Source organism: Salvelinus namaycush, chromosome 4 (genome assembly GCF_016432855.1).
Source record: "Salvelinus namaycush isolate Seneca chromosome 4, SaNama_1.0, whole genome shotgun sequence".
Classification (NCBI taxonomy): domain Eukaryota; kingdom Metazoa; phylum Chordata; class Actinopteri; order Salmoniformes; family Salmonidae; genus Salvelinus; species Salvelinus namaycush.
The window spans coordinates 38,215,867-38,360,045 of NC_052310.1; positions in this window are offsets into that span (position 1 = coordinate 38,215,867).

Sequence of the window (144,179 nt, forward strand, 5' to 3'; positions counted from 1 at the left end):
AGAGAGAGAGAGAGAGAGAGAGAGAGAGTGTATTCATTTCTTCTTGTTGATTTTTCCCAGTGGGGGGGTTTGGGAGGGGAAAAGATACAGTGGATGTGAGGGAGTTTCCCTCTTGAGTTTACTGTGTATCATACAGTAGAGATACAGACTCACAGACATAGACTCAATGCTAATAAAGCCCCTGTTGACATCTGAATGTGGCTACTCCTATTCGGGCTAAAGTCATGGTCCACACACCCCACGCTTCATCTTTGCTTGCTGTTCGGGGTCTAGGCTGGGCTGCTGTACAGTAAATCCCTTTATGACAACTGCTGATGTAAAAGGGCTTTATATTAAAATACGTTTGATTGATTGATTCCCCATATTCCCCACCCAACCTTCCCAAATAGTCCAATTAAGATTTCTTGGGTCCTTTCAAAAGCTAACATTACCTTTAGTCGACAGGGGCTTCTATTTCAAAACATAGTGGAACCTGAGGGATGCTATGTATTTGAGGGAGGGTAACAGGAGAACGTGTTATGTTCCCTTCCTTCCGCGACCCAGGGACTTAGGGCCACACTGCCTTGTCATGCTCTGCTGGCTGACAACGGATGAAGGAGGAAGATGATGAAAATGTACCTAGACAGATCAGTATCTTCTGGAAGTAGGGAAATGGATATGCATTCATAGACATGGATACCAATGCATGCATCTGCATCCACACACACACGGAAACACACACGGAAGCACACACACACACACACACACACACACACACACACACACACACACACACACACACACACACACACACACACACACACACACACACACACACACACACACACACACACACACACACACACACACACACACTCGTTTAATGTGGTGAGTGTGGTTAGAGGGGCTTAGTGTTTTCTGACTCATATTGCAGCACATAAACCAGCTACATCCTGGTAATTTTGAGGTCTGGATGCCATTCCTCTCTCGCCACTTCAAGGAGGTCTGAATTCTCATCTAAAGAGCCCCTTTAAGAACCCCAACTATGAATCATAGCCAGACTCTCTCACTAAATGATTTCATTTGATTAACTGGGTCAAAACACCTAGAACACAATATCAATATATATATACAATATACACTCCAAAGCAAAAACAGGCTAATATCAGCCTTCTAACTATCCTCTTGGCTATATTCAGTCGACAAAAAAAAGGGAGGGAGTGTGTCATAAGGAAAGAGACAGTGAGGGACACAGAGATAGCAGAAACACAGAGAAATATAACACTCCTCTGCCTAGCTAGCTATAAACGTTCCCAAAACTTTAGAGAACGTTTCCTTAAGAGCTTTGTTAGGTCATTGTAACGGCGGCCTTCCCTCTCTTCACTAGAAGAGGGGGTGGAACAGGGATCGGACCAACACGCAGCGTAGCCAGTGCTCAACATGTTTAATTAACAAAACTACTGTGAACACTAAACACAAAATAACAAAAGTGGCAAACCGATACAGACCTATCTGGTGCAGAACACAAACACAGAGACAGGAAACAATCACCCACAAAATCCCAACACAAAACAAGCCTCCTATATATGATTCTCAATCAGGGACAACGATTGACAGCTGCCTCTGATTGAGAACCATATTAGGCTGGACACAGAAACAGACAAACTAGACACACAACATAGAATTCCCACCCAGCTCACGTCCTGACCAACACTAAACAAGCAAGAACTCTGGTCAGGACGTTACAGTACCCCCCTCCTGAGGTGCGGACTCCGAACGCACCCCTAAAACTCAAGAGGAGGGTCTGGGTGGGCATCTGTCCGCGGTGGTGGCTCCGGCGCAGGACGAGGACACCACTCCACCACTGTCTTTGTCCCCCTCCTTAGCGTCCTTTGAGTGGCGACCCTCGCCCCCGACCTTGGCCTAGGAATCCTCCCCAAGGCCCCCACATGATTTAGGAGACAGCTCAGGACAGAGAGGTAGCTCAGGACAGAGAGGTAGCTCAGGACAGAGAGGTAGCTCAGGACAGAGAGGTAGCTCAGGACAGAGAGGTAGCTCAGGACAGAGGGGCAGCTCCGGACTGAAGGGCAGCTCCGGACAGAGAGGCAGCTCTGGACTGAAGGGCAGCTCTGGACTAATGGCAGCTCCGGGCTGAGGGGCAGCTCATGACTGGAGGGCAGCTCATGACTGGAGGGCAGCTCATGACTGGAGGGCAGCTCATGACTGGAGGGCAGCTCATGACTGGAAGGCAGCTCATGACTGGAGGGCAGCTCATGACTGGAAGGCAGCTCCTGACTGGCTGGCGGCTCTGGCAGCTCCTGACTGGCTGGCGGCTCTGGCAGCTCCTGACTGGCTGGCGGCTCTGGCAGCTCCTGACCGGCTGGCGGCTCTGGCGGCTCCTGACCGGCTGGCGGCTCTGGCGGCTCCTGACCGGCTGGCGGCTCTGGCGGCTCCTGACTGGCTGGCGGCTCTGGCGGCTCCTGACTGGCTGGCGGCTCTGGCGGCTCCTGACTGACGGACGGCTCTAGCGGCTCCTGACTGACGAACGGCTCTGACGGCTCGGGGCAGACGGACGGCTCAGAAGGCGCTGGGCAGACGGATGGCTCAGATGGCGCTGGGCAGACGGATGGCTCAGATGGCGCTGGGCAGACGGATGGCTCAGATGGCGCTGGGCAGACGGATGGCTCAGATGGCGCTGGGCAGACGGATGGCTCAGATGGCGCTGGGCAGACGGATGGCTCAGACGGCGCTGGGCAGGCAGATGGCTCAGACGGCGCTGGGCAGGCAGATGGCTCAGACGGCGCTGGGCAGACGGATGGCTCAGACGGCGCTGGACAGACGAGCAGTGCAGGCGGCGTTGGGCAGACGGCCGACTCTGACCTGCTGAGGCGCACAGTAGGCCTGGTGCGTGGTGCCGGAACTGGTGGTACCGGACTGGAGACACGCACCTCAAGGCTAGTGCGGGGAACAGGAACAGGGCACACTGGACTCTCGAGGCGAACTATAGGCCTGGTGCGTGGTACCGGAACTGGAGGTACCGGGCTGAGGGCACGCACCTCAGGGCGAGTGCGGGGAGAAGGAACAGTGCGTACAGGGCTCTGGAGACGCACTGGAGGCTTGGTGCGTGGTGCCGGAACTGGAGGTACTGGGCTGGAGACACGCACCATAGGGAGAGTGCGTGGAGGAGGAACAGGGCTCTGGAGATGCACTGGAAGCCTGGTGCGTGGTGTAGGCACTGGTGGTACTGGGCTGGGGCCACGCACCATAAGGCGAGTGCGGGGTGCTGGAACTGGAGGTACTGGGCTGGGGCGGGAAGGTGGCGCCGGATATACCGGACCGTGCAGGCGTACTGGCTCCCTTGAGCACTGAGCCTGCCCAACCTTACCTGGTTGCATGCTCCCCGTAGCCCGACCAATGCGGGGAGGTGGAATAACCCGCACTGGGCTGTGTAGGCGAACCGGGGACACCATGCGTAAGGCTGGTGCCATGTACACCGGCCCGAGGAGACGTACTGGAGGCCAGATATGTTGAGCCGGCTTCATGGCACTTGGCTCAACGCTCAATCTAGCCCGGCCAGTGCGGGGAGGTGGAATAACCCGCACCGGGCTATGCACACGTACAGGAGACACCGTGCGCTCTTCCGCATAACACGGTGTCTGCCGGTACTCCCGCTCTTCACGGTAAGCATGAGAAGTGGGCGCAGGTCTCCTACCTGACTTCGCCACACTACCCTTTAGCCTCCCCCCCAAGAAATTTTTGGGATTTCTTCTCGGGTTTCCGTGCTAGCCGCGTACCTTCATAACGCCGGTTCCTCTCTCCGGTTGCCTCTGCTCTCCTAGCTGCCTCCAGCTGTTCCCATGGGAGGCGATCCTTTCCAGCCAGGATCTCCTCCCATGTGTAGCAACCCTTGCCGTCCAAAACGTCCTCCCAAGTCCATTTCTCCTGGTCCCGCTGCTGCTGCTGCTGTCACTGCTGCCCGTTGCCACGCTGCTTGGTCCTAGTTTGGTGGGTGATTCTGTAACGGCGGCCTTCCCTCTCTTCACTAGAAGAGGGGGTGAAACAGGGATCGGACCAACACGCAGCGTAGCCAGTGCTCAACATGTTTAATTAACAAAACTACTGTGAACACAAAACAAATACAAAATAACAAAAGTGGCAAACCGATACAGACCTATCTGGTGCAGAACACAAACACAGAGACAGGAAACAATCACCCACAAAATCCCAACACAAAACAAGCCTCCTATATATGATTCTCAATCAGGGACAACGATTGACAGCTGCCTCTGATTGAGAACCATATTAGGCTGGACACAGAAACAGACAAACTAGACACACAACATAGAATTCCCACCCAGCTCACGTCCTGACCAACACTAAACAAGCAAAACACATAAGAACTCTGGTCAGGACGTTACAGTCATTAACTCATGTTTTCATAGGAATGTTCCCGTGAGGTGCAAGGAATTTTCCCAAGAGACCATTCCATTAATGTCAAATAGAACTTACTAAGAACGTGGTTACCAGTAAGTTGACTACGGGGCGGTAGTCACTGTGGCATGAAGCCTTCGAGTTCTTGGGAACAGGAATGACGGTGGTCAGTTTAAGAGACGTGGGGATTACAGACTGGGACAAGGAGAGGTTGAACATGACCGTGTATATGCCTCCCAGGTGTTCTGCGCTTGCGCCCTGGGATACCGTCCGGCCCCGCGGCCTTGCGATTGTTGACCCAATTAAAGACCCTACTCACGTCGGCCTCGGAGACTGAGGTCACCCAGTCTTCTGGATCGGTGGGGAGCCTCGCAGGGCGGGATGGGAATCATGATAGCGGATACGGAATAAATGGAATGTCATCAAACACCTGGTGTCGAATAAAAATGAAGATGTTAAAGTGTTTCCATTATCCATTTGGGCAAATTGCGCATTAATACATTGGCAACAGCCTGCACGCCCTCCCAGCTATCTGTCTCAGGTAGCCCGCAAAAGACAGCATGGATAGAATGCAAAAATGGACTAATATTTGCCATATTCTAATCATTCTCATGTGCCAACGTATCGCCAAAGACGGTGGATAAATGAAGGTAGTTCAATCAGGCCGCTTACCATTGGGAAAAAAATGACAGTTCCTGTCTGCTTAATGTGGTGGCTATCCAATTCTATATCAGCTGGGTCTGGTCTACATAATTCATTGATTGTATATGAAACAGGAACGATCTGTACCATGTTGAAACTGGATCTGAAGCCTGGATCTGAAATAATTGGATGATGAAACTTGCATCCAGCCAACCAGAAATGCAAGGCAAAGCAATTCTGGCATTCTTGAAAGTCAAGGCAATCAATACTTGTTCTGCAAAAAATATATAGATTTATCAAGCAGCCATTTAGAATTACATTTGGAGTGGAGGTCTATAGTTACGTGATGACATCACGTGCCCGGCATCATAATTTATTTGAAAAATACAGTTTCCATCTTCATTTTTTCCCAATAAATAAAGTTTGACAAAAGAACAATCCACCAGGTCGAACAAATAAAATGTTTCTCCTATAGCTGCCGTTTCCATAAAACAAGTCGCAATGTTTTTGCGACATTGCTTTTGTCGAATAAACCTGGGCCAATGGAAACCTGCCTGGTGAATGGATCATTGCCAGTGAATGTAGAAGCCTACAACCCTTTCCTTCTGAATAAAGTAATGAGGGATTTATGCCATCTACCACAGTATGTTAGTGCCCCCTTGTGGTAATGTGACCAGGGTCTCCACTATCTTTGGGTTTATCTAACAGGTTGTAGACAGTCCCATTGGCCTTGAGTGATTCCAGCAGATGTTTAGGTGAAAATGACTCGAAAACTAGAGAGACTATCCCAGATTCTAAATGCATGGTCAGCTAAAAAAAACAATAACCGAGTCTGGGAAGCCAAAGGATGTGTGTTGGGTTGTTGAGAGACTGATGGTTGTCTCACTGATATAAATGGAGCCAGTTGGTCCAAGGTTAGATCCCAAAAGTTGGTCCTAATATCTAGATCTAGATCAACCAGATCAATAGGAATGAAAATACATCTGATCTCAGTGGTTAGGGGCAACTTTGACCTACTCCCGGTTTGGCAATTTGGGACAGCTTGGCACTGATGTGGAGGTATCGGTTGCCCATTACGTGCTCGGGTGAGAGTGACTAGATCATATCCCGTGACCTAGGACATATCTGTATGCTCACAAGGCACGGGCACGGCTGTGTACCACTTTCCAGAGCTTTCCAAGACTAATTTCCAAAACTCAGGCATCTCTCTACATAGACATGTCAGGTTACAGTAAGAACTCTCTCACACACACTAAGAACTCTCTCACACACACGCTGTCACACACATACAGGACATCCTGATACACATTCACTTACCACACTGTGTCTTTCGACTGTGAATGGATGGATGTTAGATGAACAGGAGATGACCTGACTGGGTTCATTCTATTTCACACAGCTGTAATGACTGGGTCATCAATCAACCTGGGTTCAAGTATTATTTGAAATAATTTCAAATACTGTGCTTGATTGAGAAGCCTGTTGCATGGCAACCAACAGAACGATCCCAAAAGTGCAAAGAATGCCCAGCTGTCATTCCATGTATTTCCTCTAAGCTTTTTAAAGATTTCAAATAGTATTTAAACCCAGGTCTGCTATGAGTGTCGTAGAACGTGTGCTCGAACACTCACGTGCACATGAACACACACACACACACACACACGGATAAGGATCACCCAGGGTGACATCGAAGACCTCAGGCAATCAGCAGACAAAACTCAGGCCTGATTACGGAGCAACACACATATAAACCAAACAGTCCAGCGCTGACTAGCCGGCCTAAGAACAGTGGGTTAACTGCCTTGTTCAGGGGCAGAGCAACAGGTATTTACCTTGCCCGCTCCGGGATTTGATCTTGAACCCGTTCGGTTTCTAGTCCAACGCTCTAACCACTAGGCTACCCCCCCCCAGTAATGAGGTGAAGTGAAAGGAGAAAAGGTCCTATTTTTCTCTCTTTGGAGAAAGAGAGGAAAATAGGCAGAGAGAGAGGAAGGATAGAGAGTATCTTAACCCTGCTGCAGCCCTCTCATAGGTCGTGTCAGAGGTCCCAGGCCTCCAGCATGTTCATGTGCCATAAGAGACTCCTGTACTCCCCCCCTTCCTCCCTCACTCCCTTCCTCCCTGCCCCCTCTGGCCCCTATGAAGGCCCAGCCACGCTTCAGCTAGCTGTCACACAGACCAGTGAGTCTGATGAATGAGGAAAATCCCAGCTACAAATCTTCCCTGGCGTGCTGGCCCGGACACGGACAGCCCCTATGTGTTGTGTGTGCTTCGTCCCTGCTCTGCTCTGCTCCACACCACTCCACTCAGTAGGTTGGGCTGGTTCCCCTGGTGACAGTCCCCAGAGCGAGTTATATAAGAGCTGGCAAGGTGGTGTTTTGTGCATGTGTGTGTTGAGTCTTTTAGAGACAGGGAACACTTGGCTTGGCTGGATCTCACAGGGGAAAGAAGCCTAGGCAGTCAGGCAGGTAGGTAGGTTGAAAACTAGGCCTGCCCAGCTATGCTAAGACTCTGTTTCTCTACTGATGATTGATGAAGCCATTCATACTGTGTGCACAGTCCACACCCTCCTCCGCACTCAGCCATGGTCTGAGTGTGCCTCTGTCTGTGTGTGTGGGTGTGTGTGGGTGTGTGTATATGTGTGTGTTCCTCCATTGGGCCAGTGCCCTACAGCTAAACGCACAGCAGTCAAACGGCTGAGAGATCGAGTATAGACGCTCAGATTTTTACAACTATTTTCATACTGTACTCACACTGACAGACACACACATTCACCGGCACACACCCAAAATGACACACACACACACACACACACACACACACACACACACACACACACACAATCACATACAAACTAATGAATTACAGTACAGCGAGCCACAATGTGAGTGGCATGCGAGCTGAGGAATCTTAGGTGGGTGAATTTCCTCCATTCTGCTGTCAGTAATTCATCTCAGTCCCACTCACAGAGAGAGGAAGAGAGGAAGAGAGGAAGAGAGGAAGCGAGGAAGTGAGCGAGAGACAGAGGTAGAAAATGAGAGAGTGAGAGAGGGAAACAGGGTTTAGGAGAGGACACTTCTCTTCCCACTCTCTCTGGCGCGATTCCAAGAACATTTTGTAACATACAGGCAGGAGCTCGTGAGGAAATGGTTTACACATTTCTACACCCCTTATAACCGGGCCTGCCTGCCTGGCTGTACATACCACATATACAGTACAATAGAATCACAGTCTAAACATAACCAGCTGTGCACTGCTGGGCCCTAACTCCCCAACTACCCTCAACCTGTTTTCCAAACCGCCCCCCCCCCCCAAGCAAGGTGCCAGTTCTCAGAAGGGAGCACGTCCCACCCCATCCCGCAGGCAGCAAGGGTGGGTGGGGGGTGTCACTGTCAGCACCATGGGGACTGTCGAGGTTGGGGGGCGAGGGGAGGCCTGTGGTCTTTGATCGATGGAGAGGCACACACTCTGGTAATGAAATAGGCTTTGGTGCCCACTGAGGGGGGAAAATAGTCCAGCAATAGGCCTGAACCCCCCCCCCCCCCCCCCCACCCACACACCTCTGCTTCTAATATGAGCTGAGCCTTGGCACACATGGGCCCCCCAATACCTCACACACCCAGTACAGTGTGTATGTGTGTACTTTTACAGGGCAGCATTATAAAACCATTCTTTCTCTCTCCATAAAGATAGAGATTTATTTGCTCTGCTGGAAAGACCTCCTGCTTCTACTTCCAGACCTGTAAAATACCTAGTTTACAGTGGGTAGAAATAATACTGTGCTCTGTTCTTGGAGTATTGGCTGTCAGAAACCCAGACGTTCTCACTGACACTGGAGAGAGAGAGGCTTTGTTAGAAACACATGTCATTAGGAGCAATAGAGAATGCCGTTTGGACCCAGCCATGTCGTAAACACTACTTATTAAACCCTCTGAATTGGCATTATCCAAAGCTGATTTGACTATAAAAATGTATTTTCAGTGGAGAGCACGTCACACTGGTCTGGCTGGTGGATATCGCTGACAGTTTCTCTTAACCTACAATCCAGGGTGGGTGGAAAGCTCATGACAGGGCAACATACACTGGGAAGAGTTATACATGCATGCATACACTGTGTATGAAAAGATGACCCAATGCATCTCTGGGACATGATGATACAAGTACTCGAGTACCATATGTATCTGCTGAAGAGGTTGTAGGCCTTATGAGTCATAACATTACTGGTGTATTAGAACACACAAGGGTGCTCTGTGAAAAATAGTCACCCCCATACCCTTTGATACCTGACTTAGCATTGATATTCAGAACAGCTGCATTAAAGTCCTGTTGACTTAGCCATTAAAGGCTAGAGCGGGTTTGAAATGAAAACCAGAAGGATTATTTGGTTTGGATTCGACGTGCCCTTTAAAGTATACATTTCAATTGGGTGAAACACTTTTCCCTGGGTATGTGAACATCCGGACACAGGTCATTGGTTGCCTTATGGAGGGCCCATGAGGATGGGGAATATACTGAAGCGCACACACAGACACGCACACACCCACACACAGACACGCACACGCACATTTGCACACACTTACAGTTAGAGCGGGGTGTGTGACCGAAGCCATGAAGCATGTCCATGCAAGATAGCTCGTCCCAGGCCTGCGAGCGAGATAGAAAGACAGCGTGGGCGGAGCAGATATGTGATTAGTTCACTGAGATAAAACAATAAACATGGTAAGGCCAGGTTTGGCCAGGTGCCAGCCCGATTGCTTTTCTGTCATGTCATTTCCAAACGCCCTGATTTCAACATTCCCTAACCTTAACATTCGTGAGTTTGTTTTTCTTTTTCCCTTTGCCGGGTTGTTATTCCAACCTGAAGGCTCTTGAGTTATATTCATGCCCATAGGTGGCACAAGGCACGGGACCCCTCAGATTTGCCCTGTTTTAAAAATGTTCAGATGTTACAAAATGTTATTTTTAAGCCCACGCTTTATCATAATTAAATATAAAAAGATCTGTCAGTACCTGTTGGTATTTTGAGGAGGAGGTATTTTTGACTGCACCAGGCAAAGAGTACCCCCCCTCCCCTTCTCCCTAGTTCATTCCAAGGTGCACCAAGATATGCCACGCAGGATGCTAGATACTCTAGTCTGTGCAGACAGTATCGTCAGTGGAGGAGAGAGAGAGTGGAGAGTGACACACAGCGTTTGATTTGATTTTAGCTGACGGGGAATTTGATCAAGCTACGTAGCCTATTGATTCCTTCTTGATGGATGAATAAATCAAATGAAAATGTTTGTTTGCTTCTCTGTAATACTAGCCACGTAGCAATTTGATGAAGTTGACTTTAGCTAGCCAGCTACAGGTTCCCCATCTCCTAACCTCATAACTAGCTACCAAGCCATTTCATGCTGTCAATCAAGTTGGAGTTGATTGTCTAACTATTTAAGCTGGCATGCCTGCTGGCAAGGTTTCTAGACTTTAGAAAAGCAAGCAATTACTAAATAGTTAGGGCTGAATAAGTCTCACATTCCTTTCAATCTTTTACCCCAATTTTAGCAGAGAAATATCTTTCTTAAAAAAAAAAAGACCAGCAGTCAGGAGGATACAGACGGCTCAAGAGGTATACTTAGATGCACAGAAAAAAATACTGCAATCTGGCACCTTATGATAATATCATGATATTTGTGCAATAATTATGAAGCCATGATATGTGCATGTATGGATGATGTGTGTTATGATCCCATGTACTGGGTTGTAATGTGGATGTAATATCCTAGGCATGCTACATTGAGAATGACAACCTCATTAAAAGACAATTGAACAGCTAAAGAGCTATGCTTAGATAACCTAGCAGACAAATAGAATTAGGCATAGTGACTTTTGCTCTAGATTGCAGGAAAAGGCTGCTTCAGGAGTTCAAAAAAAGCAAACTACATCCTCACGTACTTTGTGCGCCCTCTAAAATTCTGGGTGCATGACGCTCCTGTTCGCAAAGGATCAATACGGCTGCACACACACCTGAAAGTACTGATCACTGATTGCTGCGCCCCATTACATCCAGTGCAGCTTGCGCATTAGATTTATTTTCTTGACAGTAGAAAGACATCTTGGCAGATTGTTGGAACGATGTTTAAAGTTCTTCCAGATGACTCCTTGTTCAATTAAGGCGAGCTGCATTCAGCTCCAGTTAGGGCCTAGTGGCCGAGGGAGCCGGCAGTGGAACGGGAAAGCGGGTCAGGACTCCGGGAGCGGCTGGCTTCTGATCGTAACATGTTAGACCTATATGTCTGTCCCCAAACCCTTTTCCAACAAACTACCAAAGGCTGTCATGTACAGTATATCCTGTACGGCTTGTTGTTATTGTGTTTAACACCACCAACATTCTGAGACACGTTTGTGATGAGAGTTGTTCTGTAGAGTGGGTTTAGCCCCAACTAGTTATTTTCTTTCGTAACATTTGGTGCTGAAGACAGGAAAATGGTTCTGACACTGGTTGCCTAACAGGGGAGTGGCACCGAATGAAGCAGGAGGCCTTTACGGTAAGTGGAAGTCTTATCACCCATCCAGTCCTCCAGCCCATCCTTCTCCAGTACACCTCTCCTCCTCCACCACTGGTCTTCGCTATCAGTGTTCGCTGTCAGTCTGTTCTCCAGTGGCACGGGGGCGATGAAACCTTTATTGACCCGCGCTATCGTTATGAGCACAAACTGTAGAATAAACATAGCCGCTTCATGCACTGCTGATAGGGCCCCATCGGCCCCATAACTCAGGGCTAATTAAAACAGCTCCTCCAGGCGAGAGCACTAGTGCACATGGAGAGAGACAAACAAATACATTCTTTTATCTCACTACCCACTGGGCACAGCCCGGTTGAATCAACGTTGTTTCCATGTAATTTCAATGAAATTACGTTGAACCAACGTGCCCAGTGGGCAGAGTGTGGTACTCCTCCAGGATGCGCTACAGGATCCTCCTAACACACACAAACACACAGGGTAGGGATCAGAGGCTGATTTAGGATTCTCCCACATAAGTAATTGTGGTTATGCTAATCTTGTTAGTGTGAGTGTTTGTGTGTGCTTCTGTGAGTACTTCCGTGTGTGTGTGTGTGTGTGTGTGTGTGTGTGTGTGTGTATGTGTGCCTGCATACGTGCATGCACATGCGTGAATTGCTATCCATGTCTGTGAATACATATCCATTTCCATGTTTCCAGACGATACCTATCTGTCTGGGTACATCTTCATCATCTTCCTTCTCCTCAACCATTGTCAGCTAGCAGTGTGCGCGCGCGCTCGCGTGTGCGTGAAGAAAAAAGAGAGGACATGGGTCAACTGTTTGTATCTGCAAGGGTCAACTGTTTCTATTTGGTTCAGTGTTGTAGGATAATCTTATTCACATACATGTCAGAAATACAATCTGCTTCACCTCATCTGTTTATTTCCATCATGATCAAACTACTGGGGCGGAAGGTAGCCTAGCACGCACCCCTGAGGGGCCCCAGTGTTGAGGATCAGTGTGGCGGATATGTTGTTACCTACCCTTACCAACTTGGGGAGGCCGGCCAGAAAGTCCAGGATCCAGTTGCAGAGGGAGGTGTTTAGTCCCAGGGTCCTTGGCTTAGTGATGAGCTTTGAAGGCACTATGGTGTTGAACGCCGAGCTGTAGTCAATGAATAGCATTCTCACATAGGTGTTCCTTTTGTCCAGGTGTGAAAGGGCAATGTGGAGTGCATTAGAGATTGCATCATCTGTGGATCTGTTGGTGTGGTAATCAATTAGGAGTGGGTCTAGGGTTTCTGGATTAATGGTGTTGATGTGAGCCATGACCAGCCTTTCAAAGCATGTCATGGCTACAGGCGTGAGTGCTACGGGTTGATAGTCATTTAAGCAGGTTACCTCAGTGTTCTTGGGCACAGAGACTATGGTGGTCTGCTTGAAACATGTTGGTATTACAGACTCAGACAGGGAGAGGTTTAAAATGTCAGTGAAGACACTTGCCAGTTGGTCAGCGCATGCTCGGAGTACACGTCCTGGTTATCCGTCTGGACCTGTGGCCTTGTGAATGTTGACCTGTTTTAAGGTCTTACTCACATCGACTGCGAAGAGCGTGATCACACAGTCATCCGGAACAGCTGATGCTCTCATGCATGTTTCAGTGTTTCTTGCCTCGAAACGAGCATAGAATTTAATTAGCTCGTCTGTTAGGCTTGTGTCACTGAGCAGCTCTCGACTGTGCTTCCCTTTGTAGTCTGTAATAGTTTGCAAACCCTGCCACATCCGACGAGTGTCGGAGCCGGTGTAGTACGATTCGATCTTAGTCCTGCATTGATGCTTTACCTGTTCGATGGTTCGTCGGAGGGCATAGCGGGATTTCTTATAAGCTTCCGGGTTAGAGTCCCGCTCCTTGAAAGCGGCAGCTCTACCCTTTAGCTCAGTGCGAATGTTGCCTGTAATCCATGGCTTCTGGTTGGGGTATCTACTCACAGTCACTGTGGGGGGGACGTCCTCGATGCACGTCCTCGATGCACCAGTGACTGATGTGGTGTACTCCTCAATGCCATCGGAAGAATCCCGGAACATACTCCAGTCTGTGCTAGCAAAGCAGTCCTGTAGTTTAGCATCTGCTTCATCTGACCACTTTTTATAGACAGAGTCACTGTTTTAGACAGAGTTAATGTTTTATTGTATGCAGGAATCAGGAGGATATAATGATGGTCAGATTTGCCAAATGGAGGGCGAGGGAGAGCTTTGTACTTGTCTCTGTGTGAGGAGTAAAGGTGGTCTAGAATTTTTTTCCCTCTGGTTGCACATTTAACATGCTGATAGAAATTTGGTAAAACAGATGTAAGTTTCCCTGCATTAAAGTCCCCGGCCACTAGCAGCTCCGCATCTGGATGACCGTTTTCCTGTTTGCTTATGGCGGTATACAGCTCATTGAGCGCGGTTTTAGTGCCAGCATCGGTCTGTGGTGGTATGTAGACAGCTACAAAAAATACAGATGAAAACTCTCCAGGTAGATAGTGTGGTCTACAGCTTATCATGAGACACTTTACCTAAGAGCAAAACCTCAAGACTTCCTTAGATATCATGCACCAGCTGTTGTCAGAGTGCCAAGGACTGTGTGTGGGTGTGTGTCTTGACCAATCAGATTCACGTAAAACGTGACACACCTCTACAAAAAAGCAGAACGCGCTCTCACTTCCCTCCGATATTTATTTAGCAAACTGGAAAATAAGTCCCTCCTGACAGACACAAGCAAAAACTCTTTACAGAAATGTTGTAACAGCATAAGGCTAAACATTAGCAATCTGATATGCTGAATGGGATGAAAACAAGACCATTTTTCAGTCTGATCAACTGTAGCCTACCTATGCACCCTGCCCCACCTGGCCAAGGGAACGAAGTGGTAACATTACGCATTTATAGCCTAAAACAATTTATTTGTCTTATGAGAAAATGTGAATGTGATCAAATTTGGTTGATTTTCAAGCTTCGGTTAGCTAGGCTATGTAGGCCTTTTCAATCCAAAATGATCGACAAATAAGTAGTCATGATATGCTTGACCGTGTTTACTTTTTAATTCCAGACACATAGGTCTACTACACGATGCAACCCTGCATAAACTAAACTCAGCCATGTCAGTTCTATTGTCTAATCGCAGTTGTCACTTTGTCTGTGTAACGGTACCCCTCCTAGCTTGAAAATATAATTCATCCCTAGGGCCAGGAGTTTTTCCAGGAGTTTTTTTTTAACTGATGTGACCTGTTAGAAAAACTCTGGTCCCATCATCATAGCCCATATAAAACCGTTTTTACAACTGATGAATCACTATGCCATACCCTTCACAGGGATTGATGTTAAAGGGTAACTCTCAACCCCAATTGGCTGTGTGTGACAGTGACCCTGGCTCTGTAGGCTGTGTGTGTGTGTGCTTTGCCAGTGCCTGTAAGGCGGACAGCAACAAACAAACTGGGTGGTTTCTCCCTAAGAATGGAGCAACTTCCTGGTACACAGCAAGATAAACTCCTGAACAAGTTTGGACAGGGGGAAGACCCAGTCTTGTTCCACACAGCGAGCACCTCTCCGCTGGCCTTAAAGGAAATGACAAAGACACCGTGGTACTGTGGACTCTGTGACTTCTGGGCCTGGCTGCCACTCCTTGGCCCTCTGAATAGAGAAACCACACTTGAACTAGTGAGTGACTAAAAAGGTATTGTCAGACTTGAATGGCAAAGTCGGATGGCAACAATACAATGTGTACTGTAATTCATATTATTTTGAACACAGAAGAGTGCTTTTGTTTTGCCTGGATGTGCGCCGTGTCTGCTAAGAAGGCAGCAGTCAACCTGGATGTTTTAGAACCCCAGGGTATAGGTGACTCAGACAAGGGATATACACATTTTCTGGCAAAAACAAACTACAGCAATTACTGTGACATATAAAGTTATCTTTTATAGATTTGAACTAACTATTAGGGAAGATTAAAAAGAATCATAATAGTCACTCAATCATCGCTTGTGCACTCAACCTGCATTGGATTTGGGATCCGGTTTTATTTCATATGGCTTAGTAGTAAAGCGTTATATTCTCAGTCTCTGAACCCTTGTACTATGATCTAACGTCACCTCCATGGCGCGGAGTCAGACAACACGAGGATTTGAGCAGGAGATCGGCGCTACATGTTCACAAATAACACACGCAACTCATTAATGAACCAAGGCCCCATCCACACACCACCATCAAATCACCTTATCCTTTACAGATTACATTAGAGCCCTCAGAACATTTCATTTGAAGTGCGGAGAACTCTTTTCAAATAAGCACATTTCAAATATTTGACCACTGACACGATTTAAGTCTTTCTTCTCTTTAAGACTATATCTGTGAACAAAAAAAACATTCTGCCCAGTGAAACAAAGAGCCCCTGTGTGTGTAAGGACTCTGGGGATTAGGATTAACCCTTTGATAGCTGAGTACCTATTAGGAGAGAGAGTTGGATAGAAAGCAGAGGAAAGGGAGAACATATTCCCTTGCTTCACTGGTCTGGCAATGCAAACACACGGTTTATTATGTCTGGAAAACCTGCTGGACCATCAACAACAGGAGAGCTACATGTTGTATTTGTGTGTGTGTGTGTGTGTGTGTGTGTGTGTGTGTGTGTGTGTGTGTGTGTGTGTGTGTGTGTGTGTGTGTGTGTGTGTGTGTGCGTGTGTGTGTGTGGCAACGTGTGTGGTAGTGTGTATGGCAGTGTGTGTGTGTGTGTGTGTGTGTGTCGCACCTCTCCATGACTAGGCTTCACTTTCAATAGGCAACAGGACAGCAGCAGTGTCCACTTTCTTTGCCATCAAGATTCTACAAAACAGTGTATGGCTGTGTGCGTGTTGTGTGTGTGTATGTGTGTCCCATGTACACTTACTAAAACTCCTGTAACTCTTAAACCTGACTACCCTCTATCTCGTGTAAGTCTGTGCTGCGTGCCAGCGGCTCTAGGTGCAGATTGTATGCACAAAAGAGCCATCCACATACAGTAGAGTTGGGCCTCCAGTATTGGCCTGGCTGTCAATGCTTTCATTGCCTCACTTTACATTGGTTCCAATAAGATGAGCAGAGAAATAAGTCGAGAAACAGACATCTGTGACTAGTTCTATCAGAGTTCCTATCAGACTTTATTGCTGGGCTGTATTCCTGAGGGGGAGACCAAGGCTGATTTATGAGCTCATATTGTGATTGCTGTGCTGGGGTATAAGAGAATTCAGAGCAGCAGTGATGTATGCTCCGAGAGGGATTCCAGCCTAATAAATGTACAGATTTGTATGATTCTTTTGTTGGCTTTCCTTTGAACTGGCTCGGTTGTAATAAACTCCAAATTCCACCGCAATTTCCTGTCTCTCTCTGGTTCTGACTCGACCGGAGGAGCAACTAGAAAGAGGAAGGCTTCGTGATTGGGAGATGTTATCGGAGCCATACGCACACGCGCATGTACGTACACACAAACGCAGACACACAGGCACACATTTTCTATTCTACTGCTTGAGCCTGCACGCTGCCCTGCAGAAAGGGTAGAGTGCACTTGACCTGTTGTGAGCTACTGTGCCAGGCCTGAGGGAATACAGGATCAGGTTGGCCAGTGTGGTAGCAAGCACCAATGAAGACTAAAACTATAACCTGCTGCTTCAAAAATACTAGTTCATAGACCTGTATTTCTAAAGCTTCTCAGAGTAAGATTGCTGCTGATCTAGGATCAGGTCCCCCTGTCCATATAATCATGTTCTTTGTGATCTGAAAGGGGAAAACGGATTCTAAATCAGTACGCTTTGAGAGTCGAGGCCGGGATCATGAGTAAATATACATTCATGCTCAGCATCCGTCTGCAGTAGATCCATTTCTAAGGCATGAAGCTTAGCTGTGCTCCTTTTCATTCAAGTCATTTCAAACGACAACGCAATCTAGCAGTCCATAAATATCCGTTTTCATTCGATAAAAGAAACTGAAAATGATTGATCTCGACTATGTTGTTTGTATTTTTCTGGAATTCCTTTTTTTCAAACGAAGGTGAATGTGTGTGTGTGTGTGTGTGTGTGTGTGTGTGTGTGTGTGTGTGTGTGTGTGTGTGTGTGTGTGTGTGTGTGTGTGTGTGTGTGTGTGTGTGTGTGTGTGTGTGCGTGAAAAAGCACAGAGCAGTGTCATCATGAGCCTGAAGAGTGTTCCAGCTTCGTCCTCAAATCAGTATCAAACAACAGCCAACAGGTGACTTCAGCCCAGCTGGAGCCTCGGGGACATTCCATTCAGCTGAGTGTTGGGATATCAGGCACTGAGGCCTACTAGCTCACACACTTTTGGAGAAGACACACACGCGTGTATGTGCGCGCGCACACACACACACACACACACACACACACACACACACACACACACACACACACACACACACACACATGCAGACAGACACACGCCGTTTCCCCATTTCACCCATCTCTCTGACATTGCTCGCCCAATATTCATATATTCTTAATTCCATCCCTTTACTTTAGATTTGTGTGTATTGTTGTGAAATTGTTAGATATTACTGTTAGATATCACTGCACGGTTAGAGCTAGAAACACAAGCATTTCGCTACACCAGCAATTACTTAACACGCGTATGTGACAAATAACATTTGATTTTGATTTTACATCAGAGATAATCAAGGAGGAGGCTTTAAGCCTAAATAGTGATCTGTAAGGGCTGGTGTTGGAATTGTTATTGAACCCTGAGTCTAGATTAGGTATCACGTTTGACACCGATGTGGAGGGGACTTCCAGAACAGAACAGAGTGAATTGCTCTTTTATCTTTTCATATCTGAGGAACATTAATCATCCCTCCAATGCCTCTGTTTGCCATTCAGTCTCTCTTTCTTTCACCATCTCCTACCTTCTAACCTGTCTCAATCTCTCAATGTCATTCGCTCACACACTGTCAAACTCCGTACCCTTCTCCCTCCCCTATCTTTCTCTCTCCTTCACTCTCTCCTAACCCCTGCCTCTGATAAACAAAGCTGATCCCAGGCTGATGGGGTGAGTGTGGAGTTTGAACGCTCGGCCTCCTCCTCTCCAAGCCATTGTTTACACAGCCCGTTCCCTGCTGCTGATGTTTAATGTCACCAAGGCTTTTCTCTCCACGGACAGCCTTTACATAAGCACCTCACACTCACTCACAGACAGGCTTACAGAGGGAGCGAGGCAGTGTGTGTGTTTGTGTGGGTGTGTGTGTGTCTCTCTCTCTCTCTCTGTGTGTGTGTTTGTGTGTGTGTATCGGTTTTGTATGCCAGTGTGTGTGTCTGTGTGTGTGTACATTAGTGTGCATGCCAGCGTGTGTGTGTGCACCCTAGTGTGAGTACTAGGGTTGCTGATTACATCTCTGTTAGGGGTGTGAGGGAAACCAGGCAATCCAACATCTTGGCACACACGATTTGGTGTTGCAGTTGGGTTCTGAAAAACCACAGCATTCCCTTTCTCCAAAGCCTGAGTGCAAACAGGCCCATTGTGTGCAGGCAGGGTGTTTGAACACTGGGTTTGAGTGGTGTCTGAGTAATGTGTGAGTAAGGTTGTGTGTGTGTGTGTGTGTGTGTGTGTGGGCGTGCGTGCGGGTGTGTGTGTGTGTGTGTGTGGGTGCGTGTGTGTGTGTGTGTGTGTGTGCGTGTGTGTATGTAGGGTGTTAAGTGTACCAGACTTGTAATCTGAGTGCTAAAGGTCTAAATCCCTAGTGGGAAAAGGGCTTTTGTACTTGTGAAAAAGACATATGACCTGGATTGTTTTCAGTACTGTACATGTCATTAAATTAAAGAATGGATAATTGAATATCATTCATTAGGCCTGAATGGAAAATATGTTATGGAAAAACATAAGTCATGCTGAAGAAGTGCCTCAGCTACAAAAACAAACTGTTTTATATTAAGGACGTTCAGACTCGGCGGTTTGGTCGCACGACAGCAATGCTGGGAAGTTAGCTCGTTTCCCAAGTCATATAGCGTTTCTGTAGCGCGACAGAAAAAAAGTTGCAAGTGTTCGATAAATCAGAGGAAGCAGCAGCTAAATCGGTTACACTTTTACAAAGTCCCAGAGAAGACACACACAGCCATGTCCATACACGCACACGCACGCACACACACGGTGCAAACAACCCCCTAAGCTCTCCAGCAGGCCCTATCCACCCCCAGCGACTGCTGACTTCACAAATAATTTATTAGTCAGGCCACATCTGTAAGCCATTTCAGCTGTTGTTTTGCGCCATGGCGGGCCAGCAAGCAGGACAGGACGCTCTGTCCAGGTCCCCCCCCCCCACCCACCTCCACCCCTCCTCAGGTCAGGACATCATTAGGGAGGGTATGGGGGGGGGGGGGGGGGCAAGAGAGGGTTATGCCGGAAACTCGTCCTCCCATTTCACGCTTCAATGACTTTATGGTCAGCATGGTGCTAAACCTCTCAAGTTCATTAACATTTTCTACTGAATCTAGGGTCCCCCTGTGGTCCCCCTTTGGAAAACAATGCATCTCTTTTCTGAAGGATTATCATTCAAATAGAAAACCTTGGATTGAAGCTCAGGGGTCCCTCGTGTTAATCGTCCGTCTTCATATGCAAGTGAAAAAGACACAGAGGGGTATTGAGATGGATAGATTGAGCAGATATTTGCATGTTTTGTCAATCTTGCGGTGTGTGTCTCTGGGTGGGCTGTGTGTGTGTGTGCAAGTGCGTTCCCACTGTGTCAGGCAGGGCTGAGAAAGATCTCTGTGGATGTGTTGAATGGAGATGATCCACATAACCACAGCATATGAAATAACACTGCCGAACTAAGGAGTCCAACTTAGAGGAGATCCAAGATACAATATTTAGGTTGCCCCAGAGGAGTGCTGTGGCCCCTATGTAGTCCAGAATGTGTCTGTGCGTGTGTTCATGTGTGTATGTGGCCATATATTATCTAGAGAAGAATAAGTGTGTGCGGGTGTGTTGAGGCCTGAATAGTCTCAAAGCCTTTTTAATGTATACAGTATATGGCCCCAATTGACAAAGGGTGTGTGTGGTGTATGCTGTGATTCCATTCTAAACCACACAGCTAGGCAATCAGGGCTGATGGATAGGCCTACCCTTGAGAGGAGCCTGTTAATGCAGAGGCCTTCTCTCCCCAGTGTGTCTGCTAGCATGGGGATTGTACTGCACAACCATCTCCTTACTCATCCTTTTATGACACACACACACACACACACACACACACACACACACACACACACACACACACACACACACACACACACACACACACACACACACACACACACACACACACACACACAGTGTGGAGGACAGAGACGTTACATCCTCTCATTTCCACCATGTATCAAATAAAATAAAATAAAATTGTATTTGTCGCATGCGCCGAATACAACAGGTGAATACCTTACAGTGAAATGCTCACTTACAAGCCCTTAACCAATAATGCAGTTAAGAAAAAAAAGAAATAAAAAAAGAAATAAAAAAAGAAATAAAGCAACAAATAATTAAAGAGTAGCAGTAAAATAAAAATAGCGAGGCTATATACAGGGGATACCGGATTCAATGTGTGGGGGCATCGGTTAGTCGAGGTAATTCAGATAATATGTACATCTAGGTAGAGTAACTATGCATAGATAATAACAGAGAGTCAAAGATGGGGGGGGGGGGCAATGCAAATAGTCTGGGTAGCCATTTGATTAGATGTTTCGAAGCCTCTTGGACCTAGACTCGCATGCCGTGCGGTAGCAGAGGGAACAATCTATGATTAGGGTGGCTGGAGTCTTTGACAATTTTTAGGGCCTTTCTCTGATATCACCTGGTACAGAGGTCTTGGATGGCAGGAAGCTTGGCCCCAGTGATGTACTGGGCCATACGCACTACCCTATGTAGAGCCTTGCGGTCGGAGGCCGAGCAGTTGCCATACCAGGCAGTGATGCAACTCATCAGGATGTTCTCGATGGTGCAGCTGTAGAACCTTTTGAGGATTTGAGGACCCATGCCAAATCTTTTCAGTCTCATGAGGGGGAAAAGGTTTTGTCGTGCGCACTTCACAACTGTCTTGGTGTGCTTGGACCATGTTAGTTTGTTGGTGATGTGGACCCCAAGGAACTTGAAGCTCTCAACCTGCTCCACTACAGCCCCGTCGATGAGAATGGGGGTGTGCTCGGTCCTCCTTTTCGTTTAGTCCACAATCATCTCCTTTGTCTTGAACACCATGAGGGAGAGGTTGTTGTCCTTGCCACACACGGTCAGGTCTCTGACCTCCTCCCTATAGGCTGTCTTGTCTTTGTCGGTGATCAGACCAGATCAGCAAACTTGATGGTGTTCGAGTCGTGCCTGGCCATGCAGTCATGAGTGAACAGGGAGTATGTGTTAATGTTGTTACCTACCCTTACCACCTGGGGGCGGCCGTCAGGATGTCTAGGATCCAGGTGCAGAGGGAGGTGTTTAGTCCCAGGGTCCATAGCTTAGTGATGAGCTTTGAGGGCACTATGGTGTTGAATGCTGAGCTGTAGTCAATGAATAGCATTCTCACACAGGTGTTCCTTTTCTCCAGGTGTGAAAGGGCAGTGTGGAGTGCAATAGAGACTGCATCATCTGTGGATCTGTTGGGGCGGTATGTAAATTGGAGTGGGTCTAGGGTGTTGATGTGAGCCATGCCGAGCCTTTCAAAGCACTTCATGGCTACAGACGTGAGTGCTACGGGTCGGTAGTCATTTAGGCAGGTTAACTTAGTGTCATGCCTGCTCCCGCTCCCCCTCCCTGGCACTCGAAGGCGCCAGGCTCCCCAGCATTACGCACTCCTGCAACCATCATTACGCACACCTGCTTTCCCACGTCACGCGCATCAGCAATTATTGGACTCATCTGGACTCAATCACCTCTGTCATTACCTCCCATATATCTGTCTGTTCCCAAGCTCTGTTCCCGGCTTCAGGATTAATGTTTGTTTGTCTTTGCATACTCAGTTCTGACGCTGTCTCTGTCCTGTTTGATGTCTGTTCCATATTAAATGTTCTACTCCCCGTACCTGCTTCTCTTCTCAAGCGTTGGTCCTTACAGAATCCTGAAGCCAACATACGAAGAATCGGGAAGTGCTGGTTTTCCGGTTGGTGGTGACGGCGGGTCCGGGGGCCACCGCCGATGGAACCGCGGGTGCCTATGTCAGCTCGTCGGGCTTCCACGCCCTAGCTGGCTTGAGAGGTTTTCTTGTCCCGGTTGGCTCGGCAGGCGCCCATCCCACATCAGGCTGATCGCCAGGGTTTTACGCATCATCCAGCTCGCCAGGCGTCTATGCTTCAGCAGGCTCATCAGGCTCCCACGTTCCAGCGACATCATCAGGCTGTCATGCCTCAACCGGGTCGTCAGGCTCCCACACCTCAGCCGGATCGCCAGGCTCCCACGCCCCTGCTGGTTCATCGGGCTGTCACACCCCTGCTGGCTGGTCTAGCGCCCAGGCCTCGGCTGGCCCGTCAGACTCGCCCAGGTGGGACGCCGAGCGGCGCCCTTAGATAGAAGGTAGTGTCACGCCTGCTCCTGCTCCCTGGCGTTCGAAGGCACCAGGCTCCCCAGCATTATGCACTCCTGCCACCATCATTACGCACACCTGCCTTCCCCCGTCATGCGCATCAGCAATTATTGGACTCACCTGGACTCAATCCCCTGTGTCATTACCTCCCCTATACAGTGGCTTGCGAAAGCATTCACCCCCTTGGCATTTTTCCTATTTTGTTGCTTTACAACCTGGAATTAAAATAGATTTTTGGGGGGTTTGAATCATTTGATTTACACAACATGCCTACCACTTGAAGATGCAAAATATTTTTTATTGTGAAACAAACAAGAAAAAAGACGATAAAAAAAAAAACTTGAACATGCATAACTATTCACCCCCCAAAGTCAATACTTTGCAAAGCCACCTTTTTCAGCAATTACAGCTACAAGTCTCTTGGGGTATGTCTCTATAAACTTGGCACATCTAGCCACTGGGATTTTTGCCGATTCTTCAAGGCAAAACTGCTCCAGCTCCTTCAAGTTGGATGGGTTCCGCTAGTGTACAGCAATCTTTAAGTCATACCACAGATTCTCAATTGGATTGAGGTCTGGGCTTCGACTAGGCCATTCCAAGACACTTAAATGTTTCCCCTTAAACCACTCGATTGTTGCTTTAGCAGTATGCTTACGGTCATTGTCCTGCTGGAAGGTGAACCTCTGTCCCAGTCTCAAATCTTTGGAAGACTGAAACAGGTTTCCCTCAAGAACTTCCCTGTATTTAGCGCCATCCATCATTCCTTCAATTCTGACCAGTTTCCCAGTCCCTGCCGGTGAAAAATATCCCCACAGCATGATGCTGCCACCCCCATGCTACACTGTGGGGATGGTGTTCTCGGGGTTTTGAGAGGTGTTGAGTTTGCGCCAGACATAGCGTTTTTCTTGATGGCCAAAAATTCCAGTCTCATCTGACCAGAGTACATTCTTCCATATGTTTGGGGAGTCTCCCATATGCCTTTTGGCAAACACCAAATGTGTTTGCTTTTTTTCTTTTAAGCAATGCCCACTCTTCCGTAAAGCCCAGCTCTGTGGAGTGTACGGCTTAAAATGGTCCTATGGACAGATACTACAATCAATCTCCGCTGTGGTGCTTTGTATCTCTTTCAGGGTTATCTTTGGCCTCTTTGATGCCTCTCTGATTAATGCACTCCTTGCCTGGTCCGTGCGTTTTGGTGGGCGGCCCTCCCTTGGCAGGTTTGTTGTGGTGCCATATTCTTTCCATTTTTTAATGATGGATTTAATGGTGCTCCGTGGGATGTTCAAAGTTTCTGATATTTTTTTGTAACCCAACCCTGATCTGTACTTCTCCACAACTTTGTCCCTGACCTGTTTGGAGAGCTCCTTGGTCTTAATAGTATCGCTTGCTTGGTGGTGCCCCTTGATTAGTGGTGTTGCAGAATCTGGGGCCTTTCAGAACAGGTGTATATATACTGAGATCATGTGACAGATCATGTGATGCTTAGATTACACACAGGTGGACTTTATTTAACTAATTATGTGACTTCTGTAGGTAATGGGTTGAACCAGATTTTATTTAGGGGCTTTATAGGAAAGGGGGTGAATACAATGCAAATTAATTACTTAAAAATCATACAATGTGATTTTCTGGATTTTTGTTTTAGATTTCGTCTCTCACAGTTGAAGTGTACCTATGATAAAAATTACAGACCTCTACCTGCTTTGTAAGTAGGAAAACCTGCAAAATCAGCAGTGTATCAAATACTTGTTCTCCCCACTGTATGCATGCACCACTTTTCCGTTTTTTTTTATTTTTTAAACAAGATATTTTTTTCATTTCACATTACGAATTTGGACTATTTTGTGTATGTCCATTACATGAAATCCACATAAAAATGTATTTAAATTACAGGTTGTAATTCAACAAAATAGGAAAAACGCCAAGGGGGATGAATACTTTTGCAAGGCACTGTATACTACACAGGACTATACATGATAGCTAGGGTAGCGGTAGTTGACCTGACAAAGGCCTCTTCTCTTCCATGGAAATCACTGTCAAAAGAAGATACACCATGGACCTGAGGGACACATCTTCCCAGCTTTTACCATCAGCCCAAAGTTCCCATAGACAATCCTTTTCTAACCCTGTGTTTCCAGGTGTACAGGTGATGCAGTTAACAATGGCCTGTGTCTCACTATATTACTTTAAAATCACAGGAAAGGGTACGTGCCACCTCATTAGAAATTGCACATTTTTTCCTTCGTTCCAGAAGGTCATTACCATTCCTCCCATTCAGTCAACTACAGTTCCATTCAGTCTAAGAGTCTAATTCTGAGCACCGTACCTTTAAAAGACCATTCAGGTCTCTTTGCCAGTTGAGCTGATGTCAGTGTGTGTGTGTGTGTGTGTGTGTGTGTGTGTGTGTGTGTGTGTGTGTGTGTGTGTGTGTGTGTGTGTGTGTGTGTGTGTGTGTGTGTGTGTGTGTGTGTGTGTGTGTGTGTGTGTGTGTGTGTGTGTGAAGAACAGTGGTAGAATAGCAAAGACAGGAGAGAGGAGAGAGGAAAAAGAGAGAAAAGAAAAGGAAGAGTGATGATAGCTGAGAGAGGAAAGGAGAGATATTATTATTCCACAGGCAGTTAAAGAACTGGCCAGTCACTGAGTTACCTCAGACAAAAAGTAAACTGAGTGTAGACAGACAGGAAGGGCACTGGGACAGCTTATTCAGAATAGCGAAAAGGGAAAGGGAAAGTGGGATACCTAGTCAGTTGTACAACTGAATGCATTCAACTGAAATGTGTCTTCCACATTTAACCCAACCCTCTCTGAATCAGAGAGGTGATGGGGGCTTCCATAATCGACATCCACGTCTTCGGCGCCAGGGCACTAGGGCATAGCCAACACTAGGGTACCAGGACACTCTGTATAATACACTCTCAGAAATACATGTTTAGGTTTGTTCTTAAAGGGGTACAAACACTTGTCACTGTAGTGGTACCCTGTAAGGCATGTCATTTGTGCCTTTAGTTGTAGGTACATAATAGTACCCTTGCAGTTCGTATCTTAAAAGAGCCAATAGTGTAGTTTAGGGGACAAGATAGTACAGGTACAAAATCATACCTTAAGAAAAGGTACTAATTTGCCTTTTTAGGGCAGGGGTTCCCAAACGTTTTCACTCATGCCCACCTTCCAGCATTGGGGAACAACCCGCTTACCTGTTGCACACGCTATGTCTATGTCTATTATGGGCACAAGCACTGTTCATGACACAAACTGTTCATACCCCTTGTTGGTGGAGAGAAAAATGTGCAGGTTTAAAGCTTATTTCCTGCAATTCTACCCATTTTGTCATGGGGTGCCAAGAACATTTTGTAAATTTTTAGGTCATTTTCTTGCAATACATTTTGCTGTGTTTAATTCATGTGATATTTGAGTGACTGAAACATTACAACAAAATCTATGGGCTGAAAACCTAGCTAAAAAACATTAGTTGACATGGGCTTAGTTGATCTGGACATTCCTGACAAGTTTAAAGGTGAGCAATGACTGTCATAACAGAGGAAAACTGATGATGCACCACCAAATTTCTATTATTACAACTCTCAAGAGTAAGTTGAAAGATGGACTGAGTTATTATAAAAATATTATTTTGACAGCCTATAGTAGTTTTACCCTAACAAAGTGGTCTGAAACTCCTGGTTTGCAGGCCACATCGGGCAAGTTACATTATGCTGGCTTGCAATGTGATATGTAATTCCTATTGGAATCCATCCAGAGTTAAGATATCCCAAAATATGTACTTTTAATCACCCGCAACCCGCATTTAAAATGACTGCCAGCATATGGGATATTGAGAAATTAGACTACATAAACAATCTAAACTAGAACAACCATTTACCTTTATTTAACTAGGCAAGTCAGTTAAGAACAAAAAAACATCTCAGTAATGGCTGCAATAAATCCAACTTCGCACAGATTGGATTAGTTTAGATCTATCTTTGTGTAGCATAAGCTCAATCAATCAATGTACATGCAAAAACAAACACATTAAAAAAACAATTCAAAAAATCTAACTGCAATAGAGCATGCTGGAAAATATGATAATGATGGACAAGGTTTTTGAGAGTGTGATGATTTTAACTTTATATTCAAAATATTGGGTATAAAAATGTACCATTATACTAGATTATGTCACGCTGGTATAAATGATTCGGGAGACAGGTGCAGGAATGCGTAATGTTTTTTTTTATTGTACCCAAATTATGGTGTGCCGTGTAAAGGCATGGGGACGAAGACCAGACAAACATTATACAAAAACACAGGGTTGAAACCCAAACAAAAGAGCGAGGAGTACCTCGAATAAATAACACAAGCGCACAAGGATTAACACACGGGATGAGACCCGAAATCATCTGCGCCCAGCACAGCACCGCACACGCACCAACGGACATTGTAACAATAATCGACAGCCCAATGGAAACCAAAGGGCACACTTATACAAGTACTAATCGGTGGGAATAGGGGACAGGTGTGCGTAATGAAAGTTCCGGAAGGATCCATGACAGATTATCCGTACATGTACCCTGAAAGGTACTGCACAATACCATGTGAGTTTACACTGTGTAGAAAACATGACATAGAATGACCATGAATCCAGGTGAAAGCTATGATCCCTTATTGATGTCACCTGTTAAATCCACTTCAATCAGTGTAGATGAAGGGGATGAGACAGGTTCAATAAGGATTTTTAAGCCTTGAGACAATTGAGACATGGATTGTGTGCCATTCAGAGGATGAATGGGCAAGACAAAATATTGAAGTGCCTTTGAATGGGGTGGGGTAGTAAGTGCCAGGCGCACCGGTTTGAGTGTGTCTGCTACGCTGTCACGGATCCCTCCGGAACTTTCATCACGCACACCTGTATCCTATTACCACTGATTAGTATTTGTATATATGTGCCCTTTGGTTTATATTGGGCTTTCCATTATTGTTATAATGTCTGTTGGTGCGTGTGAGTATCTGTGCTGTGTGTTTTGGGCTTTCGTGCCCTTGTGGATTGCGCAGATGATTACTGGTCTTGTCCCGTGTGTTAATCATTGTGCGCATGTGTTAATTATTCAAGGTACTCCTTGCTCTTTTGTTTGGGTTTCAACCCTGTGTTTTGTTACGTGTTTGTTTGCTCTTCGTCCCCGTGCCTTTACATAGCACGCCGTAATTTGGGCTCAATAAAAAAAACTATTACGGATTCCTGCGTCTGTCTCCCGAAACATTCATACCTACGTGACAAACGCTGCTGGGTTTTTCACGCTCAACAGTTTCCCATGTGTATCAAGAGTAGTCCACCACCCAAAGGACATCCAGCGAACTTGACACAACTGTGGAAAGCATTGGAGTCAACATGGGCCAGCATCCTTGTGGAAGGCTTTCGACACCTTGTAGAGTCCATGCCCAGACAAGTTGAGGCTGTTCTGAGGACAGAAGGGGTTGCAACTCAATATTAGGAAGGTGTTCCTAATGTTTTGTACACTCAGTGTATGTGTACCTCTGAAGGAACATTATGTGTATTATATTATTATTATTATTCTATTTTTGTACCCCTGCGAAAAATACTGTACCCAAACTGTACCCTTTTTTTTTTTAGAGTGTAGACCGATTTATGGCATTGCCAAAGACATGAAATGGGCAGGGGACTCAAAAGTGGGAAGTAATAAACCAGCCATACCACAATTTTCTGTGATGCCCAATGCTAAATGGATAAGGATTAAAGTAGAAAAGTGTAGTATTTCGTCTTTGAAGCAAGTTTGGTCAGGGGGGAGGCACGGAGGGTAGGGTGCACCTTAGTGTCGCCACAGATGGGCTCAGTTTGTTTGTGCAACTACCCAGGGCCCAGCTCCAGATGAAATCACAGAGGATGTGGTTCAACTTCTAATTTTACCAAAACACATTTTCTGGAGCGGCCATGCTGGGTTCTGAAGGGGGCTGGAAAGGAGGGTGAGGGGGTAGAGGGAAAGCAACTAGACCGCCTGACCCACTGCTCTCACTGGACAGAAATAATAGGCTTATTAGCCAGAGGCTATATTTAAACTATCTCACAGCAGTCTGCCTTATTACTGAGATGGGAATTTGATTTGTTTTGCTGGTATTCCCAGCATAATGTACTCTATGTGTAGGTGCAGGTGAGGTGGCCTAATGGGGTGTGTGTGTGCATGTGTGTGTGTTAGGTTAGATACTGTCATTTCAAGGAGTTTCCAAACATAACTCTGCACATACTGTTCTTCTCCTTCGACATCTCTTCCTTCCCTACAGTACGTTCATGGTCTGAGATATTGGAGCCCCTGGTAAGGTAGACTTACTGCTGTGATGGCAGTAATTGAATAAAAAGGTGGGTAAACACCAAGGTCAAAAGCAAATATAAACCCACTGACTTGAGACGGTCAGGACCCTGGGATTTGAGTAAGGAGAAGAGAACGAGACGTTATTAATGGAAGGTGTTGGTATGGGGTGACAGGTAGCCTAGTGGTTAGAGCATTGGGCCTGTAACCGAAAGGTTGCCAGATCAAATCCCCTAAAATATGTTGTTCTGCCCATGAACAAGGCAGTTAACCCACTGTTCTAGGCCGTCATTGTAAATAAGAGTTAGTTTCTAAATGACTTACCTAGTAAAGTAAATAAATGGAGAGACTAATACAACTACTCTCACTATTAGACTTATCAACCTTTCCCTTTTTACTTTCAACCTCTCCTTTCCCTTTCACTCATGACCCTACTCTCTTTTCATTTTTCACCCTCTTTCCTAACCTTTCTCCCTATTTTTAGCATAACTTGCACTTGTGTATTGAGTGTGGAAATGGAATAGGGCCATGCGCAATGTTATCTTCCGGACATGACAAAAGAGCACATTCCATTTCCGTAGGAATAGTAAAACTTTTTCAGCTAAAAAGCGTTCATTGGGGTTATATAGACCTTTTCAGCTGTCAAAACAATAACACGTTCTATATGCATGCGCAACAGAGGTTCCCCGTAACATCCGGCACTGCAGCGCGCCATAAATCCTAGCTTAAGTTCGTATTTCTTGATCCAAACAAAAAACAGAACAAATGACTTTTATACACACACATTGACTTGTTAATACCAGATCCACTAAACAAAATCATCAGACAACGTGTATTCTCTGTTTGCGCTGGTGTTACATTCGGCTAGCACAGAAGAAGAAAAAACACTGTAGAGCTAGCATGATGTGAAGGTAGAGAAAAATCAGCGTACCTTGTTAGCAAGCTAGCTACATAGATGCATTTCTCTCATGGTAGCCAACAGTATACCTATGAAGCTAGCATATGAGTCCAATGTTTGACGGCCAAATTGTTTACATCAAAAGTTAGCTAGCAGCATTAATTACCCCACTATCAACCATTCTCTCCCTCCTCACCAATCTGTCACTCAGCTTTCTCCAAAATGTAACTATAGTTTACCCAGGTGTATTGTCCACTTAGTTTCAATTAAGAAACATACTGTAGCTTTAATGAACCACTAGCTTGTGCTAGTCACGTACTGTGTTTTCGACCTCACATTACGAGAGCTAGCTAAGTTAGTGGTTTGTTTACAGGAAAGCTAGACTATACAAATGCTTGCACTGACACCTTGTGGTGATAACATTGAACTGCATATCATTACACCAGGATGATACATAACATGAAGCAACTTTATTTCAAGCAACATATTTAGCTCTGTATTTTGAAATTAAATCAAATGAACCTTAAAATATGAATTCCTGCGCACGCTCATGATAGTGATACTTGCTAGTAATGGCTCTCTCCTGTGCCTGTCATCCTTAAGGCCTAATTTCAGTGGGGCTTGTAATAATCAATTTCATGAAGGCATGTACAGTAGCCTTAGCAGTCAAATTTGTTATCCTTCAACATGGTTGCCCTCACTAATTGTCTAATAAAAATGAAAAACCCACACACTGATCTTTCAAGTTATTAGCAAATGATTCCCACACACATAAATTACCTCAGATGTGTGAGTGCTTTTACTATTTCCAATAGTATCTTTTCAACAAAAAGCAAACAGTGTGAGAATTTGCTAATCCTTTTTTAGTGTAGAAATGACAAGCCACATGTACAAGTGCATTGCATATGCCCACAAGGGCAATACTAATTTCATCATATGTCTGCATTAGTAATGCATTCCATAAATAATCTCACATCCACTGTAATCAATGGAACTACAAGGGTAGAGCATGGATAGTGAAGGCAAGAGAAAAATACCCTGGAGAGGGTTACTTTTAAATGGGTTGCAAAGTATCCATGTACTGTATGAGTTCCATCCCTGCATGGCTGACCGGGCCCGGACGCAAACCCTAATGGAATTAAACTTGAAGATAGCATGCCAACCACGGAAGAAGGACAGTGTGTAGTAAAATTAAGCAAATCGATGAAAAATTGTTGGAGATCTTCCCGCAGCTGAGACGCTTACGGTATTCCTGGAGGAGGTTCGAGTGCACCTGTGAGGTTCATATGGCCAGCTAGCGACAGGGTACAAGAAGCAGAAGCAACTCAGAGAGCAAGAGAGAAGGGAGAACGATTGTGCCACTGCACATGCTCACAAAATGTTGGCGCCCGAAGAAGACACATTTCAGAAGTGAACTGGATGATTATGAGATGGAGTTAAGTCGGGTTGCCACCGGGCCACAAGCAAAGTCGTGAGAAAAGGAATATTAGGACAGGGACACGAGAAGGTGGATTTCTGGAGGTGAAATGGAAGAGAATGAGGGCAAGTTAAGTGAGGTGGAAGGTGTGGTGAAGAGCTCGGACCCTGAGCCTGGCATCGATGGACACAATAAAGAAGAATCTGGTCTAGTAGAAGTGAAACTTTTGGAGAAAGTGGATCCTACCCTTTTGGCGGATCCATTTGTGGTTTCAGGGTGGGTGGGAAAGGAATTGGGTGCAGTTGAATCAGTGAAGGTACCCTGTAGTGGACTTGTGATATTTGTTTCTTCTGCCCAGAAGGAGCGGGCGCTCGGTGACTTAGGTTAATATCTATTTCTTGCTTTGCGCTTAGGAATAGGGCGGCATTGAAAGGAGTGATTTCTGGGTTAGCATTAAGTCTGGAGGTAGAGTAATTGAAGTTTAAGATTCCTGGAGTTTGTGATGCCCCCCCGTTTGGTGTGATGCAGGCCCAGTGTTTAGCGTGGTGAAACAGAGGAATCACTCATGTTAGGATATATCAGTTATCCTGTTAGAGCTTTTGTGCCGAATCCACTGCGGTGTTTCAGGTGCAACGTTCATGTAGCAGCAGTGTGTAGGAGGGAGATTCCAAGATGTGGGAAGTGTGCAGGAGGGCATAGGACAGAGGATTGTGTAGTTTCGGTGGATAAAATTGTGCGACACAGGCAGGTTGAGGTGGCCAGAGTCAGAGTAGTGCAGAGGGTGTAGTTTGCTGAGGCATTGAAGAAAGTAGAGGATGATGGGTCAAGGGTGAGGATCACTGTGAGTTTTCCCCTTTTCCCATTTTGTATCACAAAGTATAATGGATTTATATTAAAGTCCAGTTGGGGATGGAAATGCAACATATTGGATGCCAACCGCCATTAAACCCCCCCCCCCCAAAAAAAAATAATAAGAAGGGTTGAGTGCTGTGTTGTTGGTTTCGTTGAAACAGAACAATGTGTGTGGATCACTGCTATGAAGGTCTGGCTACATTTCACTTCAGGTAATGTGAATGTGTTATTTGTCTATCTAATCTGCTAGCTAGCTATCTATCTATCTGTTTCTACTCAGTGTCTGAAGGCCTAGTAAAAGCTGTCTATTCTGTTAAAAGCGGTCTATGCCACCCAAAAAGCTAACTTTGTGCAACAGGAAAATACATCTGATTGTGGGTTGCTGTAACATCTCTTGCTAGCTAGCCAGTAGCTAGCCCATGATCATGACTCTCAATTCCTTTACATTACACATAAGTAATTGGACGAAGGTGTCTGCTGTAGGAGGGAGATCCCCGACACGGAATCTAAACACTAAAGCGTGTCATTTGGGTTTCTGTACAGCACTTCGAGATATTAGCTGATGTACGAAGGGCTATATAAAATAAACTTGATTGATTGATTGATTTGCGGCACAGTATTGGAAGCAAAAGGACCTTATCTCTCTTATCGGAAAGAAAAAATAATAAAACAAAAAAAGGTTACATTGATACACACCATGATAGGGTTAGGGTTATTGGCCCCGTATGGCCATATCTCCATGTTACAGAGCTTGTTTATGGAAAACAGACGGAGTAATACCTATACTAATTAGCAATCGGGTGTAGCGGAAATTTAGTTTCGTTGGATGGAGGCACCCATAGCTGTATGGATCTGTGCAAAGTTGCTACAGTAAGTTATTATTTCTTGCTGGTGAAAGATGAGGGCCATATTATGTTTCAAAAGTCATATCACAAGCAATGATTATTGATGTTTCTAAACGTTAAAACACAACGTCGGGATTGTAGTTCACATGAGGCAGTCGTGGGCGAAGCTAATGGCTGAGAACTGTAGGGAGAAGGCAGAATGCCACCTAGAGTTTTCAAGAGCTAGCCAGCAGCTAACTAGCTAGCTCTCGACTCTAACTAGCTAACTTGAATAGCTAATTCTGTGAAACACAATAACAGCTACATCCATGTATTGTTGGTAAGCTACCATAGCTGCTCTCTGTGCAAACAAAAGTGATATAGCTAGCTATAACTTTATACCCCCAAAGCTGATGTGGCTTGCCAAGTTAACCCTGCATTGGACCTAGGTAGCTAGCTAACTAACTAAAGTAGAGGAATTAGCTACATTATTTTATATTATTAGGCTTCACTTTAGGCAAGCTAGCTAGCTAGATATCTATTGAAGTGCCAGCCCATAATCATAAGCCCAATGTTTTCTAGCTACTGCTACTTGGTGAAAGTGAAACGCATATCTGTCCAGTATATCTTTTTTGATATATTGATGAGGACAATTGACATAGAGGACGATTTGGCTTTAGACAATTATTTTGGCCTAGGCAGACGATAGCGTATGGGTGCTCATGCACTATCGGCTACCTAGGCTAACAATTCATATCCATCTTGGGTGTCTGTGGGTTATATTTAAAGTGAAATGTGTCCCATCAACATTATGATATACAGTGCATTCGGAAAGTATTCAGACCCCTTGACTTTTTCCACATTTTGTTACATTACAGCCTTTTTCAAAAATGGATTACATTGTCAATCTACACAATACCCCATAATGACAAAGCAAAAACAGCTTTTTTGAAATGTTAGCAAAAATATCACATTAACATAAGTATTCAGACCCTTTACTCAATATTTTGTTGAAGCACAAGCTTGGCACACCTGTATTCGGGGAGTTTATTCCATTATTCTCTGCAGATCCTCTCAAGCTCTGTCAGGTTGGATGGGGAGAGACGCTGCACAGCTATTTTCAGGTCTGTCTAGAGATGTTCGATCGGGTTCAAGTCCGGGCTCTGGCCGGGCCACTAAAGGACATTCAGAGACTTGTCCTGAAGTCACTCCTGAGTTGTCTTGGCTGTGTCCTTAGGGCCATTGTCCTGTTGGAAGGTGAACCTGCGCCCCAGTCTGAGGTCCTGAGCGCTCTGGATCATTAGGGATCTCTATACTTTGCTCTGTTCATTTCCCTTGATCCTGACTAGTTTCCTAGCCCCTGTGACTGAAAACTTCCCCACAGCCTGATGCTGCCACCACCGTGCTTCACCGTAAGGATGGTATTGGCCAGGTGAGCGGTGCCTGGTTCCCTCCAGACGTTATGCTTGGCATTCAGGCCAAAGAGTGCCATCTTGGTTTGATCAGACCTAGAATCTTGTTTCTCATGGTCTGAGCTGTCATGTGCCTTTAACTGAGGAGTGGCTTCTGTCGTGTCACTCTACCACACATGCCTGATTGGGGGAGTACTGCAGAGATGGTTATCCTTCTGGAAGGTTCTCCCATCTCCACAGAGGAACTCTGGAGCTCTGTCAGAGTGACCATCAACCCGATGGTTGCTTTGGTCACCTCCCTGACCAAGGCCCTTCTCCCCCGATTGCTCAGTTTGGCCGGGCGGCCAGCTCTAGAAAGAGTCTTGGTGGTTCCAAACTTCTTCCAATTAAGAATGATGGAGGCCACTGTGTTCTTGGCGACCTTCAAAGATACAGATTTTTCTGGGACAATTCCTTCAACCTCATGGCTTGGTTTTTACTCTGACATGCACTGTCACCTGTGGGACCTTATATAGACAGATGTGTGCCTTTCCAAATCATCTACAATCAACTGAATTTAATACAGGTGGATTCCAATCAAGTTATAGAAACATCTCAAGGGTGATCAATGAAAACTGGATGCACCTGAGCTCAATTTCGAGTCTCACAGCAAACGGTCGTTTTTTAAATCTAAAAAACAGTTTTCGCTTTGTAATTATGGGGTATTGTGTTTAGATTGATGAGCAAAACATTTTATTTAATCAATTTTAGAGTAAGGCTGTAACGTAACAAAATGTAGAAAAAGTGAAGGGGTCTGAATACTTTCTGAATGCACTGTATTTCAACAAATACCTGTGCAGAGTATATGCTCAACAACAGACATATTTTTTCGGGAGCAAACTATATTGGGAACCAGTTTATGTTGTCAGGGCTGTCCCTCTCTAGATAGACAATATGTGTAACGGCTGTCGTCGGAAGAAGGTGAAGACCAAAACGCAGCGTGGTAAGTGTTCGTCATATTTAATAGAAACCGAACACTAAAAGGCAAAAACAACAAAGTGACAACCGAAACAGCTCCGTCAGGTGCAACACACACTAAACAGAAATTAATCACCCACAACTCAAAATGGAAAACAGGCTACCTAAGTATGGCTCTCAATCAGAGACAACGATAGACAGCTGCCTCTGATTGGGAACCACACCAGGCCAAACACATAGAAAACCAACAACATAGAAAAAAGAACATAGACTGCCCACCCTAGTCACACCCTGACCTAACCAAAATAGAGAATAAAAAGCCTCTCTATAGCCAGGGTGTGACAATATGCTGGATAAAGACGCCCTTTCTCCCTTTCCCCAACACCAAAAAATACACACAAGTAGACACAGGGTCAGCAGCAGTGCAGAGCCCCTTGATGGAGAGCAATTGTGGGGGGTTAGGTGCCTTGCTCAAGGGCACAATAGCAGGAGCTGGTACATGGGATCAATGACCAGCAGCCATCCAGCTGCCAGTTCAGTACCATTCCCATTTTTGTGTTGCCCAACCCGGGCCTTAAACCAACAGCCTTCCAGCTGCTCGTCTGCCTCTCCAACCTCTGTTTCTCAATCCTGGTCCTGGGATGCACATTCTTATTGTTGTCCTAACTACACAGCTGATTTAAATGATCAACGTTTCAAGCTTTGATGATTTGAATCAGATGTGTAGCGCTAAGGCAAAAACAACAAATGACACCCCTTTGTGTCTCGGACCAGGATCAGTAAACACTGCTTTAGGACTAGGCTACTGTAGGAGCAATGAATGAGTGTGATGCCATGACTACAAGGGTTCAAGCCAAGGGTGAACTGAACTGGAAGGCTCCAATGTACCATATCCTGCCATTGTGCCCTTAAGCAAGGCACTTAACCCCCCACAATTGCTCTCAACCCAAGGGTGCTGCACTGCAGGGTGTTGGGAAAAGCAGAAGACACATTTCCGTTCTACCCAATGGACAATAATCAATCTATTCTCTTCATGTTCTTGTCACAAGATGACTGTTGTAGCTTTAATGGGTTACAGAGTTAATGTTTACAGTTAATTCATTGAGTTGTATCTAAATATATTGTTCATTACAGTTATTTACGCATGTACAAGAGTAATTGTATTAGAATTCATGTGATGGAGATTGAGAGAACTATGTACATATTTTTGTTGTATTGGATTACGCTATTGACTGTAAGTACCAGAATGCCTTGCGGCAGAAAGTAAGAAAAACGAGCAAGTGATTATCCTGGCTTTCACTAGCAGCTTTCTTTTATTGTTTTGTAGAATCTAAAGTGTTAAAATGTAACGTGAACAAGTATTATTACTAAAAAGAAGCCGACGTCCCGAGTCATTACTTTGAAGATAGTTATTCTATGTTTTTGGTGCCCAAACCCGGGAGTTTTAGCTGCGATGAAGATCAGAGGGATGAAGCGGCTGAAATGTCTGAGGAGGAAGCAGAAAGAATGAAACGAAAGCGGGTACCATCTGAGGTGCACAACACGGATTTTGAATCAGATTGACGTGGAAGTAGCCCAGTCAAATCCGGATACCGATCACTTAAGTACATTGTTGGAATTGCTGTGAGCTAAGGAGGACAGCTTGTTTGAACTTGTTCGAGGAATTGAACAGTTAACTCCGTTGGACGGATTGGAGGCGGAGATTGAATGCAAAGAGGGCGTTATCATACTGAAGAGCCATGCACAACGAGTGATAAAGAAAAAACAGGGCCTCAATCCACTACTAGCATGGGTGGGTGATGCTAACTCAAACAGATCACAGAGACAATCAGTAAGGCTACCAAAGTTGATTATTGAGAAATTCTGTGGAGATGTCAGTTTGTGGTTTTGGAGCCAGTATGAGACTGCTATTCACAACAATGATTCACTGTGCAATGAGGAGAAGTTTAGATACCTGGAAACATATCTCACTGGACCATCAGCAAAGGCAGTAGCAGGACTGATGTTAACAGACAATAACTATGATGATGCAATCACTCTGCTTAAGAGCAGATTTTGAGGGAAGGATCTTGTGATTTCGTGCTCACATGTCAAAACTGCTGAATCTCACTCCTGTAAAGAAATCCTCTGACATAAATGCATTAAGGCAGCTATATGATGAATGTAAAATTCAGATTAGGAGCGTGGAATCACTGGGTGTATTGTCAGAAACCTACAGAAGCCTACTCTGCCCGATCTTACTGCAGATGATTCCAGAGGACATCGTCAGAGGGGAGTCGATGATGAATGGAAATTGTCTGAGATAGTCAGTTTCCTACAGAAGACCCAACATGCCATCTGCTGCGGCACTGCACACAGCCAGCCAGAAGGAACAAAACTGTCTATTCTGTGACAGTGCAGACCACAAATCAGAAAGCTGCCCAGACCACAATATTGCTGCACACAAAGAGAAACTAAAGAAAATGGGGAAGATGCTTTGTATGTTTAGGACAGAAACACATAGCAAAATTCTGTAAAGTCAAAGAAGTGTCATGTATAACATGTGAAAGCAGACATTGCTGTGTGTACCGGTAACGGGAGTGAGGTGAACCCCCTACTGTTTCTGCAGATTCTGTTGTTTCCTCAGTTATTCCCCATTCAGTGACGATGAACCCAGATGTACAGAACAATGTGTTGCTATAAATGGCAAAGGCATGGGTAGAAGGCCCATTGGGCAGGAAAATAGCTCGTTGCTTACTAGGAGGCAGTCTGAGAAGCTTTGTACATGAACACCTTGTGAAGGGCCTGAAGCAACCAGTAATCAGACAAGAGGCACTCACTCTTCACACATTTGGCTCCTCTGCTCCAGCAACAGCCCAACGCAACACAGTGAAAGTCATCTTGGAGAATGTCTGGGACAAACAGCAGATAATTGAAATAGAGGCAATTGAAACATCACAAGTGTGCACAGCTGTGATGAAGGTTCCTGGTGAGAAGATTCAACATGAGATCAATAGAAAGGGACTTTCCAGGAGATGACAATGATGCTGAACTCTCTGTCCTAATAGGAGCAGACTAAGAGACGCTAGTTGCTTTAGAGAGCATCTATGGATGGTCGGTGCAGGGACCAGTGTCCATGTCAAGTGTCACGAGGCAACATGCATGTCCATCCCACTTGATGAAGACACACTAGTCTCCAAACAACTGCATGCATTCTGGAAGCTTGAGTGTCTGGCTATCACAAGTGAGAAAACACAGAACCCAGAGGAAAACAAGGCTCTACAGAGGTTTGAGAGAAGAACCACCTTCAAAGATGGACGATACCACATGGAGTTGCCATGGACACAAGAAATGGCAGAACTCCAAGACAAAATATAGAAACGGTTTGAAGGTCTGAAGAAGAGACTGAAGAAGGATGTGACGTTGTACTGCAGATACAATGAAGTAGTAGAGGACGTGCCCAAGGACAACGCATCAAGTGCAGACAACGTGAAATACTACTTACAAAACTCGACAAAACTGCGAGTGGTGTTCGATGCCTCGTCCGATGAAGAATGGCTGTCCATCCCTCAATGACTGTCTACTCACAGGACCAAACCTGAATCTGGATCTGCTCAACTTTCTGATAAAGTTCAGACTACATGAGATCGCATTCATGGCAGACATCAAGAAGGCTTTCCTGCAGATATTCCCTAGCAGAGAGAGACAGAGACGCCGTGAGATTTCTGTGGCTCACAGGCCCACCAAAGGGAGAAAATGAAGAGGACCTGCATGTGCTGAGGATGAACAGAGTGGTATTTTGAGCCTCCCCAAGTCCATTCTTGCTCACAACTACAATCAGGAAGCACCTTAAACAATATGAAACAGAACAATCAGAAGTTGTAGAGACATCGAGAGAGTCACTCTATGTAGATAACTTCATTGCAAATTCATGCGATGTTGAAGAGGCTTACTTTGTGACAACAACTGCAAAGTGAATGCTGTCGACTGCAGGCATGAACCTCTGCAAGTGGATGACCAACTCTCCTGAACTGAAAACAAAATGGGAGGAGAGTACGTCAATTGACCCGTTGGCGCTAAAAACACAAGGAGTAGTGCTGAAAGTTTTAGGTTTAGTGTGGAGACCGGGAACAGATGACTTTTTGTTTGACCTCAGGCTTCTACTGAGCCTTCTAAAGCAAAAGGAAAACACAAAGAGAAGTGTTCTGCAGTCGTCTGCACGCATCTTCGACCTTCTTGGCTTCCTGACCCCCTTCACCATCAGGATCAAGTGAATGTTCCAGGTAATGTGGGAGAGGAGACTCAGCTGGGATGAAGAGTTTCCCCCTGATCTGAAACGAGAATGGCAACAGTGGTGTTCAGAACTACCCCAGCTACACCAGCTCGCCATACCAAGGTGGAGCAGAACAGACATGCAGCCACAGAACAGCCACACACTGAAACTACACGTATTCTGTGACGCAAGTGAAAGGGTTTACAGCGCAGTAGCTTACCTGCAAGGTGAATCACAAGACTGGGAAACAACGGCAGGTCTAGTCACATCCAAGTCCAGGGTAGCCCCACTCAAGAAATGTATGCTGCCACACCTGGAGCTCATGGGAGCTGTGATTGGAGCGAGACTAGCAAACAACCTGATGATCACACTGAAAATGGAACAAAAAAAGATCAAAATGTGGACAGACTCGATGATCGTGCTGCATTGGTTTTGCAGCTCAGCTGAGAAATGGAAACAGTTTGTCGCAATCAAGTGACAGAGATCCAATCCTTGACCAATCCAGAGTCGTAGTCACATATTGAAGAGGAAACTAATCCAGCCGGCCTCCCTACAAGAGGTCAAACTGTTCTAAACTTTTCACAGAGCCAGCTATGGTGGAACGGACCCAGCATTCTGACACCCCCCAATCAGTCAGACTGATGATAACACATTTCCAGAAGAGGTGAATACAGAACTCAAGTCCAGTCACCAGGTCACTGTACAGCTCACAGCAAACAGCACAGACATCACTGAACCCATGTTAGCGCTTGAAAAGAGTGTTCCGAGTGACTGCCTGGATAGAGATTCATAGCCAATGTTCGTACAAACCTAAAGATGCAAGGTGAACTGACTGCTGACGAACTGTTCGAGGCAGAACAGTACTGGATCAAGGTAACACAACAACAGAGTTTCAGTCAGGAGATCAAACTACTGATCAATGACTGTAAAATCAGAGAACTGAGCCCATTCCTGGACGAACACGAACCACTCAGTGTAGGAGGAAGACTGCAACAGTCCAACTTCACATTCAAAAATCAGCAGATTCTCAGAAATGCTGATACAGTACCATCATGTGAAGGTGATGCATTCTGGAGTAAGAGGCATCCTAGTACAAATCAGAGAGTGATACTGGATATTGTGTGCTAGGCAACTAGTCAAGAGCACAGTAGCAAGATGTATTGTCTGCAAGAGATTCAAGGCAAGGGCCGGACAGCAGGTCACTGTGCCTTTACCAAAAGACAGAATAACTGAATCCCCACCATTTGAAGACACAGGTGTTAATTTTGCAGGACCGCTCTACGTGAAAGAAAATGGTTCTGTGAAGAAGTCATACGTTGCACTGTTCACTTGTGCTGTAACCAGAGCAGTGCATTTGGAACTGGTTTCAGATCAGTCAACATAGACATTCCTATTGGCTCTGAAATGATTAATCTCAAGGAGAGGATTATGCAAGGTAATATATTTGGACAATGCAAAAACGATCAAGAGCTGATCAGGCCTTGAAAGAGCTGTGGAAGGCAATCAAAGAGCCCCAACTCTTGGCGTTCTTCTCAGAAAGGGGCATCACCTGGAGGTTCATCGCTGAGCGAGCAGCCTGTTGGGGCAGATTCTGGGAAAGACTTGTCAGGTCAGTGAAAACATGCCTGAGAAATGTTCTTGGTGTGCACAGGTTGAAGCTATCCTAAATTCTAGGCCTCTGACCTTTGTGCTCAATGAAGTGGATGAACCACAACCCCTGACACCAACACACTTCCAGGTGGGTAAAGACTAACCTTTTTTTCCGCCCAAGTCATTTGTGGCTGACCCTCAGCTTCCAATGCTCAACAAGGAGAAAATGACACGTAGATGGAACTACAGTCAGAGACCTGTGACCAACTTCTGGAACAGCTGGCGAAGAGACTACTCGCTGGATCTAAAGTCAGCACACCGCTGTGACACACCACAGCCCACCCCACGCCATTGACTGCAAGTACCAGAATGCCTTGCAACATGAAGTAAGATTTTGTAAGTCGCTCTGGATAAGAGCGTCTGCTAAATGACTTAAATGTAAATGTAATGTAAGAAAAACAAGAATGTGCCAGTTATTTTCAAGTGACAAGTGATTATCCTGGCTTTCGCTAGCAACTTTCTTTTATTGTTCTGTACAATGTAAAGTGATAAAATATAACGTGAACAAGTATTATTACTAAAAAATAAGCTCTCACAGCCGACGCCCCGAGTCATTACTTTGAACATCTCTAAACTCACACTGCTGTACAAGTATTTCTTCTATTGTACTACACTGCCATTAATGTATGTATGGCTACTATTTAATTATGCTATGTAAACTATCCTGTATCTCCAGAACCAATAAACCTTTGAGTTTATTACTATGCCAACTTAAATATTTGACACTGAAATTATGTTTCTATTACTATGTATTTACATTACATTTGAATAATTTAGCGGACGCTCTCATCCAGAGCAACTTACAGGGGCAATTAGGGTTAAGTGCCTTGCTCAAGAGCACATAAACACATTTTTCACATAGTCAGCACATCAATTTCAACCATCAACCTTTGGGTTACTGGCCAAATGTTCTTAACCGCTAGGCTACCTGCCGCCGATGCCTACTTTGAATATTATTGTGAATGCCTTGTTTATTGTGAAAGATTGTGATACTGTAAGAGAATATCGCATTATAACATGTTTACTTGGCCAACAAATGAGAGCCGAAATGAGAGAGCTAAAATGATACCTCTGAACTTGAGATGCTTTAAATGGAATACTACTGTAACTGAAATCTGGACAGTGACAGTCCTATAACATCTCACATGTAGCCCAATATGAAATGAACTCCTGCATAATTAAGTATTTATTGCATTACAATGACACACCAAATGTTATTTTTGTACTCTGGAAAAAGAGTGGAGCAATATGTAAGATTTCTTTTTTTCAGTATCTCGAGCTAATGCCAATATGGGTGTCTTATTCAGTGATTGGTCATTCAACAGCTGTCAGTATTTCAACCACAGAAAATATGCATCAATGACGAAGTGAATTCTTATCAGAAACATGGATTTTAGTTTTCACTGCTTTTAATCTGAAAATGTTTGCAAGGGAAGAAAAAAGCTAACACAGTCACGTCAAACTCTGAAATAACAACTAACTAGCTGCCTTTTTGTTTGTTTTAGCTGTTTAGCTGTTTAGCTGTTATATCCATAGCAATGATGCTGCTGCTCCACTCTTTTTTTTAGAGAAGCCCGTCTTTCTGCATGATTTCGCCTAGTCAGAAAAATGCCTAGTTGTACAGTCCGGCACTGTTCAACAGGTCGATCGCGAGCTACAAGTAGCCTGCAGGCCACATATGAGTAGCTCGCCAAACAATTCCGAAAGTACATGCAACTTTCACGTGTTCCACCGCAAACTGTCATAAACAAATCTCACAAGTGTCAGACACCGCAAGCTCCCGGCTACTATTCTATTCAACGCTACTTTGACAATATCCCACCCACCCCTGGTTAGCCACTGTTGGCTTAAAAAGCCAAACCTAACACAATATCTGCCAATTCATTTCCAGCAATATTGCCCCTGTCTGTCTGTGTGGTTTGCGCGTTTGTCTATCACTCCATGCGTAGCCAGTTGATGTGATAACCTTCTTGTGGGTTGACAGAAATACTTTCCCCAAAACCTTTCCAATTAAATGTTAACTGCAAAGTAGGCTTACCTGGCAGAAGTACAGTACCAGTCAAAAGTTTGGACACACCTCATTATTTCCATTTACTTTTTTCTACATTGTAGAATAATAGTGAAGACATCAAAAGTATGACATAACACGTATGGAATCATCTAGTAACCAAAAAAGTGTTAAATATATTTTAAAAAGTGTTAAGCAAATCAAAATATATGTTATATTTGAGATTCTTAAAAGTACCCACCCTTTGCCTTGATGACAGCTTTGCACACTCTTGGCATTCTCTCAACCAGCTTCACCTGGAATGCTTTTCCATTAGTCTTGAAGGAGTTCCCACATATGCTGAGCACTTGTTGGCTACATGATTCCATATGTGTTATTTCATAGTTTTGATGTCTTCACTATTATTATACAATGTAGAAAATAGTAAAAATAACAAAAACCCCTTGAATGAGTAGCTGTGTCCAAACTCTTGACTGGTACTGTATGTTGATATTCTTTTGTGTATTATTTCATTATTTATTAGATGATTTTAGTAGTTATATTACTATGTCATTAGTAGTATCCATAATTCATAAATGGCACCATACAGGGTTCTATATGGAACCATTTGGTTCAGGGAAGGGTTCTGGTCAAAGAACCCTACAAAAGAGATCTACGTATATAGAACTTTTAGGTGTTCCATATATGAAGCAAGCTATATAACCTTTCTGGTTCTATATAGAACCTTTTTTTCTAAGAGTGTACCATTACTCCCATCAACTACTCACTTTTGCATGTCTACAATTCCCGAATGGATAAGGTGAGAGTGATTTCTGTTGCTGACCCATTTGGTTTTCCAGTGACACGTAATGGAGGCCTATCAGGGCTCCCAAAGCAGGAAACCATGGGCCTTTGAGAGGCGTCACTGACCCCTGCTCCGCTCATCTGGGGGGGAAACAAAGCCCTCAGCTGGCAGGACAGCATCACATTTAGGACTACCCAGAGCATTCCTCCTAATAGTCCTGAAACCAGTATTCTCTGTGAGATCATGTTTCTGCTCTCTCTCCATGGAATGGTCTACAAACACAAAGGCTATGTTAGAGGGAGTAGAATAAGTGTGTGTGCAGCACTGCGTGCAAGGGTATATGTATTAAAAGGAGCATGTGGATTTGGTCTGTGCGTATGTGTTTGTGTAGGTGTCTGGATATGTGAGTATGTATATCTGTGTGTATTTGTGCCTAGGGTCTAGTGTAGTGCATGAGGCCTTTTCCTTTATATGTGTGTGTGTGTGTGTGTGTGTGTGTGTGTGTGTGTGTGTGTGTGTGTGTGTGTGTGTGTGTGTGTGTGTGTGTGTGTGTGTGTGTGTGTGTGTGTGTGTGTGTGTGCGTACGTGTGTGTCTGTGTGTGTGTAGAGCCCAGGAGTCTTCCCCTCCTGTAATGAGTGGTTACCTGATCCGCCTGTCAGTCAGTCCCCTCGCCCCTCTGCCTTCAGACCACAACGCAACAATCATCGCAGCACGCACACACGCTGACGCACACACACGCACCAAACACAAACCAGACACACACCAAAGACACACACATATAGTGATATGTGCTGGATTTAGTAGATGAACACTCAATTTAAACACACCCTCATACACACTCATTCTCTGAACAGATCAGCACCCATCCCAGCTAGCACATTATTTGGTTCCTTGGAAGTTGTGGGAACCTAAGTTTGGTTTCCAATTGGTTCAAAGCCATAAGCCATTGGAACAAACCCATAAGTTTCCTGACCGGTAAAACGGAATGTTTTTTAAATGTTTTAGAAAACATTTCATTTGGCCTGTTCTGGAAACATACATTTTTAAGTTGCATGGAGGTTCTGACAACGTTTTACTATGGTTCCCATACTATGTTGAAATACTGAAAGTCCCACAGATGAATGTTGTTTCTTAAGTGCTATCTGGGATGCTCACATGCAGGTCTATGTGCCATCATTTTTTGCACAGCTGCACTGTAATCACTGCAATTCTGAATTGATGATTAAACCAAACAACATATTCACTCAATAGTTTTCTGTAAGTATACATAAAGTTTTCATAAAGATTTACAGTAGATTATATAAAGCACATAAACATTGAAAAGTGGGAGCGTGCCTCTTCAAACCCGGCCCTGAACTTGTAGAGTATCTACACAGTTTGGATCTACTTTCCTCTCTGTCCTCCCTCTCCTCTCTGGTCCGTCTCTATTCTTTAGAAGGTTTATGATGGTGCGAACTGGATCCCAGTTCAGTTTCACTGCCAACAAAAAGGCGTGCGGCCTGCCAATACTCTCCCCACCAGGGAGGGAGAAGTCTCCCCACTTCAACACTCCTCTCCTCCCACACTCATCTTTGTCAATCCCACTGACTAGCACAATTTCCCTCTAATCCCCTTCCTCTGCTCTCAAATGGCGGGCCAAGAGAGAAACCTCATCTGGAAGTGGACAAGAAAAGCCACAAGACTTAAGCAGGTTGTGGGAATATCCTGATAATTCTGTGAGTATGTGCGTACAGACTCAAAGGAGATTTAGCTTATGAAACACCAACACATTTCTCTCTCCATTCCCTTCTCTTTCTCTTTTATTTAAGTGCACCTCTTAAATCTTTATCTCTGTTATGGGTACATTAAATGTGCTGATGATAGTAATATCAAACGCACTTTATTGACATGGGCCAAAAGCAAATAATGCTACTCAAATAATCAAATATCAAAAAGAGACAGATCTCTGTCTGAAGATACGAGCATGCCTCGAACGAAATATGTTTCAACAACAAAGCTCAATATCAATCAGAAATATCAGGCTGTAGATCTTCCAAACTAATTAGAGAGAGAGGGAGAAAGGTGAGAAAGCAGAGGGAGGGGAATGAGTTAAATCTAAGTCGTTGCACTCCAGTCATTCAACCGTGAAGTCATAGGACAACAGATAAGGGGTCATAGGAGAGTTGACCTTCCCACGTGAAAAAATACTACAGTTTACTATAGAATACTACAGTACTTACTACAGAATGCTGTAGTAAACTGTAGTATACTGTAGAATACTATTGTAAATACTGCAGCAATGTCCATAAAACACTACAGTCCGCATGCCAAGTATAGAATATGTAATGTGTTATAGTAAAGAGCAGAAGCTTTGAACGATTCATTCAGACCCCAGTCCTACCTACAGGTTATGGAAAATTTGCTATTTTTGCATTTCTCCTGTAGGTTTCCTCAAAAAACAAAACACTATAGTAAATACTACAGTAATCTCTGCCAAAACACTACAGTAAATGCTACAGTATACTACAGTCCTCAAAAACACGACAGTAAATACAGTCTGCAGAAACAATACTACAGCATACTACAATCTGCAAAAACAATCTGCAAAAATCCTTAATTAATTACTATAGTATATACTACAGTTTTCTTTTACTTCAGTATTTATGCTATAGTTAACTGTAAAATACTAAAGTATACTACATTAAATACTAAAGTCTGCAAAAAAATACAGTGAATACTGTAATACTGCATACTGTAGTATTTTTTTATGGGTTTTGTTTTATGAAGAACTCAGCTCAGAGATACACAGTGCTCAACTAGCCTGTCTAGAGTAGTGGCTAGGGCAAATAGAGCGAGACCCAGTCTGAGCCTATACACCAGACCACCCATCTAACGGAAACAGAAAACTAGGCCCAAAATTAAGCCCCAGTGGTGAGAGACAAATGTGAAGGCGCTAAACATGAGAGTTACTGTATCAACAGGCCCACCACGGTCTTCAGGGGAGAAGGCTCAGCTTCACAGGGTCTGTCACCACAACAAACACACGGCCACTCAGGGGAGGATGGAGCTGGGAGCTAAAAGGGATTCTGGGAACACTGTTGACACGTGTCAAGAGCTGGTCATTTGCTGCGTGTCAACAGGGGTCGGCACTTGACGGACGTTGACGTTGATTTTGCTGAGGACTGACTAAATAAACAGGTTATTTTTTGAGTTCATGGAAAGAAACTGAGAAGGTAGACGAGCCTGTATTCATAAAGCGTCTCAGAGAAGGAGTGCTGATTTAGGATGAGGTTTGCCTTTAAGATCACAACAAATAAGATTACATTGACGTGTGAGGGACGACGACGACCTAATCCTAGATCAGCAGACCTTGGCCAGGTCTCCCTTGAGGTAGAGGTCTTCTGACCTCAGTGGGACTGGTTAGATAAAGGTGGGGGGGGAAAAATCCCACTCTGAGATGCCTGATACATACAGCCCCTGAAATATAGAAAGAAACGTGCTAGGCCTCTTATTTTCTTCTCACTCCCAGAACGAAGTGTGCCATTATGTGTACCATTATGATGAGGTGGATACTATGCACACAGACTCACACAGATTCCCCTGCACCATACTGTAACTGTAAAACACCCCTGCAAAGTCTAAAGCCCTCAATCTGTGTATCTCAGACACTGATAGAGCCCCATTACTTTAATACGAAAATTACAGCCATTTGACATATCTCCTAAGGTTCATACATACACAACTGGTAACCACACCACATGGCTGCTGGAGCTTGGTTAATATTTTTTTATCCTGTAGATTAGGCACTTCAAGGCTTGCCAAGCATAACACAATTGGCACAGCAGTCCCGTCCACTACACTCGCAAATATTGTTGTTTTCGTTCGGTTTTTCTTTTCCCTCATCTTTTTTCATTTTTTTCCCTTTCCGAATGGAAATTTTGAGGTCGATTTGGTTTTGCCTGTTCTGCTCGAACAGTTCAAATCAAAAAGATTGGAGGGGGAGGATAAGGCATGGGAAAGTGTAGATTTAACTCCATGATGAGGGTGCTTCAAAACAACGCCCATGTGGTCTTCATTTTAGCTGGGTTTTAACAGCAAATGGAGCGAGGCGAGAGCTGGCGAACCCCCTCCCCAACACACACAAAGACACACACGTACTGCCGCTCCGCACCCCCTCACCAACTACACACACCCCCAACCACACTGTACATTACAGATCAGAACATTGAAATGACTCAAGCTGTGCTGTATAGCACTACTGCACAGGCTACTCCTACTGTATGCAAGTTTCCTGGTTTCTGTTAGAAAACCATTAGGTTCCTGCAGGATCATGACTAGGACAGTGGTGGATACGTCACTTCCAGGGCTCAATAGTTTTGTGTCTGAGGGGCAAGTTTTTTTTATTTATACTGAAAAATATATAATTGCAACATGTAAAGTGTTGGTTCAATGTTTCATGAGCTGAAAAGCTTATTTCTCTCAAATTTTGTGCACAAATTTGTTGACAGTAGGTTTCCTCAAAAAACAAAACACTATAGTAAGGTCTCCATTGCCAAGATAATCCATCCACCTGACAGGTGTGGCATATCAAGAAGCTGATTAAACAGCATGATCATTACACAGGTGCACAAACATTTCTGCACAAACTGTCTCAGGGAAGCTCATCAGCGTGCTCGTTGTCCTCACCGGGGTTTTTACCTGACTGCAGTTCGGCCTCGTAACCGACTTCAGAGGGCAAATGCTCACCTTCGATGGCCACTGGCACGCTGAAGAAGTGTGCTCTTCACGGATTAATCCCGGTTTCAAGCATACCGGGCAGATGGCAGACAGCGTGTGTGGCGTCGTGTGGGTGAACAGGTTGCTGATGTCAACGTTGTGAACAGAGTGCCCCGTGGTGGCGGTGGGGTTATGGAATGGGCAGGCAGAAGCTACTGAACACAGTTGCCTTTTATCAATGGCAATTTGAATGCACAGACATTCCTGTGGCGAGATCCTGAGGCCCATTGTCGTGCCATTCATCCACCGCCATCACCGCAGCATGATGATGCACGACCACGTCACAAGGATCTGTACACAATTCCTGGAAGCTGAAAATGTCCCAGTTAAAGGTATCTGTGACGAACAGATGCATATCTGTATTCCCAGTCATGTGAAATCCATAGATTAGGGCCTAATGAATGTATTTAAATGGACGGATTTCCTTCTATGAACTGTAACTCAGTAACATCTTTGAAATAGTTTCAATGTTGCGTAAACATTTTTGTTCAGTGTATGTACCCAGGCTTGAAAAGGGTTATAAAATGCACTAGAACAGAGATTATTCCAATAAACTCTCCCTTGCTAGGAAAAAAAACATGTCCATGAGTCAGACTCCATTCATGACATAACATAGCGTTTGACAGGGATTCATCTGAAGTGCACATAGGTGTTACCGCCCACTGTAACTGAGAACTGTTGAATTGTTTTCTTTTGGTCGGTCGCTTTCAGAACCGAGACCATTAAGGTCTTTTTTCTTTTTTTCTTTGGCGAAGGAAGGCGGTCATGGAAACGAGTGTATTACAGTAAACAGAGGTGGTGGAACCCTGGGCTGTTTGTTCTGCTGCTATTATCATGGAAGACATTGTCATGCTGGTGAAGTGTGTGTGTGTGTGTGTGTGTGTGTGTGTGTGTGTGTGTGTGTGTGTGTGTGTGTGTGTGTGTGTGTGTGTGTGTGTGTGTGTGTGTGTGTGTGTGTGTGTGTGTGTGTGTGTGTGTGTGTGTGTGTATGCTTGTTCACCATTATGTGTCTTTGTGTTGGTTTAAAGAAAACATTGTGTGGAAGCCAAAGGAACTGATATGGGTGGAGTTCACAGTAAAAGTTAATAGGTCACTGACTGCCCAATAGAAAAACTCGTTTCACTACAGTCACAATGACCAACTGTAGCCTGTAGTCTAGACAAAATCTTCAGGAGTCATGACATAGATTTTGCAACAGGGTCCATGTTCATACAGCGTCTCAGAGTAGGAGTGCTGACCAGCGATCAGGTCCTAGATCCAGGTCCTAGATCAGCACTCCTACTCTGAGACACCATGAGTACGTGGCCAGGTATTTTTGGGTGAATCTTAAAGGGCAATTCCGACACTTTTCAACCACATATTCATCATCTCCAGCACCAAACCATATGTGAAGAAAAGCATGTTTCTATGACCTGTGGTTGGAAAGATAAGAATAAAGGTCTTTAAAAAATGCTTCTCTGTGACATCACAGGGTATCAGGAATCAAGGTCAGACCCAGATGCAGACTGTTGAAGTAACCATGTTTATTGTTGCAACCGGGCAGGCAAAGACAGGCCAAGGCAGGCAGGGGTCGAAAATCCAGTGTAAGGCAAAGGTACAGGACGGCAGGCAGGCTCAGGTTCAGGGACAGGCAGAGTTCAGTAAACCAGTGGTGGAGCAAAGGTGCAGGTCAGCAGGCAGGCTCAGGGTCAGGCAGAGAGGTCAGGCGGGCGGGTACAGGGTCAGGACAGGCAAAGGTCAAAACCAGGAGAACGAGGAAAGAGAGGCTGGGAAACGATAGGAGCTGACAGGAAAAACGTTGGTTAGCTTGAACGAACAAGACGAACTGGCAACAAACAGACAGAGAACAGAGGTATAAATACACAGGGGAAAATTGGGAAGAGGGGCGATACCTGGAGGGGGGTGGAGATAAGCACAAGGACAGGTGAAACAGATCAGGGCGTGACACAGGTTAGGATTTAGAGTACAAAAACAGTGATTTTCTAAACCTGTATGAGTTTCTGCATGAGTTTCTAGCCCAAGCGAGGGTATTTTCTTTCTCCCCACATCACTGTGAATCTCAGTGATTAAAAATCATTGTTTGAAAAATGTTTAACATTTTGATGATCGGGTATAATTTTTTTACATTATATTTTTTTTCTACAAAACTTAGAAACGTGCTATTTTCACATACGTTTAAAGTGGTTTTGTGCTGGAGATAATGAAAAGGAGGTTGTCCTGGCCTATAGCCCCAACCCATGCTCTACTTCTCCACCTCTTCACTCCCCATCTCTCCTAGGCCTTCGACACAGGAAATTGTCCACTTCTTATTGATCGTCAGAATGCACATCGATCAGAAAGTGACTTGGCTCCCTTGGCTCCGGTGCCGCAGAAAGCAGGTCCTGTTATTTATTGTTTCTGCATCACACATGGGCCCCAATAACTCCGTCCCCGCTGCCCCCCACCCATCGTTCAAACATACAGGGTTCCTCCCTGAGGGAGCACTAACTGGTTACTTAGAACAGATGTTGGAACGTTGTACTAATGTTGCCCTTATATAGAAACTTTCAGCACATGTTAATTGCAGCCACTAACACCTCATGAGTCTTGGAGCTGTCACCATGTACTGCATGCAATACTCCAATTCTTTGTCTGAGGAGTGATATAATTAAGCAATAAGGCACGAGGGGGTGTGGTATATGGCCAATATACCACAGCTAAGGGCTTTTCATGGCAAGCACGACGCAACACGGAGTGCCTGGATACAGCCCTTAGCGGTGGTATATTGGCCACATACCACAAAGCCTCAAGATGCCTTATTGATATTATAAACTGGCTACCAACCTAATTAGACCAGTAAAAATAAATGCTTTGTCATGCCCGTGGTATACGGTCTGATATACCACGGCTGTCAGCCAATCAGCATTCAGGGCTCGAACAACCAAGCTTATAATGTAAAATACACTTAATACAGACTCTCTAATGTCAAGTAAATGGCTACATCGTAACTGTATGGTTACCATGTTGTTGGGCAACATGTGGCTCATCTTTATCCAATATTGTTTACTTTGACATTCACGGTCTTGTATCTGTTTGTTCAACATTGCCATGATTATACATGATATATTTTCTTGAATTAGAAAATGTAAAATTCACCTTGAGAAGATCAACAGAGAGGTTCTACTCCCATTGGCAACCCTTTAGTTCATACTTTGAAGGTCTCTCTACTTTTCCTACTGAATGAACAATTACAATGAATGAAGTAATTACATTTAGCTTGAACCTTTATGATTTCATTCCAATACAGTTTCAAGATGTTGAACTAGACTGCCTTTATGGCAATAAAAATATATCATTCATTCTAATATGACTGGTAAGATTACCTGAACTATTTATTCTCACTCTTATCTACTACTATTCTTAAAAATGTATATATTCCAAAAATACTATTACAGTCTGTTTTATAACCATTTTTCCTTTTAAGCGGATTTCTACTTGAAGACATGAAGACATTCACTGTTTTCTAAACCATGATGCAACATGTATGTACCTTATATTAATAGTATTTTCTATAACATTTTTCCCTGGGATGGAAAGGAGGGTGGGATTGGGGGAGGTGGGGAGATGAGGATGGAGGTGTTCTTTTCTTTGTGGGGGGGGGGGGGGGGGGGGGGGGACTAACAATTCTGCAGTTGTATATTTGAAATCTGTAAAAATATATATATATATTGGAGAAAAAAAAATCATTGCTATGGTTATGTTGGACATAACAATTATTATCATAACGGGAAGCAGTCAAGTTGTAATTAGGGAATTTCCAATGACTCTTTCTCTTTCCCTATGAAGCAGCCAAAGCAGGCAGAGTGAAGCGCTGGCTGAATAATGGGGGTAAGGAGTTGCTGGTGGAGATTTTGGAGATATCTGTCTGACTGTCTGATGGAGGGAGGTGGGTTTGGAAAAGGTTTCTATGCAGGCCTTGCCTCGCTATGTTAGCACAAGTTTGGATTCTCTCACATCCTTCCCGCCCCTGGCGCCTTCCCCTCTATCCTTATGTCTCTCTCACTCTCCCTTTCTCTTCCTAACCCTATCATGCTATCTTTTGTATTATATTTTCCTTTCTCTATCACACATTATTCCTCCATTTCTGATTTGACTTTCTTTTCAAACTCCCTCTCTCTGCTTGTTGTGGCCTAAATGTTTGTTTGACACAAAATAAAACAATATCTCTATTCTCATAACTTCAACTGGCCCTTCAGGCCTATCAGGTGGAGGTGAACCCCATGGTAGTGAACCCTGTTCATTGCCCACCCCCTACACCACTCCCTCCCTCCCTCCAGTAGATGTGGTTGGCCGAGCATACCACTGCCAGAGTGAACACAAACAGAGCCTCCCCCAGGTCTCAACGCCGCTGTGTCAACTTCTCTCCTTTCATTCGCAATCTGGTTCGCCTCTCACTTACGCCTCGTCTCCCCCACTGATTGAGAAGATGAGAGCTGACTGTGCCTGAAGACTGACAGTCGGTTTGTACCTCTACCTCACCCCCACACTCCACATTGTCCTCCATCCTCCCACCTCACTGCTGCCAAGCAGGTGCACACACCCTGCTTGTTATTTTACCTTATTTTTCTACTTTATTAAACATGTTCCTGCCTTGGGGACATGGGTTCAGTTTACCCGTGAACACAGGGCACGGCTCAAAGAGGAAAATCAAAATGTGTGTGGCTTAGATGTCCAACCGATGTTTAAAAACGGAATGTGTTTTTTTCAGACTTTTTAGAGACAAGGAGCTCTTTTAGGGAAGAGAAGAAAATATGGTTAAGTCTTCTCGATTACAGTTCTTTTGATTTTCCTCCGATCACCTGGTCAGCTGATGGTCAAACCCCCACCCCCCTCCTGCATCCCCAGTGGCGTACTACACACCCCCGCAGGCCCATGGGCTCTGGAGGCCACAAACCCCCAAAAAGATATACGCTGAGTATACCAAACATTAGGAACGCCTTCCTAAAATTGAGTTGCACCTTCCCTTTTGCCCTCAGAAGACCCTCAATTCGTCGAGGTATGGAATCTACAAGGTGTCGAAAGCGTTCCACAGGGATGCTGGCCCATGTTGACTCCAATGCTTCCCCCAGTTGTGTTAAGTTGGCTGGATTCTTGATACACACGGGAAACTGTTGAACGACTGGCACCTACTACCATAATCCATTCAAAGGCACTCAAATCTTAAGCCTTGCCCATTCACCCTCTGAATGGCACACATACACAATCCATGTCTCAATTGTCTCAAGGCTTCAAAATCTATTGTCTCCTCCTCTTCATCTACACTGACTGAAATGGATTTAACAAGTGACATCAATAAGGGATCATAGCTTTCACCTGGATTCACCTGGTCAGTCCATGTCATGGAAAGAGCAGGTGTTCTTAATGTTTTGTATACTCAGTTTTTATAAATACTGTACTACCCTCCGCCCCAGTCGCTCTCTTTCTTTTCATTGTTTGGTAATAAGACATGTAGAACTTGCAGGGGGGCCCTGCGAAACTGCGGTACACCACTGCCCCCCCCTGTCCCCCCATCCTCCTCCTCCGCCCCAGTCTCTCTCTTTCTGTACATTGTTTGGTAATAAGAATGTATTAATCCGACATGCACTCCAACGGATTAATTGAGGGGACCGTTTGATACGACTGCGGTATCCATGCTTGAACATTTTCTATCAATCAACAGTGATCAATTAGGAGAACAATGCTGTGGGGTCAGAGTTGAGGAGTGGCGGCCAGTAATCAGGACCCCTGGCCAGTAACCAGAGTAGCAGAGGAAGAATTAAAACCAACATTAACTATGATTAATGGAAAAAATAACAAAGCTGCTAAACAATGAGGCAAGAGGCCGCTTCCAGGTTCCATGGCATCTATAAGCGTCTTTGAACGCTGGCCCTAGACGTGCTCTTTTCTGTCCTTCACACAAAAACACACACAAGCAATGCAAGGCACACATCACACGCATCACACATGCTCTCACACACATGCTCCCTCTGTGGGCCTCCTTTACTCCAACCACGGGCCCACAAATCAAAGCTCAAGAGGGAGGACCCCTGGGCTTCTGTTGTGTGTGCATGAACGGATTGTGTGTGTCTGTGTGTTCGTAAATATGTATGTACGTGTGTGTGTGTAGAAATCTTAAGGGAACTCCTGGGTCATAAACCCTGGAGCACAGTGATAGAACAAAGGGCAGACATTCATTAATCTCCCACGTCCCACACTCTACTGTAGTTCAGTGAACCCGACTTCACTCCAGAGGCACATTCTGGTTCAGTTGTCTTTTCAGTGTGTGTGTGTGTGTGTGTGTACTGAATGTGAATCAGTGTCAAGGAGATGGGGCTTGAGTGTGTGGTTATGCGAATGCCTGTGCATGTGCATGTGAATGTGTGGCCGTGTGTTTGTGTGTGTACAGGGGGTGAGGAGGACCCCTCTGCAGCAAGCAGGATGTTCCCATGCTACAGCGTGTCAGGCAGCTGGCTGGACGCCTGCCAAACCAAACCTGTGGTTGGCTGGAAGGAGAACAGCACAGCCAGGGATCCAGTTTCTTTTGAGAGAGAGAGGCCTACAAACAAAAATGTTAGTAGGCCTCTTATCAATGTTCTTGAAGTTCAACACTTGTGCGAGCGCGCACAAACACACGCACAAACAGACACACAAGTATTGTTGAAATTTCAGGCATTCTGAATGAGTGTTCTCCCAACTTGTGACTGGAAGGTTGACTATGGGAAAAAAATAACTGGCTCTATGGATACAAAGTGCATTTAAACCTGTCCAACAATGATATGAGTTCCACAGAAGACAACAATATATCAGCCAGGTCTGAGTGCATGTGTTACAGCTATTAGATCTAGGCTAGGAACAACCTATCCATGTTCTTCAACATGAACTAGTCACAAGCTGAAATGGGATCATTTACATCTCTACAACAAAACAGTAGCTAAAATGAATGGATGTCCTGTTCAGATTAAAATCATTGTGGGAAGTTACAGTTATATAAAGAGGCATTCGGCCATGGCATTGTAAACATTTGTTTGGTTAGCTAACGTTAGCATAACTAGCTAGCTACTTCTGCACAAATAATGTTTTTTCTGTTATCTAATGAAACGCCTGGGAATGTGTTTATTACTTAACTTTCTGTAACTTTACCTTCAAAAGTGTTGCTCTAAGCTATGTGTATAGTGGATGTTTAAGCACCACAGTCAGACAGACAGCGCCACATAACATCATAACATGCGGAAACAGTTACTTTTTGAAATGGTCTGTGTGGTGAAGAAACGGAGATGCGATGAATGGCGTCAAAAGAATAACGGCATTAAAAATGTAAAGCTTTATAAACAGCCATATTCATTTGTAGACAAACTGGATATTGAATTGTGATTGCAACCACATTTCAAATGTACGTTTCTACGTGGAATTCTCAACACAATTACAAAGTGCTGATGATTGTTGGAATTAGATTGATGTACCAACCTGTTAGTGAAGTTTAAATCAATATTTAAGTTGAAGTTTTACCCTAATTTCAATGTTTACAATGCCAGTTGAAATGTATGTATTTATTTATGTATTTATTTCACCTTTATTTAACCAGGTAGACCAGTTGAGAACAAGTTCTCATTTACAACTGAGACCTGGCCAAGATAAAGCAAAGCAGCGTGACAAAAACAACAACACAGAGTTACACATGGGATAAACAAAGGTACAGTCAATAACACAATAGAAAAATTGGTATACAGTGTGTGCAAATGAAGTAAAGAGGTAAGGCAATAAATAGGCCAATAGTGGCAAAGTAATTACAATTTAGCAATTTACACTGGAGTGATATATGTGCAGATGAGGATGTACAAGTAGAAATACTGGTGTGCAAAAGAACAGAAAGACAAAAACAAATATGGGGATGAGGTAGGTAGTTAGTTGGATGGGCTATGGGCTGGGTACAGCTGCAGCGATCGATAAGCTGCTCTGACAGTTGACGCTAAAGTTAGTGAGGTAGATATGTCTCCAACTTCAGTGATTTTTGCAATTCGTTCCAGTCATTGGCAGCAGAGAACTGGAAGGAAAGGCAGCCAAAGGAGGTGTTGGCTTTGGGGATGACCTCTGCGTAGAGGTGGATCAAATAATCACCAGTGGCAAGAGCTAAATCATTGATATATACAGAGAAAAGAGTCGGCCCGAAAATTTAACCCTGTGGCACCCCCATAGAGACTTGCCAGTGGCCAGAGGTCAACAGGCCTTCCGATTTGACACACTGCACACTATCAGAGAAGTAGTTAGTGAACCAGGCGAGGAAGACATTAGAGAAACCAAGGCTGTTGAGTCTGCCGATAAGAATACAGTGATTGACAGAGTCGAAAGCCTTGGCCAGGTTGATGAAGATGGCTGCACAGTACCGTCTTTTATCGATGGCGATTATGATATCGTTTTGGACCTTGAGCGTGGCTGAGGTACACCCATGACCAGCTCGGAAACCAGATTGCGTAGCGGAGAAGGTACGGTGGGATTCTAAATGGTCGGTGATCTGTTTGTTCACTTGGCTTTCGAAGACTTTAGAAAGGCAGGGCAGGATGGATATAGGTCTGTAAAAGTTTGGTTCTAGAGTGTGTCCCCCTTTGAAGAGGGGGACTTTTTTCAAATCCAATGTATCTTCCACATTGATTCCACATAAAATTACATTGAAACAATGTTGATTCAACCAGTGTGTGCCCAGTGGGTAGTGTGTGTTTGAGTGTGTGAGAGGGGATCCGTTGAACCCAGTCTTTACTGTGGATATGAAACAATGAGATGATAGATTTGGATCAACATCTACGCTGTGGGATCAAACTCCTGGCAAAGAAGATGAAAGTAGATTTTTGCTCTCAGTATTATTGCAAGCTGCCAAGGCCCCTCTCTCTTTCCCTTCTTCATGTCTCTCTAGACCCCATCCTCCATCTCCAGGTCCAGCCCAGTCAGTCCCTCATGGGGGAGCGAGGGATAGGCATCCCGTATGGAAGCCATTCCATCAGGCTTCCAAGCCTAGTCGCCACACTGGAAATGTTTTGCCGTTCATTGAGATGGGCCGCTGTGATGTCACAGGGCCGACTGGAGCACTGGCACATAAGTGCTGTGTCAGGCGAGGGGGAGGGAGAGAGGAGGGGGGGGGGGGGGGGGGGGGGGGGAGAGGGGGAAAGGGGGTAGCGGGTGAAGAATAAAAACGCTGAGCTACAACTTTTTTTCACCGCACCGTAAATTAGTACATTCCCTCATGGAAAACATTCATGCAACACAGGGCCCTGAGAGCTACAAACTCTGTTGAGAAACCGTGTGTGGTTCAGTATCGTTTCAATTAGACTGAACAAAACATCTCCTCAGCTGGGATCCCACCAGAGGAATAAGCCCAGAGAAGCAGATGATTTGTGGGTTTGAAATAGAACAAAGCTGCTTCCAATAAAACGCTCATACATTGTGGCCCCTTTGGCTGGCTAATAAAAATAAGATGTACAGAGAGGAGAAACTAAGTCAACCTGGTCTCTGAATCTCAGCAGGATAATTAGGTAAAAAATAGAACATACTTTTTCATGGTGCTGTCCAGTTGTATGTCTCCTGTATGGGTTTTATATTGTGAGACACGCACGCACGCATGCACGCGCATGCATGCATGCACACCACACACACACATTTTTGACATGCACACAAATACTCACAAACACACATCATCTCCACGACAGCCATAGAGAACCCAGCTCATTGCTAAGTACCCAGCAGGCTCTACATTTCATCAGAGGGGTGAAGTGTTTTTACAAGGCTCTACGGAATCGGCCGGGGCACACACCGCACAGACAGGGGGCCTCTGTCAAACACACCTACATTTAAACCATTCCCAAGGCAATCCCTAACAAAGCGTCAGGAAAGCGCCCTGTGCTGTCAGAGAGAGGGGCTGCTCTGGCCCGCAACAACAGGAAACACATGTATGGTGGGAGGTGGAGACTAAAGGTTGACACTGGAACAGGACCCCCGCGGTCCCGCGGGATTCTGCCAGGAATGGGAGTGAAGTTCTAGAGTCAAGTTCGGGACAGGATCAATAGTCTACAGGAACGGGCAATACAGGAATAGTGATACACTGAAAATATGTCACGTGTGGAGCATTTCATACAAACAACCACTGTGTGGCCTAGGCCTAATAAAAATATATATAAAAATAAATAAATGGTAATTTCCCCCCTCCCCCTTCTGTCAGCTCACTCTCGCGCCTCACTCCAGTTGTAGCCAGTTACTAGGCTACCTCAGATGCCAACCTACATTAGTAGGCTAAATGATGAAGCCTTCATGAAAGAGCGATGTTTTAACAAAATTTGATAGAGTTGTCTTTGTCTTTGACAAAGGAACTGAGGACATGCTCTACTCCTCACAACTTTACCGCAAAGCCCAATTGCTCGCGTATTTAACTAAACCCGTGCCATCTGAGGTTAAGAGGGAAATAAAAATAGACTGACTTATGCAGTACTGCCACTCAGATTTGTTTTGTATATTTTATGTTCATGTTGGAAATGTACACGTGTGCGCAGTGCTCATCTGTAGGCTACAGATTTATGTCGGTGACTGCTTACTGCTCCCTGGGTCAGGCAACTACTGACTTCAGCCGGCTCAGGAGGCCCACTGACAACTTCCTCATCCGCCACAAGGGTCAGCGGACATGACGCCTGGACGGGCCTATTAGTGCTGGATCAGATCCAGGAAGAGTGGTGGGGAAGAGGGCAAAGATTTGAGAGACGTGGACAGGGTTCTATCTTCTGAAGGAGTCATAGAGATAGAACACACAGCTCATTGTATCTAGGCCTATGACAAAGGTGTGGGACATTGTGGCCCATGACCTGGAATGTCATCCTAAGTCTGTCTCCCTTTCTACTGTAGCAAAAATGATTGATACTGGGCATACGTCCAACATAGGTAGTCGGAAGAAACACAGTGACCTGAAACTCACATGTAAAACCAGGACAGACAAACTCCTGAGTGGCCCAAGGTAATCTCCCAGACATCCTAGTGACTAGTCCCTGTTTACCAGTTTTGATGGAATAAGTCTCACTAACAGAGACATCGACTCCACTTTAAACCTCACCTCTTTGACAGCAAGGCTACTTTATTACGAGTCACGTGATGAGAATGGAGTGTGAAGTGAGTTGTGTATGGATCCCTGTTTGTCGCTACTGATGCATTCAGTAATGGCTATGAATAACCCCATTCCAAACCATCATCCTCATGGCTTCACTCCACTCTGCAGGTGCACTTTGTCATGCTCTATGTGTGCACTCATGCCCTCAGACAACCCGATAGGCAGGTTTAGTCTGTTTCCCACTGAGTTAGGGAAAGATAATCTTCTGCCTATTCAAAGGTCTTAGTGCTCAGCCAATGTCAATGTTGTTCTGAGAACTACAGTAGAGTGAACAAGCCAAAGGGCTTAGGGGTGCAAGGGAAGTACATTCAGCAACAGGTGGGGGTCTCTAAGTGAATTATGTCTACACTTCAGATTCCTTTTGTGTGTCAGATGAGTGTGTAGGCTATATACCCCTGGTAGTTGTCACTGGCAAAAAAAAACGCCAGCATGCAACACAAACATTACTTTAGGGTTAATATGGGTCTTGTCTTGTCGGGACCTGTTTGAGTAAACTCCTAAGTTCATATATACTGAACAAAAATATAAACACAACATGTAAAGTCTTGGTCCCATGTTTCATGAGCAAAAATAAAGAAGCCCAGAAATGTTTTATATGCACAAAAAGCTTGTTTCTCTTATTTTGTGCACAAATGTGTTAATCCATCCACCTGACAGGTGTGGCATACCAAAAAGCTAATTAAACAGCATGATCATTACACAGGTGTACCTTGTGCTGGGGGCAATAAAAGGCCACTTGCAAATTTGCAGTTTTGTCACACAACACAATGCCACAGATGTCTAACATTTTGAGGGAGTGTGAAATTGGCATGCTGACGACAAGAATGTCCACCAGAGCTGATTGCCAGAGTATTTAATGTTAATTTCTCTACCATAAATCGCCTCCAAAGTCGTTAGAGAGAATTTGGCGGTACGTCCAACCGGCCTCACAAGCACAGACTACGTGTAATCATGCCAGCCCAGGAACTCCACATCTGGCTACTCCACCTGTGGGATAGTCTGATTTCCGCACAAACTGTCAGAAACCATCTCAGGGAATCTCATCTGCGTCCTCACCAGGGTCTTGACCTGGTTTCAGTTCGTTGTCGTAACCAACTTTAGAGAACAAATGCTCACCTTCGATGGTCACTGGTATGCTGGAGAAGTGTGCTCTTCACGGATGAATCCCGGTTTAAACTGTACCAAGCAGATGGCAGACAGCATGTATGACGTTGTGTAGGCGCCACGCTGACAGGAATAAACAGGAATAAAAATCTCTCCGGGAAGAAGAAGAGTGGGGGTGTATGTTTCATGATTAACGACTCACGGTGTAATGGTTTTTAATTAATATAAAAAAATATCTCCCCAATTTCGTGGTATCCAATTGATAGCTACAGTCTTGTCTCATCGCTGCAACTTCCGTACGGACTCGGGAGAGGCAAAGGTCGAGAGCCGTGCGTCCTACGAAAAACGAAACCCAACCAAGCCAAGCCGCACTGCTTATTGACACAATGCCCACTTAACCCGGAAGCCAGCTGCACCAACGTGTCGGAGGAAACACTGTATCAGCGTGTCAGCGTGCACTGCACCCAGCCCGCCACAGGAGTCGCTAGTGTGTGATGGGACAAGGACATCCCTGCCGGCCAAACCCTCCGCTGGATGACACTGGGCCAATTGTGCATTGCCCCAGGGGTCTCCCGGTCGCGACCAGCTGTGACAGAGCCTGGACTCGAACCTAGAATCTCTAGGGGCACAGCGTCACTCGGGAGGCCCCCCTCATGGTGTAATTGTAATAACATACAGGAACTCAAGTCCTTCTGTTCACCTGACCTAGAATTCCTTACAATTAAATGCCGACCGTATTATCTCTCAAAATAATTCTCATTGGTTATTATCACAGCCGTGTATATCCCCCCTCAAGCCGATACCACGACGGCCCTCAAGGAACTCCACTGGACTCTATGCAAACTGGAAACCATATATCCTGAGGATGCATTTATTGTGGCTGGGGATTTAAACAAAGCAAATTTGAGAACAAGGCTACCTAAATTCTATCAGCATATTGATTGTAGTACCCGAGCTGGCAAAACACTGGATCACTGCTACTCTAACTTACAGGATGCATACAAGGTCCTCCCCCGCCCTCCAATCGGCAAATCTGACCACGACTCCATTTTGCTTCTCCCCTCCTACAGGCAGAAACTCAAACAGTATGTATCCGTGACAAGGACCATTAAACGCTGGTCTGACCAATCAGAATCCACGCTTCAAGATTGTTTTGATCACGTGGACTGGAACATGTTCCGGGTAGCCTCAGAGAATAATATAGATTTATACGCTGATTCTGTGAGTGAGTTTATAAGGAAGTGCATAGGAGATGTTGTACCCACTGTGACTATTAAAACCTGCCCTAACCAGAAACCATGGATAGATGGCGGCATTTGCGCAACACTGAAAGCGCGAACCACCACATTTAACCATGGAAAGATGACCGGGAATATGTCAGAATACAAACAGTGTAGTTATTCCCTCCGCAAGGCAATCAAACAAGTGAAATGTCAATATAGGGACAAAGTGGAGTCGCAATTCAACGGCTCCGACATGAGACATATGTGGCAGGGTCTACAGACAAACACGGACTACAAAAAGAAAATCAGCCACGTCACGGACACAGACGTCTTGCTTCCAGACAAACTAAACACCTTCTTTACCCGCTTCGAGGAAAACACAGTGCCACCGAGCACGGCCCACTACCAAGGACTGTGAGCTCTCCTTCTTCGTGGCCCACGTGAGTAAGACATTTAAACGCGTTAACTCTCGCAAGGCTGCCTGACCAGACGGCATCCCTATTCGCGTCCTCAGAGCATGCAAAGACCAGCTGGCTGGTGTGTTTACGGACATATTCAATCTCTCCCTATCCCAGTCTGCGGTCCCCACATGCTTCAAGATGGCCACCCTTGTTCCTGTACCCAATAAGGCAAAGGTAACTGAACTGAATGACTATTGCCCCGTAGCACTCACTTCTGTCATCATAAAGTGCTTTGAAAGACTAGTCAAGGATCATATCACCTCCACCTTACCTGTCACCCTAGACCCACTGCAATTTGCATACCGCCACAATAGGTCAGTGGTGGATCGATTCTCAAAGGCCGCTCATTTCATTCCTCTCCCCAAACTTCCTTCTGCAAGGAAATGGCCCAGCTCATGGTGAAGCACGTCTTCAGGATCCATGGATTCCCGGTGGATATGGTTTCCAACCGTTTTCCTCAGTTCTCGTCTCAGTTCTGGAAGGCGTTCTGTACCCTTATTGGGGCGTCCATCCCCAGTCGAACATCCAGTCGGAGCGAGCTGACCAGGACCTGGAGACCACCTTAAGATGCCTGGTCTCAACCAACCTCACTATCTGGAGCCGGCAACTGGTCTGGGTGGAGTATGTCCGGAGTATCAACCTGCTCCATGGGGTATCAACCTCCACTCTTCCCAGAACAAGAACCGGAAGTCAACGTACCCTTTGCCCAGATGTTCGTCTGCCGCTGTCGACGTACCTGGAGAAGAGCTCGGGTAGCACTTCTCAAGACCAACTCCAGGTATCGTCAACAAGCGGACTGCCACCAGACTCCAGCTCCCCGCTACCGCATTGGGCAGATGGTATGGCTGTCTACACTGGACCTGCCCCTTCAGGTAGAGTCCCGAAAACTGTCCCCTCGTTTCATTGGTCCGTTTCCCATCTCTAGAGTCCTTAGTTCCACTGCTGTTCGTCTCTTGTTACCCCGTACCCTCCGTATTCACCCTACGTTCCATGTGTCTAAGATTAACCTGTCTCGCCCAGGCGTTCCGCTAGCGGAACTCCTCCCACATTCCACTGAAAAGGCAGAGCGCGAAATTCAAAAAATATTTTTTAGAAATATTTAACTTTCACACATTAACAAGTCCAATACAGCAAATGAAAGATACACATCTTGTGAATCCAGTCAACATGTCCGATTTTTTAAATGTTTTACAGCGAAAACAGCACGTATATTTATGTTAGCTCACCACCAAATACAAAGAAGGACAGACAGTTTTCACAGCACAGGTAGCATGCACAAAGCCAACCTAACTAACCAAGAACCAACCAAACTAACCAAGAAACAACTTCATCAGATGACAGTCTTATAACATGTTACACAATAAATCTATGTTTTGTTAGAAAAATGTGCATATTTGAGGTATAAATCAGTTTTACATTGCAGCTACCATCACAGCTACCGCAATTATAGAGACCAACGTGGAATAACTAAATACTCATCATAAAACATTTCTTAAAAATACACAGCGTACAGCAAATGAAAGACACAGATCTTGTGAATCCAGACAATATTTCAGATGTTCTAAGTGTTTTACAGCGAAAACACAATATAGCGTTATATTAGCTTAGCACAATAGCAAACATCACAATAGCATTGATTCAAGCCAAACATAGCGATGACGTATAAACCATCAAAAGATATAAAAATTTTTCACTAACCTTCTCAGAATTCTTCAGATGACAGTCCTATAACATCATATTACACAATGCATATAGAGTTTGTTCGAAAATGTGCATATTTAGCACCACAAATCGTGGTTATACAATGAGAAAAGTAGCAAAGCTGCCCAGAAAATGGCAGGAGAAATCTTTGAAGAGGCACCTATTCTAATCAGTAACTATTCCAAAACTTGACTAAAATAAATACAGGTTGGACAGCAATTGAAAGACAAATTAGTTCTTAATGCAATCGCTGGGTTACATTTTTAAAATTAACGTTACTTCAAGCATACAGCGTGCGCTAAAGCGAGACCGCACCATAATTCATGGCGGAATTATCTGACATTTGTCAACATAAGTACGAATTAACAGCATAAAGACTGCTTACTATTAGCTGAGCTTCCATCAGAATCTTGGGCAAGGTGTCCTTTCTCCAGAACAATCGTCTTTGGGTTGAAAGATGTCCTCTTGTCCGGTCGAAATAGCCGCTAATGTTAGCCACCAACTGGAGAAGTGTCCAACTCGTGAATGCGCATGACAAAGAAATCCCAGAAAATCGCAATAAACTGCTATAAACTGCTATAAGTCGGTTTAAATTAACTACCTTACGATGTCTTTAACACCTATAACGAATAAAAACATGACCGGAGATATAGAACTACTAAAACGAAAGCGTTTGCAGGACGCCATTGTGATGTCTTCATGCGTCAAGCGCACCGTTGAAAAGAACGGTACTTCCGCTCCATGGTCTTATATAAGGTCCCAGATTGCGCAATCCACTCCATTCAAATTCTCCCCGCTTACTGACATCTAGAGGAAGACGTATGCAGTGCATGTAGCCCGATGGCTTACATGGGGACTTATAAACTGGCCTCAGAACAGGGACCTCGATTTCTGAAATTTCACTCCCTGACAGGAAAAGTGCTGCAGAATGAGTTCTGTTTCACTCAGAGAAATAATTCAAACGGTTTTAGAAACTAGAGAGTGTTTTCTATCCAATAATAATATGCATATTGTACGAGCAAGAATTGAGTACGAGGCCGTTTAAATTGGGAACGATTTTCCCCCAAAGTGTAAATAGCGCCCCCTATCATCAACAGGTTAAGCCCGTGTTTCACAGTCCTTCGTCTTCTGTCCCCAGTCCCACCCCCGCTCCCCGTGTCATTGATGGCCATCCGGCATACACGGTGAAACGTCTCCTGGGTGTTCGACCACGGGGCAGGGGTTTCCAGTACCTGGTTGACTGGGAGGGTTACGGCCCGGAGGCGAGGTGCTGGGTTCCCGCTAGAGACATCCTAGACCCAGCCCTCATTACCGACTTCCACCACCGACATCCCGGTCAACCAGGTATGCGCCCAGGTAGGACACCAGGTGGCGCCCCTAGAGGGCGGTGTACTGTCACACCCTGATCTGTTCCACCTGTCTTGTGATTGTCTCTACCCCCTCCAGGTGTCACTTATTATCCCTGGTGTATATATCCCTGTGTTTCCTGTCTCTCTGTGCCAGTTTACCTTGAATGCTTTTCAAGTCAACCAGCGTTTTTCCCGTACTTTTTCCCATACTTCCCGGTTTTTGATCCTTGCCTGTTTTCTGGACTCCGTACCTGCCTGCCCTGATCTCGAGCCTGCTTTCCACTCTGTACCTCCTGGACTCTGAACTGGTTTTGACCTTTTGCCTGTCCACAACCATTATCTTGCCTACCCCTTTTGGAATGTTTAAAACTTCTCTAGGATAGGGGGCAGCATTTTCACTTTTGGATAAATAGTGTGCCCAATTTCAACTTCCTTCTACTCATCCCCAGAATATAAGATATGCATATTATTAGTATATTTTGATAGAAAACACTCTGCAGTTTCTAAAACTGTTTGAATCATGTCTGTGAGTATCACAGATCTTATGTAGCAGGCAAAACCCCGAGGACTAACCATTCAGATTTTTCTTTTTTTTTGAGGTCACCGTCTGTTCAATGAGATTTCACTGGGATACTAGATTTCTAATCAAACTGTTTGCAGTTCCTACCGCTTCCACTGGATGTCACCAGTCTTTGGAAATAGGTTGAGGTTATTCCTTTGTGCAATGAAGAAGAACGGCCATCTGGAATCAGTGTAACGTTATGTGTACTGTTTGAGAGTTGCGCAAGACTAGAAAAGTAGCGTTAGTTTGTTGACCTCCTGTATTGAAAACAGATAGACCCGTCTTCAATTTGATCGATTATTAACGTTTACAAATACCTTAAGTTGTATTACAAAAGTAGTTTGAAATGTTTTGGCAAAGTTTAGAGGTAATTTTTGAGATATTTTGTAGTGACGTTGCGCAAATTGGAAGCTGTTTTTTTCTGGATCAAACGCGCCAAATAAATGGACATTTTGGACATATATGCATGGAATTAATCGAACAAAAGGACCATTTGTGATGTTTATGGGACATATTGGAGTGCCAACAATTTTTTTTTGTCAAAGGTAAGGCATGATTTATATTTTATTTCTGCGTTTTGTGTTGCGCCTGCAGGGTTGAAATATGCTACACTCTTTGTTTACTGTTGTGCTATCATCAGATAATAGCATCTTATGCTTTCGCCGAAAAGCCTTTTTGAAATCTGACATGTTGGCTGGATTCACAACGAGTGTAGCTTTAATTTGGTATCTTATATGTGTGATTTAATGAAAGTTTGATTTTATATAATTTTTTTGAATTTGGCGCTCTACATTTTCCCTGGCTATTGGCCAAGTGGGAAATATCAAGACTCAAACCATCTGCCTCTCGTGTCTGCATCTGGGTCTCGCCTTGTGCCCTTATACCTTTACTACAGAGAAAATGGCTTGATACTTGAACAGAATGTTTGCTGTATTAAGAAAAACTCCTGCGGAAGATGCACCTGAATGCACTCATGACTCCATTCTCTGCGCCCAAAAATGATGTGTTTCTCTAATGTGCCCTGTGGAGGCCTAACACTGTAAGATCCTATTTGATAACTTAGTTAGTCATGTTGGCAATAGAATAAGCTTTCAAATAGACACTAGGGACAAATAAACACTAGGTACAGTTTGATCCAGTCTCTTGCACACCTCCTCTGTCTCTCTCTCTTCCCCTATCTCTCATTCTATTTCTCAATCTCTATATCCCCATTTTCTCTCCGTTTCTCCTCTCCTTCGCTCTCGCTCTTCCTCTCTCCCCCTCGTCTCCCCCTCTCCCCCATTTCTGCTCTCTGTTTCAAGCTTTTTTGGAAATGCTATTCCAAGAGTAATAAAAATAAACACTGGCCTTGGGAATCAACGTCCATCCAAGAACAACTCGTCTATGAAGCAACCTCATCGTTATATAATGGGACACATTTGAGGAGTTCACATCACAGTTGATTTAACTTGATTTCCTTAAATAGGATCTGATTGGGTTGCATAAGGCCTCCACGGCCTGGGTGGTTGCAGACTGGGGAGGGGTGGAAGGATGGAGGGATGGAATAATAGAGTGGGGTGGTTTGTAGTGGACCGGGAATGAAGCTCTTCCATTACCCTACCCACCGGGCACAATCTCGTCATTTCAACATGGACAATTGGGTAATATTTGGTTGAGATGTTGATCAATGAGTTTACAACCTACATTCACCCATTCAAAAAGACAGCCAAAAGTTATTAGAATTCCAATGGTGTTATCAGAATTCAACCATCTCAAATCACAACTAAATTCCATTGGAAAAACAATGTATTTGTAACGTCCTGACCAGAGTTCTTATGTGTTTTGCTTGTTTAGTGTTGGTCAGGACGTGAGCTGGGTGGGAATTCTATGTTGTGTGTCTAGTTCGTCTGTTTCTGTGTTCAGCCTAATATGGTTCTCAATCAGAGACAGCTGTCAATCGTTGTCCCTGATTGAGAATCATATATAGGTGGCTTGTTTTGTGTTGGGGATTGTGGGTGGTTGTTTCCTGTCTCTGTGTTTGTGGTCTGCACCAGATAGGACTGTCTCGGCTTTCACGTTTTGTTATTTTGTTATTTGTTAATGTTCACCGTGTAACGTCTGATTAAACATGTTGAACACTAACTGCGCTGCCTTTTGGTCCTCTCCTTCATCCCAGGAAGAAAGCCGTTACAGAACCACCCACCAAACCCGGACCAAGCAGCGTGGCAACGGGCAGCAGCGACAGCAGCAGTGGTACAAGGAGGAATGGACATGGGAGGAGATTCTAGACGGAGAAGGACCCTGGGCAGAGCCAGAGGAGTGTCGCCGGCCCAAAGCGGAGCTGGAGGCATCAAAAGCGGAGAGGCGGCATTATGAGGCGCTAGCAAGGCAGAGCGGCTGGAAGCCCGAGACGCTCACCCAAAAATTTCTTGGGGGGGGACTAAAGGGGAGTGTGGCGAAGTCAGGTAGGAGACCTGCGCCAACTTCCCGGGCTTACCGTGGAGAGCGGGAGTACGGGCAGACACCGTGTTATGTGGAAGAGCGCACGGTGTCTCCTGTACGTGTGCATAGCCCGGTGCGGGTTATTCCACCTCCCCGCACTGGGCGGGCTAGATTGAGCATTGAGCCAAGTGCCATGAAGCCGGCTCTACATATCTGGCCTCCAGTACGTCTCCTTGGGCCGGTGTACATGGCACCAGCCTTACGCATGGTGTCCCCGGTTCGCCTACACAGCCCAGTGCGGGTTATTCCACCTCCCCGCATTGGTCGGGCTACGGGGAGCATTCAACCAGGTAAGGTTGGGCAGGCTGAGTGCTCAAGGGAGCCAGTACGCCTGCACGGTCCGGTATATCCGGCGCCACCTTCCCGCCCCAGCCCAGTACCACCAGTGCCTACACCACGCACCAGGCTTCCAGTGCGTCTCCAGAGCCCTGTTCCTCCTCCACGCACTAGCCCTATGGTGCGTGTCTTCAGCCCGGTACCACCAGTTCCTGCACCACGCACCAAGCCTCCTGTGCGTCTCCAGAGCCCTGTTCCTCCTCCACGCACTCTCCCTATGGTGCGGGTCTCCAGCCCAGTACCTCCAGTTCCGGCACCACGCATCAAGCCTCCTGTGCGTCTCCAGAGCCCTGTACGCACTGTTCCTTCTCCCCGCACTCGCCCTGAGGTGCGTGCCCTCAGCCTGGTACCACCAGTGCCGGTACCACGCACCAGGCCTATAGTGCGCTTTGAGAATTCAGTGTGCCCTGTTCCTGCTCCCCGCACTAGCCTTGAGGTGCGTGTCTCCAGTCCGGTACCACCAGTTCCGGCACCACGCACCAGGCCTACTGTGCGCCTCAGCAGGTCAGAGTCGGCCGTCTGCCCAACGCCGCCTGCACTGCTCGTCTGCTCAACGCCGCCTGCACTGCTCGTCTGCCCAGCACCGTCTGTACTGCCTGCCTGCCCAACGCAGTCTGAGCTGCTTGCCTGCCCAGCGCAGTCTGAGCTGCTTGCCTGCCCAGCGCCATCTGAGCCATCTGCCTGCCCAGCGCCGTCTGAGCCATCTTCCTGCCCAGCGCCGTCTGAGCCATCTGCCTGCCCAGCGCCGTCTGAGCCATCCGTCTGCCCAGCGCCGTCTGAGTCATCCGTCTGCCCAGCGCCGTCTGAGCCATCCGTCTGCCCAGCGCCGTCTGAGCCATCCGTCTGCCCAGCGCCGTCTGAGCCATCCGTCTGCCCAGCGCCGTCTGAGCCATCCGTCTGCCCAGCGCCATCTGAGCCATCCGTCTGCCCAGCGCCGTCTGAGCCATCCGTCTGCCCAGCGCCGTCTGAGCCATCCGTCTGCCCAGCGCCATCTGAGCCATCCGTCTGCCCCGAGCCATTAGAGCCGCCCGTCTGTCCCGAGCCATTAGAGCCGTCCGTCAGTCAGGAGCCGCTAGAGCCGTCCGTCAGTCAGGAGCCGCCAGAGCCGCCAGCCAGTCAGGAGCCGCCAGAGCCGCCAGCCAGTCAGGAGCCGCCAGAGCCGCCAGCCAGTCAGGAGCCGCCAGAGCCGCCAGCCAGTCAGGAGCCGCCAGAGCCGCCAGCCAGTCAGGAGCCGCCAGAGCCGCCAGCCAGTCAGGAGCCGCCAGAGCCGCCAGCCAGTCAGGAGCCGCCAGAGCCGCCAGCCAGTCAGGAGCCGCCAGAGCCGCCAGCCAGTCAGGAGCTGCCAGAGCCGCCAGCCAGTCAGGAGCTGCCAGAGCCGCCAGCCAGTCAGGAGCTGCCAGAGCCGCCAGCCAGTCAGGAGCTGCCAGAGCCGCCAGCCAGTCAGGAGCTGCCAGAGCCGCCAGCCAGTCATGAGCCGCCAGACAGTCATGAGCCGCCAGACAGTCATGAGCCGCCCTACAGTCATGAGCCGCCCTACAGTCATGAGCCGCCCTACAGTCATGAGCCGCCCTACAGTCATGAGCCGCCCTACAGTCATGAGCTGCCCTACAGTCATGAGCCGCCCTACAGTCATGAGCCACCCTACAGTCATGAGCTGCCACTCAGTCATGAGCTGCCACTCAGTCATGAGCTGCCACTCAGTCCGGAGCTGCCACTCAGTCCGGAGCTGCCACTCAGTCCGGAGCTGCCACTCAGTCCGGAGCTGCCACTCAGTCCGGAGCTGCCTCTCTGTCCGGAGTTGCCTCTCTGTCCTGAGCTGCCTCTCTGTCCTGAGCTGCCTCTCTGTCCTGAGCTACCTCTCTGTCCTGAGCCACCTCCTAAATCATGTGGGGGCCTTGGGGAGGATTCTTAGGCCAAGGTCGTGGGCGAGGGTCGCCACTCAAAGGACGCTAAGGAGGGGACAAAGACAGTGGTGGAGTGGTGTCCTCGTCCACCGCCGGAGCCGACACCGCGGACAGATGCCCACCCAGACCCTCCCCTTGAGTTTTAGGGGTGCGTTCGGAGTCCGCACCTCAGGGGGGGGGGGGGGGGTACTGTAACGTCCTGACCAGAGTTCTTATGTGTTTTGCTTGTTTAGTGTTGGTCAGGACGTGAGCTGGGTGGGAATTCTATGTTGTGTGTCTAGTTCGTCTGTTTCTGTGTTCAGCCTAATATGGTTCTCAATCAGAGACAGCTGTCAATCGTTGTCCCTGATTGAGAATCATATATAGGTGGCTTGTTTTGTGTTGGGGATTGTGGGTGGTTGTTTCCTGTCTCTGTGTTTGTGGTCTGCACCAGATAGGACTGTCTCGGCTTTCACGTTTTGTTATTTTGTTATTTGTTAATGTTCACCGTGTAACGTCTGATTAAACATGTTGAACACTAACTGCGCTGCCTTTTGGTCCTCTCCTTCATCCCAGGAAGAAAGCCGTTACAGTATTGGTTTTGGCTTATTTGTCACCTAAATGTGTATCACTGCACTATAAACAATTTAAAGCACAGCAAAGTTCAAATGGGAATACAAAAGTAATTTTGGGTTGATTTGGAAGTCCAACATATAATATGTTAACTTGTCGACAAATTAATAGGCTATTTTTGTATCGCAAAAGTGATATTGAATTGTGGTTGGTTGTTAACTCAACCAAATATCAGCATTTGAAGGAGATGTATCTTCTGCTTGAATAGTTCCATCTGTGCCAAATCTATACCAGTTTGCATAGATTTTGTGAAAATGTACAGTATCAGTCAAAAGTTTGGACATACCTACTCATTCAAGGGTTTTTCCCTTATTTTTACTATTTTCTACATTGTAGAATAATAGTGAAGACATCAAAACTATGAAATAGCACATATGGAATCATGTAGTAACCAAAAAAGTGTTAAACAAATCAAAATAGATTTTATATCTTTAAGTTACCAATTACCCCCATTACCTCAATTACATCAGGAGGATCAAACTGAAGCAGAGAATGGAAATGTCCCTTAATGTAATCCAAGGGATTTCCATCAATTTTCTCAATTTTCTATGACAGCGAGGCACCCACATTCACAGAAAAGTTATTCAATTCACATGAAATAACATGATCACTATAGTTCTTATTTCCATAAATAAGTTGAGATGGGATAGTTGTATATGCCTTTTTCTTATTCAACAGTTGATTGATAATTTTCCAAGTTGAGTTTATATTATTTAAGGATCTTTGAAATGTGTTAATAAAATATATGTTTGGGGATAACTGAAGTAGGTGAGTAAATTTGTTCTTATACTCTTTGTAATTTGCAGAATTCAGGGGAGAGGGATTTGTGAGATTTTTTTTATACAACTTGTTTTATTTATCTGAGGATGTTTTGAGACCGGTTGTAAACCAAGGTTTCCAGAACCCTTCGGCTGCTCTGATATCCAGCCCGACTAAGAGAGATACACAGTCGAATCATCCAGAGAGTGGAACGGAAACATAGAAGTGCATGTTTCCTCACATGTCCAATACAACCACACATTTGTGTTTGTTTTATCAATAGGGGTGCACTTCCTATGGAATGCACATTAACACAGTCCACATAACACCACTGAAGACTTCAGAGGGTTATGACATTTAGAGCAATGTGGGTTTTTGGTCATGAGGTTAGGTGAAACACACGAACAAAGTAGAATAAATACAGTATGTGTGTGTGTGTCAAATCAGTTGACTATAGCGGAGTCACTTGCCATAGGCCTATGAGAGGAGGTGTGAACGACCAACTGATCATACTTCAGGTGTGCAATGTTGCCTTTCTTTCATTCTTCAATTAGTCGTGCCAGCAGTTCTTTTCTTTTGAGATGTACCTTTTCGGAGAAGTCTTCATTGATGAAGATTTTGGTTCCCTTCAGTCACTTGGCTCTCCTGAGAATCTCCTTCTTGTCTTTGAACCTGAGCTGTATCACCACTATAGATCTGGGCCGACCATCGGGGAAGAAAGTGCCATTCTTATGTGCCCTCTCCATCTCGATGAGTTTAGGGTCCAGTTTGGGTTTATCTGCCAGGAGTTTCTTGGCCTTGACTTCTGTGCCATTCCAAGTTTCAGCCTTTACGTCCTCAATTCCATCGATTAAAATGTTATTGCGGCTCGATTGGTTTTCGAGGTAGTCTCCTTTGGAAGAGTGCTTGTTAAAAGCTCAGACATTGTTTTGAATGCGGTCTGGCTGGTGACATTCGGGCCCTTTAGCTACTTGACCTCCGACTGCGTAAACTGTGTTTAAATTCCATTACATCCTTAAACAGATCATCAACCCTTTTCTTGGCAGAATCCATACAGAGTTGCAGGAAGGACTTAAAGTTATTTTCCTGCAGATCTATTAGATCTTTATAGAACTCTTTTGTTGATCGAGTAGTTCGTGTTGTGTAGTGCTTGATACGTATTCCTCTTTCTCTTCCTCTCTTGAGTTTGCGAACACAACCCACACCCGCTTCCCAAAAACAAGCTCTTCCAGTGAAATGTCAAACACACAACACACACTTGATCACACATGCACCAGTATGATAAACAGAGAGAAGGTGGAGAACATACTCACTGCACTCACCCATTGATGGTGACAGGACTGGTTGACATGCACGTTGTGCTCTATAGCTTGATAATTTTGAGCGGACTGTCATTCACAGAGAAGGACACAGACATCAGAACGCAGATGCTTAGTCACGTCGCCCAGAGGTAGCCACACCAGCAGCAGTTAAAACCACTGGTTCCACTGTTGACAAGTCAAGATCTCCGGTGGTCAACATAGCAAGTAGTGCAGTAGAGGAGCAACAGCAGTTTTGAGTTGATTATTCCTCATCCTGGCTGAAGTTATCAGTTGGAGAACTTAAGGTCAGAAACCACCTTATTGGCAGATGAGTAATCTCAGGTCAGCACTCCCATTTCTCATTTCACCTTTTTATTTTTGGCCAGGCAGGCTAACACGTTTTGGTTATGAAACACGTTAGCCTGCCTTGCCGAAAATAGAAATGTGAAATGAGGTGAATGACGTATTTTGGTCTATTTTAAAAACATTTTGGTGCTTCTAATGAAGGTATAATTGTCAAAAAACGCATTAGCCTGCCTGGCCGAAAATAAAAAAGTGAAATGAGGTAATGTATTTTTGTACGTTTGAAAAACATTTTGGAGTGCCGCCGTTTGCCAATGTTCTTGAACTTGGGATTTAATTTGAAGGCCTATATGTAGTCTACTTTTTGTTGAATCCTGGGTTGAATTGAAAACATAGCTGTTGATGACTTTGCAAATTCTACATAGGCCTAAATAGCATCGTTGATGATATATGAGTGATAAAGTATGGGTACATTCCATTTGCTCTGTTAAACCTACCCTTTGGAATGACTTCGATAGCAACAGAGCAGCCATTTAGTTTTTAAAGGAATAATCCATTCAAAAACTATCTTTTGGTATTTTTTTCAAATCATGACGTCAGTGATCTTCAGGTCGGAAAGTTGGGAGCTCTAGAAAGATGCCCACGTTTCCGAGTTGGATGACCGTTCAAAATAATTTTTCACAGTTAGAGTTTTTTTCAGAGTTCCCAGTTGTTTTGAATGCAGTCAAGTTTTCAAGATGTTGGACTTTTAAGAAAGAAAGGTTGCGCTCCATTCCTTACACGTTGCCAGATCTTACAACACCTGTAAAGCTTTTAACCTATCAGCTAACCAATCATGTGTTATAGCAACTGTCAGTCGATGACACAGTCAATGACACGGCACGCCACCATTGGTTGACGCATGCAACGACTAAGCAGTGGAACGCAACCACTGTGTCACTTGCTACATGATCATGATTATGTGTTTTGCATCGTATTATGCATTTTGCATCACCATGATGATGTGTGGCAAGTTTTTGAGTGGATTATTCCTTTGTGGAGATCTTTCAACAATCATTCTCACGATAGCACAATGGTAAAAGTTAATGACAATTGTCAAAGCTAAGCAGGGCTTGGTTAAAACCGAAGGGATAACTGTAGATACAGGTATTTGCCAAAATAAACACTTGTGTAATTGAGGGATATATTGAAAGCAGGTGCTTCCACACAGGTGTGGTTCCTAAGTTAATTAAGCAATTAACATCCCGACATACTTAGGGTCATGTATAAAATGCCCAGTTGCCGAATGTTTTGGCTACGATGGCTAGAAGAAGAGCTCTCGGTGACTTTGAAAGATGGGTCTCAAAGGAGCATAGGGGCTTTAAAGGATATGTGTTGGTTGTGTGTGTCTCACTCACCAGATCTCAACACAATTGAACACTTATGGGAGATTCTAGAGTGCCGCCTGAGACCGCATTTTCCACCACCATCAACAAAACACCAAATGATGGAATTTCTTATGGAAGAATGGTGTCACATCCCTCCCATAGAGTTGAAGACACTTGTAGAATGAATGCCAAGGTGCATTGAAGCTGTTCTGGCGGCTCGTGGTGGCCCAACGCCCTATTAAGACACTTTATGTTGGCGTTTCCTTTATTTTGGCAGTTACCTGTAGATCAATTATCCAGTAGGAGGTGCTGCCTAGCCTATTGTTTCTTCTGATAGTGGATATAACGTTGAAGGTCTGGGCCTGGTTGCATTAAACATCTTAAATTAATATTCTCCTATTCTTTTCCCTTAAAGTTTCCTTTTAAATATAAAGTAGTTGCACAACATATTAAGGTGACATTTTCCCTTAAATTAAGTAAAAAAGTTAAGAGTGCCCATTTTAGTACCTTTTTTAACCTTATTTTACCAGGTTAGTCTCATTGAGATTAACAATCTATTTTACAAGAGAGACCTGGCCAAAATATCAGCACACATCATCTCAGACACATTTACAACAAAGCACTACAATTTCAAAAACATACATTTACACATTCAACAGCAAGATGGTTTGGGTAAGTGTGGTGCAACTAGGGGTCAAAACATTGACAGCCCCCCACTTCATTTTAGATCATAGTGTTTAATCCAGCTTTAAACTAATTTAAAGGGACGAGCTCCTATAATTTCAGGACATTTGGAAGCTTGTTCCAAGCGGACGGGGTAGAGACCTGTAAAGCTTTTCCCCCCTAGCTCTGTATGGGCCTTAGGCACGACCAACAAAATACAATCATGTGAGCGCATATGATAGTTTTCATTTGTCTGCTGGACAACATACTTACAAGTAAAACGGGAGCTCTCTCAATTTGGCCTTATAAAAAAAAAAACGTACCAATGACTTAATCTTCGAAGAGCTAAGGAAGGTAAGTGAGGGCTTTGGAGTTAGTAACAAACGTCAATGCCCCATGGTACACAGTGTCCAGTATAAGTAATGGCCCCACAGGGGCATACAACAAGATATCACCATAATCAGTTACAGGCACGAAAGTAGCAGAAACAAGCCTCTTTCTCGCTTCAAAAGAAAAACATGACTTATTGCAAAAATATAAACCCATCTTGAGCCTCAGCTTTTTTACAAGACTTTCGATGTGGGGTTTAAAGATGAGACACTTATCTATCAACAAACCCAAGTATGTGTAAGTTGCTACTCTTTTTATTCGTTTGTCCTGCATAGTGACTACAGTTGAAGTCAGAAGTTTACATACACTTAGGTCGGAGCCATTAAAACTTGTTTTACAACCACTCCACAAATTTCTTGTTAACAAACTATAGTTTTGGCAGGTCGGTTAGGACATCTACTTTGTGCATGACACAAGTCATTTTTCCAACAATTGTTTACAGACAGATTATTTCACTTATAACTCACTGCATCACAATTCCAGTGGGTCAGAAGTTTACATACACTAAGTTGACTGTGCCTTTAAACAGCTTGGAAAATTTCAGAAAATGATGTCATAGCTTTAGAAGCTTCTGATAGGCTAATTGACATTATTTGAGTCAATTGGAGATGTGCCTGTGGATATATTTCAAGGCCTACCTTCAAACTCAGTGCCTCTTTGCTTGACATCATGGGAAAATCTAAAGAAATCAACCAAGACCTCAGAAAAAGAATTGGAGACCTCCACAAGTCTGATTCATCCTTGGGAGAAATTTCCAAATGCCTGAAGGTACCACGTTCATCTGTACAAACAATAGTACGCAACTATAAACACCATGGGACCACACAGCTGTCATACCGCTCAGGAAGGAGACACGTTCTGTCTCCTAGAGATGAACGTACTTTGGTGCGAAAACTGCAAATCAATCCAGAACAACAGCAAAGTACCTTGTGAAGATGCTGAAGAAAACAGGTACAGAAGTATCTATATCCACAGTAGAACGAATCCTGTATCGACATAACCTGAAAGGCCGCACCACAAGGAAGAAGCCACTGCTCCAAAACTGCCTATGGTTTGCAACTGCACATGGGGACAAAGATCATACTTTTTGGAAAAATGTCCTCTGGTCTGATGAAACAAAAATAGAACTGTTTGGCCATAATGACCATTGTTATGTTTGGAGGAAAAAGGGGGAGGATTGCAAGCCGAAGAACATCATCCCAACGGTGAAGCACGGGGGTGGCAGCATGTTGTGGGGGTGCTTTGCTGCAGGAGGGACTGGTGCACTTCACAAAATAGATGGCATCATGAGGCATGAAAACTATGTGGATTTCTTGAAGCAACATCTCAAGACATCAGTCAGGAAGTTAAAGCTTGGTCGCAAATGGGTCTTCCAAATGGACATTGACCCCAAGCATACTTGCAAAATGGCTTAAGGACAACAAAGTCAAGGTACTGGAGTTGCCATTACAAAGCCCTGACCTCATTCCTATAGAACATTTGTGGGCAGAACTGAAAAAGCATGTGCGAGCAAGGAGACCTACAAACCTGACTCAGTTACACCAGCTCTGTCAGGAAGAATGGGCCAAAATTCATCCAACATATTGTGGGAAGCTTGTGGAAGGCTACCCGAAACGTTTGACCCAAGTTAAACAATTTAAGGGCAATGTTACCAAATACTAATTGAGTGTATGTAAACTTCTGACACAATGGGAATGTCATGAAAGCTGAAATAAATCATTCTCTCTACTATTATTCTGACATTTCACATTCTTAAAATAAAGTGGTGATCCTAACTGACCTAAGACAGGGAATTCTTAGTAGGATTAAATGTCAGGAAATGTGGAAAACTGAGTTTAAATGTATTTGGCTAAGGTGTATGTAAACTTCAGACTTCAACTGTATATGTTTTTTTTCACCTTTATTTAACCAGGTAGGCCAGTTGAGAACACATTCTCATTTACAACTTCGACCTGGCCAAGATAAAGCAAAGCAGTGTGACAAAAACAACAACACAGAGGTACACATAAACAAACGTACAGACAATAACACAAAATAAAAATCTATTGACAGTGTTTAGAAATGTTTAAGAGTAGGGAGGTAAGGCAATAAATAGGCCATAGAGGCAAAATAAATACAATTTAGCATTAACACTGGAGTGATAGATGTGCAGATGATGATGTGCAAGTAGAGATACTGGGGTGCAAAAGAGCAAGAGCATAGATAACAATATGGGGATGAGGTAGTTGGGTGTGCTATTTACTGATTGAGTGTGCTATTTACCGATTGGCTGTGTACAGGTACAGTGATCGGTAAGCTACTCTGACAGCTGATGCTTAAAGTTAGAGAGGGAGATATAAGGCTTCAGTGATTTGTGCAATTCGTTCCAGTCATTTGCAGCAGAGAACTGTAAGGAAAGACGGCCAAAGTAAGTGTTGGCTTTGGGGATGACCAGTGAAATAATCCTGCTGGAGCGCGTGCTACATGTGGGTGTTGCTATGGTGACCAGTGAGCTGAGGTAAGGCGGGGCTTTACCTAGCATAGACTTATAGATGACCTGGAGCCAGTGGGTTTGGTGACATGTGGAAGAGTCTGAGGTTTCATTTTAGATTTCGTGAAAACCATCAACTTTGTCTTTTCAGCATTTAAAAGCAGCTTCAGTCTGGACAATAGTAAAGGCGGACTATAGTTCTTCAAAGGCCTTATTAAGTGTTGCTACACAACACTAAATAACTGTGTCGTCAGCATAAATATGAAAACTAGCATTTGACACATTTTGACCAACATTGTTAATGTAGATAGTAAACAGTGGCACCCTCTTCTGGACAGTTAACATATCAGATGACTTGCCCTCAAACTGGACACACTGAGTTCTATCTAATAGGTACCTTTTGAACCATGAGCCTTATCAGATAATCCTATATTTGTCAAGGCTCAGGAGAAGACCCAGACGCAGACCGTTTCGAAGTAACTAAAGTTTATTACAAAAACAAGGAGGCAGGCAAACGACAGGTCAGGGGCAGGCAGAGTCAGTAATCCAGAGCAGAGTCCAAAAGGAACAGAATGGCAGGCTCAGGTTCAGGGTCAGGGCAGGCAGAAGTCAGTAATCCAGGGTGGTGTGACAAGGTACAGATGGAAGGCAGGCTCAGAGCAGGCAGAATGTGTCACGGTCGTTATATACATAATCAGACCAAGGCACAGCGTGAGTAGAGTTCCACATATTTATTACCGTGAAACTTCAAAACAACAAAGAATTAACGAACGTGCAGTATACTAACACAAAACAATATCCCACAGGTGGGAAAAAGGACACACTAAGTATGATCCCCAATTAGAGGCAACGACATTCAGCTGCCTCCAATTGGGAACCATACTCACACACCAACATAGAAACACAATACCTAGAACCCCCCCTAGTCAAGCCTTGACCTAAAACACCATAGAGAACCCCGGGGGCTCTCTATGGTCAGGGCATGACAGTACCCCCCCTCAAAGGTGCGGACTCCGACCGCAAAACCTGAAACCAGATGGGGAGGGTTAGGGTGGGCAACTAGCGTCGGTGGCGGCTCCGGTGCGGAACGTAGCACCCGCTCAGACCGCGGATCCGGCCATGGAGCCGGGCTGAACGCTGTACTCGGACTGGGCACCGGCGCAGAGGAAGGCTCTGGCCATGGAGCGGGACTGGACACCGTGCCTGGACTGAGCACCGGCGCAGAGGAAGGCTCCGGCCATGGAGTGGGACTTGACACCGTGCCTGGACTGGGCACCGGCGCAGGAAGCTCCGGGCCGTGGACCGTCACTGGAGCCTCTGAACTGTGAACCGTCGCTGGAAGCTCTGGACTGTGAACCGTCGCTGGAGGTTCCGGGCTGTAGACCGTCGCTGGAGACTCCGGACGCACTTCAGGGCGAGTGCGGGGAGCCGGCACAGGACGTAGCGGACTTGGGAGGCGCACTGGAGGCCTGGTGCGTGGAGCCGGCACAGGTTTCACCGGACTGATGACACGCTCTTCAGGGCGAGTGCGGGGAGCCGACACAGGACATACAGGACTGGGGATGCGCACTGGAGGCCTGGTGCGTAGAGCCGGCACAGGTTTCACCGGACTGATGACACGCTCTTCAGGGCGAGTGCGGGGAACCGGCACAGAACGTAGCGGACTGGGGAGGCGCACTGGAGGCCTGGTGCGTGGAGCCGGCACAGGTTTCACCGGACTGATGACACGCTCTTCAGGGCGAGTGCGGGGAACCAGCACAGGACGTACCGGGCTGGGGAGGCACACTGGAGGCCTAGTGCGTGGAGCCAGCACAGGTTGCACCGGACTGATGACACGCTCTTCAGGGTGAGTGCGGGGAGCAGGCACAGGACGTACCGGGCTGGGAAGGCGCACTGTAGGCCTGGTGCGTGGAGCCAGCACATGTTGCACCGGACTGATGACACGCTCCTTAAAACGCCTGCGCTGCAGCATACTTCTAGCCAACACCTCTGTCCGGTATCCCTCCTCAAATTGCTCCATCGACTCCCAGACGGTCTCTGGCTCACTCCTTGGCTCGGCCGACCGCCCCCTGTTCCCCCCCCCAAGATTTGTGGGAGACAAATCTTGGGGTTGCCCTTGGACTGTTTGTGGCTGCGGACCCCGGCGTCGTCGCTGTCCTCTTTTACTCCTCGGCGACTCCCGCCAAGGAAGGGTCTCGCATCCACCCATTATCTCTTCCCATGTCCAACTCTCCTTCACCTCCTGGGCACGCTGCTTGGTCCTGACATGGTGGGATATTCTGTCACGATCGTTATATAAATAATCGGACCAAGGCGCAGCGTGAGTAGAGTTCCACATATTTATTACAGTGAAACTTCAAAACAACAAAGAATTAACGAACGTGCAGTATACGTAGCGCACAAAGGCACTAACACAAAACAATATCCCACATCGCAGGTGGGAAAAAGGACATACTAAGTACGACATTCAGCTGCCTCCAATTGGGAACCATACTCACACACCAACATAGAAACACAATACCTAGAACCCCCTTAGTCACGCCCTGACCTAAAACACCATAGAGAACCCCGAGGGCTCTCTATGGTCAGGGCGTGACAGAATGGTCAAAACCGGGAAAACTAGAAAACAGGAACTAGAGAAAGACAGGAGCGCGGGAAAAACGCTGGTAGGCTTGACGAAACAAAACGAACTGGCAACAGACAAACAGAGAACACAGGGATAAATACACTGGGAATAATGGGGAAGATGGGCAACACTTGGAGGGGGGTGGAGACAAGCACAAAGACAGGTGAAACAAATCAGGGTGTGACAATGTTGACATGGTCCCTTAAGTGCTTCATTCAGTATGAATATAAATCTAAAAAGCATTTTTGTGGAGGTGAATGTTACTTTCCTCCACCCTGTTTGCAAAAGCAAAACATCTAGCATTACCACCTAGCTAGCTAGCTACTTAACTTTAGCTAAATAATGGAAACTGCACAATATTGGCTTCAAAGCTAGTTGTTTAGCTAGCAAGCTAACTACTCTCTGTAAGCTAGCTTGACGTAATAGAAACAAATTGAGAAACATTTCACTAAAAGGGAAAAGTGTTTTATTATCATCTGAAACAATTTGCTTCTCTTGTCTTGAATGTTGAAGTTCTATTTTGCGATCTCCCAAAATAAATACGATCTCTTCGACAAGACGTCGAGACATTTAGTCAGTGAATCAGGCCATCTCCATGGTAACCAGAGACTCTTTCTGCTGTACATGCCTTCAAACTACCGTAAAACCCTGAATTATGCCCTTACGTAAGAAAAACTTTGAGGGTCTCTATGCAATGCCCTTAAACAATTTCCTCAGGGAAGGGAAAAGTATTCCTTTAGGACATCAAAAGACGTTGACAAATTACATTGAAACAGAATTGATTCAACCAGTTTGTTCCTAGGAGGTAGTCTACATGAATACAAGACGTTAAGGCCCTGGAGTCACACAAAATAATCTTGGACACAAAAGCCAAGGACTGAGTTTTATAACTAGTCTGTCAAAACTGTAAGACATTTGTAAATTACTTACAGTAAACTGTTGTTTAAACTCTTCAAGAAATGTATAAACTCTCAAAGCACTGCTGGAAGTTTACGGAGCTAAACTCTAAAAGAACGATTGGGAAAGGAGGAAACCAGAGACCATGTGGAGGCATTTCCGTCACTGGTTAAATTCAAAAATATTTTAGCAGAAATTTGGCCACAGAGTTAATCATCATATCCAAAATCAACCTAAAATTGCAGCTGACAGAAATAAAAGTCTGTGACCTTGTGTAGATAAATCTATTCTGAATGTCACTGAAGAAGATCGTGATTCAGTCCACTGATACCTCAAACAGTCAAGATCATGGTCCTCTAGTCTGCACACTAGGAACTTGGATCTTCACAACGTCCACATGAAATGACCGTATAAACCCAAAACATCATCATCAAGGCCATGTTTGTGTGCACGTGCGTGCATGCGTGTGCCTGTGTGTGTGAATACTTGCCTAAGCCCAAAGTGTGTAGGCGATGGGGGAAAGATTGCTAACACCACCAGCTTATTGAATAGATGTATTAAATCAGTCCAGCCTTGTCTCCCACACACCCAGGCCCCCGGTGTACAGTCGTCCGTCCGGATGCTTGTGTAATTATCACGGGGATACTCCGCTGGATTCCACATGGCTCCGTGGCAGCCGTAATGACATCAGTGGATTAGCCACGATGCATGACAGTACGAACAGCTCATAATTTCATTATTAATGGACGGTCCTGTCTGTTGACTTACCCTCATCTAGTTCATTGTTAAAGGTCCAATGCAGATGTTTTTATCTGGGTAACAATGAAGTACCTTACTGTGATTGTTTTCAATTGAAATACTCAAAAAGAAACAAAAATTGCTTCTTAGCAAAGAGCAATTTCTCAAGTAAGAATTTTGATAGGACTGTCTGGGAGTCAGTCGTCTGAGTTGGTGGGGGAAAACTGAAAACTAGCTGTTATTGGCAGAGAGGTTTGGAACTCTCTTCCTTATTGGTCTATTAACTAATTTACTGCCTTGTGATGACACCTCGCAGGCCAAAACTCCATCCCACCAAAACAAGGAGACATTTCTGGTGGTCTTTCAAACAGCTCCTACGCTAAAAAGGCATTCTCATAATTTTCACAATTTTACAGTATTATTCCAACGTCATAGTGTGGAGATATATATAAAACACAGGAAAATCCTGTTGTTGACTGCACTGGGCCTTTAAGGAAACTTGTTGCTCTCACTTACTCCCCCCTCACGCCTTCCTACATGTCTCCCTCTCGCACCATCCCTCTATCTCTCCCCTCACTCCCTTTCTCCATAGGTGGGAAACTCAAGTAAGGCTTTAGCCCCTAATCCCTGGGCTCAATGAGCTGAGATTGGAAGTGAGAAGTATGTGTACATGAAGTCTCCCTTAAGCATTACTGATTGGGGATAAGAAGTTTGTGGGGGCATCTCGGCATGCTGAAACTCCGTCCCTGCAGTACAAATAACCAATTACTCTTACTCTAACATCTGCAGCCGCTCACAGTTTCCATGTCCTGGCTTGATGAGCCACAACACATGTTCAGCCCAGGCAGACATTGTGCGTGTGTGTATGTTTATGAGGAGGGGGAGATGTTCTTGGCTGAAGCACAGTCAGGAACCCGACATCTCTTTCTGCCAATGACACATTTAACTATATTCTGTGTATACTCTTGGCTGGAGTCAACAGATTAAATCAGCTCTAGTATTGAAGTAGTATTACTCTTGTCCTCTGTATCTCAACAGGACTTTACAATGCTTTAAAATCAAAGGGTATTTATACAGTTATATGATATTTGGTCAACACATGGATACAAATTAACTCAATGCACTTAATATAGATATACTATAGTGTATAAAGTATGTCAAGGACCTCAAATACAGACCCTATGTGATCCAGGATAGTTGCTATCACAGAATAAGGTCCATGAGTTTTACCTGAACACATGACTAGACCAGAAAAAACTCTGGTCCCAAGTGACTGGCTATAACTAGAGCCCAGAGTTTTTCCTGGTCAGATCACATGGAGAGGCAAAACTCCTGGCCCTAATCATAATCAACCCACAGCTGTAGCTTTGTCAACATGCCCATGATTCATAACATCTTTGACCTTACAGTGCCAGACTTGGCACAGACCACCTCCCTGATCCGGTCTCCAGCTAGCCTCCATCCATACCAGGCTGAGTCTCCAGGAGCTGGATCTTGAGGGGGCCTGGGAGGTGGTATTGCCCAGTGACGGAGGGATCATTACAGATGGATTAGTACAGGGGATCATCCAGGGTTTACACGGCAGGCAGCTGTGCTGGACAGGGGTTGGGGTTGCCTACTCAGGGAACCCAATGGCTCAGCTGGAACACCCCCCACCCCCCAGAGGCCAGTGTTGTGTATGAGAGGACAGTGGACATGGGGGAGGCCATTATGCCTCCTCCAGAAGACCCAGGCGTCTAAAGTGTCACTGTGGGGCATTGTGGAACACTGTAACTAAGCCCGTCTCTGGGGAAGAATGGGCAACTGCTGCTGTGTCTATCTTGGCGGTGGGAAAGGAGACCGTGGTGTCAGTGGTGTGGGCACTGAGGAACGTGAGAAAGTTTTAGAACAGGAAGAGAGGATCATGAGGAGGGATTGATGGGTTAACACTGAGCAGACCTTAGACAGGCATCAGACACACCAAGTCTGGTCTTGGGAGCGCAGTAGGGTGGTCAAACCTCCTAACTTGGCACGGAGGTCTCTTTAATGCCTGAATGGAACGGATAAATGAAATGTACGCAATAAATGAAATGTATGCAATGTTCAATGACCTTTATAATCTCTCAGAATGAGTTTGGTCCTAGTTGGCAACCCTAAGGCACAGAGACAGATTACATCATAGGACGGATGTATACATAGGGTACTGTAGATACACGGCGAACGAGAGAGACAGAGAGAGACGGAGATAGACAGAGAGAGAGATTAATAATTGGATCTGTTTGACGTCAGACTCATTCAGTTTCACCAAGAGGCTCATTTCACAACAATTGCTTTTGTACTGGTTGCTTAGTGACGGCAACAACAACACAGTGCTGCGGAACAAATCGGTCAATGTGTATAGATTACATAAAAAATGGGAACACGAGTCCTTGAATATTGTCACACTATTTAGTTTTAATATAATCACTAAGTCATTCGGGGAGTGTGGTTCGTGATCAGTGCGGTGGATAGAGTCCTTGAACAAAGCCTTTAAACATGCACACCAGACCTAGGTTCACATATTATTTATAAAACAGGTTGTTTGGATCCTGGATGCTGATTGGTTGAAAGCAGGGATTTATAGCGCCACAATCCCCGCATTCCAAGGGTAATGCCTGTTAACAGTTTAATTAGATTTATCAATGCACATCCACTGTCTTACAGCCCAGCCAGTCAATTTATAAACTTAATCTCCCCCAGAAAAAAAGAATCAAGACAATATTTCTCCATGCTACTAGCCCCAAATTTGGTTTGGTACAGCAGAGGGTTAATTTAAGCCCCGCTGTGTGCCTATCTGCATTTTTCTTTATATCCACCGTGCCATGCATGTGAACGTGAAGAGACTGACAGCTTCTCTGAGTCAAGCGAATTCATTTATCAGGATCATTATAATGGGTACACTAACTGTACAAAACATTAGGAACACCTTCCTAATAATGAGTTGCACCCCATATTGCCTTCAGAACAGCCTCAATTCATCAGGACATGGACTATACAAGGTGGCGAAAGCATTCCACAGGGATGCTGGTCCATGTTGATTCCAATGCTTCCCACAGTTGTGTCAAGTTGGCTGGTTGTCGTATGGGTGGTGGACCATTCTTGATGCACACGGGAAACTATTGAGCGTGAGAAACCCAGCAGCGTTGCAGTTCTTCACACACTCAAACCGGTGCGCCGACCATACCCCATTCAAAGGCACTTAAATATTTTGTCTTGCCCATTCACCCTCTGAATGGCACACATACACAATCCATGTCTTAATTGTCTCAAGGTTTAAAAATCCTTCTTTAACCTTTCTCCTCCCCTTCAAATATACTGATTGAAGTGACCTCAACAAGGGATCATAGCTTTCACCTGGTCAGTCTATGTCATTGAAAGAGCAGGTGTTCCTAATGTTTTGTACACTCAGTGTTTATCCAAAGTAATGGCAATATAGAAACGAAGGTAAAACATTTCAGCTGCTTGATGTGATTGTGTTAGCTTGCCTTTAGTTGGCTAGCTAGCAAAGTTAGAAGTAACGTTAGCCTAGCTATCCTCCATAACTATATTACTGACTTCACAATCAGCAGTTTTTTTCCTATTTAAACATTATTTATCAAATCATTATTTGCTGGAGTTCTTGTTTTCTATTTATAAATTATTTATTCAATCATTTTTTATTGCCGTTCTTGTCTCTCGTCATCATTGAACGTCTGCTAGCTAGCAAGTAAGCAGGTAGCTACATGCCAATGATTTGTTTAGCATAGCAACATGGAATTAATAAAATGAACGACTGGGTGAAACCATCCCAAAATAATTAACGACCAGCCTATTTGTTTAGCAACTCCAGAACCTCAGAACTAACAACTGGCTTTTGCCCGGACTATATCGATTCCCATTAAAAATCCTAGTTTCCCTAACCCTTAACCCTAAATCTAACCCTTAACCTAACCCTAACTCTAACTTTAACCCCAAACCTAACCACAAAACACTAATTGTAACCCTAATTGTAACCCTAACTCTAACTCTAACCCTAACGCTTAAACCTAAAATAGCCTTTTTCCTTGTGGGGACTGCCAAAATGTACCAACTTGTCTGAATTTTCTTTGTTTTACTATCCTTGTGAGGATTTCCCCACAAGGATAGTAAAATAGCAATTCCATAGTAAGGTCAACCTGAGCATGAATAATGAAACTACTTTCATATTTACCTTGAATGTGTGTATTCTGTCGTAAAGACTACATTTGGCCTTTATATTTGCCAAATTGAATGTTAGTCTCAAAATAAGTATTTTCAGTACACCAGATTTCATAGCTTTTGGCAATGGCTCACAGAACTTGTTTTGGCACTCACATCTGTCCCCTTGTGTTTCTGACTAAGTGGGAAGGTTAATAATGAAAGCATTACAACAACAAAAAAATTGTCCATTGAGTGCTAGTATAGAATTCTACAATCTAGTGAAGATACAATACTGATTTGGACAGGCAGTGTCACATCTGTAATGTTTTTGAGGAAATGCTGTTATTGTGGACGCATTTCGAGTATGATCGTATGCAAACTTTCTGTGCAAAGCTAACTTTCATCAAACTAACTTTCATGACCGTTACAGACGCTTCATAACATGATCGATGACTCACTAGTCAGCATCACTGCATAACTCGATCATGATAAAATGTTCACGCCCTTCCTACTAATTCCGTAGTGAGTTTTTGTTAACAAACAAGCTCGTGGCAAACTTTAACTGTGTGATCGATTTCAGGTGTACTCACGTTATCAAATGAACTGCAATCATGCCTTGTTCTATTTACTGGAGCATTGCATGTGATCACATGGCATAATAAAGGTCTTAAATTCATAAACATAATTAAGGTCTTAAAAATCCATAGCAAACTTTCACCAGTCATGCTGTTTATTTACTTCCTTGAGTAAGTACGGGTACCCCCCAGTGACAATATTGGTGTATATCTGTGAAGTCAGCCGTGCGCATGCTTGCGCGTGCTTATGAACTGCAGCTGTCAAGCCTGAGGTGATTTACGATCTGACAATAAATGTCTACGAAAGTGCAAACCCTGTGCCACTGTTAGGTTATAATTCAATTAAACTTTTTTTTTTACCATTTCAAGTAGTGAAAATGAAACATAATGGCATAGAGTACCAGTCAAAAGTTTGGACCACCTACTCATTCAAGGTTTTTCTTTATTTGTACTATTTCCTACATTGTAGAATAATAGTGAAGACATCAAAACTATGAAATAACACATATGGAACCATTTAGTAACCAAAAAAGTGTTAAACAAATTTTATATTTGAGATTCTTCAAAGTAGCCACCCTTTGCCTTGATGATAGCTTTGCACACTCTTGGCATTCATCTACTCTGCTTCTCACAAAGACATGGCGGTTGGAACCAAAAATCTCAAATTTGGACTCATCAGACCAAAAGACAGATTTCCACCGGTCTAATGTCAATTGCTTGTGTTTCTTGGCCCAAGCAAGTCTCTTATTTTTATTGGTGTCCTTTAGTAGTGGTTTCTGTGCAGCAATTTGACCATGAAGGCCTAATTCACGCAGTCTCCTCTGAACAGTTGATGCTGAGATGTTTCTGTTTCTTGAACTCTGTAAAGCATTTTTGGGGTTGCAATCTGAGATGCAATTGACTCAAATGAACTTATCCTCTGCAGCAGAGGTAACACTGGGTCTTCCTTTCCTGTGGCGGTCCTCATAAGAGCCAGTTTCATCATAGCACTTGATGGTTTTTGTTACTGTACTTGAAGAAACTTTCAAAGTTCTTGAAATTTTCCTGATTGACAGACCTTCATGTCTTAAAGTAATGATGAACTCTCATTTCTCTTTGCTTATTTGAGCTGCTCTTGCCATAATATGGACTTGGTCTTTTACCAAATAGGTCTATCTTCTGTATACCACCCCTACCTTGTCACAACACAACTGATTGGCTCAAACACATTAAGAAGGAAATAAATTCCACAAATTAACTTTTAAGAAGGCACACCTGTTAATTGAAATGCAGACCAGGTGACTACCTCATGAAGCTGGTTGAGAGAATGCCAAGAGTGTGCAAAGCTGTCATCAAGGCAAATATAACATCTATTTTGATGTGTTTAACACTTTTTTGGTTACTACATGATTCCATATGTGTTATTTCATAGTTTTGATGTATTCACTATTATTCTATAATAAGTTATCCCCCTCTTTAAATCTGGGATCCAAGATCCGTTATAAATTATCACCCAATATCTGTACTACCATGTTTTTATAAAATCCTAGAAAACATGGTGTATAAGAGAATGTTGAATCATGTAAATCAACACTGTATTCTATATGAGCACCAAAATTGTAGAATAATAGTGAAGACATAAAAAAAGACATACAGTAGCAGTCAAAAGTTTGGACTCACCTACTCATTCAAGAGTTTTTACTTTATTTTTACTATTTTCTACATTGTAGAATAATAGTGAAGACATCACAACCATTCCACGTGGCTACTTTGAAGAATCTCAAATATAAAATATATTTTGATTTGTTTAACGCTTTTTTGGTTACTACATGATTCCATATGTGTTATTTCATAGTTTTGATGTGTCCCAACTTTTGACTGGTACTGTATGTCAAGATATAGTAGAGATGATAAGGGATGAGTGAGGAATGAGTCCAGCTAACTCAAATAAACAAGGGAATGAAATGGGTGTATCAATCCCTGAGTCTAGGCTTAGAGGTATACACTGAATCTACAAAGCATTACGAACACCTGCTCTTTCCATGACATCAATCAAATTTATTTATAAATCCCTTTTTACATCAGCAGATATCACAAAGTTCTATACAGAAACCCAGCCTGAAACCCCAATCAGCAAGCAATGCAGATGTACATGTAGAAGCACGGTAGCCAGGAATTAACCCCCTAGAAAGGGAGGAAACTACAGTAGGAAGAAACCTAGAGGAACCAGGCTCTGAGGGGTGGCCAGTCCTCTTCTGGCTGTGCCGGTTGGAGATTATAAGAGTATATGGCCATTAAGGCCAAATTGTTCTTCAAGATGTTGAAATGTTCATAGATGACCAGCAGGGTCAAATAATAATCACTTTGGTTGTAAAGGGTGTAATAGGTCAGTACCTCAGGAGTAAATGTCAGTTGGCCGAGCATTCAGAGGTCGAGACAGCAGGTGCGGGAAAGGAAGAGAATCAAAAACAGCAGGTCCAGTACAAGGTAGCACATCCAGTGAACAGGTCAGGGTTCAAAAGCCGCAGGCTGACCAGGTGAATCAAGGTGAAAGCCATGCTCCCTTATTGATGTAATTTGTTAAATCCACTTCAAATCAGTGTAGATGAAGGGGAGGAGACAGGTTAAATGATGATTTTCAAGCCTGGGTTTTCATGCTAAACAGTTTCCTGTGTGTATCAAAAAGGATCCACCACCCCAAAGGACATCCAGCCAACCTCACACAAATGTGGGAAGCATTGGATTCAACATGGGCCAGCATACCTATGGGGGGGGGGGGGGGGGGGGGGACTTAATCAGGAATGTGTTCGTAATGTTTGGTAAACTAAGAATGATTGATGTTGTTAAAATTAAGTTATTGAGGAGAAACGGCCACACAGGATGTGTGTACATCTTGCCAGCCAAGGACGACAAGGCTTGGGTGGCTGCAGGTCAAGTTGTCCATGTGTCCTTTTGTGGAGCCTGTACTGGAAGATTAAAGGGTGTGAGATTAATACAAAGCATCAGCTTATAAAAAGACTGAATTGAGTTTGATTATTCTGTTACTCAGTAGGTGATTGATAATAACATTACATTTATAATTTTGTACCCCCTTTTCTCCCCAATTGGTAGTTACAGTCTTGTCCCATCGCTGCAACTCCTGTACAGACTCGGGAGAGTTGAAGGTTGAGAGCCATGCCTACTCCGAAACACAACCCTGCCAAGCCGCACTGCTTCTTGACACACTGCTTGCCTAACCCGGAAGCCAGCCGCACCAATGTGTCAGAGGAAACACTGTCCAACAGGCAACCGCGACAGCGTGCATGCGACACGCAACAGGAGTTGTTTGAGCGCGATTGGACAATGACATCCCGGCCGGCTAAACCCTTCCCTAACCCGGAGGACGCTGGGCCAATTGTGCGCCGCCTCATGGGTCTCCCGGTTGCGGCCGGCTGCGACACATCGGTAGCGACGCCTCTAGCACTGCGATGCAGTGCCTTAGACCGCTGCACCACTCGGGAGGCCCTACCATTTCATATTATAAATAAAACATCTGTCATTAATGATCTAGAATAAAATTACTAAAACGTGTAAACGTGTCATCATTTGCTGTCTGTCTTTTTGGACCCTATCACATCCATAATGCAGAATGTCACATCCATACCACTATTTTCCTCTAGTGTTATTATGAAAGTGCAAATATTTATATAATTGCTGAGGTATGCAGCACTCTACTTCGCAATGGAAATAGAGATATTCAAAGAAAGAATTTTGTGCATTTATGGTTGGTTAAGATGGGACCCACGAGTCCACTTTGATAGCCTATGCAATAACTATTCAAGATACTGGTGATTTCTTGGATCTTTGAGGTACACTGCAATTTCAGATGACAACAGCATTATTATGAAGAAATATTTCATATATTAACACTCACTTTGCACAGCGTCACATCTATAACAGAGAATGTCATATATCCATAACGGTACATTTTCCTAACCCTACAGTATATATGACAATTTTATAGTTTCATCATTGTTGTTTTTGTGTGTAGCCAAGCCTTACTTTCCAAGTGGCTATTAATATTTTATCCTAAGACTTTGAGATTCACAGACTTTTCTAATGTGCCCATTCTCCCAAAATTGCCTGTTAATTTCAGTCATATCTATAACACAAGTTTTGTGGTTCCGTTACTTCAAAGTGGTATTACTTGTATTTATTTTGTGTCTATACCTACCCTATAGGGTTCAACAAATATACACATTAACATTTTCATTTATGCTTTATAAGTCAATTCTGTGAGACATTTTGTTTCTCATTTTATGTGCAAATGTCACATCCATAACGCTGGAATTTCCCAAAAACCAAACACACACGCGCACACGCACGCACACGCACACACACACACACACACACACACACACACACACACACACACACACACACACACACACACACACACACACACACACACACACACACACACACACACACACACACACACCGTCCAATTAGGGTTGGGCGGAATCCAGGTTTTCAGCTCATCGTTTCGTCATTCTCTCATCCCAAGATTGATGGTATTACCAGCTAAGTACATAACGGGGAGCCCAAAAAAAGCCCATTGAGGGTCTATAAACAGAATTAGCTAGCTACATATGCTAACAGGTGCAAGCGAAAATAAACAAATTATAAAGACAGGCAATCAAGCTCATAAAGTGATACATATATAGGCAGGAGCTACCGAATGTAATTTTTGATGAGTTTGGACATTTACAAGCGAATGTGAGAGAGAGACACTGCAAATGAACAAAGTTTTGACACATGCTTGTCTGAAGGAAGACTGGCTCTGGAGCAGCATGTGTACACATAGTGTCTGTGTGGAGTCTAGAGTCACTTGGGCAACGGGCCTGCCTGCTCTGCTAGGAGAAAATGGGAGAGGAGCAGACGGGCCGAGAACTAATGCTCTTATTTAATTTTTGCTCGGCATCAGCCTCATTTTGTGCTTCAGTTGGTCATTACTGAGACGTGGTTAAGGAAGAGTGTTTTGAGTACTAATGTTAACCTTGCTGGTTATAACCTTTTTCGGGTGTTGTGATGTGACTATCATAAATGCGATGAGTGTTATCTTATCAAATCAATAAACTATGTTTAATTATTCGTGATTAAATTAATCATGTAACAATTAACTCATTAGCAATCTTGGGGCACCACGGAAAAAGTTTTTTTAACAAGTTACCGTTTCCGGAATGAACTCAAGAATATCAGAATATATTGTTATCATATTATTCATCCATGATTTATTATTACCTCATATCAGTCTCATTCTGAACTTCATTGACTTCAAATCTGCATGAACCCTAGTCTAAATGATGATTCAGAGATATCCAAATTGGCTTAATTATTTATTTACTGACTAACTAAATAATCACACAGAATTACATAAACACACACACAGGATAGATTATACACTACCGTTCAAAAGTTTGTGGTCACTTAGAAATGTCCTTGTTTTTGAAAGAGAAGCACATTGTTTGTCCATTAAAATAACATTATATTGATGAAAAATACAATGTAGACATTGTTAATGTCGTAAATGACTATTGTAGCTGGAAACGGCAGATTCTAAATAGAATATCTACATACAGTTGATGTAGGAAGTGTACATACACTTTAGCAAATTACATATAAACTCAGTTTATCACAATTCCTGACATTTAATCCTAGTAAAAATTCCCTGTCTTAGGTCAGTTAGGGTCACCACATTTTTTAAGAATCTGAAATAATGTAGAAAATAGTAGAGAGAGTGATTTATTTCAGCTTTTAATTCTTTCATCACATTCCCAGTGGGTCAGAAGTTTTCATACACTCAATTAGTATTTGGTAGCATTGCCCTTAAATTGTTTAACTTGGGTCAAATGTTTCGGGTTGCCTTCCACAAGCTTCCCACAATAAGTTGGGTGAATTTTGGCCCATTCCTCCTGACAGAGCTGGTGTAACTGAGTCAGGTTTGTAGGCCTCCTTGCTCGCACACGCTTTTTCAGTTCTGCCCACAAATTTTCTATAGGATTGAGGTCAGGGCTTTGTGATGGCCAACCCAATACCTTGACTTTGTTGCCCTTAAGCCATTTTGCCACAACTTTGGAAGTATGCTTGGGGTCAATGTCCATTTGGAAGACCCATTTGCGACCAAGCTTTAACTTCCTGACTGATGTCTTGAGATGTTGCTTCAATATATCCACATAATTTCCCTCCTCATGATGCCATCTATTTTGTGAAGTGCACCAGTCCATCCTGCAGCAAAGCACCCCCACAACATGATGCTGCCACCCCCGTGATTCACTGTTGGGATGGTGTTCTTCGGCTTGCAATCTTCCCCCTTTTTCCTCCAAACATAACAATGGTCATTATGGCCAAACAGTTCGATCTTTGTCCCCATGTGCAGTTGCAAACCGTAGTCTGGCTTTTTTATGGCGATTTCGGAGCAGTCGCTTCTTCCTTGCTGAGCGGCCTTTCAGATTATGTCGATATAAGACTCGTTTTACTGTGGATATAGATACTTTTGTAACTGTTTCCTTCAGCATCTTCACAAGGTACTTTGCTGTTGTTCTGGGATTGAATTGCACTTTTCGCATCAAAGTATGTTCATCTCTAGGAGACAGAACGCGTCTCCTTCCTGAGTGGTATGACGGCTGCGTGGTCCCATGGTGTTTATACTTGCGTACTATTGTTTGTACAGATGAACGTGGTACCTTCAGGCATTTGGAAATTGCTCCCAAGGATGAACCAGACTTGTGGAGGTCTACACTTTATTTTCTGAGGTCTTGGCTGATTTCTTTTGATTTCCCCATAATGTCAAGCAAAGAGGCACCGAGTTTGAAGGTAGGCCTTGAAATACATCCACAGGTACACCTCCAATTGAGTCAAATGATGTCAATTAGCCTATCAGAAGCTTCTAAAGCCATGACATCATTTTCTGGAATTTTCCAAGCTGTTTAAAGGCACAGTCAACTTAATGTACAGTATGTAAACGTCTGACTGGAATTGTGACACTGTGAATTATAAGTGAAATAATCTGTCTGTGAATAATTGTTGGAAATTATTACGTGTTTCATGCACAAATTAGATGTCCTAACCAACTTCGCAAAACTATATTTTGTTAACAAGAAATTTGTGGAGTGGTTGAATAACACATTTTAATGACTCCAACCTAAGTGTATGTAAACTTCCGACTTCAACTGTAGATGTACAGAGCTCCATTATCAGAAACCATCTCTCCTCTGTTCCAATGTCATGTTGTGTTAGCTAATCCAAGTTCATCATTTTAAAAGGCTAATTGATCATTAGAAAACCCTTTTGCAATTATGTTAGCACAGCTGAAAACTGTTGTTCTGATTAAAGAAGCAATAAAACTCGTCTTTTTTAGACTAGTTGAGTATCTGGAGCATCAGCATTTGTGGGTTCGATTACAGGCTCAAAATGGCCAGAAACAAAGGACTTTCTTCTGAATCTCGTCAGTCTATTCTTGTTCTGAGAAATGAAAGTCATTCCATGTGAGAATTTGCCAATAGACTGAGAATCTGGTACAACTCTGTGTACTACTCCCTTCACAGAACAGCGCAAACTGGCTCTAACCAGAATAGAAAGAGGAATGGGAGGCCCCGGTGCACAACTGAGCCAGAGGACAAGTACATTAGAGTGTCTAGCTTGAGAAACAGACGCCTCACAAGTCCTCAACTGGCAGCTTCATTAAATAGTACCCGCAAAACAACAGTCTCAACCTCAACAGTATTTGAACTGGCTAGCCAGCTAACTTAACGTTTGCTAGCTTGCTAACAAGCTAGAAATGAACCAAAACGTTGTTTAGAAAGTTGCTTTTAGTTGCCTGGTTTGCTCGATTGACATATACTAAATTCATTTTTAAACGGATGGGTTTATTGGTGTTAAAATACACCAGTTATGCTATTTAGGACCAACAGGCTACTGATGTCATTTAGCCGGTCATTTGTGTGTTTAAACTTTTTCATAAAGACAATGTCAAGTTTGATGTCGAACGACTATAGAATGTTGATGTCACTGCAACAACTGACATGTCGATAGACGTAGTATAAACCAGCCTTTAGTCTTGAAATCTTTGGTTGTTTAGCAGATGGCCTCATATGTGAATCCTTAAAGAGATGGGTTAAAGCTTTAGAGGGTGTGAACGATGCTGAATGGGTGTAGACAAAGAAGAGCTCTCCAGTAGGTGTACCAAACAATTCAAGGGACATTTTCTCAAAAGTGGGGTTACAAGTTTGTCAACTTTCAAAGCAGAATTACTTTCCCATTGTTCCTTAACTGTAGTGTATGATATAACATAGTTTAGCTCTGAGCCTCTACTTTTATCCAATGTAAAACACACAATTTCAAATTTTGCTACATAAGACCGAATCGAGCCGGGCCATCACATATGAATAACATTAGAAATATGATGGCCATGGATCATTTATGCAAAAAAGAGCTTGCTTTTTCATTGTAATCTCATTTACTTGTGTGGCTGCCAGCCAAATTGAATTGCACTCATGATGTCATCTGATGAAAACGAAGCAATTTTCTTCCGAATGTGTTGCACTAATGTATTTTCTGTGAAGAAAAACTATAGTTGTATATTTAGGGTCGACCACTGTATTGAAGGAAAGAAACACGACTTTCAATATAAATAGTGACCCCTGCCAATACACAGCAGGACTCACCTGCTCCCGCTTTCTTCCATTGTGCTATTTACAAACAAACACATGACTGGCTCAACTGTTTCTGGGGAACTACGGTAAGCTTCATCTTTTAAAATAATGTGACAGTTAAAATGTAGAACGCAATCTGCTTCATCTTCTAACGTTTTGCACACGTTGACTGCATGTATTTAAAAAGTGGCTGCAAATATTAATTCATTGAACGGTATTGACCGTATTGAAAACGTTTTGCACACGTTGACTGCATGTATTTAAAAAGTAGCTACAAATATTAATTCATTGAACGGTATTGACCGTATTGAAAACGTTTTGCACACGTTGACTGCATGTATTTAAAAAGTAGCTACAAATATTAATTCATTGAACGGTATTGACCGTATTGAAAAACCATCCCGTGGCTATTTCCAAATACCCCAGTATACAGTACACCGCCCAAGCCTACATCCCGATACACACAAACACTTCTCGCTTGCCTGGGATGTGTGTGTTTGTGAGAAAGGTTTCTTTACAACTCCCTATAGAGTCAATCTCTTTATTAGTGGGCAGCACATTCACTGGCTCTGAGGCTGGCTGATGCTGGCTGTGGCCGTGAGGGGCTGAGGAGAGCATGAGGGAGCATATAAAGACGATGATTGTTGCCCTGCATTTCCCCTGTGCTCTTTAAACCAGGCTCCTGACCTCCCTTCCTGGCACTGAGCTCAGCGTCTACTGGGCCCAAAATGGCTCCAGCTCAGAGCCCAAAGCCCCAGTTGCACCACTTACAGCAATCACAGCACATTATTGGGAATTCAATAAAAATAATTTGCTGGGGATTGGGGAGGTGGGAGAGCCCCTAAAAATAGGGAGAGTGGGAACGGGGGAAAGTATGGTTTCTGGACCCTGTGTTATGACCGCACAGTGACCACTAATGGACACTGCTCGCTCTTGATCGGAATCCTGGTTTGATTTGTGAGGGTTTAGGGTCGTTAAGACTCCATTCCTTTGGATCCCGGGACCTAGTACCACTCGTCCACTCTAACCCTCCACCCTTCTACACCTCCCACCCGCCGACAGATGACCTCTCCTCAATCTTGCTCTGTGGACCCTAGCCAGAGGTTAAGGAAGTGGGGTGTCCCCAGGGCCTAGAGCCACAGTAGGGGCTCCCAGAAATACAGGGGTCAATCTGTTTTTGGGAGGGGATGACCCCACCACCCCACCCTGTATTCTATGGACAATTAAGGGCTCTTTTCAATCTTTATCGCTTAAGCGTTACATATTGCGTGATAGAAATGTAAAGGTAATTTCCGATTGAGCCGACAAATGCAGCGTTTACCATGAACGCAGTCTAAACATTGCCTTCAAATTTCAATCACGCTGTAAATGCTGAACTTCTGCGATACGGATTGAATAGAGCCAGTACTGAGACTACAATGCAAAAAAAATAAACACATAATAGGGGATTCAGGGATGTGATTTTTGTAATGGACGTGCCTCCACTGCAGTGCTGTGACCAATCCATTGAGCATGTGTAATCACGGACGCTATGTGAGTATTAAAGCTGTTATTGGAGCCTCTCTCTCACCATTTGAATCTTTTTGGAAGGCAACAGCTCAACACCACCAGCTGTTTCACATTTTTCTTCCAAATGCCCCCTTCCCCCCTTCATCCTTCCCCATCACCACTTACACCACCACTCCCTCCATCCAAACACACATCCCCCCACACTCAACACTGTTCACATGCGAGCTGCCAGAGAGTGTACCTGATCCCCTGGATCACAGGAAGGGTGGGGGTGAACAAAGCACATTTGATTGGCCTGCCACTGGGATTGGTGGTGTAGTGTGGTGATTGGATTGGCTGATGCCCTGCACCCACACTACTACTCCCATCGAACTAACAGACTAACTTCCACAAAAATGTGGACTTATTTTTCCATACAATATTCACAGTGTGTGTCAGTGGAGGTGAGCCCATCACACACCAGTTCCTTCGAACAGGGGAGCTGTTGAGCTAGGTAGTGGGGGGAGTTCTGGTTGTCCAATATCCACTTAACTGCTGACAAGGAAAACACTACTTAAGGCTGTTTTCTCTGGGTTTATTGGGTAAACACACGAGTAAACAACTAACAAATACAGCTAGCATGAGCTGAACATTGCTCTCTCTGTGTAGAGCATGCACATGTCTGAAAGAGCTCTCTCTCTCTCTCTATTCTGCAGGCAGCCAATAACAGGGCAGTCTCACCAACGGTCGCAGGCTTTAAAAAGAGTCTGTCTCTAAATATGTTCTGCTCGCAGAGGTGAGAGGGAGACCATGTGTGGGCTGCTGAAGTGTAACCTAGTAAAAATAAAGCCTTAAAAGCATGTACTGTATTAGTTGTGTTTACTGTGCATGTATGGCTGTGTATGTGTGTGTATGTGTGTGTATGTGTATGTGTCTTTCATTCGTTCATTTTGAGCACAGATCAATGTTGTCCACTGTATCCAGCCATTCACAGATTCCATTACATTCTGTCATTGTGTCAGTGAGACTGAGAATGATACTGTACTGTATACTAGGGCACACCACACATTCTGTGGACCTTTCACTGCTGCAACACAGCAACAAACACTCACAGATACACAGAAACTAGCACATTAGCACACATACACCAAAAGCCACTCATTCCAGTATGCAGCCTCCACATCCACACAGACACACACTACTCTATTCCATGTAAAGTTTCTCCCACATACAATGTCACATTTATACGTTCAATACTTGTGCACGTTTGTTCCTTTGCATATTTGCACTGTACTAAGCGTGAACATTTCAAGTTGAAGTCCGAAGTCGAAAGTCTGTGATTTTCTTGGTTGGAACACGGCAGCAGCACACAAAGAATCTGTTCAGGATATCTGCTCAGTGGTCAGGGAGAAAGAAAGATAAACAAACATTGTTTGGAGGAGATGAAAGAGAGCTCGAGTGATTAAGGAGATGGAGGGAGAGAGGGATGAAGGGAGGGAGCGAGGAATAAGATCTGACCCTAATTATGTGGGTGAGATAGAGCTGCTTTATGGCAGGGAGGGTGTGGGGCACTCATCCTTAACCCAGCCTACAGGCTCTATACATCAGGACTATATATAGGACTAATAAATCACAGACTCAACATTTACTGTAAAACGCCTTGGGGCTTACTGTCGAAAGAACTGTCAACAGGGACAGCCAAGAGGTGATACGATTGACTCATCAATGAATGTTTGTCTTGAGTTAACTGTGCCAGACAAAAGGTTATATGGGAGTTTCTTTATAGCAAGGAGGGGTTCATGGTGTGTGTACTGTGTAGAGGTGTTGTAGTACAAAGGGTCAGCAGGGTAAATAGCACCACAAGCTTGGCTTACATCATATACTATAAAACCAAGAATGCACTCATGCTTGTTCTGGAGTCGAGCAAATAGGGGTAATCCACTCCCTTTATCTCTCTCCCTTTCTTTCTATCCTTTTTTTGTATCTTTTTTTTCATTCTCTCCCCCTGAGTCTTGAGTGGGATTGAGCTCGATCAGTCTGTCCTGCTGCAGCCAATCAGAACGATCCCACAGTCCTTTGTGCTCTGCAGAAATGTATTTTTTGTGTTATGTGGACCACACAATAGGGATGAATATTTTCCCAAAAATCTACCAAGATTCAATACCGGGAATAATTCATATTTATACAGAGAATCCCGGAAATACTGCAAAAATCGGAAGTGCCCATTTAAAGCGTTTAAAATCAAGATATGGTCAATATGTCAAAGTTCTCCCAAAGTAAGATTGTCGCTGCGCCACATTGTCGCCTTGGTTACGCCACAATCTAAAGATTTCACAGGAAGTTAAACTGAAATGTATTAACGTTAGAGTAACTTTCTTCAGGTTAGGGTCCCTTTTTCAGAATTTCTGCCTGACTGACGTGCCCAAAGTAAACTGCCTGATAGTCAGGCCCAGAAGCCAGGATATGCGTATAATTGGTACTATTGGATAGAAAACACTTTGAAGTTTGTAGAAATGTTAAAATAATGTATGAGACTATAACAAAAGTGATATGGTAGCCAAAAATTAGAAGAAAAACTAACCGGAAAATATATTTTTTCGAGATCCCATGCTTTTTCAATGGTAAGCTATGGGTCGGGTCCTATGTAATTCCAGCTCCCATATTGCAATTCCTATGACTTCCAGTAGATGTCAACAGTCTTTGTTCAAGGTTTCAGGCTTGTTTCTTCCAAAATGAGGAAGAATTTGGAGTTTTGGTACAAAGAGTCAAAGTGGAAAATCAGTCTGTGGGCGCACAAGGAAGAGGACACGCACTTGCTAATTTTACTTTTCTATTGAACATACTTCTTTCTGAATGAAATATTATAATTTATTTACATTTTAGGGTACCTGAGGATTAAATAGAAACGTAGTTTGACTTGTTTGAACAAAGTTTAGCGGTAGCTTTTTGGAATCCTTTGTCTGCATGTTGAACGAGTGGATTACTGAAATCGATGGCGCAAACTAAACAGACTTTTTGGGATATAAAGAAGGATTGTATCTAACAAAACGACCATTGATGTTGTAGATGGGACCCTTGGGATTGCAACCAGAGGAAGATTTTCAAAAAGTAAGTGATTATTTAATTGCTATTTGTAATTTTATGAAGCCTGTGCTGGTTGAAAAATATGTTGATGTGGTGTGTCATCCTCAAACAATCGCATGGTATGCTTTCGCTGTAAAGCCTATCATAAATCAGACAATGTAGTTAGATTAACAATAATTTAAGCTTTTAACCTCTTTGGGCTCAAGGGGCAGTATTGAGTAGCCAGGTAAAAGGTGCCCATTTCAAAAAGGCCTCGTACTCAATTCTTGCTCGTACAATATGCATATTATTATTACTATTGGATAGAAAACACTCTCTAGTTTCTAAAACCGTTTGAATTATATCTGTGGGTGAAACAGAACTCGACTTAGAGCAATTTTCCTATGTGTATGTAATAATGCAGAATTTTACTGGCTGTTCTGAGACCTGTGTATTAATTTGCCTGTCCTCTATTGGTTGAGATGCACTGCATACGCCTTCCCCTGGTTGTTAGCGAATAGGGAGACTTGAAATGGAGTTTCTACGCAGTTCAGAAAGTCTATAAATTGATTGGAATCGAGGTGTCCACCCTTTTGGATCCTTGCGCTGACGCAGAGAGGGTCTTGTCAAGTCTTTTTAGAAGCTCTGGTTTTAGCTCCTATATATATCCGGCTCTGTTTTTATTCAATATAGGCTTTAAAGACATCATAATCTTGTTATTTTAAACCGATTTATATCAGTTTATGTCAGTATATTGCGATTTTCGGGTATTTCATTTTGTGACGTTGTAGAAAATTGGGTATCTCTCTTTCGCATGCCATTGTTTACTGCTAATTGCAACATGGAAGAGGACGTTCTCCAACCCAGAAACGATTCTTTTGGACAAGGACACCCATCCCAAGATTCTGATGGAAGCTCAGCTAAAAGTAAGAACTATTTATGCTGATAATTCGTTGTTCTGTTGAAAAAAGTAAAATGCATAAGACGCCATTATTTGCAGTGTAGCCTTGCGTTATCGCACCCTGTATTGCACCCTGTATTGCGCAGTAAGGTTAATTTTAAAAATGTAATTCAGCGATTGCATTAAGAACTAATTTGTCTTTCAATTGCTGTCCACCCTGTATTTTTTAGTCAAGTTTATGATTATTTATTGATTAGACTAGGTGACTCTCCAAGATGGCGCCCGACATTTTCTGGGCAGCTTGGCAACTTTTCTCATTGTATAAGCACGATTTGTGCCGCTAAATATGCACATTTTCGAACAAACTCTATATGCATTGTGTAATATGATGTTACAGGACTGTCATCTGAAGAATTCTGAGAAGGTTAGTGAAAATTAATATTTTTGGTGGTGAATACGTTATCGCTATGTTTGGCTGGAATCAATGCTGTTGTGTGATTTGCTACTGTGCTAAGCTAATATAACGCTATATTGTGTTTTCGCTGTAAAACACTTAGAAAATCTGAAATATTGTCTGGATTCACAAGATCTGTGTCTTTCAATTGCTGTACGCTGTGTATTTTTAAGAAATGTTTTATGATGAGTAATTAGGTAATACACGTTGCTCTCTGTAGTTATTCTAGTCGAGTTGTGATGGTGGCTGCAATGGTAAACTATGATTTATACCTGAAATATGCAAATTTTTCTAACAAAACCTATGCTATACAATAAATATGTTATCCGACTGTCATCTGATGAGGTTGTTTCTTGGTTAGTGGCTATTTATATCTTTATTTGGTCGAATTTGTGATAGCTACTGATGCAGTAAAAAACTGGTGGAGTAAAAAAAAATGGTGTCTTTTGCTAACGTGGTTAGCTAATAGATTTACATATTTTGTCTTCCCTGTAAAACATTTTAAAAATCGGACATGTTGGCTGGATTCACAAGATGTGTACCTTTCATATGCTGTATTGGACTTGTTAATGTGTGAAAGTTAAATATTTAAAAAAAATATCTTTTGAATTTCGCGCCCTTCACTTTGAGCTGGCTGTTGTCATAAGTGTACCGACGTCGGGCTTGCACGCCAAACAGGTTAACCGATATAAGATACTTGTATGTTCATAAATGTTTAATATTACGATTATTTATTTGAATTGCGCTCCCTCCAATTTCACCGGATGTTGTCGACAGGTGTCCCGCTAGCGGGACACCTAGCCTTAAGAAGTTTGATAACCGATGACATTATTGTAAATTGCGAAACAGGTCGTTCATAAATTCAGAGCATTATCATGTTCCTCAATTAATTCAGCGCATTTCAGCAGTAGGCCTAGGCTATTATGACACAGAGCGCGCTGAGGATGCACAGAGCGCACCCCGAGTAGGCTATAGCATTGTCGAATCATACAAACTATCTAACGGCAGTCAAACAAAGGTCTAAAGACCAAAGTTGCTCAGCTTGCTAGATAACATCCAACGAATGACAGAATATCTCCTATGAGTTGTTCTCAACACCAATTTAAATTAATATAGCCTACCATTTTCTAGAAATCTGGCTTTTTTTTCAGGTTCGAGCACGAGCCAGGCCAGGCCTCGGGCTCCAGCTCACCAGTCTTGGGTCGAACTGGGATCAAATTTTCAGTACTGATGAGAACTGCAGTGTCAATAATATTCTAAGCTAACATATGGAATTGTTTTAAGATGGTCATAATCATTAACTATTTGATTTGGAATTTAAGGACCCCTCTAAGTGTAAAAAAAAAAATAATAATAATAATAATAATAATTTTTTTATTTCTTTATAATATATATTTTTTACCCCCTTTTTTCATGGTATCCAATTATTAGTAGTTATTATTAGTAGTTACTGTCTTGTCTCATCGCTACAACTCCCGAAACGGGCTCGGGAGAGACAAAGGTCGAGAGCCATGCATCCTCCGAAACACAACCCAACCAAGCCACACTGCTTCTTAACACAGCGTGCATCCAACCTGGAAGCCAGCCGCACCAATGTGTCAGAGGAAACACCATACACCTAGCGAACTGGTCAGCGTGCACTGCGCCTGGCCCCCCACAGGAGTCACTAGTGTACAATGAGACAAGGATATCCCTACCAGCCAAACCCTCCCTAACCCGGACAACGCATTTTCTCCAACCCTAATTTAGCATATCTGATTCAGCTAGTTAATAACCTCTAACGAGTCACAAACCCAGATCCGGGATCCCCCCATCAAAAAAGCTGACTAGCATAGCCTAGTCTAAAGCGACAGGGATATCATATAATAAAATGTTCATGAAATCACAAGTCCAAGACACCAGATGAAAGATACACATCTTGTGAATCCAGCCATCATTTCTGATTTTTAAAATGTTTTACAGGGAAGACACAATATGTATTTCTATTAGCTAACCACGACAGCAAAAGACACAACTTTTTTTTCCCACCATTTTTTTCCTGCATAGGTACCTATCACAAATTCGACCAAATAAAGATATAAATAGTCACTAACCAAGAAACAACTTCATCAGATGACAGTCCTATAACAGATTTATTGTATCTTCTTATGGCTGCAAGGGAAAGTATTGAGTAGCCAGTGAAATCGTGCCCATTTCAAACGGCCTCGTACTCAATTCTTGCTCGTACAATATGGATATTATTATTATTATTGGATAGAAAACACTCTCTAGTTTCTAAAACCGTTGGAATTATTTCTCTGAGTGAAACAGAACTCATTTGGCAGCACTTTCCCTGACCAGGAAGTAGAATGTCAGAAATATATGATCTGTTCAACTTCCTGCCTATACATTGTCATGACACGTAGGAGTCTACGTACACTCCATACGCCTTCCTCTGGGTGTCAAGATGATGTGAGAGAAGAAATTTTGTGTTTATCTTGGTCTGGGGTGGAATAAAAGCTATTTCTTTGACGTGACCGTCCACTTCCGGTACTCTGAAGCGCGCGACTTGGAAGTGCGATTGCCTTCTGTTTTGCTGCCGTAATGGATGACAACTATCTCCGGCTCGGATTTTTTTTGATACATGTGACCATATCATCGTAATGTATGTTTTTTCAATATAGTTTAATCAGATTATTGAAATTTTTTCGGGAGTTTTGCCGTGTTGCGTTCTCTGACTGTGTTTACGTTGGAGAGATCCGTGCCACTCGGCTAGTGCCCATGCTAAATGAAGAGGGAAATTTGCCGTTCTGAATCCAAACAACGACTCATCTGGACAAAGGACACCTTGTTCAACATTCTGATGAAAGATCAGCAAAAGTAAGACCCAATTTATGATGTTATTTCATATATCTGTCGTGCATGTGAACTGGTCGTGGGCGCCCAAGTGTTTCTGGCTATTGTGGCTACGCTAATATAGCGCTACATTTTGTTTTCGCTGTAAAACATTTAATAAATCGGAAATATTGTCTGGAATCACAAGATGCCTGTCTTTCAATTGCTGCACACTATGTATTTTTCAGAAATGTTTTATGATGAGTAATTAGGTATTTGACGTTGGTGTCTGTAAATATTATGGCTGCTTTCGGTGCAATTTCTGATTGTAGCTGAAATGTAAACTATGATTTATACCTGAAATATGCAAATTTTTCGAACAAAACATATGCTATACATAAATATGTTATCAGACTGTCATCTGATGAAGTTTTTTCTTGGTTAGTGGCTATTTATTTCTTTATTTGGTCGAATTTGTGATAGCTAGTGATGGAGTAAAAAACTGGTGGAGTAAAAAAAGTGGTGTCTTTTGCGAACGTGGTTAGCTAATAGATTTACATATTTTGTCTTCCCTGTAAAACATTTTAAAAATCGGACATGTTGGCTTGATTCACAAGATGTGTACCTTTCATATGCTGTATTGGACTTGTTAATGTGTGAAAGTTAAATATTTAAAAAAAATATATCTTTTGAATTTCGCGCCCTGCACTTGAGCTGGATGTTGTCATAAGTGTACCGGTGTCGGGCTGCAGCCCTAACAGGTTAAAGCATATGTTTTGTTAGAAAAATGTGCATATTTCAGGTATAAATCATAGTTTTACATTGCAGCCACCATCACAACTCTCACCAAAGCAGCTAGAATAACTACAGAGACCAACGTGAATTACCTAAATACTCATCATAAAACATTTATGAAAAATACACAGTGTACAGCAAATTAAAGACAAACATCTTGTGAATCCAGCCAATATTTCCGATTCTTTAAGTGTTTTACAGCGAAAACACAATATAGCTGTCACGTTCCTGACCTGTTTTCCTTGTTTTTGTATGTGTTTAGTTGGTCAGGGCGTGAGTTGTGGTGGGCATTCTATGTTATGTGTTTCTATGTTGGGTTAAATGTGTTGCCTGATATGGTTCTCAATTAGAGGCAGGTGTTTGATGTTTCCTCTGATTGAGAACCATATTAAGGTAGGCTGTTCTCACTGTTTGTTTGTGGGTGATTGTTTCCTGTGTCTGTGTCTACCACACGGGACTGTTTCGTGTTTTCGTTCGTTTGTGTAGTCTGTACCTGTTCGTGCGTTCTTCGTGTATATGTAGTTCTCAAGTTCAGGTCTGTCTACGTCGTTTTGTTGTTTTTGTATTTTCCAAGTGTTTTTTCGTGTTCGTCTTGTCGTTAATAAATATTCATTATGTCTTCATTCAACGCTGCGTTTTGGTCCGACCCTTACTCCTTCTCCTCATCCGAGGAGGAGGAATTAGACAGCCGTTACAATAGCATTATATTAGCTTACTACAATAGCCTACCACACAGCCCCATTCATTCAACATAACGTTAGCGATAGCAAATAAACCAGCAAAAGATATTAATTTTTTCACTAACCTTCTCAAACTTCTTCAGATGACAGTCCTATAACATCATATTACACAATACATATAGAGTTTGTTCGAAAATGTGCATATTTAGCGGCACAAATCGTGGTTATACAATGTGAATAGTAGTCAAACTTCAAACAAAATGTCGGGAGAAATCTTGGGAGAGGCACCTAATCTAATCAATAACTAATCATAAACTTGACTAAAAAATACAGGTTGAACAGCAAATTAAAGATACATTAGTTCTTAATGCAACCGCGGTGTTAGATTTTTAAAATTAACGTTACTACGACATACAGCGTGCGTTACAGCGAGACCGTGCCGAAATTAATGGCGGAATTATAGTTTAAAATTTTTCAACAGAAATACGAATTAACAGCATAAAGACTTCTTTCTATTTGATGAGCTTCCATCAGAATCTTGGGCAAGTTGTCCTTTGTCCAGAATAATCGTTGCTCCGGCTGTAGAATGTCGTCTTCAACTTTGGAATTAGCAGCAAACATTAGCTATGTGGCGCAGACGTGTCCAACTCATGATAACGCAGCACAAAGAAAATTCCGAAAATCGCAATATACTGATATAAACTGATATAACTCGGTTTAAAATAACTACATTATGATGTTTTTAACACCTATATCGAATAAAATCAGAGCCGGATATATCTAAGGCCTATAACGAGAGCTTTTCAGAATGCCATCCTGAGGTCTGTCTCGCGTCATGGCGAACGTTGAAAAGAGTGCACCCCCCGTTCCAAGAGGCTTTATACGGCCTCAGATCTACCTAGCAACACCATTCCAATTCTCACTGCTTACTGACATCTAGGGGAAATCGTATGCAGTGCATGTCGACCAATAGAATACATGCAAATTAATTAACTGACCCTGGAACAGAGTGCCCGATTTCAGATTTCTCACTTCCTGACAGGAAGTTTGCTCCAACTTGAGTTCTGTTTTACTCACAGATATAATTCAAACGGTTTTAGAAACTAGAGAGTGTTTTCTATCCAATAGTAATAATAATATGCATATTGTACGAGCAAGAATTGAGTATGAGGCAGTTTAATTTGGGAACGAATTTTTACAAAGTGAAAACAGCGCCCCCATATTGACAAGAAGTTATTAAGGCCTTGTTGAGCAGCTGATTAGTAGAATCAGGTGTGTTCAATTAGGGTTGGACTGAAAACCCACAGGACTGTAGATCTCCAGGAAGATGGTTGGGCAGCCCTGGTCTAAACCCATTCAGCATTGTTCACACCCTCTTAAGCCTTAGTCGCACCCATCTCTTTAAGGAGCTTGCATGTGAGGCCATGTACTAAACAAATAAAGATTTCAAGATCAAAGGCTGGTTTATACTACGTCTATAAACAGTTGTCGCAGTGACATCATGAACATTCTACTGTCGTACGACATCAAACTTGTCGTTGTCATTTTGAAACAGTATAAACACAAAAACTACAGGCTGCATGACATCAGCAACCTGGTGGTCCAAAATAGCATAACTAGTGTATTTTAACACCAGTACACACACCCATTTAAAAAGGAATTTAGTATATGTCAATCTAGCAAACCAGGCTACTAAAATAAACTTTCTAAACAATGTTTTGGTTAGTTTCTAGCTTGTTATCTAGCTAGCTAATGTTAAGTTAGCTGGCTAGGCAGTTCAAATAATGACCATATCATATAGCTGACAACGTCTTCATTTTAGCTAATTTGTCTTCATTATGACAGGAAAATAAACTCACAACAAGATCATTATTTACAAGTTAATGGCGAGTCAATTGCAGAAAATAGCTTCCGTACAATTTTTGAACTTGGACACTGTCTCATTGGCCTAACCCTATATCCTAATTTAACTTTAGTGCAGGTCATGTTCTTCACATTACCGTCTCTGGTAAACACAAAATCAACATTTATTTGTCACATACACAGGATACAGAAGGTGTAGTGAAAAAAGGTTACTTGCATAGTGGAGTCTTTTGTTTAGACATGTAGCTAGCTAGCTAGCTAAACAATGAACCATAACTCAAACTCATAACATTACTACCCTGCATGAATCTACTGGTAGCAACCTAATGAATCTACTGGTAGCAACCTAGCTAGCTAGCTAATATTAGGTTATAACTAGCAATGAAAATGGCTCTGATATACTAATAATATTACTACACAGATCATATACGTAACGTTAGCTAGCGAGCCAGCCAGCTAATGTTAGCTAGCTAGCCAACAGTATGCGTTAACTTTAAATGAAAATGACTTTCTAACACAATTAGACATGTATAATATTTGAAAATGTAGCTAGCTAGACGATCTTACCTGTATACATGGATGGACACTTCTCCCTCTCTGTCACAAATGCCATGGTTGCCCTTAGTTTAAAGATGTAATCTGCAGAAGTTGTTTTATACAACAGCCTTGTGTTTTCTCTTTTCAACTCCCTCTGCATATTTGCAATCAAACGCCAGATTTTTCTCCATCTCCTTAGCTATCATACTATAATTCCACCGGGCATTCCACTGATTTCGAAACTCGGTCCTCCAGAAAGTGGAGAGCAACACTTTTGCAGTTCTACTAAGTGATATCTTTCAAAAAAAGCGGTGCTAGAAAGGATTACCTACACATACTGACCAGCTCATGTTATAGACAGAAGCGAGCTACATGGAAGACCAATCCAAACTCATCTCTCGGCATGTCCAGCCCATCCATTATCTCAGCCAATCATGGCAAATGTTATTAGTATTTACATTTGGCATATAAGTTTAAGACACATGAAAGTTGACCAGCATTCCGGAGTCGCCTCTTCACTGTTGTCGTTGAGACTGGTGTTTTGCTGGTACTATTTAATGAAGCTGCCAGTTGAGGACTTGTGAGGCGTCTGTTTCTCAAACTAGACACTCTAATGTACTTGTCCTCTTGCTCAGTTGTGCACCAGGGCCTCCCACTCCTCTTTCTATTCTGGTTAGAGCCAGTTTGCGCTGTTCTGTGAAGGGAGTAGGACACAGAGTTGTACGAGATCCTCAGTTTCTTGTCAATTTCTCGCATGGAATAGCCTTCATTTCTCAGAACAAGAATAGACTGATGAGTTTCAGAAGAAGGTTATTTGTTTCTGGCCATTTTGATTCTGTAATCAAACCCACAAATGCTGATGTTCCAGATAAAAAAGGCCAGTTTTATTGCTTCTTTAATCAGTGCAACAATTTTCAGCTGTGCTAACATAATTGCAAAAGGGTTTTCTAATGATCAATTACCCTTTTAAAATTCTAAACTTGGATTAGCTAACACAGCGTGCCATTGGAACAGAGGAGTGATGGTTGCTGATAATGGGCCTATGTACTGTAGATACAGTAATTCCATGAAAAAGTCATTTACAACATTAACAATGTCTACACTGTATTTCTGATCAATTTGATGTTATTTTAATGGACAAAAAATTTGCTTTTCTTTCAAGAACAAGGACATTTCGAAGTGACCCCAAACTTTTGAACAGTAGTTGTAACGGGTGTCCTCCTCCTCTTCAGACGAAGAGGAGGAGTAGGGATTTGACCAAAACGCAGCGTTGTGATACGACATGAATATTTATTAAACAAGACGAAAACTAAACATACTTGAGAATATACAAAATAATAAACGAAGTCAAACAGACCCGAACAAACGAACTTACATAACACGAAGAACGCATGAACTGGTACAGACGACACAAACGAACGAACAAACGAAACAGTCCCGTGTGGTGCACAGACACAGACACGGAAGACAATCACCCACAAACAAACAGTGTGAACAGCCAACCTATATATGGTTCTTAATCAGAGGAAACGTCAAACACCTGTCCCTGATTGAGAACCATATAAGGCTAATTACAAGTGACCTAAACATAGAAACACAAAACATAGAATGCCCACCCCAACTCACGCCCTGACCAACTAAACACATACAAAATAACATAAAACAGGTCAGGAACGTGACAGAACCCCCCCCTCAAGGTGCGAACTCCGGACGCACCACCAAAAGTCTAGGGGAGGGTCTGGGTGGGCATCTGTCCACGGTGGCGGCTCAGGCTCTGGGCGTGGTTCCCATCCCACCATAATAAATCCCCGCTTCTTTATCCCCCTCACAATGACCACCCTCCAAATAACCCCACCTAAATTAAGGGGCATCACCAGGATAAGGAGCAGCACCGGAATGAGGGGCAACACCGGAATGAGGGGCAACACCAGAATGAGGGGCAACACCAGAATGAGGGGCAACACCGGACTGAGGGACGGCAGCTCCGGACTGAGGGACGGCAGCTCCGGACTGAGGGACGGCAGCACCGGACTGGATGGCGGACCCTGGCTGGCTGGCTCTGGTGGATCCTGGCTGGCTGGCTCTGGCGGATCCTGGCTGGCTGGCTCTGGCGGATCCTGGCTGGCTGGCTCTGGCGGATCTTGGCTGGATGACGGCTCTGGCTGGTCATGGCTGGATGACGGCTCTGGCTGGTCATGGCTGGATGACGGCTCTGGCTGGTCATGGCTGGATGACGGCTCTGGCTGGTCATGGCTGGATGACGGCTCTGGCTGGTCATGGCTGGATGACGGCTCTGGCTGGTCATGGCTGGATGACGGCTCTGGCTGGTCATGGCTCGCTGACGGCTTTGGCTGGTCATGGCTCGCTGACGGCTTTGGCTGGTCATGGCTCGCTGACGGCTCTGGCTGATCCTGTCTGGCGGAAGGCTCTGGCTGATCCTGTCTGGCGGAAGGCTCTGGCTGATCCTGTCTGGCGGAAGGCTCTGGCTGATCCTGTCTGGCGGAAGGCTCTAGCGGCTCCTGTCTGGCGGAAGGCTCTAGCGGCTCCTGTCTGGCGGAAGGCTCTAGCGGCTCCTGTCTGGCGGACGGCTCTGTAGGCTCATGGCAGACGGGCGGCTTTGCAGGCTCATGGCAGACGGGCGGCTTTGAAGGCTCAGTACCGACGGGCGGCTTTGAAGGCTCAATACAGACGGGCAGTTCATGCGGCGTTGGGCAGACGGACAGTTCAGGCGCCGTTGGGCAGACGGGCAGTTCAGGCGCCGCTGGGCAGACGGCAGACTCTGGCCGGCTGAGACGCACTGTAGGCCTGGTGCGTGGTACCGGAACTGGAGGTACCGGGCTAAGGACACGCACCTTCAGGCTAGTGCGGGGAACAACAACAGGGCACACTGGACTCTCAAGGCGTACTATAGGCCTGGTGCGTGGTACCGGCACTGGTGGTACCGGGCTGAGGGCACGCACATCAGGGCGAGTACGGGGAGAAGGAACAGTGCGTACAGGGCTCTGGAGACGCACAGGAGGCTTAGTGCGTGGTGCCGGGACTGGAGGCACTGGGCTGGAGACACGCACCATAGGGCTAGTGCGTGGAGGAGGAACAGGGCTCTGGATACGCACTGGAAGCCTGGTGCGTGGTGTAGGCACTGGTGGTACTGGGCTGGAGCGGGGAGGTGGCGCCGGAAATACCGGACCGTGCAGGCGTACTGGCTCCCTTGAGCACTGAGCCTGCCCAACCTTACCTGGTTGTATGCTCCCCATCGCCCGACCAGTGCGAGGAGGTGGAATAACCCGCACCGGGCTATGTAGGCGAACCGGGGACACCATGCGTAAGGCTGGTGCCATGTAAGCCGGCCCGAGGAGACGCACTGGTGGCCAGATGTGTAGAGCCGGCTTCATGACATCCGGCTCAACGCTCAATCTAGCCCGGCCGATACGTGGAGCTGGAATGTACCGAACCGGGCTATGCACACGTACAGGAGACACCATGCGCTCTACTGCGTAACACGGTGTCTGCCCGTACTCTCGCTCTCCACGGTAAGTACAGGGAGTGGGCGCAGGTCTCCTACCTGACTTCGCCACTCTCCCTTTAAGCCCCCCCCCAAGAAATTTTTGGGGTTTACTCACAGGCTTTTCGGGTCTCCAACCACGTCTCCTTGCTGCCTCCTCAAACCACCGCTCCTGGGCTTTAGCTGCCTCCCTCTCTTCAACAGAGCGGCGATATTCCCCTGTCTGAGCCCAGGGTCCTTTTCCGTCCAATATTTCCTCCCATGTCCACGAGTCCTGGTTTCTTTGTTGCGCTCTCCCACGCCGCTTGGTCTTTGGTTGGTGGGTGATTCTGTAACGGGTGTCCTCCTCCTCTTCAGACGAAGAGGAGGAGTAGGGATTTGACCAAAACGCAGCGTTGTGATACGACATGAATATTTATTAAACAAGACGAAAACTAAACATACTTGAGAATATACAAAATAATAAACGAAGTCAAACAGACCCGAACAAACGAACTTACTTAACACGAAGAACGCATGAACTGGTACAGACGACACAAACGAACGAACAAACGAAACAGTCCCGTGTGGTGCACAGACACAGACACGGAAGACAATCACCCACAAACAAACAGTGTGAACAGCCAACCTATATATGGTTCTTAATCAGAGGAAACGTCAAACACCTGTCCCTGATTGAGAACCATATAAGGCTAATTACAAGTGACCTAAACATAGAAACACAAAACATAGAATGCCCACCCCAACTCACGCCCTGACCAACTAAACACATACAAAATAACATAAAACAGGTCAGGAACGTGACAGTAGTGTATATATATATTTATATATTTTTTACACATATTTAACCCCTTATTTTTGTTGTCATAAAACTACCTACACACTTCAATAAATTGATATGGGTTACCTTCAGACGAGTCTTAGAGCAAAACAGAGAACATGTTCGTAATAGTATCATCTTTCCATAGAGTGGTCAACATTGGTTTGTAGGCCAAACCATTCCGAAGCTACTGAAGTTTTTGTGAGAACACTGATTTTCGGGATGTCTCAAAGTCAGTCAAACTGCGCTGTAGCTCGGCCACCTGTAGCTCCGCCACCTGCCGATGCGGGAAAGGCCGACATAGGCGGATGCGGTGGATTAAGACGCAGCCCATGCAAAAAAAAAGATAGCTCTAGCTTAAACTAATGGATTTTGATGGAGATTTGTTCATTATGTTACTTAGATTGACGCATGGGTGCTCTTAAGGACTAATGTACTCTTGTTGAACATGCAGAGTACATGCTCTGTCTCCCTTTCTCTTCTCCAATCCATATCTTCTTAAGCACTTATTATTTTCCTATCATTGGTTGGATTCCCCCTCTCTTTTTTACGCTCTGCTGCCTTTCATTCTCTCCAATGGTGATTGCTGTCTGTTTTTAGAGGGCCCAGCAATAGCTCCCTACAGTGGTGGGGGTGCTGTAATACTTTACAGATGTGTGTGTGGGGAGGGAGGGGGGGAGTGATTGTGTGTGTGTATGTGTGTGTGTGTGCGCGCGTGCACACATTTGCGTGTTTATATGGTTCTGTGTGACTGTATGCTCAGCCATATATGTGCGAGAGTCATGATGGTTTACAGCGGTGTGTTACTCTGTTTACGAGCAGGCCTATGACATAGAGAACTCTCCTAAATCAATGCTGCAGGTCTTATCTCTCTACCTTACACACACACGCACACCACATTCACTCCCTCGCCTGAAAGAGGCTACCTGCAGACCAGGGAGTGTGTGTTACCTGCCAAACCCTCCCTTCCACCTTTCCTCACACACTCCCCTTTGCCTTCCCCCACACACTCTCCCTCACGCATACAGAGGGCATTAAGCCACACACTCCTACTGAAACAAACTACGGAGGAGTTACCCTGCAGGCTGTGTCTGCAACACAGGACTCAACCTGCCTCCACTTATTAGCCAATCAAAATTCTGTCAGAATCCCACATAATCCTTTATAAATCCCCTATAACCCCTTTATAAACACTCTAGGAGTTCACTTCATGCTCTGCCCATCAAACTCTGAATTTACCACTGCCTGAGACAAGGGATGAATGTCCACCTTTAGATGAAACACAGGCTAGGCCCAGGCAGTCACAGACACAGGCAGGCACAGTCCTGCTTTATCTGGGTCACTGTGTTATTGGGAGTGGGTGAGGACACACTGGTAGAATGGATGCACTAGATATACATCATGCTGTGATATGAGTAAGGCCAGGAGTTTTTCCTATGTACTGTGCAAGTGTGGGGATACACTGATATGGGACACTGGAGAAACTGGATGTGCTTTGTGTCATGAGTAAGAGTCTGGGAGTTTTCCCTGACCATGTGACCTAATCAGGGAAAACTCCAGGGTACACAGTAATTGTAGGATTTGTGAAGGGCCAAGAGTGTTCCTAGTCAAGAAAAAGGGTCCTAGATGAGGATTCCTTGGTAAGCCTACTGTAACCTCCCTTCCCTCTCTCTGGTTACCTGTGTCCCTGGCTGTGCTCCAGTCTTGCCTGCCTGCAGGATTAGGTGTCTGTCAGTGCCTGGAGCTCCATTCACTCCCCCATCTCCTCCTCCTCCCCACGGTGAAAGACAGAGACTTGCACTGATTACACAGGACAGGACCTGCTGGAAACACACACACACACATTTTCAGGCACAACCACACACACACACACACACACACGCACACACACTCTTGCAAAACTACACCCTATCCCTCTCCCTCAACTCCACACATGGACACACACTCACACACACTTCGAGGAAACTCTCATAGTTTTAGGCACATGAAAAGATATACACTCTCCGTAAATGGTATTCCATTTCAAACCGTATCCAGTCATAAATGGTATTGTTTTCAGGGCCCAGGTTGACAGTCTCAATGAGGGTTGTAATAAAGGACATAGCCTGAACTGTTCAAAATACTTTTTTTGTGTCAAATCAGGTGGTCTGGATGACTATTTTAGACGCTTATGTCATATGCATTACGATCTCTATTCTAAGAGCCCAGGGTGAATTTCTGACGCATGTTGGCAATCCAACAGAGAGGGAGAATGAGAAACAGACTGAGGGAAAATGGATTGTGTGTGTGTGAGACAGAGTGAGAATAAGGGAAAGAGAGAGGGGGAGGGAGAGAACTTTCTGTTCCTCTGGACAGACAGAGGAACAGAAAGTGACAGATAGAGAGAAAGAGGAAAACAGAGAAAGCGAGGGACAGAGGGAGAGAGAAAGACTGCTGACCCAGTTCCTGGCCCTGTTATCTCTGCAGGATTTGCACCTCAGAACTTTCACCTGTTGTTCCCATTTATTTCTATTGGGCGGATCAAGTGCCATGGGAGCCCAGCATGTCACAAATCTCACAATATCCCACATAGGCCTAACTTCCTCTAGTTTCTCTCCAGCACTATGAATGGGTGGAGTGTGAATCAAAAGAGCTGTAAATCGTCCATGTGATATGTGCATCTGCATGGCAGAGAACTGATCCAGGGTGTGGGTGAATGTGTGTGTGTGCGCGCATCTCCATGGCTTACAGTTGATCCAGAGGAAGGGCGAGACGGAAAGATGGAGAGGGGGAGAAGGAAGGAAAGGAGAGAGGTGCTTCAGGCTCTGCATTGCGTGTCTCTGGCTCCCCCCGTGGGACTGCTGGGGTTTCACTCAGGCATGCGTGTCCGTTTGTCATCGGTTTTATCTGACAGTCATTACACAAATGGAGGCCAGATGCCCTGGAGCCATCCCACACAAAGTGAATTTGTGCAGCATCCACAGAAAGAAGACCTAATTACATAACACCAGCTTCTCTCCACGGAACAGTGGAGCTCCCACCAGGTTTACCTAATTCAAGAGAGCAGGATGCTACAGTGACAATCCAGACGCACTCAGATACACACACGATTAGAGCATCCTGTCAGGCTGTATCACCGCCTGGTACGGCAACTGCACCGCCTGCAACCGCAGGGCTCTCCAGAGTGTGGTGCGGTCTGCCCAACATATCACCAGGGGCAAACTACCTGCCCTACAAGACACCGACAACACCCGATGTCACAAGAAGGCCAAAAAGATCATCAAGGACAACAACCACCCGAGCCACTGCCTGTTCACCCCGCTATCATCCAGAAGGCGAGGCCAATACAGGTGCATCAAAGCTGGGACCGAGAGATGGAAAAACTGCTTCTATCTCAAGGCCATCCGACTGTTAAATAGCCATCAGTAGCACCTTTGAGGCTGCTGGCCTATGTACATAGACTTGAAATCACTGGCCACTTGGCCACTTTAATAATGGAACACTGGTCACTTCAAAAATGTTTACATATTTTGCATTACTCATCTCATGTGTATATACTGTATTATATTCTATTCTACTGTATCTTAGTCTATGCCGCTCCAACATTGCTCATCCAAATATTTATATATTCTTAATTCCATTTCTTTACTTTGGATTTGTGTGTATTGTTGTGAAATTATTAGATATTACTTGTTAGATATTACTGCACTGTTGGAGCTAGAAACACTCGCATTTCGCTACACCCGCAATAATATCTGCTAAGCACGTGTATGTGACCAATAAAATTGTATTTTATTTGACCCACACACACACACACACACACACACACACACACACACACACACACACACACACACACACACACACACACACACACACACACACACACACACGTTTGTTTTACTATCCTTGTGGGGACCAAACAATTGATTTCCATTCAAAATCCTATTTTCCCAAACCCTAAACCTAAACCTACAGCCTAATGTGAACATCTAGCAACCCAAAGGTTGCGTGTTTGAATCTCATCACAAACAACTTTAGCATTTGACCCAATTAGCATCTTTGCAAGTACTTACTACTTTTTAGCTACTTTGCAACTACTTAGCACGTTAGCTAACCCTTCCCCTAAACCTTTAACCTAACTCCTTTTCCTAACCTTAACCATAACCCTAACATTAACCCTAACCCCTAGCCTAGCTAACGTTAGCCAGGAGTTTGTAACATATCATACGTATTGCAAATTCATAACATATCATATGAATTGTAATTCGTAACATATCATACGAAATATACTGTAGGATGGACATCCACAAATGAATGCATACCATACAAACGTGACATATCATACTAAATGGAGGGAGACAGATTTACATTTATTATGTCTATCCTAGGTTGAAAACTAACCCTAACCTTAAACCTAATATAACCTTAACCTAACCCTAATCCCTAACCCTAATTCTCACCCTAACCCTAACCCTAAACCTTACCCCTGAGCCTAAAATAGCCATTTTTCTTGTGGGGAACGGCGAGATGCACAATTTTTCTTGTTTTACTATCCTCGTGAGGACTTCTGGTTCCTACAAGGCCAGTAAAACCAAAACCACAAACACACACACACAACATAGAGATGCAGTGATGTAGTGACGGGGAAATGGAACACAATTAGTTTGATACTTTGGGGAAACAACGCCTAAGCAGCTGAGTACATGGACACATGGGCCAAGAATAGACAGAGGGAATAGAGCGAGAGAGAGGGGAAAAGTGCACTGTCACTGAAACCACAGCACAACGCCTTTCCTAGATCTAGACATACAAAATAACCATCACTAACAGGAGAGAGAAAGAGGGGAGGGGGAGACAGAGCGAAATTGAGATAGAACTGACAGGAGAGATGCCGAAATTGGTGGGGTAATCTGATTGGATGCCCCCATGGACTGATTGGTTCTTCAGGAGGAGACCCGGCCAATCGGTCCATTTCCATGGCAACGGGAATTGTTATGAGAACAGTTTGTCCTCTGATATCATCATGCTTCTCATGGCTGGGCTGTCAGCCACACCAGCGGTTAACTTCGGGTGCTGCTCCATCCAAACCGCCCCATACACACACAGTTAATGCTAAATGGTATTAGGGTTATGGTAAGGGTAGGAGTTAAGGTTCGGGTTAGGGTTTACTTCTCACTAATACAACTTTGATAAATGTCATCAAATAGCTCAATTGGGTCCAGAAAACATGAATCACAAACTACAACCAAAAGTCGGATATTTGCATAGAATTACAAATTAGAATACTAGAATGGCCATGAACCTTCTTATAATACAATACAGGTCAGCCATTTTGGTCAGGGAGTTGATCAACCATGGTTTGCCATTGCTGTGATAAGATATTGTGTAAAATAATGAATTTGAAGAATTTATCTGCACTGTATGTTTGTTAGCCAGCTAGCCAGACAGTTTTAGATGAATTACTCCATACATTTTTTCAAATTAACTGCCAATATGCCAACATTCCATCAAAACAATGCAGTCAATCCACAGCCGTACACTGGCTGAAATGGGTTGATGATAGGATTTAGACAAGTTGTAAAGGCAACAAGTACTGACATTGTATCATATATTAACACTCACAGTCTAATGCCATATATTTAGAGGCTATTTATAGAGAAAATGCAGTGTACCATTGCAAATATGTGATTGGAACAGTAACAACAGAACTTTTATTTTCCTGCATAAGTAAAGTCAGGAGTATGCCTCTACTGACATTCATTCCATTTAGACTAGTTTGGATTTCTCCCTGACCAATATGGCTGCCATTTTCACTCCGTTCTGGAATTTTGAGGGTTTATGACATAGCCCCTCTAGTAATATAATAGGATCTCTATGGGTATTTGCCTCTATGGGAAGCCTTTTATTGGAAAAAAGTGGAAGCATGTTGGAAACATTGCATTGCATTTGCTAGTGGAGACGGTTTTTGCTGCCGTGGATCTCTGATCTCTCTCTGGGCTCAGCTAGCGTTGACTGATCCTCTCCTTGTCGGCTTGACTAGCGCGGACTGATTCTGTCACCGTTGGCAAAGTGTGTCTCCACATGCAGTCACTAGTCTCCACCCTATACCCTACATCCCCTGCCCTGAGATATAATAGTCTACCTGTCTGTCTGAGCCCCACACCCAACTTCTAGCTCTCAGCTACTGTATGTTCAAGAGGGTGGAAAAGACATAGGTACAGAGCAACTAGAGTCCTTGAGCTCTGCTTTAGGCCACAAGTGGACAAGATTGGACGTGATAAAACTATGAATAATTACTACCTGACTGAATTTGCCTAGTTTAATTAGAGGTTCTATAAGATTAGGATCTATGCCAAACATGTTGGTCACAATATTATGATGAAACATGTAGAGAGTAAGAAAACTGTTTTAGGGAAAAACCTAAAGCCTTTACTTAAATAGAAGGTATTAGCTAAATCCAAGATGTTGATTGATTCTAGTCCAAGGGCCCTGTTCAGTCAAAACCCAGAACTGCTAATAATTAAATAAACAATTCCTCCTCCACTGCAGACCACCCAGTTCATTTTTTTTGCTCTGGAATCCCAATATACAATTTCATAGCACAAGAGGCACAATGTTTTTAACTTATGCTAGTTACAAAGTTTGATGGCGTTTGGGCAGGTTAGGTCACAAAGGTGATAAAGGTGAAAAAGTGAGTGCTTTCACAAACTCTCTTTCTCAGTGAACTCTGTATCCTTTCACCAGCCCCGTAATGCGATTGACTACCACTCCAAGTGCCTACCTACCTGCCTGCCTGTAGTTTTCTGGGTGAGTGGGTACGTCTGAGGGAAGACAGCGGGTAACTCATGGCCGCAGCCCTAGGGCAGTAAATTCGGCAGGGGGGCTGGGGGGTCAGAGGGGTGGCTCCAGCCCTGTGTTGCATCCTGAGGAGCTCCCCTCCTTGGCCCATCAATCAGCAGAGCAACATGGTGGAATTCTCACGTCATAACGCAGGGGTTAAAAACTCTTGCTCCTCCCCCGCACAAATTAGGTGTTTCTAGGAGCAGCAAGTTAATCTGCTGGCACATGTTGACCTTTAGAGAGTCAACTGATTGGCCGGCTCAGTGGGTGAAACCCCTATAACGCTAGGTATTTGCTGCTTTTGTCAGCAACTTCGAAGTCTCTGGGGAGGGTTGACTGCAAGTGAGGGATAGTGTATGTTCTTTTGTCAGTGTGTATATGTGTGTGTGTGTGTGAGTGCGTGCGTGTGTGTGCGCGTCTGCGTGCATGTGTGTGTGTTTTTCGGCTCACATGCACAGCTCATAACTGACTTTCACAGTTCAATAGACACTGACAGGCATGATCAGACCTGTACTTGGCACACTGAGGTGTGAGTCAATAATTTTTAATAACAAGCCCAGGGTGAATTAACTTAAATCAAAATAACCTTGACAGCACCTCTTGCTTCTTGGAAGACTCTCTGGTATATAGAACAGGTTCTGTTGGGTCTTTAGATGTCGGTCATTTTGAAATCCCCCAACACAGATACAGTGCGTTCAGAAAGTATTCACACCCCTTGACTCCCCCCCCCCCCCCCCCCCCCCCCCAAATTGTGTGACAGCCCCTATTTAAAATGGAGAATTTTAAATTGAGATATTGTGTCACTGGTCTACACACAATACTCCATCATTTCTAAATATAATTATGTTTTCAGGACACCTGTTTTTTTTTTGTTGTTGTTATTATTAAAAAAGTATTCAAACTCTTTGTTATGGCAAGTACTAATAAGTTCAGGAGTAAAAAATGTGCTTAACAAGTCACATAATACGCTGCGTGGACTCACATCATTTTTGAATGACAACCTAATCTCTGTACCCCACAAAGACAATTATCTGTAAGTTCCCTCAGTTGAGCAGTGAATTTCAAACACAGATCCAACCACAAAGACCAGGGAGGTTTTCCAGTTCCTCGCAAAGAAGGGCACCTATTGGTAGATAAAAAAAGAAAAAAGCAGATATTTAATATCACATTGAGCATGGTTATTAAGTTATTAATTACTCTTTGGATGGTGTATCAATGCACCCGGTCAGAGCAAAGATAGAGGCACCCTTCATACTGTAACTCCGGAGAGGAAGGAAACCAGTCAGGGATTTCAGCATGAGGCCAACGGTGACTTTAAAACAGTTACATATTTTAATAGCTGTGATAGGAGAAATCTGACGATGGATCAACAACATTGTAATTACTCCACAATACTAACCTAGAGTAGAGTAAGTTTGGACACCTACTCATTCAAGGGTGTTTTCCTTATTTTTCCTATTTTCTACATTGTAGGATAATAGTGAAGACATCAAAACTGTGAAATAACACATATGGAATCACGTAGTAATGAAAAAATGTATTCAACAGATCAAATATATTTCATTTTTGTGATTATTCAAAGTAGAGAACCTTTGCTTTGATAACAGCTTTGCACATTCTTGGCATTCTCTCAACCAGATTCACCTGGAATGCTTTTCCAACAGTCTTGAAGGAGTTCCAACATATGCTGAGCACTTGTTGGCTGCTTTTCCTTCACTCTGCGGTCCAACTCATCCCAGTTGTGTTGGGAGGTGTGTTGGGTGATTGTCCTGTTGAAAAACAAATGATAGTCCCACTTAGTGCAAACCAGATGGGATGGCGTATCACTGCAGAATGCTGTGGTAGCCATCCTGGTAAAATATGTCTTGAATTCTAAATAAATCACAGACAGTGTCACCAGCAAAGCACCCTTCACACCATCACACCTCCTCTTCCATGCTTCACGGTGGGAACCACACATGCGGAGATCATCTGTTCACCTACTCTGCGTCTCACAAAGACATGGCGGTTGGAACCAAAAATCTCAAATTTTGACTCATCAGACCAAAGGACAGATTTCCACCGGTCTAATGTCTATTGCACGTGTTTCTTGGCCCAAGCAAGTCTCTGCTTCTTTTTGGTGTCGTTTAGTTGTGGTTTCTTTGCAGCAATTCGACCATGAAGGCCTGATTCATGCCGTCTCCTCTGAACAGTTGATGTTGAGATGTGTCTGCTACATGAACTCTGTGAAGCATTTATTTGGGCTGCAATCTGAGGTGCAGTTAACTATAATGAACATATCCTCTGCAGCAGAGGTAACTCTGGATCTTCCCTTCCTGTGGCGAATCCTCATGAGAGCCAGTTTCATCACAGCGCTTGATGGTTTTTGCGACTGCACTTGAAGAAACTTTTAAAGTTCTTGAAATTTTCCGTATTGACTGACCTTCATGTCTTAAAGTAATGACTGGCTGTCGTTTCTCTTAGCTTATTTGAGCTGTTCTTGCCATAATATGGACTTGGTCTTTTACCAAATAGGGCTTTCCTGTATGTCCTGAATACAAAGCCTGAAGTTTGGGACAAATCCAACACAATGTATCACTGAGTACCACTCTTCATATTTTCAAGCATGGTGGTAGCTGCATCATGTTATGGGTATGCTTGTCATCGGCAAGGTCTAGGACATTTTTTTAGGATGGAAAGAAAATAATAGACCTAAGCACAGGCAAAATCTAGGAGGAAAACCTGTTTCAATCTGCTTTCCATCAGACACTGGGAGACAAATTCACCTGTCAGCAGTACAATAACCTGAAACACAAGGTCAAATATACACTGGAGTTACTTACCAAGACAACATTGAATGTTCCTGCGTGGCCGAGTTACATTTTTGACTTAAATGGCAAGACTTGAACATGTCTGTCTAGCAATGATCAACAACCAGCATGACAGAGCTTGAAGAATTAAAAAAATAACAATGTGCAAATAGGGTACAATCCAGGTGTGCAAAGCTCTTAGAGACTTACCCAGAACAACTCACAACTGTAATTGCTGCCAAAAGTGATTCTAACATGTATTGACTCAGGGTTGTGAATAGTTATGTTAACTTTTTATGGCTGCAGGGGCAGTATTGAGTAGCTCTGTTTAAGGTGCCCATTTCAAACGGCCTCGTACTCAATTCTTGCTCGTACAATATGCATATTATTGTTATTATTGGATAGAAAACACTCTCTAGTTTCTATAGCCGTTTGAATTATGTCTCTGAGTGGAACAGAACTCATTCTACAGCACTTTTCCTGATATGGAGTGAGATTTCAGAAATGTTGGCCTCTGGTCCCAGGTCAGTTTTAAAGTCCCTGTAAATCCTATGAGGATACAAACACTGCCCACGCCTTCCTCTAGATGTCAGTAAGAGGTGACAATTTGAATGGAGTCGATTGCGCAATCAGGGCCTGTATAAAACGCCAAAGACCGGATGTACCGTTCTTTTCCTGCTGCGCCTGACGCACGATGGACGTTGGACCTGCTCTCTTTCCAAGCTTGGGTTTAGCCAGTAATATTTCGCCGGTCATGTTTTTACTCGTTATAGGTGTTAAAGACATCATAAGGTAGTTAATTTAAACCGTTTTATAGCAATTTATATCCGTTTAGTGCGATTTTGAGGCAATTCTTAGTGATGCACTTTGAAGCTTTGGGCACGTTTCCAGTACCGGTCGAACGTTAGTGGGCATTTCGATGGACAAGAGGACATCTTTCGACCAAAAGAAGATTAGACCCAAGAAAGGATACATTGCCCAAGATTCTGATGGAAGATCACCTCATAGTAAGAAATATTTAAGATGATAAATCGTTGTTCTGTCGAAAAATTTTAGACGCATATTCCGCCATTTTCTTTGGTATAGCTTCGCTTGGCGAACCCTGTATTGCACAGTAAGGATAATTTTAGAAATGTAATTCAGCGATTGCATTAAGAACTAATTTGTCTTTCGATAGCTGTCCAACTTATATTTTTTTAGTCAAGTTTATGAATAGTTAATCATGAGACAAGATCACTGTCAAATATGGCGCCCGACATTTTCAGGCTAGTTTTGCTAGTTTTGTCATTGTATAACCACGTTTTTTTGTGGCTAAATATGCACATTTTCGAACAAACTCTATATGTATGTTGTAATATGATGTTACAGGAGTGTCATCGGAAGAATTCTGAGAAGGTTAGTGAAAAAATTAATATATTTTGGCGATGATTACGTTATCGCTCTCTTTGGCTAGAATCAATGCTCTGGTAACGTTTGCACATGTGGTATGCTAATATAACGATTTATTGTGTTTTCGCTGTAAAACACTTAGAACATCTGAAATATTGTCTGAATTCACAAGATCTGTGTCTTTCCATTGCTGTGAGCTGTGTATTTTTAAGAAATGTTTTATGATTAGTAATTAGGTAATACACGTTGCTCTGTGTATTTATTCTAGTCGAGTTGTGATGGTGGGTGCAATTGTAAACTATGATTTATACCTAAAATATGCACATTTTTCTAACAAAACCTATCCTATACAATAAATATGTTATCAGACTGTCATCTGATGAGGTTTTTTCTTGGTTAGTGGCTATCAATATCTTTATTTGGCCGAATTGGTGATAGCTACTGGTGGAGAGAAAAAATGGTGGACAAAGAAAAATGGTGTCTTTTGCTAACGTGGTTAGCTAATAGATTTACATATTTTGTCTTCCCTGTAAAACATTTTAAAAATCTGAAATGGTGGCTTTATTCACAAGATCTGTATCTTTCATTTGGTGTCTTGGACTTGTGATTTAATGATATTTAGATGCTACTATTTAATTGTGACGCTATGCTAGCGATGCTAATCAGTGTGGGGGGGGTGGGGGATGTTGTCATAGGTGTACCGACCTCGGGCTTGCAGCCATAAGTTAATGAGATATTTCTGTATTTCCATTTTTAATACATTTCTAAACATTTCTAAAAACATGTTTTCACTTTGTCATTATGGGGTATTGTGTGTAGATGGGTGAGAAACAAAAGCTATTTAATCAGTTTTGAATTAAAGCTGTAACACAACCAATTGTGGAATAAGTCAAGGGGTATGAATACTTTCTGAAGGCAATGTAAGTCAGTCAGAGCTGAGGCTGTGTCAGATCTTTCAGTGTCCGATCCAGCATTGGAATCTTGTTTCCATCTGCTTCTCATTGATATTATCACCTCATTATTTCCTCAGGAACACCCTTAACCACAGTGACGTGCACAAAACAAAGAAGTCGGGTACATTTCAGCACATACACATGAGGCTACTGACACATCTGAATGGAACATGAACTTCCCTGAAATGGGCCGGTGAAAACTGGCAATCACAACAACTCGCACGAATGTGAGAAAGTGTTCGTGGTTCATGGCGGCCGGGCATTGTGCCGAAAGCTATGTTTCTGTTGTTATTGTTATGATATTGAGTAGTTAGGAGAAAAGTGAAATATTTTTATTTTAAAAGAGGAAGTAGGCATGGTGGAACACCGATATCCAGCTGGTTTGGCTTCCTCTCTCCCCTTTCACCTCTCCTGCTCTTTAATGTCATTGTGGAAAGCGGAGTTGAAAACAAAGCAGGACAGAGACAGCCTAAACTTCCCACCACTACTATACTATGGGCTGGGGGCCATGGTGAGAGAGAGCTTCTGGATGGTGGGAGCATTGAGGATTGTAGAACTCTCTGGTCTGTGTCTCTATGTTTCTTATGACCATATGAAGAATATTCTCCAATGATTCCATTAGCTTTTGGTTTGCCGAGGCTGTTGAAGTAACTAAATAATCCAAATGGGAGAGTTCACCCAAATTCCAAAGTTATATATTGGTTTCTTTACCCCTTAAGCAATCGTTGGACAAGGTGTGAGAGCAATCTATGCTTTGGTTTTGTTTACCTGGCCCTGTTTCTAAATGCTAACTTTCTAGCCTTTGTGGCACAAATCCAATGCAAGTCAATGGTACATGTTAGCATTTATTTTTGTGCTTTCATCAATTAATCTACAAGTAACTTCATTGAGCAACACAATACATTTGATGAAAAATGCTAATATACAGTGCCTTCAGAAAGTATACATACCCCTTGAGGTATTCCATATTTTGTTGTGTTACAGCCTGAATTAAAAACGTTTTTTTTTCTCACCCATCTACACACAATACCCCATAATGACAAAGTGAAAATATTTTTTGAAATGTTTTTGGGCAAATTGATTGAAAATTAATTGAAGAAATATCAAATTTACATAAGTATTCACTCCTCTGAGTCAAATCAAATTGTATTTGTCACATGCGCCTACAATAGGTGTAGACCTTAACCAACAACGCAGTTTTAAGAAAAATAAGAGTTAAGAAAATATTTACTAAATAAATGTAATTAAAAAAGTTGTATAAAAGTACCACAATAAAATAAAAATAATGAGGCTATATAAACAGGGGGTACCGGTACTGAGTCAATGTGCGGGGGTACGGGTTAGTCTAGGTAATTGAAGTAATATGTACATGTAGGTAGGTGTAAAGTGATTATGCATAGATAATAACCAGAGAGTAGCAGAGGCGTAAAGAAAGGGGGGGGTCAATGCAAATAGTCTGGGTAGCCATTTGATTAGCTGTTCAGTAGTCTTATGGGGGTAGAAGTTTGAAAGGACGCCTGTATTTTTGCAGTGACTGGGTGTATTTATACACCATCCAAAGTGTAATTAATAACTTCACCATGCTCAAAGGGATATTCAATGTCTGCTTTTTTTGCTAATAGGTGCCCTTCTTTGCGAGGCATTGGAAAACCTCCCTGGTCTTTGTGGTTGAATCTGTGTTTGAAATCCACTGCTTGACTGAGGGACCTTACAGATAATTGCATGTGTGGGGTATAGAGATGACATATTTATAAAACAATCATGTTAAACACTATTAATGCACACATATTTTTTTGATTTTTTTATTTTACCTTTATTTAACTAGGCAAGTCAGTTAAGAACAAATTCTTATTTACAATGACGGCCTAGAAACAGTGGGTTAACTGCCTGTTCAGGGGCAGAACGACAGATTTGTACCTTGTCAGCTCGGGGATTTGAACTTGCAACCTTTCGGTTACTAGTCCAACGCTCTAACCACTAGGCTACCCTGCCGCCCCGGCGGCATGGGTCCATGCAATTTATTATGTGACTTGTTAAACACATTTTTACTCCTGAACTTATTTAGGCTTGCCATAACAGTGGGGTTGAAGACTTTTCAGCTTTCCGTTTTTTATTAATTTGTTTAAAAAAATGATAATATACAATTCCACTTTGACATTAGTGGCATTGTGTGTAGGCCGGTGACACAACAAAATTGGAATATGTCAAGGGATATGAATACTTTCTACTTTCACTGTAGGTACCATTGACTTGCATTGGATTTGTGACACAAATGAAAAATATGTAGCATTTGGAATTGGTGGTAAACAAAACCAGAGCATGGATTCGCTGTCATACCTTGTCTATAGACTGCTTACAGGGTAAGGAAACCAAATGTAATTTTGTAATTTGGGTGAACAATCCCTTTAAATAATGTCTGACTCAATCAACAACAACCCAAAGTGGAAAATCGTATCCATTAGTAGTTTAAGTGAATCATCCCTTGAAGCCCATCCTAGAGGAAAGGAGAGGGAGGTTCCATGTTAAATCTGCAGGCTCTGAGACCTTTCAATTTGCCAAACATTTTACACCTGGAGCTTTAGGCTAAGGGGACTTTGGTGGGCAGGGTAATGATTTAATGAGAGCACTGAGAACATTATGGCTGGGGCAGTAGCATGAAAAAATCTTTCTGCATGCCCCACAGACCTACAGTCGCCCCCCCCCCCCCCCCCCCCCGCCACTTTAGAGCAGCTATCATCTGTCCACCCCAGGGGTTCTGGACCAGGTACCAATTATCCTCTACACACACATGCACGAAACACACACACACACGTGCACATGCACACAGACACAAAGATAAACACACACAGAGACAGACTACACATGTGAACTCTCACACACACACACACGTGCACATGCACACAGACACAAAGGTAAACACACACAGAGACAGACTACACATGTGAACTCTCACACAAACACACGTGCACATGCACACAGACACAAAGGTAAACACACACAGAGACAGACTACACATGTGAACTCTCACACACACACGCGCACACACAAACTATGACGTCTGTTTTCAATGTGTCTTCCTCTCCAACGAACCCCCCGCCCTCGTGGACATGACCTGTTGTGTTTTAGATCCAAAATGGATTACAGGTTGTTTTGTTTTCTCCTTCCCCAAATTCAATTTGCTAACATAGGCCTACATGTGGACTGTATGTTTAACGCAATCATCCATTAGGTCATATTGTTCAATCATGACATGCAGGCTGTTTTTCTCCCGATTGAGTTACAGTTAACAGTAAAAATACAAGACACCTCATCTCACCGTGAAGTGTTATCTCCAGAAAACTACCTGACCCAACATGGCTGTATATACTGCATGAATACATGACCAGTTTCTGGATAAAGCCTCTTGAGTTCAATTAGAAAATGCTAACTGCCGTACACAATGGCTCTGCAGACTCCTCCTCCCCATAAAGATTGGGTTTAAGTGAAAAACACACGACATCATACATTTCAGCCGCGGTTCTGTACGGCTGTCTAGCTTACATATGAACAGGATTGATGTTCTCCTGCTGGCCTCTTTTAATCTGTACTGTCTGACGGATGTGCAAAAGCATCTGATTTCCCCATCAGCATCCCCAGTCAAAAACACAATTTTGTCAAACGTGAAAAGATAAGAAATGATCAAACAAAAATGTCAGAAAGTGAATCAACATAGCTTGCCAAAGTTTATATGTGTTCATGTATTTCTAGAGCGTTTCTGTGGAAGCAGTGGTAGGACGTCATGGTCCGGGGGGTAGAGCTATCATTAGCACCAATTTGGCCGGTACCGCCAGCAAGTGTAGGAGGATTAGACTGGGCACAGCATCACTCTCCAGGGGTAGAGGGGACTCTGATCTACTGCTAAATGTGTGCTGAGAGACTGGCAGGTGGAAGAGTAGATGCCGGATTCCTCACAAACATAGGCCTAGATAGACATGCGCACTTACGCACACACACAGCCCAGGCTTACCTACAGTAGGAACGGTACAGATGGGAGGCATATAAAGCCCGAAACCTCAGGGAATACAAGTCGATGACCTGCAGTCAGAGGTACATGATTCAGACTGAGCCGCCATGGAGTCAGCTGCTGCTGCAGCCTAGTGCTCCAGAGGTACGCTGTGTACTTCTGGGACCGCCTTACACATGTACTAAAGAGCCAGGCATTTCCCTTGCAGGCATTTCTGCGGGCGGCTATAGCTCTTTAGTGGTTATAATCCAGACGCAAATCCAATCAGAAAGAGCTGCGTGGAAATATCAGGCCCTCACTAGCACAGATGATTCAGCCCCTTTCAGAAAGACCGTTGGTGAGCTGAGAGAGAGAGAGAGAGAGAGAGAGAGAGAGAGAGAGAGAGAGAGAGAGAGAGAGAGAGAGAGAGAGAGAGAGAGAGAGAGAGAGAGAGAGAGAGAGAGAGAGAGAGACGCTCAGAAAAGGGGAGAAACCTGGCGAGAGTGGAGCAACAGAGTAGACAGTGTGGGTGTGAGAGCTCTAGGTCGATTGTTACAAAGGTTATGACCCTATATAAATTGGTCTCTGCCCTAGGGGTCACAGGGTTCAACAAGAGGAGAGCTGCAGGTGACAGCAGTTGTGCAATCATCACAAGGGTGTGTTTTACAGGTAGGCTGGGGTCAAAGGTAAAGAGGCAGTGACAGTGTACCATAATGCATTGCAACTCCTTTAATAACTGTCTGTCTTGTTAGCCCTCGAGTAAATGTACAGGGAGAGAAAGAGAAGTACAGAAGTACAGAGGAAGGAATGAGAGATCCGGCCACTAAAGGAAAAAAGACGTGAGGGATTTTCCTTGAGTCTGTAGGCATTAATTACACTCTGTTATTAAACACGGTTCTGTAATTAATGCAGCTGAAGGAATCTTAAAAATAGGCTCAGTCCCCAAAGCTCCTCCACAGCACCCGCCCAAAACTGTGAACACCTGAGGGCATTCTGGGATTACCCCCCCCCCCCACCTTATCCACAGCCCCAGCCCCATTAAGAGCCAGCTCCAGGAAGAAACACCCACTTCCTCAAAATTCCTGAAGGATTTTCCATACAGCGTATAGTAAACAAACCCTAGCGAACAAAGACTCAAAAAAGAACACGTTCATGTTATTTCCTTCAGCGTAGTAAATCAAACTTGAGCACAGGAGATTTTTCTTTTGTGAGTTCGGAGAGCTATTTACCAGCAGGAGCGGTGAGGGAACAAATGCCCAGATGAAGGCATGCCCTCCCCCCTCCCCTCCCCCGCATGGCCGCCCGCATTCACACACACCAGCCTGCCACAGGCATGGGGGAGAGGAAGGCCTCCTTATCAGGCCTCCTTTCAGCATGGGAAACTCTGTGTTGTTCACCGACTCGTGTAAAAATCTGGATCTGAACTTGAGAAGAGAGAGAGCGAGAGAGAGAGAGATAACATAGAACAGAGAACAGAAAGAGAAACGAGAGAGAGAACAGAGAGGGAGGGCCAAATTAGAAGAGTTAAACAGTCAGTTGAGCCGTTTACTGACAGCAAGTAGGAACAGGAGACAGACAGACGGACGGACAGACAAACATCAGTAGAGTAGTAATGAGAAGGAAAGGTAGAGGGAGAGACAGGGACAGGGAGAGACGGTAAATATTTCCCACAGGCAGGTGAGTAGGACGGGGAGCCATGGCGACATCTATTGACAGGGGGAGAGCGTGGGAGGGCAGTTTGGGGCGAGCCGGGTGTTGAGTTAAGTCTGGCCCGGGTGGGGCCTATAAGGAGCAGCAGTGCTGAAAACTAGAGGCTCCTGGGAGAGAAGAGAGGGGAGAAGAGAGGATAGAGGGGTGGCCCGCTGGCAAGCAGCTGTTGACTTTTAAAAGGTGGCTTTTTACATTTGTTAGCAGTTTAATGATCTCACACTGGCACAGACACAGTCACTCCACTCAGAGATTCCCAATAATTTGCTGTGGTTCACAGTATCAGAAGGCAGGTAAAGTTAACCAGAGATGCTGTCCAAAAACTATAAAACAAATAATTCTTCTGAAATTGTTCGCTTTCCCAAAATATCTGCTCATATTTTTTTTTTTACAATATATTTTAACCATCTGTGATCAGTGTCACATAACCCAAGTGTGAATGACTCATCTGTAGCACAGTTCTTCTGACTTAGTGACCCTTGGTGGGCCTTTTGCACAATCCCTCTGGTACAGGCCAGGGAGAGCAGATCCTGTCTCAGCTTGCAGAGCAGTTCGGCTTTGTTTTGACACTGGAATGTACTATTGAGAAAGCACTTCACCACAAACCCTCCCAGCCTTTCCACCCCATAATCACATCCAGTCTGTCAACCCCCATCCCGTCTCTAATCTCTCTCTCTCTCGCTCACACACACACACACACACACACACACACACACACACACACACACACACACACACACACACACACACACACACACACACACACACACACACACACACACACACACACACACACACACACACACCCACGCGCACAAACAGACACACCACACATACTCACGTGCGCACACACAGACAGCCACACACACACAACGTTGACATTATAAAGACAGGTTGGTTGTTTGGCTTAAATTGTTGACAACATGTAAACTATATTTAGTCTCCAATGTTTATCGAAAACATAAACACATTTGCACAATGAGCACGTATAGTCTCTCAAATACATTGTTACAGTTGTTGGTTAGCTAGCTAGTGAATTTTTTGCCATATTAGCATAGAACTCAATCAAAACACCTCTATGCAAGACCAGGTATCAAGAAAAAGATTAAACGAGCTGAAACGAGCCACCGACGATTCCTCACATGGCAGCTTCTTGTCAGGTACAGTATCTGGCCATCCAGAATCACAACACTGAAGTACGCACACACAGCTAACCTGTCTAGAAGTCAATGAATATCCATACGCAAATTCAACAACTATCAAGCAGGCCAGCTAGAAGTAACTTTATATAGTGGAGCTTCATAACTGTAAAGTACAGGAAGACACACACAACATCACACAACATCATAGAGATGCACACTAGGATAAAGGCTTCCAGATGAAGCTATGTGGACTTATGGGGTAGGCTATATGAGATTTCCCTCTGCCGATGAAAAGTAAACATAGTGGGTAGTCTGTCCATGAAGGATTCATCATATTGTTTCATCTTTGTTTCATCACAGCCACACACGCACACACACACACACACACACACACACGCACACACACACGCACACACACACACGCGCACACACACAGTATAGCACAAAAACGGTGGACAGACAATGAGCAATCATGCAAGGCTTTCCTCAAATCTGAAGGCAACCAAATCTCCATCTGATTGGGTATCATCACTTCTGTTCCATCTCTCCATCCCTCCTTCCTTCCTGGTCCCTCTCTATCTCCAGGTCCAGAGAGCAGTCAAGTGTGGATGAACATATTTCTTTAAGCCCCTTAGTCTCAGGAAACCCTGACAGCGGGGCTGTTTTGCTAGCTTTCAATAAGTTCCGGGACCACACCCCTTTTCAAAACCGCAGCGTCGATTACACAAGGCAAGCCTCGCAATACGGAGTAACCAAAAGGTGTTTTTAATAATTATAGACATATACACACATCTGTCAAACCGGGAACATCTGCCGTAAATCTACAGCAAACGACCAAAACATTGCTAAAATAGGAATGACTCACGCACACAGAGTTACACTGTTCCATTGTCGGTACCGGTCTATTTGCAAGCTGTTTTTTTTAGCTGGTCACAGCTGCGGAAATGAATGTCGAATGTGGTTCTGCTCTCCTAAGTCATAACCGTTCAGCACGTTCTGGGTCTCTTTCCTCTGTCAAAACCACTGGGTAGTGTGCGTTACTAGGAACAATGTCTTAACTCTCTCCGTAGACCTCTTCTCTAAGGTGTGTTTAGGAGCTGAAGTGAGGATGAGAAGAGAATGAATCTGTTGAATGTAGACATAGCCTTATACATGTTGTACCAGCAGTGAAGAACACTAACGTACTGTACAGGTAAGGTGAGACGGGAGCAAGAGATAGGGCACCACATCAGAAAATACACAACTCAGTCAATATGCAATGGGGATAATGTGAGGAAGTAAAGCCGTGTGTACACTACACGATTTGGGCTACGATTTAGCTGTCCCAGGCAAGTTTTTGAGATCAGAGACAAGATACCCATGTCGTTGCCAAATCATGGCGCATCCGTCACCGATCCCTTCTCTGAGCCATCCCAGACGTCCAGATATGTTCAAACCTCTTTCGATTTTATCGGCACAAAATCGGCAATGCTCTCTTGCAGTGTGAGACGTGCAACAACACCTTTTGAGAACGGTGGTCAGCAATAGCCAATGAGAGCTGACAAGAGAAGAAGCCAGTGAGATGAGGACGTTGTAAAGCACAGAGAAATCCTAATAAATGATTCCTAATTCTATGATATAACATCACCCAGAATGTGTAGACTCTCCGAGCAAGATCGATGACTGCAACTAGTATGCGTTTGTCCGTGCCTTTTTAGACAAAACCAAATCATTACAGCTCTGAAGTTCACAAGCAACGTTATTCAATTCAAAATGTAGACTATTGGATAGATATTTCAACTCTGGACGGGAAGCGTGAAGGCCTGACTGAAACGTTTATGAAGCTGCCTTGAGCCACAGTTCATTGTAGCTGATCTAATCACGTTATTGTTGTCGTGGCACAGCGTGGTAGCGAGAATCCTCACAGCCAAGTGAAGAGTCTTGTAGTGTGTGACCCCCGTACCGTGCCACATCGTTTAGTGTGCGCACCACTACGTTGTCAAGACTAAACACTACAGGAAAGACAGTTGGATAAAGTGAGAGGCTCAGGATGTTGAAAGTAGTGTAGACCCTGCATTTTTACTTAACTAGGCAAGTCAGTTAAGAACAAATTCTTAATTTCAATGTTGGCCTAGGAACAGTGGGGTAACTGCCTTGTTCAGGGGCAGAATGACAGATTTTTACATTGTCAGCTTGGGGATTTGATCTTGCAACCATTCGGTTACTAGTCCAACGCTTTAACCACTAGGCTACCTGCCACCCTGACATAAGCAGAAATATTCTGCTACCTATAACTATTTACGTACTCTAACTTCACAGCAATCTATCTATGATTTCCAGAGTATTTGGCATAATACAAAGAACTCCTCATATCCTGGCACACACAGTGTGCCAATCTATCCATTCCACCAACTCCCCAGAGCAATACAGCGGGATGGCATGCAGGCCAGGTCCTCTCTGTGAACACCCAGACTCCACCTCTGGCCTCTACTGTAGCTCTTGGCCTGGCCTGAGGGGAGTCATTCTCAAAGAACCTTCTGTTCATAAGACCTTTACGCCATGAAAGTAACGTATTACATAAGAGATGGACTACATTGAAAAGTACATTCAGAATCACTGTTCAAGACTCTGGAGACAGAAGGTAAATAGGTAAATATGTGTAGCATGTAAACCAATAGAGCCAAGCATGTTTAATCATGCCATCAATCCCTACAAAATAACCATGAATCAAAGTTCATCAAAATAACCATCCACATCAGGTAAGAAGTTTAAGAGTGTGTTACATAACAACAATGCTATCAAAGGCAAAAGGGCTTGCAGATTGATGGAGATTACACATTTACTGAATACAGAATAAAACATGATCTTCTTCCATTAAAAAAACAAACTTCCTGTTTACTAAGGTCACATGACAGGTAAGGTCAAGGTCACAAAAGGCATAACACTGCTTATAGAACACCACTAGCAGGGGGAAAAACACACCCCGATGGTAAATGCATACCCATGTAACAGAACAATCACTCAGAAGTCCAGTGGGGCCAGGAGTTTTCTTGGCCACGTGACCTGAACAGGGAAAACACTGGGCCCTAGTTTTAGCCTACCTTGGCTCTAAGAATAAGATCTAGGCAGATTATAAAGAAAGTGGGGACCTGTTCAACTCTCTAGTTACTGGTCTTGACTACGGTTGAAACGTAGGCTAAACCACCCTGCTGAAATTAATTGTGTGAAAGGGGCTGTGCAGGTGTAGACTCATGTGGCCACATCTCCCACCCGGGGACACGACTCTAGCCGGGCTCTCCCTCTCTTGGATTAAGTCGGATCAAACGCTATCCAAACGTTGTCCTAACCAAGCGGCGGGACCAAACCAACAACCAACCTCGGGCCCGTAGCGGAGCACAATGGGGCCCGGGCGAGTGTTGGTTTAACAGGTCTGAGGGATATGTTGCTGGGGCCCTTTATGGTGCCCAGGGCATAGAAGCAAGGGTTCTCTGCGCTAACGAGAGGGGGCATGGCTTGGGTGGAAGCCATGACCAAGGGGAAAGTATGTGTGTGTGTGTGTGTGTGCGTGTGCTTGCGTGTGTGTGAGTATGATTTACATGCGTGTGTGTGCCTGCGTACGTTTAGCGAGGAATGCGAAGGAGGAGAAGGGACCAGGGGTTTGATCCAAACCATAAAAGCCAGGGTAATCTCCGCCGTGAGCGTCGAGTACACAGAGGGAGATAGCGACAGAGGGCCAAGGTCAGAAGAGGGGAGCTGAGCACAGTGGAACAGCTCTCCTGCATCACTGAGCGATGGGTATGCCTTGCATGACAAGGTTAGACAGTTAGTCTCCCTCCATAGCAGGACACACATCCTATTTCATCCCAGCTCAACAGGCACCTGCTCTATAGCTCTCATCTTTTAACTCTCATCTTTCGCTTCCCACGTAGAGTGCTGAAATTGAACCTTTATTCAAATCCATTGTGGATGATTAGCAGATTTGATGATCTCACTCTGTACCAGGAGAGCAAGGGCTTGGTTCACTTAGTTATCCTGAAAGCATATCCATGAAATCGTGACTGCTTATAAAGACTTTGGCTCTCTTTGAACATGTGTCTGGGTACAGTATGTGCACGTGCCCACGTGTGTGTGTGTGTGTGTGTGTGTGTGTGTGTGTGTGTGTGTGTGGTTAATTAACGCATAAAGGCATGTTTTGCCCAGGTTGTTGGTACCAGCAGCAGTGGTTAATTAAGACAAGGAGATTTACAGTTCATCCTCTGCCACAATTGGCGGTTCTGCTTGGAGTGATAATGCAACAGTGTCAGCCACAGGTCCCATGTGGTCTGTAATTAAAGTCTGCAGGGGCCCATATAGAACCCACGTTGTGTGTGTGTGTGTGTGTTTGTGCTGTGTGTGTCTGTGTGTGTGTTTGTGTTGTGTGTGGCATGGCGGCATAATGACAGAGCCCCTGTGAAGTCTCCAGAATGTTTGCACTAGCTCTAGCACCCGGGCCCAGTATGGCAGGGAAAACATCCCCCACAGCAGTGGCAGGAGTGATGTCATGTCAGCCCTCTCCCTTCACCCCTGGCCAGGGCGTCAGCAACCCCCCTCCACCCCACCGGCCAGGGTGGATCAGATCAGACACTGGCACGCTGACAGTGGGGAGAGAGGGATACCTTAGCAGACACTAAAAGCACACACTCTTCCTTCACTTTGCTCTGGGGGCCTGATCGAGTTGGGCTGAAGTGGGTGTACTGAATAGGCCATTCATGTAGGACTGGTGTGAAAAATAAAAGAGCATGAATAAAACAGCAGGGGGATGAATGACACCTGACCGGTGCTGCCAATACATACTGTAGCCACATCCAATAACAAGTGTTGTCATAGTCGTCATACCCAAGGTGTTAGCCTATAAATAATCCTGTGGAAAGAAACAAGAAGTGAAACATTTGTGGAGTCGTTTTGGGTGAGAACAGGGTGGCACGGCAACAGTATCAGCCGCCAAAACGCGAGTTTGTGCTAATAACACGGAACATCACACCACGAGTTGATGGTCCCGGTAGAAAGAACAGGTATTAGTAGAGAACAGCACAGCTGCGCTAGCCCAGCCAATGGAATAACACTGTTACAGCAATGCTCTGGCTATTACAGGACGCAGCCAATGGAAAAAGCAGCAGCACAGGGCCACCGAACCTTCCAACTCTGGATGAATCTCTCGGGGCGGAGAGGAGGAGAAGGAGAGAGGGGGGAGGTGGAGAGGGGTGTGCAGCACCTGTAACTCCACTTGCCTGAGAGCCCTGAGAGCAGGGGGGGATCTGTGCAAGGTTTTAGCCCTGTGTTTTCCCAGGCCGAGCTCTGAATGGGCAGCGTTGTTCCCTGTGCCGGGCCGGCTCTGCTCTGCCAGGATCTTACTGGAGGATCTCTTTGAACTGGGCGGTGTCAGCAGCTCCCGGCCCAACCGCCATACCGGCCTTGATGTGCCTGTGGAGAGTGAAAGCATGGGCGCCGAAAGATCCGCCTGCCTTCTTTCTACCCCCCGTACCAACCTGCCTGCTTTCTATGACCCCTTAACACACACACACACACACACACACACATACACACACACACACAGACAGTATTCCATCGTTCTTGCCTCCCTCCCCCTCTGGCGTCACTACCAGAGTCATCTAGTTGGGAAGGGTGTACAGGTATACTACCAGGCTGGCACGTACAGCCTCCGTTGTCTGGATACTGCATCTTCTCCTACTCACACACATGGCCGTGAACCACATTCTGTATTCTGTGAGACCATCCTAATCTGGTTTCACTTCATTGTGTGATATTTATGTGGAAGCAATGGATACACTATGATACATTCAGATCATATTGAGCATTTTTTTTAAATTACGAAACGCACATGCGCAATACATAATGATGATCGGGAAGTTTGTCATATTCACAAAGTTTCAAACACAAAACGCAAATAGTACAGCAGCAAACACACAACTTATACTGACCAGAGGGGGTCTGTTTGTTTCACTCAGACGTGGTCAAAGCAGATGTTTAAAATCAAACTCATCGTGCGTGTGTGTGTGTGTGTGTGTACCTATGCTTGTGTGAGGTAGCTCCGACGGTCACCCTGCCATCCGGGTATTAACAGGATTTAACAGGGGCCTTGCTCAGATGAGCTCAGGTCCGTTTGGGGGGAGCTGGCACCGACACACTCCGGGAAAGGAGAAAATATGCTCCGGAGGATCCTGGACCTGCATCAGGACACACACACATCCTCTGCCAGAGGCCATGCACGCACATAAATCACAAGCAGCTACTTCCAATGAACAACCCATTATTCGTGACATATATCTGGATGGGCTGTGGCGGTAAGAGGATGTGGTCTGCAGTCCGGTTCAGACTCACTGGCCAGACAGAGAGGGGTGTGGGTGGGAGAGAGAATCTCTGGCCCACAGTTTTAAACAATATTTTATTGATAAATGGCCTGGAAATTCGGTTCCCTAAAAGCCAGTAGTAAACCTAGCAACAGCACTGCCACAGACAGTTACAGTGCATTCGGAAAGTATTCTGACCCCTTAACTTTTTCCACATTGTTACTTTACAGCATTAATCTAAAATTGAATAAATAGTTTTTTTTCCTCATCAACCTACATACAATACCCTATAATGACAAAGCAAAAACAAGTTTTTAGAAATTTGTGCAAATATATTACAAATAAAAAACAGAAATATCACATTTGCATAAGTACTCAGACCCTTTACTCAGTACTTTTTTGAAGCACCTTTGGCAGTGATTACAGCCTTGAGTCTTCTTGGTTATGAAGCTAGAAGCTTGGCACACCTGTATTTGGGGAGTTTCTCCCATTTTTCTCTGCAGATCTTCTCAAGCTCTGTCAGGTTGGATAGGGAGCGTTGCTTCACAGCTATTTTCAGGTCTCTCCAGAGATGTTCGATCGGGTTCAAGTCTGGGCTCTGGCTTGGCCACTCAAGGATATTCAGAGACTTGTCCCGAAGCCACTCCTGCATTGTCTTGGCTGTGTGCTTAGGGTCGTTGTCCCATTGGAAGGTGAACCGTCGTTGTCCCATTGGAAGGTGAACCGTGAACCGGCCGTTATGTGCCTTATAATGAGGAGTGGCTTCCGTCTGGCCACTCTACCATAAAGGCCTGATTGGTGGAGTGCTACAGAGATGGTTGTCCTTCTGAAAGGTTCACCCTTCTCCACAGAGGAACTCTGGAGCTCTGTCAGAGTGACCATCGGTTTCTTGGTCACCTCCCTGACCAAAGACCCTTCTCCCCCGATAGCTCAGTTTTGCTGGGCGGCCAGCTCTAGGAAGAGTCTTGGTGGTTCCAAACTTCTTCCATTTAAGAATGATGAAGGCCACTGTGTTATTGGGGATCCTTAAAGCTGTAGACATTTTTGGTACCCTTCCCCAGATCTGTGCCTCGACACAATCCTGTCTTGCAGCTCTATGGACAACTCCTTCGACCACATGGCTTGGTTTTTGCTCTGACATGTACTGCAACAGTGGGACCTTATATAGACAGGTGTGTGCCTTTCCAAATGAATTTACCACAGGTGGACTCCAATCAAGTTGCAGAAACATCTCAAGGATGATCAATGGAAACAAGATGCAACTGAGCTTAATTTCGAGTCTCACAGCAAAGGATCTGAATACCTCTGTAAATACTGTATTTCTGTTTTCAATTTTTTTATACATTTGCAAACATTTCTAAACACCTGTTTTTGCTTCGTCATTATGGAGTATTGTGTGTAGATTGATGAGGAAAAAAACACATTTAATTAATTTTAGGCTGTAACTTAACAAAATGTGGAAAAAGTCAAGGGGTCTGAATTCTTTCCGAATGCACTGTATGTGTGGCGCTGCAACTAGAGTGTTACACGGAGAAAACTTGAAGTTTCCCAGTTGCAAAAATTGAGGTATCTAGCTACGCACATACAGTCCTATTTTGTTGCCTTACAACCTGGAATTAAAATAGATTTGGGGGGAATTTTTATCATTTGATTTACACAACATGCCTACCATTTGAAGATGCAAAATATTTTTTATTGTGAGACAAACAAGAAATAAGACAAAAAAAATTGAAAACTTGAGCATGCATAACTACTAGTCTCTTGGGGTATGTCTCTATAAGCTTGACACATCTAGCCACTGGCATTTTTTCCCATTCTTCAAGGCAAAACTGCTCCAGCTCCTTCAAGTTGGATGGGTTCCGCTGGTGTACAGCAATCTTTAAGTCATACCACAGATTCTCAATTGGATTGAGGTCTGGGCTTAAACTAACTAGGCCATTCCAAGACATTTAAATGTTTCCCCTTAAACCACTCAATTGTTGCTTTAGCAGTATGCTTACGGCCATTGTCCTGCTGGAAGGTGAACCTCCGTCCCAGTCTCAAATCTCTGGAAGACTGAAACAGGTTTCCCTCAATAATTTCCCTGTATTTAGCGGCCTCCATCATTCCTTCAATTCTGACCAGTTTCCCAGTGCCTGCCGATGAAAAACATCCCCACAGCAAGATGCTGCCACCACCATGCTTCACTGTGGGGATGGTGTTCTCGGGGTGATGGGAGGTGTTGGGTTTGTGCCAGACATAGCATTTTCCTTGATGGCCAAAAAGCTCAATTTTAGTCTCATCTGACCAGAGTACCTTTTCCATATGTTTGGGGAGTCTCCCACATGCCTTTTGGCAAACACCAAACATGTTTGCTTATTTTTTTATGACCACTCTTCCGTAAATCCCAGCTCTGTGGAGTGTACGGATTAAAGTAGTCCTATGGACAGATACTCCAATCTCTGCTGTGGAGCTTTGCAGCTCCTTCAGTGTTATCTTTGGTCTCTTTGTTGCCTCTCTGATTAATGTCCTCCTTGCCTGGTCCGTGAGTTTTGGTGGGTGGGCCTCTCTTGGCAGGTTTGTTGTGGTGCCATATTCTTTCCATTTTTTAATAATGGATTTAAAGGTGCTCCGTGGGATGTTCAAAGTTTCAAATATTTTTTTATAACCCAACGCTGATCAGTACTTCTCCACAACTTTTCCCCTCACCTGTTTGGAGAGCTCCTTGGTCTTCATAGTACTGCTTGCTTGGTGGTTCCCTTTGCTTAGTGGTGTTGCAGACTCTGGGGCCTTTCGGAACAGGTGTATATATACTGAGATCATGTGACAGATCATGTGACACTTAGATTGCACACAGGTGAACTTTATTTAACTAATTATGTGACTTCTGAAGGTAATTGGTTGCACCAGATCTTATTTAGGGGCTTCATAGCAAAGGGGGTGAATACATATGCACGCCCCCCTTTTCCGTTTGGAATTTCTTTAGAATTCTTTTAAACAAGTTATTTTTTTTCATTTCACTTCACTAATTTGGACTATTTTGTGTATGTCCATTACATGAAATCCAAATAAAAACCCATTTAAATTACAGGATGTAATTCAACAAAATAGGAAAAACGCCAAGGGGGGTGAATACTTTTGCAAGGCACTGTACAGGAAAGCACATACCCACACACATACCCACACGCATGCATGCAAAGAGGTCTTGTTAGAGACCTGAGGGGTAGTAAAGCAAGTCTGAAGTGCTATAAATCCTGTCAATCCAGTGTACTTTCCAGAAAGAGAGACAAAGAGAAAGGGGAGGAGGCAAGGAGAGAGGGAGTGGAGTGTGTGATGGAGTTTGCACACTAGCGGTTCTGGGGGGGGGGGGGGGGGGGGGTGGCAGTGCCCCTGTGACAACAATTTTGGACCCCCTTGTGGCCCCCCTAAATGTGGAGTATGAAATAATTTTTACATAACAAATTTTTGCTATCGTTCTTTTTTTACATCCGTTATTAGACAGTGGCAACGATGATGATTATGAAAATGGTCTTTTGCCTGCTAAAAGTGAAGTAAAGAAAACGAAGAAAACGATGACGTCTAATGTAAACTGGCCCCTCTAACAGTACAACTGGCCCCAGCTTGGCCCCCCCCCCCAGTTGAAATGGTGTAGAACCGCCACTGAGTTTGCAAAGGAGCAGGGCTGTTGGAGTGATGTTTAATTAGGTTAACGAGGCGCAGGGGGAGGTGAGCCAATGGACCCTATATTCTCTGGACACCCCCCTCCCCTCATCCATCTCCAAAGTGTACTTGGCTCCTCCATCTTAACACAGTGTTCAACACTGAGAGCTCATCAGGCTCAGAGTCCTCTGGAAGCTACCACTGCCTCGCTGCTACTCTCTGCTACGTTATCAGAGAGCCTTCATAGCCATGTTGGGATCTAGCTCACAGAGGAACACAAACACACACCCACACACACTGTTATTTTCGTGTTATTGTGAGTATGTTTGAGGCTTGAAACATATACTGTTTATTGTATTTAGGAACACATATACAGTGTAATTAGGTTTTACATTTGACCAAGTTGTTAGTGAGACACACAACCCATAAACTTCCCAATGTCTAAAGACTAACATACTTGGGCTGAGTTTGAATCTACAACAGCAGCACACACCTGAGACCTTCTAACCAGAGAACCAAGCAAATTCAGCAAGAACGTTCACATTTCAGGAGAAACTGAAATTAAGCAGAAACTCTCTCTCTCGCACTACAACTCACTCATCCTCCCTGTCCCCGAGTTACAGCAAAAAGAGAAAACTTGTTCTGACAATCTGACAATCCCCAAACTCTGACCTCCAGTCTGCTGTTCTTCTGCCTAGAGCGCCATGACATCACTTCCCCTTGGCGCTCTGACAGGCTCTTCATCACCAACCTGCCCGGGGTGCGAGCTCTGTGGGAAGGAAATCAAAATAATGATAATAATTATACCTTCACACATAATGAGTACAGCCCCACGGGCCACTATACATAACAGCCGGGCTATTTGAGCTGTCACTGCTCCCAGACGCCTAGCACTCGGTGCTAAGCAAAGACACGTGAATTATAGCTCATGACACATAGCTCTGTCGTTAGTCACGAGGGGGCCGAGATCTAAAGATTATTGGCGTACAGTTGCATGAGGCCTTTCAAAAACATTGAATCGCCTGCATTATGTCCTACAGAGTTGCGGGACAACTTCTCTCGACAATTAGAGGAACTGACTGACACTGTTGTACGGCAAAGGGTTTTGTTTCATTTGACTGTAAAATATGCGATAATGATTCTGTTTTACAGAGTGGATGTATTTCCCACATCCATTTTATACGGTTACTTCACTAGTCTTGGCAAACGCACAGTGAAAACAGCTGTTCTGAATCCAGTGTTGATGCTGGGCTCAGATAAAATCGGGAAATTCATATTTCAACCATCTGTTCTTCGAATAAAGGAATGATCGTGACAACTAAACTAAACAACTATAACTAAAGGATTTCCAGCATCTATAACTACAACTAAATACTAATAGGATTTCATCTTTGTTCAGAGTTTCACTACATTACTAGCAGGAAAGGCATTTCGCCAGTGCACGTGACAATAAAAATGTGAAACTTAATATT